Raw genomic sequence first — 135436 nt, 5'->3', positions numbered from 1 at the left:
GAACCATAAAGAAATAAGTTTCACAAAGAAAAGTCAAAGTAAGATACCCTGCAGCCATATGTGAAGGCTTACCTACACGGTTAATTTCTAGGCCTGTCCATATTCAAGCTCACTCATCTGTGCATAAGAAAGGGCTTTATAATAAGAAATAATCTTATAGCAAAAAGACAACCCAGACCAGTCCAACTCAAGTCCACAAGTCAAATGATGCAAGCCAGGGACCTCTTCAGACTCACATATCTGAAGTCTGGTGATACATAAAAATTAAGCAGGAAGTCAGAAGATCCCAGGCCAGTGGGTGCAGAATCACAAGGATCCAAGGTCGGTGGAAATATGGCAGGGTGCCAACAGCTCTCAGGGTCCACGTGGCGGCAGGGTTCCAGCAGGCAGAAAGGTAGAGTCTCAGAGAGAGGTCCCAGTTTGCCAGCTGATAAGAAGGCCACATGCTCCTGTGTATGATCTGAATGTCAGGGTGGATTCCAGCCCTACACTATCATAAAAATTCAAGTTGACATAAAATTATCTAAATACCATACTCACTCAGCCCAATTTCCTCACAGTCCCACTTTCCAGCCCCTTTTCACTGTTGACACCCAGCAAGTTAAGCCCAAATTATTTGATCACAGGGCAGGTCAGAGGTCACCAAATCAGATGACCAATGTGACATGAGAGCAAACTAAGAGGAAGAGAGAGAGCGAGGACCTCACCCTGGCCCACCAAGCCCAAGGACAACATTCCTGCTTGGAGCTGCCAAGGCACAGAAAGGACCATATGGATTGTTATAAGAACTTTAAGAGCCCCCAATAAAATGATTCCTAAGAATTAAAAACCTGGCATGAATTGTTTTTCTATCTCTGAACTTGTCCTGCATCTTGACTCACAGATGAATAAAACACCTGCTCTGTGCAGTACACCACTCCATAACTAGGTCACTACAACTTGAATAAAACACTAACGAATACTGAGTGGTAGAACGGGTCTTCCAGCCCCAGGATTAGAGGAGTGCTCCTTGAAATAACCCTGAACCAAGCACCTGAGGACGCCTCAGTAAAATGAGTTCACGCTAGCTATCCAACAGTGTGAATGAATTGGAGTTGAGGGAGAAGGGCAATAACACAACAGGGTACATACACACGATCCCATCTATATAAAGCACAAATATAAATAAAACGAAAACATATGGCATTGCTCACAATAGTGGTTGCTTCTTGCATAAGACTGCCATGAGGTAGACTTCCTGAATGTTGATCAGGTTCTATTTGTTGATCTGGTATGTGCTCAATTTGGATGTGTTCCATTTGGAAAGGTATATTATGTTATTCACTTTGGATTCATGGATTTTTCTGCCTACGTGTTACACTTCTTCAATTAAAAGTTTATTAAAATATATAAGTAAATAAAATAAAATTTCCCAAGATCCCAAATCTAGAAAATGGCAGAGGCAAAATTCAACCCCAGACATTCCGGACCCAGACCATATGCTCTGACTACCATCTTTTGTTACCCTTCCAAATAGAACCCAGCTTGAGTAGACCAGCATTCTGCACGTGTGCCTTATTGTGATTCTTCTCTAGTCTTACCATCACTGTGGTCTACTGCTGACTTCTAGTCACCTGAGGACTTTCTGTAGTAACTGGTGCCCACACTGTCTATATGCCAGTCAGTACCAATAAATCAACAACCCATGACACAGGAGCATCCCTCACCCAAAACCCAATAGAATTTAGTTTAAAATTTCAACAGCTCCTTCTTTCCCTGATGGACAATTCTGAGACATGTTCTATACCATCTCCCTGAATTTCCTGTGGAGCTGAGCCCCAGCTACTGAACACAGTAACTGCTCAATAATAAACCCTGTATTATCTCCCTTCTCTTCACTTCCTCATTTACTCATATAAAATCCTGGCAATCAAATCCTTTTTCTAAGTGTTGGCTTCAGGAGCATGCAGGTAGAGTGGCCTTACCTGATCATGCAGCTCCCCAACAAATATCTCAAATGGAATCTTAAATCCCAGGAGAGGAAGAGTCTTCCTCAGTCTGCTGCTGCTGTTTTCCCAGTGCCTAGAAGCAGGAATGATTTCAAAATTATGTAATAACTAGTCCAGCAGGGGGGAAATAGCAAAGGAGGCTCTGACAAATTAGAACAAGATTCAACCAGTCAGGATGAATTCTGGGTTCCTGAACAAATGGGATACAGCAGCTTAATACCAGCCTTGCTAAGTTCCCTGGGTAACAGAAATAGATGCTCTATAAATGAATAAGTAAATCAATCCATTAATAAACAATCACATGAAATTTGACTGCACACTGCTAAATGTTCAAAATCTGCTTTAAACACCTTGACTTCATTGCTGGAATTCTCCTGGATCTTGTGCTTAAGATACATGTCAATGAATCCATCTCATGGAAGCTAAGGTTTCTTGTTAAGAGAGTGGATAGATATATACTATAGGATAGAAGAGGCCCTACATATTTGTCCTAGGTTCCCACATCTCAGTTGTACAAGGGGTTACCCCAAAAATGGATTTCCCCTGAAGCTATGTATTTAATTTTTTTTTTTTACAAAACGACCTTATCACCTTCAAAGTACTCTCCATTACATTTAATACATTTGCCAAATCTGTGATTCCATTCTTGAAGACATTTTCAAACTCATCTGTTTGGATGGCTGACCATACCTCCCTCTTTTTTTTTCTTCACCTCTTCTACTTCATCAAAACGCTGTCCTTTCATGTCTGTTTTAATTCTCAGAAAGAAAAAGGTTCCACGGAGCAAGGTCAGGTAAGTCAGGTGCGTGAGGCAAGAGAGGTATGCTGGTTTTTTTGCCAAAAACTGGCACACTGAGATGGTGCGTGAGCAGGTCCATTGTCGTGGTGGCAAAACCAGTCCTCCATCTGCCACAAATCAGACCTTTTTGGTTGACACAATCTTCTCAGAACCTGTAAGTAGAAAGCTTGATTAACAGTCTGGTGGAACAAACTCCAAATGCATTGCAAGTTGACATTTTTGTCCATTCACAAATTGACAGCTGTCCAGAACAGAGGTTTGTCATCAATCAACATTTCACCTTTTTTGAAACAAGCAAACCACTCATACACTTGAGTTTTTCCCAAAGTACTATCCTAGTAAAATGTGTTCAACATCACAACAGTTTCTGCAGCATTTTTCCCTAGCAGGAAACAACATTTCATAGCCACATGCTGTTCCCTTAAATAATCCATCACAAAAAATTAGTTTTGAGCGAAATTGCTTTTACAAAAAAATTCACTGTGACCAGAGAGAACCTTCCCGGGTGACGCCACTGGGTGCACTCACTCAGAGTGAGTGCTCACTGCTCGCCTGTGGGGGGAATGCGTGCTATGAAAGCTCTGCCCCCGCAGTGCAATTCCATTTTGGCTTTTTGGGTCCCCTCATATTCTACATAAAGGCCGAGGCATGCCAGAGAAGCTTCTAGAGCCGTGGTTCTCAACCTTCCTAAGGCCGCCACCCTTTAGTACAGTTCTTCATGTTGTGGGGACCCCAACCATAAAACTATTTTTGTTGTTACTTTATCATTGTAATTTTGCTACTGTTATGAATCATAATGAAAATATCTGATACGCGGGATGTGTTAGTCTAGGTACTTTAGAGAAACAAATCCACAGAACTCACGTATAAGAGAGAGTTTAAGAAGCAACGAAGCCCACACATGGAAGAAGCACACAGCCCGCGCAATCACGAGGTGTCGAAGGGATCAGGTATCAGGCATCATCAGAACAAAAAATCTTACCATTGTGAATGAGTGGGGGAGTGCGGAGTGGAAACCCAAAGCCCATTTGTAAGCCACTGGACATCCCCATACAGAAGGGTCTCCGGGAGGAAACAAGCCAGTCAGGGTGTGATGTAACAACGATGAAACATACAACTTTCCTCTAGTTCCTAAATGCTTCCTCCGCCCCGCCTCCTCCCCGACTATCATGATCCCAATTCTACCTTGCAAGTCTGGCTAGACCAGAGGATGTACACTGATACAGATAGGAACTGAAAACACAGGGAATCCAGGGTGCATGATCCCTTCAGGACCAGTGGTGTGAGTAGTGATGCTGGGAGGGTAGAGGGTTGGAAAGGGGGAAGGGAGGGGCAAAACTGAGAAGCTGATGCCAGGGGCTTAAGTAGATAGCAAATGTTTTGAGAATGAGGAGGGCAATGAATATACAGATGTGCTTTACATAATTGATGTATGTATGGACTGTGATAAGACTTGTCTGAGCCCCTAATTTAAAAAATAAGAATAAATAAATAAAATAGAGTTTTATATAAAGGTTAAGTGCACATCAAGAAAACATCCCAACCCAGTGTTGCCCAAACCCACAAGTCCAACATTAACTCATATGGCCGACACCAATCCACAAAGTCCTCCATCTCATAAAACATACACTATGATTCTGACTGTAGGTGGAAAGCCGAATTAGTGAATGTGTAAGCATCTCAGCACTGGCAGGGGTCTCCAGACTGGTGCTCCAGCACCCAGGGCTGCATCAGGGTAGGTCCATGTGGCTTCTCCTTAGGGATGTCTTGCAGGAAGTGAGTCTTCCCAGCTGAAGCAGGGAACTGGCTAAGGCAGTTTCACCCTGGTCTAACCATCAGAAAGCAAGAGACCCCAAAACTCGAAAGGCGAGGCTCACCAAGCCATTTATCCCTCTGCCCTTAATTAACCCCACATGTGTTTATCGACCAGGTTGGCACAATAAACTAACTACCCCACAGGATGTATTTTCATTTTTACAAGTTGAATATAAAGCATAGTGATTAATCACAAAAACAATATGTAATCATATATTGTAAAATATTTATTTCTAATCTCAAATAAAGAAAATTTTGTCTTGAAGCTTAACAGTCTTCACACCCGGTACTCATAGGTGGGTGTATTTGCATGTGGGCGGACCCGCCTGGAGAGGGATAGAGGAGCAGTGACTTAGTTCCTAAGACCATCAGATATATGTGTTTTGCAATGGTCTTAGGCAACCCCTGTGAAAGGGTCATTTGACCCTCAAAGGGGTCGCGACCAACAGGTTGAGAACCACTGCTCTAAAAAAAATCCTGAGCCACTTGCTCCATTGCTTTTAGGCAAGATACACTTCAAATTTGGCCTTTCTTGAACATTAAGGAAGGGCATCCCGAGAAGTAGGGTGGTCTTTTATGCACAGTTCTGCCCCTAACTACTTCTATCAGCCTATTGTGGATGTCCTTTTTTAACTTCTCTGGGCCTCAAATTCCTCCTAAAAATATTTTCTTCCAATTGTATATAGTCTCCCTAGATTCAGAGAAAGGGCTTCATTCACCGTCGTGTAGCAATATTTAGCATAGTGGATGCATAATAAATGTTTGCTAAGTGAATTAAATGTTCGTAAGTGAACTGATAACACTTCAGTACCTACATTCTATCATGTTCTTGGGCCCATTGCATTGTATTCAATCCTTCCTATGCTCACTGAATTAAAGAGACACAATCACACTGACAACTATAAATCATATGAGATGAGCATTATTTCCTATGCTCACTGAATTAAAGAGACACAATCACACGGACAACTATAAATCATATGAGATGAGCGTTATTTTCTGAGGATTTACAGCATATAAACGGGAACACACACACACACATTCAGCCTCTGTCACCTGCTCCCAGAAGGAGCCCCTCTCTTCAGCACTAGTTGTCAATGGTAATACGTTATGGCCCCTTTCCCTCCTTCTACGCCCCTAGGAAAAGAGAAAACTGGCACGTGTGGGTTTTTCTGACACTCATATGAAAGGGAGCAGGGACAGGTTCTCAAGAAAGAAGTGAAGCTCTCAGTCTTTTCAGACAATATACTTTTACAGATAAAAGAACACCAAGGACTCCACAAAAGACTTTTGTAAACAATTGAGGGATTTGGTAAAGTATCAAGATATAAGATTAACAAGAATAAATCAAAGACATCAAGAAAACATTACCATTTACAATAGCCACACAAAGATGAAGTGCTTAGGAATAAACCTAACAACAATCAAAACAGACCTGTACAAAGAAAGCTACATAATATTATTAGAAGAAACCAAATGATCCAAACAAGTGATAAAATATCTGTGTTCATGCTTAGGAAGGCTTAATGTTGTGGAAAAAATGAACACTATCTAAAGAAATCTACAAATACAACACAATTCTGATCCAAATCCCAGCATCATTCCAAAGAAATGGAAAACTAATTATCAACTTCATATGGAGAAAGAAGAGACCCAAGATAAGCAAAGATCTTCTCCAGAGAAAGGAAGAAAGAAAGAACAACAAAGTAGAATCCTCAACCCTATTACACAGCTACAGTTGTCAAAACAGCCTCAGACTGGTGTAAGGATGTCTGCATAGACCAATAGGACAGGAGAGATAACAAAGAAATAAAACCATCCACCCACAGACAACTGGTTTTAGACAAACAAACAAAAAATATTAAGTGGGAAATGGATGTGCTCTTCAACATATGGTGCTGGAAAACTTGGATCTCCATCCACAGAAGAATGAAATAGGACCCATGCCTCACTCCATGCACAAAAAAATGAACTCAAGATGGATCAGAGGCCTAAATGTAAACCCTAGGGCTATCAGGATCATCAATAAGAAAATTGGAACAAACTGAAAGACCCTATTCCAGGGCATACACAGACTGCCAAACACAAAGGAAGTATACACAGCGAAAATAGGTGACTGGGACCTATTAAAAATAAGAAAATTATACACTTCAAAAGAGTAAAACAAGAGCTCACAGCTAAGGAGAAAATGTAATCAATGGCATAATGGACAAAGGATTAGTTATTCAAATCTATAGAATTCTGCAACACCTCAATAAGAAAAAAAGTGGGCAAAGTACATGAATAAACACTCCCTAAGTATTTAATTCAATAAGTATTTAGTCCCGTCACATAAGGATTTAATCTATACAAGTCAATATTCCATGTATTGTAATTTGTAGTTAGCCTAGACTTGTTTAATCTCCTTTTATCAATTCTGTTTTAACGGCTATAGCACATCCACACAGTGGAATACTGTGCATCCCTAAAAAACAGTGATGGAGCCATGAAACACCTCGGGACATGGAGGGTCCTGGAAACCATGACGCTGAGTGAAGTTAGTCCATCACAAAAGAACAAATGTGTGAGTCCACTCCTATAAGGAGAAACACCAAGATGAAGGCAGGCTTCTGCCCCCAGGTCGTGCAATCTGCTAACCCGGCTGTCAAACAGCTCAGTAGAGAGCCTGCCTCCCACCCATGAAGTATGCATCACCCCTCCATCTGTACACTTGAAAAACCACTTTGCCAGAGGAGGCCTCCTCGCAGCTGGGGTCAGTCTTTCAAGATTAGCTGAGAGGGAGATGACCACTCAGATACTGCCACACAAAACTGTGCTAAGATCACCCCAAATCTCTAAGGTCACCCCAAATCAACAGACATTCCTACAAGAGTAAGAGTGACAAGCGAACTTTACTGGCAATTCAAGTGAAGATTGGGGGGCGGGGTCCATGCACGTCTCGGAGAAGGCAAGTATATTTCTATGGATAGAAACACTGTAAGAAGCAACCTCTGCTGGGGAAGAAAAGGCTTAACAATACACATATAAAACCCAAGGGAAAACATGCCTGATACTATGTTCCTAATTAGAAACTTAACTTAGCTTCCATGCACCTCTTGGTGATGGAGGCATGTGCTGTAGAATAATGGGACTTTAGACCTGCACAACATCCTTCGGCCACACTAGAAGGACTCCATGTGAAAACCCCTCTCAGCGGACTGGGCTCTACATCAAACTCACCTGTAACCCTGGGGCTAAAGGCTGAAACCCCTAGTGTGCCAAGAAGCAAATGACTGCGATCCAAGAGCACACAGCTAGTGGTTGGTGGTCTTTGGTTCTGGTCTATTGCCTTGAGGCCGCCAATGAATGGTGGCCTGAGACTACCATATACTTACTACTTTAAGGTCCTCTTTGCTTTATTATGACATGTATCAATCTGGTAGGTGTGTTTCTGCCACGATCAATGAATATTATTAAAAGTTTTACCCTATCACTAACCCCCATTTTTTTGGTAAATAGTGTTCAGTCAGTTAAGTGTTTCCCTTATACAAGTCAATAATGCATGTATTTTGGTCACAGCGGAACTATACTTGTATAATTTCCTGTTCTCAATTTAAATTTTATACCATTAACTAAATTAATGACACTATCAGTAGAATTACCTTATGTCCCAGGGAGATAATTGATAACATAAAATGGCAATGGTGTCTCTAAGGTGAACAGAGACATGTATAAACCATGAATATATGAATGGATTTGGTGTTTGCTCTTAATCATAGCCCCAATCTCAGAACAATTCGTTATCTTTTTATTTAAAATATAATTTCACTTTATTTTTACAATACAGTGTGCAGTATGACATCTCAAAATGAAAGTAGAGATACAAGATAAGAATACAAAGGGTAAGGGTTAAGACCAGAAAGCTTATCTTTATTAAGGCTAAATACCTGGTTTATGTTTCACACACACATTCACAAAATTACATTCAAATTATTCCTTTCTAATATTTACTCCAAGGCCAAGGAAGGTGGGCGAAGACCCAGATATTAGATTTTCATAGAAATCAAATCTGGATTCATCTAAATACTATTCTTGTTTGTTCTTAGAATTTTTTGTGAAGGAACCTATTTCCTTATGGGGATTTTTCCACGGATATTTAATTAGCTGTTGGTATCATTTCTATAATATAGTGGTTAAACTCATTACCTCTCCCATGTTGGATTCGTAAATCAGAACCAGAGGGAGAGGAAATGGAATTTGGCCAGGCCAGGTAGGCAAATAGGCATACCAGAAACCAAAACCAGTTGCTGTCAGTCACTTCCAATCCATGGAGCTTATGGTGTCAGTCTAGACCTGTACTCCACAGAGTTACAGGCAGAGTGCCCTTCCCCATAATTTATTTTTAAAGAAGTTTTCAGCAATGGTTTTCACTGTTTAGTGACTGTATTGAAGGTCAGCATGTCTACCTCACTAGGACTGAGAAGCAACCTGGGCGTAAACATTTCTCTCTGTCCCTGCAGATGAGGAAAGAGAGGCCTACAGGATATCAATGACCCCCCAAAACATCTCCTGTTACCTTGAAGATGTCCTAAATGTGTATCATGTTTATATTTCCAGTGACAGGGTTTTTTTTCATCATTTTATTGGGGGCTCGTATAACTCTTCTCACAATCCATACATACATCCATTATTTCAAGCACATTTGTACATTTGTTGCCATCATCATTCTCAAAACATTTGCTTTCTCCTTGAGCCCTTTGTGTCAGCTCCTCATTTTCCCCTCCCTCTCCACCCCCTGTCAGGAACCCTTGATAATTTATAAATTATGATTTTGTCTTATCTTGCACTGTCCGATGTCTCCCTTCACCTACTTTTCTGTTGTCCATCCCCCAGGGAGGAGGTTCTATGTAAATCCTTGTAATCAGTTCCCTTTTCTACCTTGCCCCCGCCCCTCTGCCCTCCCGGTATTGCCACTCTCAGCACTGGTCCTAAAGGGATCATCTGTCCTGGATTCCCTGTGTTTCCAGTTCCTATATGTAACAGTGTACACCTTCTGGTCTAGCCAGATTTGTAATGTAGAATTGGGATCATGATAGTAGGGAGGGAGGAGGAGGAAATATTTAAGAACTAAAAGAAGGTTGTATGTTTCATCATTGCTATACTGCACCCTGACTCGCCACTCCCCACAATCCTGCTGTAAGAGGATGTCCAGTTGCCTACAGATGGGCTTTGGGTCCCCAATCTGCACTCCCACTCATTCACAATGATATGATTTTCTGTTCTTTGATGCCTGATATCTGATCCCTTCGACGCCTAGTGAACACGCAGGCTGGTGTGCTTCTTCCATGTGGGTTTTGTTGCTTCCCTGATAAAGACTGCTTGTTTACCTTTAAGCCTTTAAGACCCCAGATCTATATCTTTTAGTAGCCGGTCATCATCCTCAGCTTTCTTCAACACATTTGCTTATGTATTTGCTTATGCACCCATTTTGACTTCAGTGATCATGTTGGGAAGGTGAGCATAACAGAATGCCAAATTATTAAAACAAAGTATTCTTGCATTGGGGGAGTACTTGAGTAGAGACCCAATGCCCATCTGCTACTTTTATGCTTAACATTTAAATATATGTAAATAGACCTATATCTCTGTCGTTATATATTAATACATTTACACATGTGCCTGCTTATGTTTATACCTCTATAAATGGCTTTTGACTCCTAGTTCTTTCCTCGATTTCTTTGGACTTTCCTCTTGTCCCCCTATCATGTTCGACCTACATTCGACTCTCAGTACTTTCCCTTACATTGCAAGTGATCAAACCCCATCAGGCATTCTATACTCTCCATGCCATCACTTTTAGATCTTTTATTGTTCCCTTGTCCCTGGGTTTGTTGGCTCCCACCACCTCCCCTCCCATAACTCCCCTGGAGCTTTTGACCCTGTTGTTTTCTCCTAGATTGGTTATGCTGCCTCTCCTATATGGATAGACATGAGAGAAAGAAGAAAGGGAAAAAAGGAGAGGGGGAAAGAAGCCTGCCAGTTCTGTCTGCTGACCCTTATGAATGTATTCCAATTGGATCTGAGGACGTGCCATGCCCTACCCATGATTCTGAGATCTACTTTCGGAATTCCTTGGGTACTTCGTTGCTTTACTCCCATGCAGCCCTGCTACACTCCCTTTGTTTTTCATTCCAGTTTGGTGGGAGTGGGGGTGTTACCAGGTGCACTTCCCACACTGTGTCTCCAGTGCTGATGCTGGTAGTCCTGTGGGTCAGTGAGGGGGTGTCATGTCTCATGGTGGGGCCAGCCCCACAGTCCTCTCTGTGCATTGGCTGCTCCAAGCAGGAATGCCATCCTCGAGGCTCGGTGGGCCAGATGCAATCCACACTCTCTCTCTTTCTCTCTTAGTTTGCTCCTGTGTGGTCTGGGCAGACCTGCCTCTAGAGGCCATTTTCAATGTGATCAAATAAAACCAGGTTCTAAACCTGGAAAATACAGGGAAAGTTTCTGAAAAAGTAAACTTGGAGTTTAGTGAACTATAAGCAATAAATGGCTTACAAGTGTGAAATAGCTACTAAAACAGCCAGTTTTACCTCTAGTTGCACTGAAAAGTAGCTGATATCTGTGCTGGAGGCTCTCAAGCTGGACATGAAAAGGAATTACTTAAAAAATGCTTACACCTGAGAAACCCACTCCCTGAGAAACCAACTTGGAGGTCTGAGCTTAGGTACGGATTACTCTCAAGGTGTTCTGAATGGTAGCCGTATAGAGAGCTAGTGGTTTTGTGGGTAGGCAGTACTGGTACCAGGAATGAAGTCACGGTAGCTCTGAGAGTCAAAGTGGAAAGATTGTGAGGGGCAGGCCTTTCAAAGCCAGCCTGGGTCATAGCAAAAGATGAGAGTCATAGCATGAGGCCAGGCAAGTATTCTCATTCTTGGTCCAACGATGGCTCTCAAGACTGCCACCCCACCCCCTACTTTTGTGGCTTTATTTCTAATCTTGGGACTTCAAAGGGCTCTTAATGTTGGTTAACTCCATAAGCTATAAGGTTTTCCTACTATTATTAAATATGTAATGATAGATACAGGGATAATAGCAACAATGAAACGCTGTCTTTTTTCCTCCACAGTTTTATTGGTATGTAATTTACTTATTATATAATTCAATAGTTCAATCATTCCATCATATCAAGGAGAATTGTACAATCACCCCTCATCAATTTTAAAGCATTTCCCCTCCCCCATGGTTAAATTGTCTTTAAGAAGATTTATGAGATGAGTCAACCAGGGTGCGGTGTAGCAACGACAAAACATACAACTTTCCTCTAGTTCTTAAATGCTTCCTCCATCCCACTATCATGATCCCAATTCTACCTTACAAATCCGGCTAGACCAGAGGTTGTACACTGGTACGAATAGGAACTGGAAACACAGGGAATCCAGGACAGATGTATCCCTCAGGACCAGTGGTGATAGTGGCGATACTGGGATGGTGGAGGGAAGGTGAGGTAGTGATATAGTTAACGTATATTGTGCCAACTGGGCCAATAAACACATGTGGAGTTAATTGACGGGCAGAGGGCTAAAGGGCTCAGTTAGCCTCGCCTTTCTAGTTCTCTTGCTTTCTGATGGTCGCAACAGAGTGCAGCTGCCTTAGCAGTTCCCTGCTTCAGCTGGCAAGGCTCACTTCCTGCAAGACATCCCTGAGGAGAAGCCGCATGGATCTACCCCGATGCAGCCCTGGGTGCTGGAGCACCAGTGTGGAGACCCTTGCCAGTGCTGAGATGAGATGATTACACATTCACTGACTCAGCTTTCCTCCTGCAGATGGCATCATTGTGTCTGTTTTGTGAGATGGAGAAGGACTTTGTGGATTGGTGTTGGACATATGGGTTAATCGGTTAATGTTAGATTTGTGGGCTTGGGCAGCACCGGGTTGGGATGATTTCTTGATGTGCACTTAACCTTTATATACAACTCTTATACATGAATTTCTGTGAATTTGTTTCTCTAATGTACCCAGACTAACACAGGTAGAAAGGGGGAACCGATTACAAGGATCTACATATAACCTCCTCCCTGGAGGGCAGACAACAGAAAAGTAAGTGGAGGAAGACGTTAGACAGTGTAAGACATGACAAAACAATAATTTATAAATAATCAAGGGTTCATGAGGGAGGGGGTTCTTGGGAGGGAGGGGAAAAATGAAGAGCTGATACCAAGGGCTCAAATGGAAAGCAAATGTTTTGAGAATGATGAGGGCAACAAATGTACAAATGTGCTTGACACAATGGATGGATGTATGGATTGTGTTGAGTTGTACGAACCCCCAATAAAATGATTTGAAAAAAAGAGGATTTATGCAATTACAATCTGTTCTAGTACTCTCCTGTCTTCGTCAGTTACTCCCAAAGTCCCCTTTCCCTCCTGTCCCCCGGTATTCCCTATATCTCCTTGTATTTAGTATTACCATTATGCATTCACTCCTTCCATGCTTCCCAGTTGGGAGGCCCAACAGAAAACATTACAAAACACAACCATGCTAAGGGAGTAAAAAGAAAAGCATAATAGTATACAGACAAAAATACTAATAATGCATAAGCAGGAAAAGACCCCCAACAGCAATCAAAAAGCTTGGGCAGAAATTTCTGTCATGGAATCAGTAAGAGATACTAGCACCCAGAACAAATTCAGGTCGTGCCTATAGGGTGGTCAGCTGACCAAGTGTCAAGTTTGAGGCAGCATAATCAAGATCACAATGGTCTCTGCCTGATGCAAGGCTGTTTGAGACTCTTGCCTGTGGGTAGAACCGATCTGCCAGTGGCTCAGTCTGACTAGATATTCTGCAGATGGGTTTTGGCTCTCATCATCCCCCATAACACTCCACAAATTGGTGTTCATAATTTTTTGCTCGGATGATTTTCTCTTCACCATATTCGAGTTTTGTAATTGTCATCTTTGGATCACACAAGCTGATGTGCTTCTTCCGTGTGGACTTAGTTGACTCCTCGCTTAGATTGCTGCTTGTTTGAATATAAGCCTTTAAGAGCCCAGACACTTTTCCAAGTAATAGCTGGGCACCATCTGCTTTCTTCAACACACTTTGATATAGCACCCTTACCTTCAGTGATCATTTCATGAAACTGAGTATGGAGCAGGACCTTGATGTAAGAACTTACTACTCTTAAATCGGGACTACGATTTAATGTGCATCCAAAAAAACATTCCTGAATTTATGCCTTTGTTTTATTTATTATTTATTTTTAATTAATTTGCTGTAAGTTGGGAGCCAATACATGTGTCATATCATTCCGTGGTTCAATCATCTCAAACATAATTGTGCAGTTTCTTCCGTAATCATACATGTTTTCCAAAACACACTTTCCTTCCTGGAATTTTTGACACCATCTCCCTCCTCTCTCCCTCCTGCCTCTTACCCAAACCCTTGTTATATTTTATTTCTCTGTAGGTTCAACATCTCTGGGTTTCATTTACTGAAAAATAATGAAACAAATAACACAGCTTCAAGAGGGTGAGCCCCAATGGCGACGCACCTCTGAGATGCACGCTAATGTAAATGAGCAGACGCAGAGTATAACAGAACGAGCGCCACAGGGTGCCTGGATAGTATGTGTCTTAACACAGCACGCGGTGTATCGATGCACCAGGACCTTGTTTGTTGGCCAACCAGCAGTACACCGCTTGTGCTACAGCTGTTTTTTCTCCCCAGCTCATTGATTTCTTTTTTCCCTACTGTGGGTCACCGTCTTCCACTATATCCGGGTCAGTATGTGTTAACCATCTAGCCACCCTCCACCCTCATTTCCCCTTTCTCTTTATTTTTCAAGCTCCAGAGTCTGTTCACTTTGATATGAAAGTCATTATCTTTGTATTTCTTTTTTTTAATCCTTATAACAGAGGTCTTTTATAATATTCATCCTCTTGTGATTGGCTAACTTCATTCAGCATAATGTTTTCAAGGTGCATCTATGTCATGAGGTTCTTGGTGGTTTTATCACTGTTTTTTTTAAAGTTTTTGTTTTTTAACAACATATAGTATTCATTGTGTCTACATGCCAAAATATCTTTATCCTTTCTTCTACTTTGGCATTTAGATAGTTTCCATCTTCTTGCTACGGTGAGCAGTGTAACAGTGTAACAGTGAACACGATGTGCATTTGTCTTTTTGTGTTATGACTCTTACTTCCTTAGCAATCAGATGGCAGGCTCATATGGAATTTATAGTCTGCGTTGCTTGAGGTAACACCATATTGATTTCCACAGCAGTTTTACATATTCACAGACCCACCAGCAGTATGTGAGGGTACCAACCTCTTCACAGCCTCTCCAGCATTTATTTTCTGGTTGTTTGTTTTGTTTTTTACCTTGGCAATCATAGTCGGATTAGGCGGTATCTCGTGTTGTTTTGATTTGTACCTCCTGGATGATTAGAGATCATGACTGTTTCTTCACATGTTTGCTGGCCATTTGGATGTCATCTTTGGTTGACGATCTCCTCATGTCCTTTGCCTTTTTAATTGGGTATTCATATTTTTCTTATTAAGATGCTCATGTTTTCTATAGGTTTTAGAGATTTATCTCATGTATGTTATGGAAAGGAATTAGAATGTTTGCTTGCTTGGGATTGCTCCCTTGAAGGTACAAGCATTGGGAAGACAGAACTCAAGTCTCTAAAGAATGCCTGGGATCAATTTGGCCTGTGTCCATTGTGGGTCTATACCTTCTTGGGGCTGTGGTAACACCAACAAGCCCTGAAAGTCTTGGGGTGCCATGTGGATCTGCCTCACAATGAGTTATCTGAGACCCTGCACCATGTCACATTTTAACTCTTGTCTGCCCAATGAGACTGCAGCACACACACGTGCCCCAATGTCTGCTAGTGCCTGATGTTTGATGTCACAATGTGACTTTGGATATTAACTTTACCACAGCTACCCACAAGCCAGATGGCAAGTGCAAGAGGACAAGTACAATAAGATGTGGAAGAGAATTGACCATCAACCTAAAATCAAAGCAGGGGATGGACCTCAGGTAGGTCAATTCAAGACATTGAATTCAACTCCCGAGTCTGCTGTGTCACATCCCCTAGAGTTGTCAGAATTTCAGAGCTTTCCAGTGTTCAAGGACATTAGTCGTCACATCAAAGAAGTGGGGGCCCAACTGGTAGAGAAAGTCCATGCCATCTTTCAGCTGGACATCACCAAAGATGGAAGGACCATTCTGCAATGGACTGTCGACCTAAAGAATAGGCATGGGGACATGTATCCAGGACCAGCAAGGCTCCCAGCAGACACGATCTTCACCATTCCAGAGCCCATCTTTATGGAGTTGGTTTGGGGCAGAATGAACCCTCAGAGGGCATTCCTTGCTGGCAAATTCAAAGTGAGTGGCAAAGTGCTGCTTGGCCAGAAGCTGGAAAAAGTTTTCAAAGACTGGGTTAAACTTTGAGCATACAAAACTACCAAGGAAATTAGAACTTTCTCCCAATGTTAATGTGGAATGGAAGTCATGCTTAACTGAAGATTAAAACTTAAAAAATCGAATGCTTTTACTCAAGTTCTTCCTATTTAAGTTTGCTTCCTTTTCCTGATGCTGTGTAAATTTGCAGTGAGGGTTATAGAGCAGTAAAGACTTTTGCAGTTCATCGTCACAATGTTGTCTTCTTTTCTTTTCTTAGCTGTTTTGTGCTGCAAAACAGCTGTTTTCTGGCAAAAGGAAACCACACATAGAGATTTGTAGGATAATGAAAGTTGGTATTTTTTGAAATTCCATGATTGAGTTTCTAATTATTTTTTAATGATAAGTTTGTGTTTTGAGCAAAAGATGTGATGGAGAGGGTGGCAGGACAGCTGTGCATGTGGAACACAGGCAGGAGAGAGTATGTTGCTATCAGTGTATCATGTCTTCTGAAGGATGTATTTTAGAATCCAGGGGAACTGAAGGACTCAAGATATGTACCAGGCTAGTAGTTTCTAAACTTGAGCATACATCAGAATCACCTGGAACTTTGGTGAAATCCAGGTTGCTGACCTCACCCTTGTACATTGTTGTACTTGTATGTCGTAGGTCTTGTACTTGTACTTGTACTTGTACGTTGTAGATCTGGGAGAGAGGAAAATGTGCATTTCTACCAGTTCCCAGGTTATGCTGAATGTGTGATTTACTGAGAGCTTGTGCTCTAGTTTTCTCTGAAGCCTTCAGTAATGTCTACAATTATTTTGTTCTAGAGTCTATACCAGTGACATGCTACCACTATTTGAAAGACCTTCTGAAGACAGATTAACCCTCTTTAGTGAGCCAATTCTGAAGTTTTAATGCTTTCAGGAGACTGTGGATTGAGCATTTTACAAATTCGAAGTTCATCCTGGGTTTGATTCCCTTCTAGGATCAATTGTTTGGGAGAGCTAGGATGAAGCCAGCTTCAGACTAATACGACCACCATATATGTATCATTGGTGTCCGTGTGATCTCTGTGTGCCTTTACCTTATAGATTAAATCTACACAACATGGACACTGTGACATCCACATGACAGTGACACCCAAACTACCATGCTCAAACACACATTTATCATATGGTCCAGCTGCTCCATAGAAAGTAGTCTAAATTGAAAATAAACCAACTGTGTGACAGCAGGTGAATGGAAGAGCACATCATAGTCTGTACAATACGATACTCAACAACAAATAGGAATGAACTCCTGATGTACACAGGCAATTCTCAAAATAATTATGCTGAGGGAATAAGCCAGAGAAAACCAAGTACATTCTATATTATCCTTTAAAGTTAAAATCCTAGGACATGTAAACTACAGTGACAAAAAAAATCCATTGTTGGGAGGAGATAATGGTATGGAACGGAAGATAGGGGAGAGATGGAGGAAAATATGACAGCATCACAAGGAAATTTGGAGGTGATAGGTATGTTCATTGTCTTGATTATAGTAATTATTGGTGTCTTAGGACAATGTGAAGATAAGTCTAAAAATATTACTACCAGGGTTTCAGTTCATTTATGTGTGGTTTTTCCAGACAAAATGTGCTCAAATATATCTCTGAAATCAGTGAGTGGCTCTACACAAGTCCTATCAGTAATATGCTTGTCTTAATTTCATTTGTGTGCTTTCAGAAAAAGATCCCATCAAAACAGTGGCTTCTGAGAATATCTGCTGAGCAAACTGAACTCAGGGTCAGTTCAGAAGGTTGTGTGACTGTCTGTTGGGGATTCCCAAGGGGTGATAGTGATAGGTTTTCTATAAGGGCACACAGTGATCCTGGGGGCTCAATGGGAAGAAGTGTAAAGAGATGTGGAAGCTTCATGGTGAGAATGTGGTCAGGAGAGTCGCACCGGGAGCTAGTGTTCCATCGCTACAACCTGCCTGCTCATTCTCTGACAGTAACGAGGGTTGTCCTGTGAGAATTGTGGAGGGAAACCTAACACCATCTATCATACAATCCTGATCTTGCTTTTGCAGATTTCTTTTTGGTTCCCAAACTCACAGAACATTAAAAGGTGCATAATTAGTGTACCTCAAAGATGCCAAAGCTGCTGTTTTGATGTGGTGTAATTTGAAATGTGAGAAATTCCTTAGGAAAAGGGTTGAAGATATGGAAGCACATCACTGTTTCAATGGAGGATATGTTGAGAAACAATAGCCTCACATTTTGATATTTTGGTTTAATAAATATTTCTGTGCTTTGGTAGCAATACTCAACTTATCCTTATATGTCAAAATACTAATCTTTACAAATTGATGTATAGATACAGTGTATTTATACATTAATGTACATTTCTTGAAACTTTAAAAAAAACTGCTCAAACTCTCCAAGATGGGCTTTGTATTGTTGCTTTGCTATAGGTAACCCTGTAACTCTCTCTCCTCTCTTGGACAAATGTGTCCTCTGATCTCTCTGTATCTCCTGTTCCTTGTCCTTTCTTTTCTCCTTGGTCATTTGAGGACTTTTCCGGGTTCTCACATTAGAGAAAGGAAGTGAGGGTTTGTTGCTAAAAGAATATCATCCTCTGTCAACTTGTACTTTCTGTGGTGTAAGAAACTGTTACAGATATTGTGCAGTCTCAGGCTTCCTTCTCGCCGGAGCCATGAATCAGATCATGTAGGTTGCATCCCTGTCACTCTCTGTGCCCCAGGTAGCTGTGGATGTCTCAGAGACTTCAGACTGATTACAGAGATAAAATGGCTAGCTCTCGTCTGCAATAACCCAAGCGAAAGAGCTGACACCACGTGTCAAGCAAAGATTCTGCTGATTGGTTCTGAAACAGGTTGCCTAGAGACAGGGCAATGGATGAGGGTGGCGGGAGGGAGGGATTATTACCAAGGGTCTTTCCTCAGCGTGTGTGTGTGACTAAAGAGAAGCCCACTCCACAAAAGAACCAAATAGGCTCCCTTTTCAGGAATTTGGAACCGAGAAGCCCAGAGTGGGCTACAGTGAGACTTGAGGATGGAACTCGGAAGCCTTGGAGGTAAGAAGGCATTGACACAGGAAATGGGCCCTAGGGCCGTGGTGGGGATGCGAGAGATTGATTGAAGGCCATCTAGTCGCTTTAAACCCGTAGCAAACTCATGCACAACGAACAAAACACCGCCTCATCCTGCAATCGTTCCCACGTTGGGCCCATTGTGGCAGTGACGGTGACAATCCCATTTCCTTGAAGGTCTTCCTCCCCACACACACACACACACACTTTAACAAACATTATGTCATTCTTTAGGGCCGGTCTCTCCTGACAATGTGTCCCGGAGTCTGTAAGTTGAAGTCTTGCCATCCCTGCCTCTAAGGAGCACTCTGGCCTTACTTCTTCCAAGACAGATCCCTTTGTCCTCTTGGCAGTCCATGGTCCTTTCCTCTTTGTTTGAAAAGAAAATCAAAGATGGGTTATATTGCTGTGCCGATTTGGAAGGGACGGTAACCCGCCCAGCAAACATCATCAGGGCAAGTTGGCAAACCAAACTGGCAAAGGTTTCTGAAAGGACTGTACAGTGACACGATCCTCCTGCCCCTTGACAGAAGCTTTCCCCTCAGGGACGACTTCAGCGATCATCTTTTCTTTTCTTGTTTTAAAAAAAATCATTTTATTAGGGGGCTCATACAACTCTTATCACAATCCATACATGCATCAATTGTGTAAAGCACATGTGTACATTCATTGCCCTCATTCTCAAAACATTGACTCTCCACTTAAGTCCCTGGCATCTGGTCCTCATTTTTTCCCCTTCCTTCCTGATCCCCCCTCCCTCATGATCATCTTTTCTTCGACTGAGGACGGACCCCTTGCCAACGCCCACGTTCTTCTCCAGCCCATTTCCCGCTGCCATCAACGGCGTGGAGAAATGGGTGCAGTCGGTCTCCTGGGACTTCACAAAGGAGCACTTCCCATTTAAACGCATCCACAGTGGAGAAGACGAAGTGGGAGCCCGCGTGGCCATGGACGAGGTGGTAGAGCCTGGCCCAGCTTTCACATTGGCCACCCCCATGCCAGCCTCCTAGATGCTCCCCTTGAGGGCTGTCAGCTGGTGCGGGGTGAAGTCCACCTTGGGCGTCCACTGGGAGACCAGAGGGAGGACGGTCTTCTCCACGTGACCACCAACGACATCCCTGATACTCGAGCAGGATCCAAACCCTGAATTCAGCTCCGCTACAAAAGGATTGGCCGTGAGGGTGTGCAGAGTGATCGCGCCAAGGGTTTTACTGGGGTTGTACACTTGCGCCGTGATGGGGATGGTGGGGTTGACTGGATTGGCCGTGATGCAGATCATGGTTTCGGGACAGGCGGCTGCCAGGGTGAGCACCATCGTGGCGTTGGGATTGAACAGGCTGCGTCGAATCGTGCCTGATTGTCTTGGGACTCCTGCGGGGATGGACCACCACATCGAAACCTTTGAAGCAGCCAGGCAGCTGCTCAGGTCCCAGGTACCTTTTCACATTGGCTCTGGTCTCGGTGTGGCCCAGGTCAGCCGGGACTCGAGCCAGGGGAGTGAGCCATATCAGAGGGTCAGGCAGCTCACCAAGGAGCTGTCTTCAAGAGAAGTAAAAGGAGCTGCCCGATTTCTCAGAAGCACGGGGACATTAGCATTCTGGCCCGAGGAGCTTTAGCTGTAGCATAGAGCAGTTGGCACCTAGCAGGGTGAGGATGGAGGGCACGGCTGGGCGGGTGGGGCACAGGCCAGCAGGCAAGAGCTCAGTCCATGGTACTTTCAGTATTCTTCTCCAGCACCATAATTCAAATGCGTCAATTCTTCTTTTGTCTTCTTTATTCAATGTCCAACTTTCACATTGAAGAGCAGAAATGTTTAATCCCAGGTCTTTAAAAGCAGTTTAATTGGCCATATGTCATACAATTCAATAGTTCAATCATATCAAGAAGAGTTGTTCAATCATTACCACAATCAATTTTAGAACATATTCTTCTTTTTTTTAATCAGTTTATTAGGGGCTCATACAAATCACAATCCATACATACATCGATTATGTAAAGCACATTTGTACATTCATTGCCCTCATTCTCATAATAGCAGATGCTATCACTCCCCCCTTCACCACAGCCCCCACTTAAGCACCTGGGATCAGCTCATTTCCCCCTCCCTCTATGTTCCCTGCCCCTGATGAACACTAGATAATTTATAAATTATTATTTTGTCATATGTTGCACTGTCCAAAGTCTCCCTTCAACCACTTTTCTGTTGCCTGCCCCCAGGGAGGAGGTCAAATGTAGATTCTTGTAATTGGTTCCCTCTTTCCAACCCACTCTCCCTCCACCCTCCAAGTATCGCCACTCTCACCACTGGTCTTGAAGGGATCATTCGCCCTGGATTCCCTGTGTTTCCAGTTCCTATCTGTACCATTGTACATCCTCTGGTCTAGCCAGATTTGTAACGTAAAATTGAGATGATGATAGTTGGGGAGGAGGAAGCATTTAGGAACTAGAGGAAAGTTGTATGTTTCATTGTTGCTACATTGCACCCTGACTGGCTCGTCTCCTCCGCGAGACCCTTCCGTAAGGGGATATCCAGTTGCCCCAGATGGGCCCTGGGTCTCCACTCCGCACATCCCCTCATTCACAATGATATGATTGTTTGTTCTGATGATGCCTGATCTCTGATCCCTTGGACACCTCATGATCACACAGGTTGGTGTGCTTCATCCATGTGGCCTTTGTTGCCTCTGAGCTAGATGGCCTCACCATCAGATTTCTTCGCCACATGTGCTTATGCACCCATTTTGTCTTCAGCGATTGTATGATGCAGCTTCAGTGCTATCCTCTGAAGTGAATTCTTCTGTGGTGGGAGGCTGGGGGGAGGGCTGTCCACGTAGTTGGGATTGGGGCCAGCCCCTCAGACCTCTCTATTGGTTCCCTGCTTCATACTGGTACGTTGCATTCACATCTTGGAGCACCGGGTTGAAGTCTGGCCCCTCTTTCCCTGTGGGGATATAAACAATACCCTCCCATTGGGTGGGTTAGTGCCCTGTTCCCCCACTACCCATGTCTTATTTTTTTCCTTTCCCCACCTCTTTTTTAGTTGGCTACCATATGTATCCCTGGATTTGGTCTGGCCCCTGCCATGCTACCTAGACCGCACCCCAGGAATGTTTGTATGCAGTAGCTTTGTCCCTATGCCCCCTTTTGCATTTTTAAACTTACCTCAGCAGATTCGTGTTGTATTTGTCCTTTTGTGCTTGGCGTACTTTGCTTAGCATAATTTCCTCTAGTTCTTCCCATGCAGCAATGTGCTTCATGCGCTCATCACTGCTTTTTAGGGATACATAGAACTCCATTGTATGTATGTACCACAGTTTTTTAATCCATTCATCTGTTGATGGAAATTTGGGTTGTTTCCAACTCCTTGCTATTGTGAACTGTACTGTGATGAACATTGGAGCACAGATGTCTGGCCCTGGTTTATTTCTTGCCTCTTCTGAGTATGCGCCAAACAGGGGGGTTGCTGGGTTGTATGGTAGCTTCATTTCCATCTGTTTTTTATCTGGGTTTTTATAAGCATCTTGCTCAAGTTCAAACTTCCAGCTTGTGAATCAACTGTCTCTTTTTTTAACTTGGTAAGCAAGTATTAGGCTTGCAGGTGGGGTGTTTTGTTTTGTTTTAATCATTTTGTTAGGGGCTCACACAACTCTTATCACAATCCATACATACATCAATTGTGTAAAGCACATCTGTACATTTATTGCCCTCATCATTCTCAAAACATTTGCTCTCCACTTAAGCCCCTGGCATCAGGTCCTCATTTTTTCCCCTCCCACCCCACTACCCACTCCCTCATGAGCCCTTGATAATTTATAAATTATTATTTGTCATATTTTGCCCTGTCCAATGTCTCCCTTCACCCACTTTCCTGTTGTCCATCCCACAGGGAGGAGGTCACATGTAGATCCTTTTTTTTAAAACAATTTATTAGGGGCTCATAAAACTCTAATCACAGACCATACATATACATACATCAATTGTATAAAGCACATCTGTACATTCTTTGCCCTAATCATTTTCTTTTTTTCTCCTCTTTTCTTTTTTTACATTTTATTAGGGACTCATACAACTCTTATCACCATCCATACATATACATACATCAATTGTATAAAGCACATCCATACATTCCCTGCCCCAATCATTCTCAAGGCATTTGCTCTCCACTTAAGCCCTTCACATCAGGTCCTGTTTTTTATTCCCCTCCCTCCCCGCTCCCCCCCTCCCTCATGTACCCTTGGTAATTTATACATCGTTATTTTGTCATATCTTGCCCTATCCGGAGTCTCCCTTCCCCCCCTTCTCCGCCGTCCCTCCCCCAGGGAGGAGGTCACATGTGGATCCTTGTAATCAGCTCCCCCTTTCCAACCCACTCACCCTCCACTCTCCCAGCATCGCCCCTCACACCCTTGGTCCTGAAGGTATCATCCACCTTGGATTCCCTGTGCCTCCAGCCCACATATGTACCAGTATGCAACCTCTGCCCTATCCAGCCCTGCAAGGTAGAATTCAGATCATGGTAGTTCGGGGGAGGAAGCATCCAGGATCTGGGGGGAAGCTGTGTTCTTCATCAGTACTACCTCGCACCCTAATTAACCCATCTCCTCTCCTAAACCCCTCTATGAGGGGATCTCCATTGGCCGACACTTGGGCCTTGGGTCTCCACTCTGCACTTCCCCCTTCATTCAATATGGTATACACACACACACACACACACACACACACATATATATACATATAAACACATATATTTTTTTTTGCATGATGCCTTATACCTGGTCCCTTTGGCACCTCGTGATCGCACTGGCCAGTGTGCTTCTTCCATGTGGGCTTTTTTGCTTCTGAGCTAGATGGCCGCTTGTTCACCTTCAAGCCTTTAAGACCCCAGACACTATCTCTTTTGATAGCCGGGCACCATCAGCTTTCTTCACCACATTTGCTTATGCACCCATTTGTCTTCAGCGATCCTATCATGGAGGTGTGCAGTCAATGATATGATTTTTTGTTCTTTGATGCCTGATAACTGATTCCTTCGGGACCACTCGTCACACAGGCTGGTGTGTTCTTCCATGTGGACTTTGTTGCTTCTGAGCTAGATGGCCACTTGTTTATCTTCAAGCCTTTAAGACCCCAGTCACTATCTCTTTTGATAGCCGGGTTTTTGATAGCCGGGCTTTCTTCACCACATTTACTTGTTCACCCACTTTGGCTCCAGCAGTTGTGTCGGGAGAGTGAGCATCATAGAGTTCCAATTTAATAAAAGAAAGTATTCATGCATTGAGGGAGTGTTTGAGTAGAGGCCCAAGGTCCTTCCACCACCTTAATACTTAGCCTATAAATATAGACACATAGATCTATTTCCCCATCCTCCTATATATATTTGCATGTACATGTCTTTGTCTAGACCTCCATAAATGCCCTTGGACTCCTAGCTCTTTCCTCCATCTCCCTTGCCTTTCCTCCTGCCCTACTACCATGCTCCGTCCCCACCTGGGCTAGAGTATACCTCTTCTCTAAGCAACCTTACCCTTGATCATTTCCCACCAGGCCTGCCACTCCCCCCTCTCTACCATTTTGGGTCCCATGTTGTTCCCTTGTTCCTGTGTTTGTTAGCACCACTTCCTTACTCCCCCCATCCCACCACCCCAAGTCCCCCCGGAACTGTCGGTCCCATTGTTTTTCCTCCAGATAGTTCATCCAGCCTGTCCTATTCAGACAGACTTGTGGAGACACTAACATGCACGAAAACAAGACAGAGGAAAACAAAGCAACAGTATACAACCAGACAACAAAACAACAAAAACAAACCACTGACAAAGAACAGGACAAAACAGTTCACAAGAGAAAAGCTTGTAGTTAGTTCAGGGATCGTTTGCTGGCCCTTAGGAGCGTTTTACAGTCCAGTCTGTTGGGGTACCACGCCCTGGCCCCAAAGTCCACTTTCAGCATTCCCTGGGGACCTTGCCACTCCATTCCCTTGCTGTTCCGCTGCACTCCCCCAGTGATTTGCCTCGGTGTGGTGGGATCAGGTCAGGTGCAATTCCCACACTGTGTCTCCGGTGCTGTCCCCTGTATCGCCCTTAGTCACTGAGGGGCATCATGTCTCATAGTAGGGCCAGCCATGTTGTTCTCTCTGTGGACTGGCTGCTCTACTCAGGAACATCATCCTCACGGCCTGGTGGGCCAGGCTGTGTTCCACTCTCTCCTCCTGCCCCTTCATCTGCTCCCGTGTGCTCTGATCAAATATGTCCATCTCCCGGAGCTGCAGAGTCAATGTCGTCCTTTGGAAGAAATTCTTTTGGGGGGAGGGGCAGGAATCCACTTAATTTATGGTGCTGGGGCCAGCCTCCCAGACCTTTCCACTGGTTCCCTCCTCCACGCCAGGATATTGCATTCACACCTTCCAACACTGGGTTGAAGTCTGTTCCCTCTTTCCAACCTACTCTCCCTCTACCCTCCCAGTATTGTTACTCACACCCCTGGTCTTGAAGGGATCATCCGCCCGGGCTGCCCTGTGTTTCCAGTTCCTATCTGTACCAGTGTACATCCTCCGGTCTAGCCAGACTTGCAAGGGAGAATTGGGATCATGATAGTGGGGAAGGAGGAAGCATTTAGGAACTAGAAAAAAGTGGTATTTTTCATCATTGCTACATCACACGCTATCTGGTTCATCTCCGCCCCGAGATCCCGCTGCAAGGGGATCTCCAGTGCCTATAAATGGGCTTTGGGTCTCCACTCCGCACCCTCCCCCCATTCACTATGGTAAGATTTTTTGTTTGATGATGCCTGATCACTGATCCCTTCGGCACCTCGTGACCACACAGGCTGGTGTGCTTCTTCCATGTGGGTTTTGTTTCTTCTGAGCTACATGGCTGCTTGTTCACCTTCAAGCCTTTAAGACCACAGCCGCCTTATCTTTTGATAGCCTGGAACCATCAGCTTTCTTCGCCACATTTGCTTATGCACACATTTGTCTTCAGCAATCATATCATGGAGGTGAGCACACAATGATATGATTTTTTTTGTTATTTGATGCCTGATAACTGATCCTTTCGGAACCTCGTGATCACACAGACTGGTGTGCTTCTTCCGTGTGGGCTTTGTTGCTTCTGAGCTAGATGGCTGCTTGTTTATCTTCAAGCCTTTAAGATTCCAGATGCTATATCTTTTGATAGCTGGGCACCATCAGCTTTCTTCACCACATTTGCTTATTCACCTGCTTTATCTTCAGTGGTTGTGTCAGGAGGGTGAGCATCATAGAATCCAATTTAATAGAATAAAGTATTCTTGCGTTGAGGGAGTACTTGAGTGGAGGCCCAATGTCCTTCTGCTACCTTAATACTAAACCTATAAATATTGGCACATAGATCTATTTCCCCATCCTCATATATATTTGCATATGTACATATCTTTATATAGTCCTCTATAAATGCCCTTTGCCTCTCAGCTCTTTCCTCTATTTCCCTTGTCTTTCCTCCTGTCCCACTATCATGCTCAGTCCCCACCTGGGCTTCAGCAATTCCTCTTGGTTACATTACCCTTGATCATGCCCTACCAGGCCTCCCACATGAGGTGGGGTGTTTTGTGATAGAAAACAATTCCCCCCCCTTTCATTGTAAATAATTTTAATGGCAAAGCCCAGATTTTTTCTCCTCTAACTGCTAAAACCATTCTCATCCATCTGGTTTTACTGTGATAATGGTAAAAGGAATAAATATCCTTTTTAAAAAATCAGTTTTTAACAAAACAAATGTAAAATAGTATCACTAAGAGACATGTGAACAATTTGCTTCCCAGAGCATCTTAAAATGTAATGCACTGGTGTGCAGACTCCCGGAGAACCTGGAAAACATAGCAACAGCTTCAGATCTTTCAAAAATCCAAATCAACCATGACTTGTGAGTTAAGAGTTCTGAAATACTTGACTTAAAAAGGACAGAGAATCTGACAAATTAGTTTGATAGAAAGGGTCACCTTGCTGTTTAATTACTAAAATGATACCATGCCAGGCAAAAGGTGGAATTTGTAGAACTACAGCGAAATACATGTCAAGCCAAATTCCCCATGTGCCAGTTGGCACTCATCATGAGCCAAGACACAGCTCAATGCAGAACAAGCCCTTCTCCAGGCTCACCAGCCAAGAGGTAGTCCTGTGGAATGCCTGACCCTAAAAGATGCCTTTATTTGGGCTCTGTTTCGGACAGCCACAAGAGCTTGGTCTCCTATAAAGTAAACCACATGATGTAAGATTAAACGGGTCCTTGTACCCATTGTTACCAGCACAGTGCTCTGTTTAAAATACTGGCACGCAAGCTTCCAAGATCTTAGAAAAGCCATGCATGGTCTGGTTCTCCTCACCCATCCTCTTTTTAATGATGGTTTAAAGAGTAATAAATAGCAAGCTGTAGAAATAAGCAGAAGTCACGTCTTGGCGATGTTAGAAGGAATAATAAAGACTGATAGTTTTATACTCTGTGAAGTAGAGCTGCACCCACAATCTAATTTGAGCCGTCCGTCCCACCGTAACAGTCGGAATGACCTTCAAAGCCACGATGGCAATTAACCCCTTTTTGAGGCAGCAGTGACTCTCAAGGGGACCATTCCAGGACTTGGATTTTTTTTTTCCTTTTTGACCTGTGGTTAGATCTGTTTTGTCAAACTAGTTGATAGTGTGTACATTGCCTTTTCTCTGTTTCTTTTTCTTTATTTTTTTTATAAATCACTTCATTGGGGCCTCTTAGAGCTCTTATCATAATCCATACAGCAGTTGTATCAAGCACATTTGTACATTTGTTGCCATCACATATTCAAAACATTTTCTACTTGAACCCTTGATATCAGTGCTGCCATTTTCCCTCTCCTCCCACCCTCATAAACCCTTGATAAATTATAAATTATTTTCATATCTTACATCATCCACTGTCTCCCTTCACCCATGTTTCTGTTGTTCATCCACCTGGGGATGTGGGGGTTATACACAATCATTGTGATAGGCTACCCCTTTCTCCCCAACTTCCTGCTACCCGCTACTCCCATTAATGTTCGCGGGGGGGTTATCTGTACTGGATTCCGTGGGTCAAAAGCTCTTATCAGTGTATATGACGCAGCATTTGTAAGGCAGAACTGGAGTTAAAGAACTAGAGGAATGTTGTGTGTTTCCTCTGTGCTATGCTGCACCCTGGCTGGTTTGACCCTTCCTTTTGACCACACTTTGAGGGGGTGTCCAATTGTCTACACATGGGCTTTGGGTCTCCACTCCAAATCCCCCCCCATTGGAATCAATATCATTGTTTGTTTTGGGTCTTCTGATTCCTGATATCTGTTCCCATCAACACTTTGTGATCACATGGGCGGATGTGCTTCTTCCATGTGGGCTTTGTTCCTTCCCTGCTAGATGGCTGCTTGTTTAACTTCAAGCTTTTAAGATCCTAGACACTATATCTTCTAATAGCTGGACACCATCAGCTTTCTTCACCATATTTACTTATGCACCCATTTTGTCTTCAGCAATCATATCAGGATGGTGAGCATCACAGAATGCCAGGTTATTAAAACAAAGTGTTCTTGTGTTGAGTGAGGAGTTGAGTAGAGGCCCAGTGTCCACCTTCTACCTTAATACTTTACATATAAATATATAACCCCGGTAGGGACTGAGCAGGATAGTGGGACAGGATGAAAGTCAAGGGAAATAGAGGAAAGAGCTGGGAGGCAAAGGGTATTTATACAGGTCTAGATAAATACATGTATATATGCAAATATATTTATATATGAGGATGGGGAAATAGATCTATGTGCAGAAATTTATAGGGTTAGTATTAAGGTAGCAGAACATTGGGCCTCCACTCAAGCACTCCCTCAATGCAAGAATACTTTCTTCTATTAAATTGGCATTCTATGATGCTCACCTTCCTGCCACAACTGCTGAAGAAAAAGCAGGTGAATAAGCAAATGTGGTGAAGGCTGATCGTGCCCGGCTATCAAAAGATATAGCATCTAGGGTCTTAAAGGCTTGAAGGTAAACAAGTGGCCATCTAGCTCAGAAGCAACAAAGCCCACATAGAAGAAGCACACCAGCCTGTGCGATCGAGATGCCAAAGGGATCAGTTATCAGGCATCAAATAACAAAAAAAATCATAACATTATGTGCTCATTTGTATGATAAGATCGCTGAAGACAAATGGGTGCATAAGCAAATGTGGTGAAGAAAGCTGATAGTGTCCGACTATCAAAAGATAGTTTCTGGGGTATTAAAGGCCTGAAGGTAAACAAGCGGCCATCTAACTCAGAAGCAACAAAGCCCACCTGGAAGAAACACACCAGCCTGTGTGGTCACGAGGTGCCGAAGGGATCAGGTATAAGGCATCATCAGAACAAAAAATCTTACCATAGTGAATGAGGTGGGGAGTGCGGAGTGGAGACCCAAAGCCCATTTGTAGGCCAATGGACATCCCCTTACAGAAGGGTCTCGGGGAAGATAAGGGCCAGTCAGGGTGTGATGTAGCAACGATGAAAATTACCACTTTCCTCTAGTTCCTAAATGCTTCCTCCTTCCCCACTATCATGATCCCAATTCTCCCTTGCAAGTCTGGCTAGACCAGAGGATGTACACTGGTACAGACAGGAACTGGAAACACAGGGAATCCAGGGTGGATGATCACTTCAGGACCAGTGGTATAAGTGGCGATACTGGGAGGGTAGAGGGAGGGTTGGTTGGAAAGGGGGAACCGATTACAATGTGACCTCCCTGGGGGATAGACAACAGAAAAGTGGGTGAAGGGAGACATGGGACAGAGAAAAATATGACTAAATAATTTGCTTTGAAAATTATGAGGGCAATGAATGTACAAATGTACTTTACACAATTGATGTATGTATGGATTGTGATGAGTTTCATGAGGCCCTAATAAAATGGGTTTTTTAAGGATATAACTACGGAAGAATATGATACTTGAATATCAAGCAAACTATTTAAAAAAACAGACTTGACCAGTGGTTACCATGGATAAAGGCGGAAGAGTTTTTGCTTAGGGGGCATTGGGATTATTTTAATGGTGGTTGAACCATTTGGAGAGGGAACAATCATGGTTGTACAACATGAAGGGTCTAATCAATGGCACTGAGTTGTACATGCAGAAATTGTTGAATTAGTGTTTTGTTGTGTATATTTTTGCCACAACTGAAAAAAATAATTTCATGAATAACAATGAGTACAAGGAAGAACATGTTCTAAAGTTGATTATGGTAAGGATTGCACAACTCTTCTTGATATGATTGAACTATTGAGTTGAGTATGTGGATAAAGTGTCAATAAAACAATTTTTTTAAATTGCCAGTCTAGATGTTAGCTGCCATCGAGTCAATCCTGATTCATGGTGACTCCGTGTGTTTGTTACCGCTGCCCCATCAGGTTTTCTTGGCTGTCATCTTTGCAGAAACAGCGAACAGGCGTTTGCTCATGAAGCCTCTGGGTGGGTTGAGCTATTAACCTTAAGGTTAGCAGCCAATCACAAACCACTTGTGCCACTTGACTGTGGCAGAAGTTGGGTCTTTCTTTACGTAACTGTTGGGACATTAGCTGTATATGGTCAAAACTGCTGGATAAATCTTTCTCCCTTTCCCCTTGGTGGATAAACCAGATTTACTAGCCACCCTTGGTCGAACTCATCTGCTAATTCTGAAATTGGATGTTTCTATTTTCTCTCCCGTCACCACTTTTCCCAGTAAGATGTCATCAAATGTAAAATGTCTCACTGTAGAACCAGACACCTGTGCAAGTCACTCAGGGAGCCTCTTGCAAGAGGGTAATTTGGAAAGACATGTAGACATATACTGAAATGGGTCACAAATGTTCTATAGACATCATCACTGTGAAGAAAAACAACAAGATTTGATAAAGTGATTTGATGAGGTTTACGTTTTTTATTGTTTATTTTTTTAAAAAAGAGCAAATATACAAGATACAGAGGCATTATATAATATATTGTCATTGACAACTGTTCCCCTTCACTACCTTCACATTGGCTCTGGATTATAAACCAAAGTTGCAAAGACTGTGGACAAGACGAATATGGGAGATTCACCAGAGACATGTGGAAACATAGCACAGTGTGAATGGAGGCCTTGGTGACAACTGACGTTGGACCAGTTTATCCCTAAAACAAGCTGAGCTGTTGGAGGAGCCAGCAATGTCCTGCTACAATGTGCTTTCTGACGGTGGGAGACACAGGGGGTGCCCTCCCCTGACCGACAGCACCTCCGCCTCCCAGGACCAAAGCAGTAACAGAAAACGGCAGCGTTCTGTTTGGGTTGCTGTTCTTTGCAAGGCTACTCAAGTTTCCAATAGCTTGCTTCTATCTTCTTCCTCGGGTTCAGTTCCAAATTCTTCAAGCAGTGTAGGTGATGCATGTGTTTCAAGAATTTTTCAGGACCCATTTTTCCAAATGATAACATACTAAAAAGAATAGAGGAAAGACACATTACTCAGATGGGTCCCAGTATTAGTTTTTCCATATTATTTTAAAAAAATACAAAGCCGGGAGTATGGAGGGAAGGTGAGGGAGAAAGGGGGAACAGATTACAAGCATCTACATATAACCTCCTCCCTGGGGGATGGACAGCGGCGAAGTGGATGAAGGGAGACGTCAGATGGTGTAAGATATGACAAAATAATTCATAAATTATCAAGGGTTCATGGGGGAGGGGGCAGTGGGGAGGGAGGGGGCAAAATGAGGAGCTGATACCAAGGGCTCAAGTAGAAAGCAAATATTTTGAGAATGATGATGGCAACATATGTACAAATGTGCTTGACACAATGTATGTATATATGTATGGATTGCGATAAGAGTTGTATGAGCCCTCAATAAAATTATTTTAAAAACAACAAAACAAGTGTAACAAAGTAGCTAAAGAAAGCCTTTCCAATTCATAAAATGATAGTAATACTTCACTGAGAAAAATCTATCTCTTCCATGTATAAATCCAAGCAGCTTCTCATCATAGATTTTCCAATTTACTAATATTCCAGTCTAAGAGTTGAAAAGGAGATCAAACCAAATATGGGTAAGACAAGGAACAAATTACATGTGCATTTTTGATAGATCATGCATCAAAGAAAAGTCACAAAGTAAATTAGAAAGCATTTTGAGGTGAATGAAAATATAACATCAAATGTTCTCACATTTAATTTAGGCAATGCTTAGAATAAAATTAATAGTTTTAAATTATGTCTTCACACAATGGATGTATGTATGGATTGTGATACGAGTTGCATGAGCCCCCAATAAAATGATTTTTGAAAAAAAAATAATGTCTTCAAAAAGAAGCTGTAATATCATTGATATGAGTTTTGACCCTAAGAGATTAAAATAATAAGAATAAATTAATCCTAAAACAAGCAGAGGAAAAAAATAAGGTAAAAGCACAAATCAATGAAATTAAAAACAGAAAAAAAAATTTTTGTTTGTTTTAATCATTTTATTGGGGGCTCGTACAACTCTTATACAATCCATATATCCATCTAATTGGGTCAAGCACATTTGTACATTTGGGTTTTTTTAATGTTTTATTAGGGGCTCATACAACTCTTGTCCCAATTTATACATACATCAATTGTGTAAAGCACATCTGTGCATTCAATGCCCTCATCATTTACAAAGCATTTGCTCTCCCCTTAAGCCCTTGGCATCGTCTTCTTTATTTTCTCCTCTCCCTCCCTGTTCTCCCCTCCCTCATGAGCCCATGATAATTTATAAATTATTATTTTGTCATATCTTGGCCTGTCCAACGTCTCCCTTCACTCCCTTTTCTGTTGTCCGTCCCCCAGGGAGGAGGTCACATGTAGATCCTTGTAATCAGTTCTCTCTTTCCAACCCACTCTCCCTCTACCCTCCCAGTATCGCCCCTCACACCCCTAGTCCTGAATGGATCATCCGCCCTGGATTCCCTGTGTTTCCAGCTCCTATCTGTACCAGTGTACATCCTCTGGTCTAGCCAGACTTGCATGGTAGAATTCAGATCATGATAGTTGGAAGGGCGGGGGGAATAAAATGGATAAATTTCTAGCCAGATTGACCAAGATTTAAAAAAGACATAAATGAGTAATATCAAGAAAGAAAAAGACATTATCAGAACAGATACCTTAAAAGATTACATCTCTGTTGGTAGGAAACTGGGAAGAAGCAACCTCCTCTCAGGGTAGAAAGCACTTAACAATATCTATGTGGAACCCAAAGGGAGAATATGCCTGGTACTAAGTTCCTAATTAGAAAAGTTTGATCTAGTCTCTAGGCAACCCTGGTGACCCACGCCATGTGCTTTAGACTCCTAGGACTTTAGACTCTGTTCTTTTGAGGTACACAACACCCTTCATACCAAAAGGATTCGATGTGGACACCCAGTAAGTGAACCGAGCTTTATCTCGAACTCACTTGTAGCAGCTGACTTACGGCATGAGAGAACTAGCTCGGGGACAGAATTGGTGGATGTTGGACTTTAGTTCCCATCACTTGCCTGGAAGGTGTCCAGTGACTAGTGGCCCAGAACCACCATATACTTTCTATTACAATGCCCTCCTTGGTTTATTAGGACACGTATTAACCTGGTCGGTGTGGCTCTGCTGTTGTGAATGAATATTATTGGAAGATTGGCCCTATCACCAACCCTTGTTGTGTGTGCAAATAGTGTCCAGTCACTTAGAGTTAATCTATACACGTCAACAATTCATGTAATACAGTTGATATTTGGACTACAGTCATATACCTTACTTTTCTCAACAGTGTTTTAAATGCTATACAATTGGATAAACTAATGACACTGTCAATGTATAGTGGCTTTGCATTGCGCTGCTAACCTTAAGGTCAGCAGTTTGAAATTACCCACTAGCTCCACAGAGGAGGGACGAGTTCACCCAAAATGACATTCAACTGGCTAACACTCATGAAAAAAAGCCCATGATCACTAGCCATCTGGGAATGCAAAGAAAAATAATGATAAAATATCTCCTTATAATGACAGCCCAATTTAAAATACATAGTCAGCAGCAAATGCTGGAGAGGGTGCCGAAAGATTGAGACCCTCGTACACTGCTGGTGGGTCTGTAAATATGTACACCCATTGTGAAAAGTTATATGGAGCTACCTCAAACAACTGGAAATAGAAATTCCTTATGAGCCAGCTGGATATATACCCTAAAAATGTAAGAGCCGTCACTGTAGCACTATTGGCGAAACCAAAGAGCTGGAAACAACCCAAAAGTTTATTAATAGAACAATGGATAAAGAAACTTTGGTACATGCACATAATAGAATACGACAGATTGCTTAAAAAAATGATAAAACTACAAAGCACCTCATGGCTTGGATGGACCTGGAGAACATCATGCTGAGCAAAGCCAGTCAATCACAAAACAACGAATATTGCATGAGGGTTCTACTGGAAGGACAGGCACCAAAGCAAAGGCAGGCAGCTGTTCTCAGGTCATGCATTCCTTTATTTCAGTCCCCCAACCACTGTTGTGGCCTCATGCTACAGGCTACCTGGATTACAGATTTTATCTGTTGGAGATGTACAACATTCTTCATAGCCCACATCAGAAGAATCCAATTTGGAAACCCCACTAAGTGAACCAGATTTCACCTCAAACACATCTGTTACAGATTAAAAGACTGAAATATTCTTTGGAATTAAAGTCGATACATCCTAGTGTGAGCAAAAGCAGAAGACTGGTATCCCAAAGTCATTGGACTTTGGTTCAAACCTCATATTTTTTAGGTTGCCTAGTAATTGACAAATTAAGGCCACCGTATATTGGCTAGTTTCATATTATCTTTGCTTACTGTGAACTGTTTTAGTTCTTCAGGCATAATTTTGCTTTAGTAAATAAGTTTTACTGAAATATTTGCCTTTTGTCTAATCTTCATTGTTTTCTTAAGCAATGTTCAGTTACTTAAAATTTTAATCTGTATAAGTGAAGATTCCATTTATTTTAGCATAAAAATCTGTATTTTTATAACAGTATTTTAAATACTTTATCATTGGATAGATTAATTATATTATTATTAAAATTACCAAATGTTCCATAGAGGTTACTTAGATTATATCCCAAGAAGCTACCTCTAAAGTAGTATATATATAAAGTGAGCTGCCACCTATTTGCAAGTCCTTATCTAAAAACAATTCATTCTTATTATGTAGTCCTGCTCAATGCTTGCCCTCATAAGGTTCAATGATGATATGGGTGCCATAAGAAAGAAGTGTGGTAAAGAAATCAAATGACGCTTAGCTATCAGAAAGAATCGTGTCTGGGGTCTTAAAGGCTTGTCATAAAATATGCAGTTATCTCAGAAAGCTGTTGCCTATCCATACAAAAGAAGCTCATCAGCCTCTGTAATCCAAGGATTAAAAATAATGAAATCCATGATCAGAGGAGGAACCTGTATTAAAGTTTAAATTCTGAGCACCTGGTTTGCAGAAGGATATGAATGACAATGAAAGCCCAAAATCCATTTGCAGTGTCCCCACGTGGGTTAAGCCTCCATTAAATTCACTCTGACCACTGACTAAGAATGTGAATAGTTTTGCCCTGAGACATTGTACTGTATACACTTGAGTATAAGATGACCCAAATGTCAGCCGAGGCACCTAGTTTTACCATAAAAACTGCTGACAGGCTCGGCTTATACACGAGTATGTATGGTAGATTGAAAAGTAGATGACCTCCACAGCCCTGATCAGGCTAGGGAAGGCCAGTATCCCTTGGAGGCTTGCCTGGGCTTGTCCTTACTTTTAATCTATATAAATGCACTGGTGATCACAGTCATGCTCTCACTGTCTACAAGTGGTTTCTGGACCAATCTTGTAAGCTTCTCTAATACAATGTATTGGCCTAATCATGACCGCATTCCACTTCAGTTATTCTACCCGCAAATATGATGCATTCATCTGTTGCTAACCATACATTTGTCAGAGTTTTCTTTGACCTCTTGTGTCTTTTTTTATATCAGTTTCCATAGCGTATGGAATAAAAACATTCCCATGCCCTTGTCAAAGCCCTATATATCCAACATGGTCTCAAGCTGACGGTCTTCTCAATGAATATGTCTTTACCTTTGGCTTGTCCTTGTCCAGCTTAAAGTTTACTAAATGTTCTCTTTTTTAAAAGAATGAGGATTTAGCAGAAACAATTTTTTGCCCCCAAACTTGACAATTTAGATGAAATGGAAAATTCCCTGGCAAAGATATGAAAATCTCATTTCCAAATTCTTTTGAAAATGAGTGAGATACAGAGGTGCTAAGTCCAAAGAAAGCACAGGAACAAAAAATAAACCATATCCATTCTTGGCATATTAATACTATAAGAGAGTAAATGCTTGATTCTTGAATGTAAAATGTCCAAGTGCCTCAGGTTCCCTCTTATAATCTGAGACTACAACAAAAACCAACTGATCATGCCAAGATTTGTGATAGAGTAATTTGTCACCCAAGAGTTTAACTCTAAAGAGTTTAACACTAACTCTAAAAACTGAACAGAATAATTTGTGATCCTCAGATCTAAATTCTTATCAGATGGACTTCAGTAGAAGCAAAAAACAGGGAGTGCAGCGGAACAGAAAGGGAATGGAGTGGCAAGGTCCCCAGGGAATGCTGAAAGTGGACTTTGGGGCCAGGGTGTGACGCCCCAACAGACTGGACTGGAAAACGTGCCAGCAACGATCCCTGAACTAACTACAAGCTTTTCTCTTGTGAAAAAAAAAAAGAAGCAAAAAACATTCTGCTAGCAGTAAGTTTATCCATGATTATATCAATACTGTATAAACATATTTCATGAGATTATGAGAAGGTCCCTAGAGAGACCTATTAGCCTTCCATTTTATGTCCCAACTTGATATCAAGACTTCTGGGCTCATGTACACAAGGCTATTTGTAACCTCAGCTACTCCATGAAGAACGCCATCCAGAATATTACAACAGATGGAAATTTCCAGAGGCCTATCCTTCCAAGGTGGACCATTCTTTGAAACCTACCCGTTACAATCCTGTACTCATTTCTAAGAGGTATCTAAAAGACCATCAGGGATGACTCCACAACCACCATAGCTGTCAGGTTGATTCCTAATCTTAGTGACTTTATAGGACTGAGTAGAACTACTCTACAAGGTCTAGTACTGCAAATCGTTATGGGAGTAGACAGACTCATCTTGCATCCACAGGTCAGCTAGTAGCTTTGAACTGACAACCTTGCCATTAATACCCATTACTTAATCCACTGCACCACTAGGGACCATTTAGAAACTATTAGGGAATGGGAAATACACAATGTAATTGAGTAGAGACCATATTAATTTTATTTGCAAGTTAAAAAATCCATTTGCATGTATATTTTATTCAAGAAGCTAACTGAAACTTAAAATCTGGACCTACTAATACTCCAACATATTCATTTAAAATTTTTTTTAATTGTTTCATTAGGGATCATACAACTCATCACAACTTATACATACATCAATTGTGCAAAGCATATTTGTACATTCACCGCCCTCATCATTCTCAAAACATTTGCTCTCCACTTAAGCCCCTGGCATCAGCTCATTTTCCCCTCCTTCCCTGCTCCCCCTCCCTCATGAAACCTTGATAATTTTGCTGAAGATCATCCAACAATGGGTGCAATAATACATTGACAGGTGTCAGTACATTGAGAATGGTTCAGGCTGGATTCAGAAGAGGATGTGGACCAAGAAATATCATTGTTGATATCAGATAGAACTTTAATGAAAACAGAGAATACCAGCAATATGTTTACTTGTGTTATTGGCTACACTAAAGCATTCAACTGTGTGCACCATAACAACGGTGGATAACTTGAGAACAGGAATTCCACAACATCTAATTGTGCTCATGCAGAACCTGTACATGGATCAAGAGGCTGTGGTGCCAGGGGAAAAGGGACCAGACTTAAAACCCGGTGTTCCAGGTTGTGAATGCAGTGTGCTGGCATGGAGCGGGGAGCCAGTGGAGGGGTCTGAGAACCAGGCTCCAATCCCAACTACGTGGACACCTGCCCCTCCCCCAGAAGAATTTACTTTAGAGGACGACATTGAAGCTGCAGCTCGGGGAGAGGGACATATCTGATCAGAGCACACAGGACCAAATGAAGGGGGAGGAAGAGAGAGTGGAGCACATCCTGGCCCACCAGGCCTGGAGGACGGTATCACTAGCTCAGAACAGCCAATGCACAGAGTGGACCATATGGCTGGTCCCACTATGAGATACAATGTCCCTCGCTGACCCATGGTCCTCCTACGGGGGACACACTGGAGACTCAGTGTCGGGATTGGCCTGGTCTGACCCCACCACACCGAGGCAAAACACTAAGGGCTGAGCGGCAGAGGAGTGAGGGGAGCAGAGCACGGAGGTCCCAAGGGAGTGTAAAAGATAGACTTGGGGGTCAGGGTGTAGCATCACATCAGACCCAACTGGAGGACACTCCTAGAGGTCAACAAACAGAACTTGAACTGTTTACAGGTTTTTCCTTTTTTTTAAATAGGTCATTGGTTTTGTTGTTGTTGTCATTGTGTTCTCTTTTGTCACTTTTTCTTGCTATGTCTTGTTTTTGTGTGCATATTATCTCTACAGATCTATCTAGATAAAATAGGCTCGAGGAACAGTCTGGAGGAGAAAACAACGGAACCGATGGTTCCAAGGGGACATGGGAAAAAGGGGGGTGGGGGAAAGGAGGTGGTATTGACCAACCCAGGGACAAGGGAACAGCAAGTGATCCAAAACTAGTGGCAGGGAGGGTGTGAGAGGCCTGGTAGGGATTCAGCAAGGGCAATGTAACTGAGAGGAATTCTGGATCCCAAATGAAGGCTGAATATGATAGTGGGACAAGAGGAAAGTAAAAAGAAATAGAGGAAAGAACTAGGAGGCAAAGAGCATTTATAGAGGTCTAAATACAGTCAGGTACATATGTAAATATATATATGATGGGAAAATATATCTGCATGCATATATTTATAGGTCTAGTAGTAAGGCAGCAGATGGACATTGGGCCTCCACTCAAGTACTTCCTCAATGCAAGAACATTTTGTTCTATTAAATTGGCATTCCATGACGCAAACTTTCCCGACACGATAGCTGAAGGCAAATGTGGTGAAGAAAGCTGATGGTGCCCAGCTATCAAAAGATATAGCATCTGGGGTCTTAAAGGCATGAAGGTAAACAAGCAGCCATCTAGCTCAGAAACAACAAAGCCCACATGGAAGAAGCACACCAGCCTGTGTGAGCATGATGTGTTAAAGGGATCAGGTATCAGGCATCAAAGAACAAAAAAGCATATCATTGTGTATGAGGGGGAGTGAGATTGGGGACCCAAAGCCCATCTGTAGGTAATGGGACATAACCTTACAGAAGTGTTGCAGGGAGAAGACGAGCCAGGCAGGGTGCAGTATAGCAATGGAGAAACATACAACTTTCCTCTAATTCTTAAATGCTTCTTCTACCCTCCCACCCCCCACTATCATAATCCCAATTCTACTTTACAAAAAAATATATAGGAACTGGAAACACAGGGAATCCAGGAAAGATGATCCCTTCAGGACCAGTAGTGAGAGTGGCGAGGCCGGGAGGGTGGAGGGAAGGTAGGGTAGAAAGGGGGAGCTGATTATAAGAATCTACATATAACCTCCTCCCTGGGGGGCAGACAACAGAAAAGTGGGTGAAGGGAGGGAGACACTGGACAATGTAAGACATAACAAAATAATAATAATTTATAAATTATCAAGGGCCCATGAGAGAGGGAGGAGCGGGGAGGGGGTGAAAAAATGAAGAGCTAATATCAATGGCTTAAGTAGAGAGCAAATGTTTTGAGAATGATGAGGACAACGAATGTACAAATTTGCTTGACACAATGGATGGATGTATGGATTGTGATTAGAGTTGTATGAGCCCCCAATAAATTATTTTTTTAAAGAAAATAGCACACAAAAGTGTTATTTTCTGCAAAAAAAAAAGGGGGGGGCTGTGGTGCACACTAAATGAATCCCGCATGGTTTCAAGTCAGGAATGATGCGCATCAGGGCTGTATCCTCTCATCATACTGATTCGATCTGTATGGTGAGCAAGTAATCAAAGAATCTGATTTTTGTGATTTAGAATGTGACATCAGGATTGGAGGAAGGCCGATTAACAACCTATGATAAGCATATAGCACACCTTACTTGCTGATGAGATTAAATCGTGGAACCTTCCGTATGAATTACAACTCAATGTAGAGAAGAACAAAATTCTCAGAACTGGACCAAAAACATCATGACAAATGGATGTCAGACTGAGGTTGTCCAGGATTTCATCTTGAGCAGCTCCACAATCAGCGTCCACAGAAGCAGCAGTCAAGAGATCAGATGGCACACTGCACTGGGTGAATCTGAACAAAAACTTACAGTATTGAAAGTCAGGATGTTACTTTGAGGACTATGGTGCACCTCACGCAAGTTAGGATATTTTCAATGGCCTCAGTTGTATGTGAAAGCTGGACATTGAATAAAGGAAGACTGAAGAAGAATCAATATATTTGTATTACGGTACTGGTGGATATGGAAATACCACGGAATGCCAAAAGAACAAACAATTCGGTCTGGGGAAAAGTACGTCCAAAATGCTCCTGAGAGGCAAGACAGTGAGACTTCATCTCACATACAAGAGACATCAGGGAGAGACCATGAAGCTTGGTAAAGGAGAGGTGCAGTGAAAAAAGAGGAAGGCTCTGCCCAAGAGAAACAGACACAGGGGCTGCAACAATGAGCTCCAACATGAGAACAACTGTGATGATGGGGAAGAACTCAGCAGCATTTTGTTCTATTGCAGGGGGGTGGGGGTGGGGGTTGCTATGCATTTGTTTAGTTAAATTGGGGTGGGGTGGGGTAAGTATAACAAAGAATTGGTTTCTTGCTATTGTAGGGGTAATCCTTTTTGACTACTAATTTTAAAATCTAATTAATTCTTTAAATAGTCTGGCCTCCAGGTGAAGAATGAATGAACTTACCAAAGCATGTGGTCTTTAAAAAAAAGGAGAGGGGCTATTGTATTGGGGGATTATGCATGAATAGCACCTCGCCCTGCTAAACAGCCATTGCAGGATACCCATCTTCCCGACATGATCACTGAAGACAGACGTGTGTGTAAGCAAATGTGGTGAAGAAAGCGGATGGTGCCCGGCTATCAAAAAGATATAGCATCTGGGGTCTTAAAGGCTTGAAGGCAAATAAGCGGCCATCTAGCTCAAAAGCAACAAAGCCCACAGAGAGGAAGCACACGGCCTAAGCGAATACAAGGTGTTGAATGGACCATGTAGCAGATACAAAGGAACAAAAACAATCATTGTGTGATCACCTTCCTCACATAATCGCTGAAGACAAAAGTGTGCATAAGCAAGTGTGGTGAAGAAGGCTGATGGTGCCCGGCTACTGAGAGATAATAGCATCTGGGGACTTAAAGGCTTGAAAGCAAATAAGCGGCCATCTAGCCCAGAAGCAACCAAGCCCACACGGAAGCAGCACACCAACATAGGTGACCGTGAAGGACAGAGACCAGGTCTCCAACAACAAAGGTGGGGTGGTGGTGAGAATCACATCACCGTGAAAGAGGGGGAGTGCATGATGGGGACCCAATGCCCATCTGTAGACAGCTGGACATCCCTTCCAGAGGGGTAGTGAGGAGGAGATGGGCCACTCAGGGTTCAGTGTAGCAACAATGAAACTCAAAACCTTCCTCTAGTTCCTGAACGCTTCCTCCCCTCCCAATCATCATGACCCCAATTCTACCTTGCCTTGCGGACCTGGTTATACCAGAGGATGTACAGCAGTGCAGTGGGGATCTGGAGGCACAGGGAATCTAGGACAGAAGAACCCCTCAACACCAGCGGTGGGAGTGGCGACACCAGGAGGGAAGGGCGTGTAAAAAGGGAGAACCGATCTCGGAGATCTATGTGTAACCTCCTCTCTGGGAGATGGGCAATGGGGAGGCAGGTGAGGGGAGACGCCGGGGAGTGTAAGATAAGATATAATAATTATTTATAAACTATCAAGGGACCAGGGGTGGGATCGCGGAGGGAGGGGGATGGGGGGGAAAAAGGGAAACCAAGCTGATTCCAGGAACCCAAGTGGAAGGTGAATTATGAGAATGACGAGCGCAACGAATGTATAAGGGTGCTTTGCTCAATTGATGTATGTACAGATTGTGATAAGAGCCTTATGAGCCCCAATAAAAAGATTTTTTTTTAAAAAAAGGAGAGGGGCAGATGCTCCTCCATTTCGCAGATAAGTCAAAACTTAATGGGAAGTCACATAACCTACACCTACTTCTTATTCGGTAGTTAGCCTAGCTGCATGCTATGTGTGCTTTGTTCTTCATTCCAACAGCCCTAGATTTTTTTTCATGGCTTTTTACATTGCTCTACAACAGACATGGTGTTAGCAAAATTTGGCCTTGAGGGCCAACTAAAACTATTACACCCACAGGGTCATGAATATATCCAAGAATGCTGTTCAAGGATCATGAATTTTACTCGGATTGTTTTATGTGATTGCTATAGTAGGAATTTACATATTGTGCTTCATTGTTGTTGTCCTTAGGCACTATCAACTCAGTTACAACTCACAGCGACCCTGTGTACAACAGAACAAAACACTACCCGGCCTGAGCCATCTCACCATTATTCTGCTTCTTGAGCCCATTATTGCAGGCCTGTGTCAATATATTTCATTGAAGACATACTCTTCCCTGGCCCTGACATCCTTCTCCAGAGACTGGACTCTCCATGCAACATGTCCTAGGGTATAAGATAAAATCTCACACTCCTTGCCTCTAAAGAGCACTCTGGCCATACTTCTTCCAAGAAAATTTGTTTGTCCTTTTGGCAGTCATGGTACTTTCAATATTCTTCTCCAGCACCACAATTCAAATGCACTGATTCTTCTTCAGTCTTCCTTATTCAATGTCCACACTGTTCACGTTCATATGAAGCCACTTAGAATACCAGGGATAGGGTCAGATTCGCCTTAGTCCTCAATATAACCTCCCTGCTTTTCCACATTCTAAAGAGGTCTTTTGCAGCAGATTTATTGACCCAACGCAACAAATCTTTTGATCTCTTGATTGATACTTCCACGAGAATTTATTGTGGATCCAAGCAAGAAAAATGCTTTACAACCAGTCATTTTTCCATTTATCATTGGTCCTGTTGTTCATTAATTTGCACACTTACCACGTAAGTCCTTCAAAAAATATATATATTACTATTTATTAATCATGACTATATCAAGTTTTCTCATCTATCGATTAGCCTTTGCATTGAGTACTCAATAAAACATTTAACCAAAAATTTTCCACTAAAGTAGATTTATATTTGACTTATAAAAGGAACTGATATCCTGAACTTTCCTTATTGAAAAGATAAAATATATTCATATTAAGCCAATGAATTATTCTAAGTTGACAGAAGTCATTCAAGAAAAAGAAGAAAGCTATAACAACAACAGGAAAAAAAAAACCAAAAACAAAGTAACAATAACATAAAGAAATCCACTGACAAAAATGGAAAAGCCTATAAATAGTTCAGGGTCTGTTTGTTGGCCTTTATGAGTGTTCTCCAGTCCAGTCTGACAGGGTGCCATGCTCTATCTCCAAAGTCTATTTTTGGTATTCCCTGGGTATTTCATCACTCTGCTCCCCCTGCTGCTCTGTTGCATGCCCTCAGTGCCTTGTCCAAGCGTGATGGGGCCAGATCATGCACTATTCCCACCCTGTGTCCCCAGGGCTGCCCCACACAGCGCTGTGGCCTGCTTTTTGCACTTATTAATGTATCTGAATGTCTATCTAGATAAAATAGGCAGTATAAATAATTCAGAGATGAAAAGAAGTGGACCAATGGTTCCAGGGGGATACAGGAGAGAGGAGATTCGAGAAAGGAAGTGGGGGGTAGGGGGCAACCCAGGGACAATGGAACAACAAGAAAACTAAAATTAATGGAAGGAAGGTAGTAGGGTACCTAGTGGGACTTAATCAAAGGCAATGTAGCAGTGCGGAATTACTAAACCTGAATGAAGGCCAAACATGATAGTGGGACAAGAGGAAAGTAAAAAGGAAATAGAGGAAAGAACCAGGAGGCAAAGGACATTTACAGAGGTCTAAATATATAGAATGAGAGGGAAATAGAACTATGTACTCATAGCTATATGTTAAGAATTATGGTTGCAGATGGACATTGGGCCTCAACTAAAGTACTCCTTTTGTTCAAACAATCCGGCATTCTGTGATGCTCACCTACCCAACAAGATCACTAAAGACAAATGGGTACATAAGCAAATGTGATGAAGAAAGCTGATGGTGCCCGGCTATCAAAAGATATAGCATCTGGGGTCTTAAAGGCTTGAAGATAAACAAGCGGCCAGCTAGCTCAGAAGAAACAAAACCCACATGGAAGAAGCTCACCAGCCTGTGTGATCATGAGCTATTGATGGATCAGGTATCAGGCATCTAAGACCCAGAATAAAAACATACCCAAGGTGAATCTGGGTGAGGGGGCATAGAGTGGAGACCCAATGCCCATCTCTAGACAATTGGACATCTCTTCACAAAAGTGTCACAGAGAAGGGATGAGCCAGTCAGGGTACAGTATAGCACTAATGGTACACACAACTTTCCTCTAGTTCTTTGGTGCTTCCTTCCCCCCACTATCATGACTTCAATTCTACCTTACAATTCAGATTAGACTAGAACATGCACACTGCTACAGATAAGAGCCTGCAACATAGGGAATCCAGGATAGATAAACCCCTCAGGACCAACAAGGAAAGTAGAAATACCAGCAGGATTAGCGGAAGGTGGGGCAAAAATAGGGGAATTGATCACAAGGATCAATCTAGAACCCCCTCCCAGGGTGATGAATAACAGAAAAGTAGGTGAGGGGAGATGGAGGACGATGTAAGATATGGAAAAAATAATCTATAACTTATCATAGGTTTGTGAGCAGGGGCGGGCAGGCAGGCGGGAGAGGGAGGGGGAACAAATGGGGAGCTGATATCAGGGGCTCACGTGGGAAAGGAGTGCTTTGGAAATTATGATGGTATCGTGTGCAAATGTGATTGACACAATGGAAGAATGTATGGATTGTGATATGAGACCTAAGAGGCCCCAATAAAAGTATTTTTTTTAAAAAGAACTGCAACTGCAGGAGTTAGCTCAGTAGAGGAGCTCCAGAAGTTTACCAACCTCGACAGATTCAGAATCAGCCAAGAAGCAAGTTTTTGTTTTTTTTACATTTTATTAGGGGCTCATACAACTCTTATCACAATCCATACATATACATACATCAATTGTATAAAGAACATCTATACATTCTTTGCCCTAATCATTTTCAAAGCATTTGCTCTCCACTTAAGCCCTTTGCATCAGGTCCTCTTTTTTTTCCCCTCCCTCCCCGCTGCCCCATCCCTCATGAGCCCTTGATAATTTATAGATTGTTATTTAGTCATATCTTGCCCTATCCAGAGTCTCCCTTCACCCCCTTCTCTGTTGTCTGTCCCCCAGGGAGGAGGTCACATGTGGATCCTTTTAGTCAGTTCCCCCTTTCCAACCTACTCACCCTCTACTCTCCCAGTATCACCCCTCACACCCCTGGTCCTGAAGGTATCATCCACAGCTCCCATATGCACCAGTGTACAACCTCTGCCCTATCCAGTCCTGCAAGGTAGAATTCGGATCATGGTAGTTGGGGGGAGGAAGAATCCAGGATCTGGGGGAAAGCTGTGTTCTTCATCGGTACTACCTTGCACCCTGACTGACCCATCTCCTCTCCTAAACCCCTCTATGAGGGGATCTCCAGTTGCCGACACTTGGGCCTTGGGTCTCCACTCTGCACTTCCCCCTTCATTCAATATGGTACAAATATATAAAATCTTATATATATATTTCTTATATATATATGATGCCTTATACCTAGTCCCTTTGGCACCTCGTGATCGCACAGGCTGGTGTGCTTCTTTCATGTGGGCTTTATTGCTTCTGAGCTAGATGGCCACTTGTTCACCTTCAAGCCTTTAAGACCCAGATGCTATCTCTTTCGATAGCCGGGCACCATCAGCTTTCTTCACCACATTTACTTGTTCACCCACTTTGGCTTCAGCAGTTGTGTCAGGAGAGTAAGCATCATAGAGTGCCAATTTAATAAAAGAAAGTATTCATGCATTGAGGAAGTGCTTGAGTAGAGGCCCAAGGCCCAAAAAGCAAGTTTTATTAGACACTTCCTTCCTTAAGCAATTCTCCCGAGAGCTGTAGAAAATAAAAAGCTTTAGGACCATAAAGCGACCCAAATGAGGCCCTTACACTGGCCTGTGCAGTGTACAAGAACTTGAAAGGAGGAAAGAGAACACCAAAGGGCCCAAATTCTTAGGGCTGCGGCCATCTGAGAGTGATAAGGAGGCGTGCAAGAACCCGTTTTGTGGCAGAAGTCTACTTTGCTTATTAACTCGTCTCTCCTTACTGTCTTGTCTCAGTGTGTTGGATGTGTGGCTCCCTCTGTGTGGCAGCAAACCACTGGGAGAAAAGCCCATAGTGTACCAGCTTTGGGCACATGATAGTGCTGACGCCCACTTTCCCAATCTCCCCTTCTGTGTCCTCAGGCAATCATTAACCCAGCACCGTTCTGTCTTCACAAAACCACACATCCTAGCTTCCCTAGACAGAGAAGCAAACAAAGACAACAAAGAAACATATAAAACAATCCAAAAGAGAACAGAAAATATTTAAAATAAATTCTAAATGAATGTAAAGGAAGATCTAATGACAAGTGTTGTATTCTAGCCTAAGTACAGCTGCTCAAATCTGCTTTACAGTGTTCTTTGTCTGGCAGTCGTGCCGTTCACGTTTCTAGTCTATGGACAGTGGGGTTCACTGGGGACTCAACCCGTGGAAGGACCTACAAGTGGATTTGGGGCTTCCACAATGATCCACCATTGTCCACAAATCAGGTTTTAGAATGTAGGCACTGTTACCATTCTTCCCTCTGGGTAAGGATCTTATTCTTTACAATCCTTGAGAGACAGGCTGGTGTGCTCCTTCCATGTGGACTTAACTGACTCCTCACTTAGATGGCTGCTTGTTTTAAGATAAGTCTTTAAGAAAACCCCATGTGCTATTTTTCCTGATAACCAGGTACCATCTCATTCTTCACCACACTATGCTATGTACTCATATCTTCAATGATCTGATATTCAGAGACTTCAAAATCACAGTCTTATAAGAGGTTTCTACAAGGAATCTTAGAAAATAATTTGAACTGAATGCTAATGAAAACAGAATGTATCAAAAAAAGTAGAGAAGGAATACAGTGAACGCACTATTCAACTCAAGAGACTTGAAATCAGGAACTCGGAAGAGTTTACAAATGTTCATTGTATCATTATTTACAATAGCCAACCAGTAAAAACAACTCAAGTGCCCATCAACAAAATGTAGTATATCCATTCAATACTGTTCAGCCATTAAAAGAAAGAAAGTTGTGGTGCATGTTACCACAAAGACAAACCTTAAAAACAGTAAGGTTGAAATAAGTCAGTTACAAAAGGACATAAGACAGTTACAAATATCATATCACCCACTTACATGAAGTATTTACCCTAGGTTAGTGTGTGTAACAGGGCTGGGTGAAGAGAGAATTAGAGCTTCAAGGATACTAAGTTTCTGTCTGTGGTAACGTAAACTTTCTGGAAATAGGTAGTGGTGACAGCTACACAACATGGTGTATGTACTTAATGCCAGTAAATTATGCACATAAAAACGGTTAAAATAGCAAATGTTTTATTATATGCATTTTACCTCAATAAATAATTTTAACAGCAGCAGCACTTCTGAATTAATGTCCCTAAAATGAATTCTGCTCATAAATATCTATGCATTGAATTTATGTTGCCCCAAAAATATGTGTTAATTTGGCTAGCAATTATCTTCAGTATTTTGTAATTATCTTCTATTTTGGGATCTGATATAATTATCCTGTGTGTTATAGAGATCAAAGCTTCTATGAAGCAGGATATAATCAACAGGATTAGGCTGTACCTTGAATTAATTTCTCTTGAGATACACCATGGCGAGTTAAAAACGTATTGCTACATGTCGGAGTTGGGTGCTGTCAAGTAGGTCCCAACTCACAGTGACCCACCCCTGTGCAACAGGACACAATACTGCCCCGTCCTGTGCCGTCCTCACAACTGATCTTTTGCTTCAGCCTATCGAGGAGGCCACTGTGTCAATTCATCTTGCCTAAGGTTGTGGCAGTTACATAATCTGGTGCCAGTTTGAGACTTAAAAGTGAAGGGGTGGACTTTAGCCTTTCAATCAGGTCGCAGCTTGATGACCTCATTTGGCGTCGCTAAGGAGATAAAAAGCTCGCTGGAAGTGGGACACACTCACTCCCTGCTAGACATGCTTACTGACAAGACACCTGGCGCTATGCTAGAGCCCTGGAGCTGAAGAAGCCACATGGAGACCCCTTCCAGCCCTAAGAGGATTCCACCGCCAGTGGATACCCAAGACTTTCCACCCACTGGCCTGTGATCTTCCTGCATTTGGCATCACTTCATGTGCTGAGGGAATCTGAAGAAGACTTTACAGACTGGTAATGAACATACAGGCTAATACTGAATTTATGGACTTGACCTGGACTGGGCTGGGATGTTTTCTCAATATTCAATTGCTATTACATATAAAACTCTTTCTTATTCACATGAGTGTCTGAATTTGTTTCTCTAGTCTACCCAGACTAACACAAAGATCTTCCCCTTTTTCACTGCCCCATTACTTTGCCAAGCATGATGTCCTTCTCCAGGGATTGGTCTCCCCTGACATGTCCAATAGCAAAAGATGAAGTTATTGTTTTTCTCCATATTGTCTATCTAGGTCTATGTACTTCTGAACGTGATGTTTCCAGCTTTCTAATCCTTCTCTGAAGAATTCTGTGCTCTTCCATTCATACCATAGCACAACAGTAAGTTTGAGGGACTCAAGCTGGGTTCTTTCCAATGTTCTTGGAAGTCGGAGGACAAAAACGAGTCGAACGGGGCAAATTCAGGGATACTGGGGGTGGGGTGCACGGCACCCATGAACTTCTCCTAGGACAGCCTTCGCAGCTCTCAAAGAATGAGTGGGTGCACTGCTGTGACAGCAAACAATTTCTCACCACAACTTTCTTTGCCGTTTTCCTCACCGATGCAGTTTTTAATCTTCTTAAAACTTACAGTAAATCCCTGTAACTGTCCTGACTCCTTCAAGAAACTCTTACAAAGACTACCCTTTCAGAATTTAAAAAAAAGTTACCATACGTTCTGAGCTAACCTCTCAGTCCTGAATTTAATTAGTCTAACAGAGCAACTCAGAAGTTGCTGTTCTGTTAGAAGTTTTGGAAAGCACTGTAAAGAGGCTAAGACAAATAGAGATCTTGTCTGCAGCCAGCCATTGAACACAGAAACACATTTACATTTGTTTGGTTTGGTATAAACCCACACATATATGAACTTCTTAGAACCCTTGTGGCAATGCTTTTTACTTAGTCTTACAAAAGGTATTAAACAAAGGAGAAGAGATAAGAGGGACCTGAGTACACCAAAAAGATAAGCCCAGTGTGGAGTACATCCTTTAAATCTATATATCAAGAAATTCTTACACTAAGGAGATGATTAAAAGGACCTTCTTTCAGTAAAAGGAAACAGGAAAGATCTAGGAAGCAAAGTTATAATTAGAGGTATAAACATAGGTGTGTACTTATGTAAAGATATTAATTCATAAAAATAGAAGTATTGGCTTATGTAATGTATATACTTGAGTATAAGCCAAGTTTTTTTTTCTTCTTCTTCTTTTTTTTTTAAGCCAAGTTTTTCAGCGTATTTTTAATGCAGCTTTTGTGGTAAAATTAGGTGCCTTGGCGGATATTCGGGTCAGCTTATACTCGAATATATTTATGGTACATATATTTATATGGTGATACATTGAAGAAGTGGATGGATCTGGGGCCCCTGCTCAAGCCCTCCCCCAATACAAGAATATTTTGTTCTAACAATCTGGCATTCTGTGATGCTAACCTTCCTAACACCATCACTGAAGACAAAATGGATGCATAAGCAAATGTGGTGAAAAAAGCTGATGGTGCCCAGCTATCAAAAGATATAGCATCTGGGGTCTTAAAGGTTTGAAGGTAAAGAGGAGCCATCTAGCAGAGAAGCAACAAGCCCACATGGAAGTAGCACACCAGTCTGTGCGATCATGAGGTATTGACAGAATCAGGTAAAAGCACCAGAAGATCCAAAACAAACCAAAAAAACATATTGTTGAAAACGAGGGGGTTGGAGCAGAGACCCAAAACCCATCTGTAGACAATGGGACATCCCCTCACAGAAGGGTTACAAGGAAGGGATGAGTCAACCAGGGAGCAGTAGAGCACCAACGAAACACACACGATTCCTCTGGTTCTTTGAGGCTTCCTCACCCCCCACCATCATGACCCCAGTCCTGCCTTTCAGTTCTGGCTAGATCGGAGAATGTACACTGGTACAGATAAGATCGAATGACACATGCAATCCAGGTGAGCTAGACCCCTCAGGTACAGAAATGGAAGTAGATACCAGGAGGGGAGGCGGGAAAGAGAGGGGAAGAGGGGAGGAAAGGGGAAACGATCTCCACAACTGATGCATTAACCACCACCCCCCCAGGAGGACAAACAACAGAAACATGGGTGAAGGGAGACAGCAGCCAACGTTAGATATGAAAATAATAATAATTTACCATTTATCAAGGGGTCATGAGGGTGGGAGAGGGACGGGAGGGAAAAAAGCCGTGATACCAAGGGCTCCAATAGAAAGTAAATGTTTAGAAAATGATGATGGCAACATTGTACAAATATGTTTGGTTCAATTAACGTATGGAATGTTATAAGAGCTGTTAGAGCCTCCCCCCCCCCAAAAAAAAGAGGATCTGATGCAAAGGGCTTAAGTGGAGCACAAATGCTTTGAGAATGATGAGGGCAAAGAATATACGGATGTGCTTTACACAATTGATGTATGTATGGATTGTGATAAGAGTTGTATAAGTCCCTAATAAAATGTTTTAAATATTTTTAAAAAAGAAAAGGTTTAGAAAATAATGATAGCAACATACGTACAAATAAGCTTGGTAAAATGATGTATGGGCTGTTATAAGAGCTGTAAGAGCCCCCAACAAAATGGTCTTTAAAAAAATAATAACATCTCTTCAAACCAAAAGAAAACAAGATTTCCCCGAGTGCTTTTTCCTTGAATTTGAACTTCTAGCCTCCTAAATGGTGAGAGAATCCATACTTCTGCTATTTCTGTTACAGCAGCACTCAGTTATGAAGACAGAAGTCATCTTCTCTTCCTTTCCTTACAATTTCCAAAAGCCGTGAGCACAAAATTCTACGGTGTGGGGACCACTACCTGATTCCGGTGTCGTCTATGGCTCTCGCTCTGAGGACACGTCCCCCTCCGCTCCACTGCTGGCACTGCAGTCTTCTTTCCGAGGAGCAGGTCTTTCTTTGCTGGACTCGGAGGGCCCCTTGGTTCTGGTCTTTTCTTTCCGCTGCTGCTGCTTTTCAAGCTTTGACAGCTGATTATTAAAAAAAAGATTTTATAATTGTGAACATGTACCTGCATATCCACAACACAAATCACTCAGTTGACACTACTGAAAGTTTTTATTCAATATCCTGCATGCCACGGTATTTCAGATACAGCAAATAAAACACACCCAGTGATTGTCTGAATGGCTAATGCAGATTAGCCAAGGATGTGATCTCATGCAGAGTTTTCCCTTTCCAGAATTCAACTTCACATGCAGTATTGTGGAAGTGGTCAACTATCAGACTTGTTTGTCAAGCACAGAAGCATTCTATAAGTGGTTTTTTCCCCCTTAATTCCTGCATCTTGCAAATAGTTAACACGCTTGGTTGCTAACTGCTAAAAGAGTGTCAATAAGAAAGAGAAAGTTAACACTTTGGAAAAATCAGCCCTGGGAACACTATGGAGGCCAGTTCTCTAAGACCAAGGGGTCACAATGATTGGAATTGACTCAATGGTGACTGGTTTTTCTGTTTGTTGCCTTTTATAAATGATAATGGTTTTTTCCTCAAGTAGAAAAAATTCACAATTCAAGTTTCAATACTGAAAAAGTCTATGGACAGATTATTTATTCATGCACGAAGCACTAAAACGAGTTGGAAGGAATACAGAGTCACTGTACCAAAAAGAATCGGTCATAGTGCACCATTTCAAGAGGTAACGTATGATCAAGAACCAATGGTACTGAAGGAAGGCATTCAAGTTGTGCTGGAGGCATTGATGAAAACCAAAGCACCCAGAGTCGATGGCAGACCCATGAGCTGGTGCAATGAATAGACACTAACGTGCACGTTTGTCTATGCCAAGAAATATGAAAAACAGTCAGTTGAGAAACCAACTGGAAGACATCCATATTTGTGTCTATCCCAAAGAAAGGTGATCCAACAAAATGCAAAAATTATGGAACAATATGACTAGTCTCATATGCAAGTAAAATATTACTGAAGATCATTTTTCCTTCTTTTTTATTTTTATTTATTTATTTTTCAATTTTGAAGATCATTTTTAAATGATTGCAGCAAGGAACTATTAGAAATTCAAGCAGATTCAGAAGATGACTTGGAATGAGGAGTATCATTACTAGTACTGATGGATCTTAGGTGAAAACAGAGAATACCAAAAAAGATATTTACGTTTTACTTTTCCTTTATTGACTGTGCACAGACACTCTACTAAGTGGTTCACACAAACTACGGCTAATACTGAGCAAACCATGAGCTCTTAGAACACATAGCTATGCTCTGAGAAGCCTATGTGGAGGCCAAAAAGCAGTCCTCCAAACAGAATAGAGGATACGATGTGATTTAATATCAGTAAAAATATTGTTAGTCCTTTAGCAATATTTATTCAATCTGTATGTTGAGCAAGTGATCCAAGAAGTTGGACTTATAAAACGATGAATTCAATAGCATGATCACTAACTACTTGTGATATGCAGACAACACAGCTTTGCTGGCTGACAGCAAAGAGGACATGAAACGCCTATTGGCGAAGACCAGAATGCTGAACTCAACATAAAGAAACCAAGTCCTCACAATTGGACAAAAAGCAACATCAAGATAAAGTTAAAAAGATATTAACGTTTTCAAGGACTTAATTCTACTTGGATCCACAATCAAAGCACTAGTTAAGAAGTCAGGTAAAGTATTTCAATTGGCAAATCAACTGAAAAAGGCCTCTTTAAAGTATTTTTTTAAGATATCACTCTGAGGACCAACGAATACCTGACTCAAGTTGTGGTGTTTTTTCATTGCCTCATATGCATGTAAAAGCTCAACAATGAATACAGATGACCAAAAATAATTGATTTTGACTTATGGTGTGGACAGAAAATACTGAATGTATCATGGATGGCCAAAAAACGAACAAATATGTTTTGGAAGAAGTACAACCAGTATGTTCCTTAGAAGCAAAGATGTCAAGATTTCATCTCACACACTCAGGACATGTTATCAGGAAGGACCTTGAGTTGTAATGGTGAAAGAATCTATGGGCAAACTGTTAAGTGATGAAGGAAGCATCAAGAGGATGGGGAGAATATACAGAATCTCTTGTTTGGCTCTGCCTTGTTTTTGTGCTTATTATTGCTCTGCATGTCTATCTAGATAAGATAGGCGAGATAAACAATCCAGAGGAAAAAACACTGGGACTGACAGTTCCAGAGGGACACAGGAGAGGGAGGGAAAGGAAGTGGGTGGGAGGGACAAACCCAGGGACAAAGGAACAACAAGTGATTTAAAATTGGTGGAGAGGAGGGTTTAGGATGCCTGGTAGGGCTTGATCAAGGGCAATGTAACTGAGAAGAAGTACTGAAACCTGAAGGAAGGCCAAATGTGATAGTGGGGCAGGAGGAAAGTAAAAGGAAATAGAGGAAAGAACTAGGAGGCAAAGAACATTTATAGAGGTCTAAATACAGGCAGGTACATATGTAAACATATTTATATATAAGGTTAGGGAAATAGATCTATATACATATATTTATATGTTATGAATTAAGGTTGCAGATGGACATTGGGCCTCGACTCAAGTACTCCCTTAACACAAGAACACTTTGTTCAAACGATCTTGCATTCTGTGATGCTCACCTTCCCAACACAATCACTGAAGACAAAATGGGTGCATAAGCAAATGTGGTGAAGAAAGCTGATGGTGCCCGGCTATCAAAAAATATATTATCTGGGGTTTAAAGGCTTGAAGATAAACAAGCGGTCAGCTAGTTCAGAAGAAACAAAACCCACATGTGCTATTGATGGGATCAGGTATCCGGCACCTATCATACCCAAGGTGAATAGATTGGTCAGCGGGGGGGTGGGGAGGGTGGACGGTGCAAGGAGTGGAGACCCAATGCCCATCTGTAGATAATTGGACATCCCCTCACAGAGGGATCACAGGGAAGAGATGAGCCAGTCAGGGTGCAGTATAGCACCGGTGAAACACACAACTTCCCTCTAGTTCTTTAGTGCTTCCTTTCCCCAATTATTATGACCTCAATTCTACCTTACAAACTGGATTAGATCAGAGCATGCACACTGCTACAGATAAGAGCACAAAACACAGGAAACCCAGGATAGATAATCCCCTCAAGGCCAAAAAGAAGAGTAGCGATACCAGGAGGATTAGGGGAGGGTGAGGGGAGAACGGGGGAACCGATCACAAGGATCAACCTAGAACCCCTCTCAGGGGGATGAATAATGGAAAAGTGGGGAAGGGTGACAGAGGACGATATAAGATATGTAAAAAATAATCTATAACTTATCAAGGGTTTGGGAGGGAGGGTGGGCAGGGAAAGGAGGGGGTAGAAATGGGGAGCGGATATCAGGGGCTCAAGTGAGAAAAAAATGCTTTGAAAATGATGATGGTGGCATATGTGCACATGTGCTTGACGCACTGAAGGAATATATGGATTGTGATAAGAAATGCAAGAGCCCCCAATAAAAGTATTTTAATAATAATAACAATAATAATAATCAGAAGCTGGATTACATGAAGAAGACTGTGGCATCAGGATTGGAGGGAGGCTTACTAACAACCTGTGATATTCAAATGACACAACCTTGCTTGCTGAAAATGAGGAGGACTTGAAGCACTTGCTGAAGATCAAGGAATGCAGTCTTCAGTACGGATTACAACCCCATGTAAGGAAGACCAATATCCTCACAACTGGACCAATAGGCAACATCATGATAAACTGAGAAAAGACTGAAGTTATGAAGGATTTTGTCTGGCTTGGATCCACAGTCCATGTTCATGGAAGCAGCAGTCAACATAAAAAGACAAGTTGCATTAAGTAAATCTGATGCATTTGATGTCTTTCGAGTATCGAAAAGCAAGGATGTTTCTTTGAGGACTGAAGTGTGCCTGACACATCCATGGTATTTTCAGTTACTTCGAAAATGCATTAGAAAATTGGACACTGAATACAGGCGGAAGGAAAAGCAAGCATCTGAACTGTGGTGCTGGAGAACACTGCTGAAAAGACCATGGACTGATACAAGCACACGCATCTGTCTTGGAAGAAGCTGGGCTGAGTGCTCCTGCGAGACCAGGAAGGCGAGGCTCAGCCGTACGTCCTTCAGACATGCTGTCAGGAGGGCCCAGTCCCCGGGGAAGGACATCATGAAGGGTAAAGCGGAGGGGCAGCTAAGAAGAGGAAGGCCCTGGAGGAGGTGGGTTGACACCGTGTTGCAGCAATGGGTTCAAGAAGAGGAACAGCTGTGAGAAGGGTGCAGAGCCCGGCAGTGGTTTGTTCTGTTGTGCAGAGGGTTGCTATGGGTTGGAACCAACTCAATGGCACCTCACAACAACAAAGTTTATTACTGCAAGCCAGAGACAGAAGGACACAGTAGGGCTTGCTATCTCCAAACTGCTTCAAAAGTTCAGTATCAAGCAAGTCATATACCCAAACCCAACCAAAGTGGCAGAAATAGGTTTTAGTTTTACAATGATTAAACAAACAGTAACCTGTAGGTTTTGCAATGATCAAAGAAACACTAACATACATTTATTTTTCAGGGATAACATTTACCAGGAGTTTAACAGCTCCAACTCTAGCATGCTCCATTATCCACCCAAGTACCAGACTGGGTATGCCTCTTAATGGTACAGGTTTGCCACATTCTTATGTTAGAAGCCCATCCCTTTTTATTAAGCTAAAAGGAATTTCTATTACAAGAAAAATGGTCTGCTGGTGCTGTTACAGAAAACTTCATTTTAAATTTCTAACAAACTATGTCTTGAACTATGTTATATTTCTCACACTTCAGTTAGCAAAAACTAAAATTTTCAGCCCCTCTAACAAATGTAGCATGGGCCAGGAGAGTACATATTAACTTCAGTGCCCTAATTAACTTTGGGGAGAAAGAGAGGGAGATGAAATATTAATGGAATAAATGTATGCGAGCTTCAATAGTAACTGCTAACCTTTACTTTTATAAAAACAAAACCGTATCTAGAGCAGAGTTACTAAGCAGTACCAGTCATGCACTGTTTACAAAGTGGTACTTGGACCACTGACAAATCAGGTATTTGTGCCAAAATGGAAATCAACACACAGTTTGCTTCATCAACAAAGCCCAGCTGTGAGAAAGTACCAGTTACTCAACTGGCTGCTGAGTGGCGGCCCTGAGTGCTCTCTGGCACAAGCTCCTTGTCTTGTCGCGTCCTGGTAACAAATAGTTCGTATATCAGCACATTAAGAAGGAATAAATAATTTGGAAAACATGACAAAAGGTTAGCATTTTTTTATCTATTCTGCCACAAACTAGGGGGAAAATATCTTCACTCTGACAGCCTGTCTTTCTTTTGTTTCCCTTTGCTGTTGAAATGCAGTGAAACGTGGCCAGGGAAGAGAAAGAGATGATCAGTCAGTTGCTGCCGCACACTGCCCAAAGGCCCCCCAAATCAACAGACACCCCTACAAGAGTGATAAGCAAACGTTACTGGCAATTCAAGTCAAGACGGGGAGAGAGGGGCGTACATGTTTGGAGAAAGCAAGTACGTTTCTATTGGTAAGAAAACAAGAACCACCTCCCATGGGGAAAATGCTCAACAATACTTACATAAGGAAGAGTATGCCTGGTACTAGAGTCCTAATTAGACACTCTGACCTAGTTTCTGTCTAGCCGTTGGTGACCCCGGGCATGTGCTATGGACTACTGGGACTTTAAACTCTGTTCGTTCAAGGCGCACTATAGCCTTCACAGGCCACACCAGAAGTCACTGTGGAAACCCCAGTAAGTGAACTGAGCTCTCTACCTCACACTCACCTGGAGCCCTGGGACTTCTGGCAGCAGCTGACTGCTACACCAAGGGCACAGAGCGGTGGTCACTGGGCTTTGCTTCGGATCTCTTGCCCTTTTTATCCCATATGTTTGAAATGACGTGTATGTCATTAAAGACTCCAAGTCCTTTTTAGCTTTACTTCTCCTCCATTTTTCGGTCACTTAGATCAATAGGAAGACACGAAGGGTACAAACTCTGGAGGGTGTTTGGGTTTGTTTGCCCCATGAAAAAAAAAATTTTAATTAATTAGTTTGTTTGTTTGTTGCATTTTTGCCCGTCCCTGGCCTCCTGGTAGTCATCAGTCTTGTCTAGTGGTGTATGACCCACATTTCTTCTTCTGTTTTTCCTTATAACAATGGTGATGAAGATTAATCTTTGTAAGAGTGACTGTGTTTCCAAAGTATAATGGTTTCTAGTTTTGTCCATGTCTCGTGGTGTTTAAGATAGTTATCACTGTCTTTTCTTTGAAGCATACAATTCCATAGTATGACTATACCAGAGCTTATTACTCCATTCCTCTATAGATGGGGTTTTTGGTTGTTTCCATGTTTTGCTACTGTCGAAACTGCTGCAATAAACATAGTTATATACATGTCTGTTCATGTTATATTCTTCATTTCTGTTTTTTCCTAAAGACTAGTTCCTTTCTTTTTTTACATTTTTATTGGCAACTAATCCACATATCATACAATTCAATAGCTCATTCCTTCATATCAAGAATTGTACAAACATTACCACAATCAATTTTAGAACATTTCCCGCCCCTCCCCCCAGTTGGTTCAATCGCCTTTAGAATGAGTTGTGCAATCACAGTCAGTTCTAGTGCTTCCTCCCCACTCACACCTTCATTATTTGTTCCCCAAGCCCCTCCCCCTTCCTATCGACCACCCCACACCCCGATACCCCTATAAACCTTTGCATCTGTTGTTCTCTCTATGCATCCATTCCTTCTGTGCTTCATAAACTGAGAAACCCAATACAAACCATAAAAAACAAGATCAAATAAAGTGGTAAGAATAAAATAATATAAAGATAAAAATTACAAATCATGAGTAAGAAAGAAAAGACCATGCCCAATATTTTAAAGCCCAGGGAAAAGCCGTGGAATGCTGGGACACTGGATCCTGGACCGTCAAGGCATACAGCATTCTCCTGAGGCTGCATCAGTAAGCTCCCAGGCAGAAACTCCACTGGGTGAACTGGACGCTCTCTCCGACACACTAGTAATCTGAGAACTTAAGCTGGAAAATACTAGGTGTCTTGCTCTATCAATGCTCTACATGCTCTAGTAAGATGTGCATTATTCCAGCAAACCTGAGGTGGCCATTCCGTTTTATGTTGGTTTTGTTTGTACATATTGGGGTGCATCTCAGAGGTGTTATTTCATTAGGGGTCACCCTCTTGAAGTTGTGTTAAGTTTTTCTGTCTTTCGGTAAATGAAACGCTGTAAGAATAGCAAGTCAAATCAGGGTTTGGGGTTGGGAAGTGGGAGAGGATACAGGGGCAGTGATAGGTTAAAAGGGAGATGATGTCAAGGACTCCACGAAGAAAAGGCTTGTTTGGAAACTGATTGGAATCAATTGTACAGTTCTGCTTGATGTGACTGAACTATGGGACGATATATGTATTAACTCCCAATTAATACTAAATTTTTTTAAAGACCCAAGAATTAGTTTTGGGCTCACACTAAATCTTAACTCCAACTTAAGAACAATTAGTTCTCCCATGACAGCCCTACTCAATACTCACTGTAAAGTAGGGAACACAGAAGATATGGGTGCTATAGAAAAATGGGGCAAATAAATTAAATGGAGCCTGGCTATTTGATAAAATAGCGTCTGTGGTCTTAAAGACTTGTCTCCAAACAAGCAGCCATCTAAATGAAATGTCAATCAAGTAAACATGGAAAAACCACACCATCATCAGTCACAGAAGGATTGTAAATCACATAATCCAAAGTTGAAGGAGGGATTAGTATCAGAGCCTAAATGGTGAGAATCCGGGTTGTAGAAAGCAATGGATGACAGTGGAGCCCAAGCTTCATTTGTGGGATCTCCATAGGAAATATGCCTCTGGTGAACTCCCTCTATGCACAACTGAGGGATGGATGGGAGGAAAGGGGTTACTAAACAGAGTTCACTGGATAGATGAAAATAGAAGATCAAAGGCTTAAATCTGACCTGAACAATTAAAACTTTGTCAGTAAATCCCCCCTCTGATACATGCTGGACTTGATCTGGTTTTCAATATTTTCTATATTTTTATTTGTTTTGTTTTTGTTTGTTCATATTAGGGTGTATCTCAGAGGTGTTACGTCATATGTCACCCTCTTGAGGTTGTGTTATATGTTTTCCTGTGTTTTGGTATGTAAAACCCAGGAATGATGAACCTATAGAGATAGCAAGTAGAATAAGGGCTGGGTAGGGGGTTGTGAGGGGTGAGGGTGGGGGGAGTAGGATAAAAGGGAGATGATGTCAAGGAGTCCAGGAAGAAAAAGAATGTTTGGAAACTGTGGTAGCAACTGTACAATTCTGCTTGATGTGATTGAACTATGGAATGGTTTGATATACATATCAAATCATCCCAATTAATAATATATTTTTAAAGACATTAAAAAACAGAAAAAGAAAAGATAATATAAAGAGGAAGGCCTAGCTAAGTAAATTAATAAAATAAAAGAAATAAAACACCAGGGGAAAAATTTTTGTCATGGAACATGCAAGAGATACTTGCACCTACAACAAAGTCAGGTTGGGTCAACAGGGAGGTCAGATGACCAAGGATCAAGTTTGATCCAGCATAATCAAGATTACAATGATCTCTGTCTCTCAGTAAGGCTGTTCAAGACCCTTGTCTATCGCGAGTGGAGGTCTACTCTGCAGATGGGTTTGGGGATCCCAGTCTCCTCCAGTCTTCTATCAATTGGGTGGTCATAATTTTAGCTCTGATACTTGTCCCTTAGTCATATATGAATTTTGTTATTGTCCTCTTTGGATCCCACAAGCTGACGTGCTTCTTACATGTGGACTTAGTTGACGCCTTGCTTAGATGGCTACTTATTTGAATACAAGTCTTTAAGATCCCAGATACTATTCCAATTAATAACTGGGCACCATTTGACCTTATGAAGAGATCACTGAAGATAAAGGTGCTATAGCAAAATGTGGTGAAGAAACTAGATCGTGCCTGGCTATCAGAAAGAATTTTGTTTGGGGTATAAAAGGTTTGTTTTCAAAAAAGCAGCGATCTAAGTAAGGCATCGACTATCTAAATGGAAGAAGCACGCCAGCCTCTGCGATCCAAGGACTGTAAATAATAAAATCCAAATCCAAAAGGGAGAATGGTATAAAACTTAAATTGTGAGCACTCAGACTGTAGAAGGTTGAGTACAGTGGATGTCCAAAATTCCTTTGCAGGATCCACACATAGATTCAGCCTCCAGTGAATTCCCTATGACCACTGTTGAGAAATGTGAACAACTTTGTCAGACAGAGAACATTGTAGAGACATAGTAGATATATTTAGGTTAAATGTAATATCTTATCTGATCTCTCTTTGACCAATTAAAAGTTGTTTCAGCTTCATATATTAAAATCCTCCCCTTTCTATTATAGTCTTTGTCTTACCTCATTAATCTTGTTGGACCTGCATATGCTTATCTGTATAATCAAGATGGTTTGATGTATAAAGTCAAGATAGATAACCCTTCAGAAACAGTAATGAGAGTAATGATTCCCTGAGGGTACAGGAGGAGGTGGGTGGGAAGGGGAGCTGTAAGAGCCCCCAATAAAATGATTAACTAGGGGTGGGGAAAGTTGTTTCGGTTTTTAAAAAGCGAAGGGGAAACACACATAGATTAAGTCTCTGTGAATCCCCTCCCACAACAGACCAGGGATGTGAACAGCCTAAGTATCATGCAGAGTACATTGGAAACGGATTATGGCAGAGTCGGTTAAAGTTTAACCTCTTTTTTTTTCTTTTTTTAGCCCCTTATTATTTGATCTCTCCTTTGACTCCTTTTATAATTATTCTAGTTTTTAATATTGTCTGGGGTTTTTTGTTTTGTTTTTTAATCCTATTATTGGGGGCTCTTAAAGCTCTTATCACAACCCATCCATCCATCCATTGTGTCAAGCACATTTGTACATTTGTTGCCACCATCAGTTTCAAAACATTTTCTTTCTACTTGAGCCCTTGGTATTGGCTCCTCATTTTTTCCCCTCCCTCATGAACCCTTGATAATTTATAAATTATTATTTTTTCATGTCTTACACTGACCAATGTCTCCTTTTACCCACTTTTCTGTTGTCCGTTCCCCTGGGAGGGGGTTATAGGTTGATTGTTGTGATAAGTTCCCCCTCTCTCCTCCCACCTTCCCCTTCCCCTCCTGGTATCACTACTCTCCTTATTGGTCCTGAGGGATTTATCTGTCCTGGATTCCCTGTGTTTTCAGCACTGATTTGTACCAGTGTACATCCTCTGATTTAACTGGATTTGTAAGGTAAAATTGGGGTCATGATAGTGGGGGGGGGGCATTAAAGAACTAGAGGAAAGTTGTATGTTTCATTGGTGCTACACTGCACCCTGACTGGTGAACCTTGCGAACCTTCTGTAAGGGGATGTCCAATTGTTTGTTGGTTTTGGTTGATGTTTTTCTCCATTTTATTTTGCTATTGTTATTAACTTTTTTGTTTGCTTTTTGTGTTGTCTGTATATGTTTTGCAGTATATGAAATGCAGAATAGGTGAATCTATAGAGACAACAGGATTAATGGTTTCTTATAGGTGTGAAAGGGGAGGTTGGAAAGAAATGAAGCACTAATAACAATGAGTACAAAACAGAAGAAAATGTTCTAAAATGTATGTGGTAGTGATTGTACAATTCTTTATATATTGAACTATTGAACTGTATGACATGTGGGTTATGTACCAATAAAATTGTTTTTTTTTAATGCAATGACGATTATATCGATGAGAATGAGTGGGTTGGAGTAGAGACCCAAGGCCCATCTGTAGACAATTGGACAGCCCCCCATTGAGGGATTCAAGCAGTATAGCACCCTGGTTGAATTGTCCCTTCCTTGTGTATGTGCAGTATAGCACCTATGGAACACACATTTCTCTAGTTCCTGAATGCTTCCCCGTCCCCCACCCCCACCCCACTATCATTCCCCAGTTCTACCTTAGAAATTGGGCTAGACCAAAGTGTGTACACTGGTACAGATTAGAGCTCTCATACACAGAATCCAGGACAGATAAAACCCTCAGGCTCATTAATGGGAGTAGTTATACCATAAGGATAGAGGGAGTGGGGAGAGGGAGGAAGGGCGAGAAAGGGGGAACTGATCACAGGGTTGGATATATAATCCACCCCACTAGAGGACGAATAATAGAAATGTGGGTGAAGGGAGACAATGGACAGTGTAAGATATAGAATAACAGTAATGATATGTAATTGATCAAGAATTCACATGGGGGAAGTTGATACCAAGGGCTCTAGTAGAAAGAAAATGTTTTGGAAATGACGGCAACATATGTACAATGATGTACAACAAATGTACAACAAATAATGGCAACATATGTACAATTATACTTAATACAATTGAATTATGGATTGTTATGAGATTTGCAAGAGCCCCCAATTAAATGATTAATAAAATAATTTACTAATCATTTATTAATAAAATCATTGCATAATAAAAATGCAATGAAAAGAATAGTTTTTGGAGTCTCTCTCTTTAAAAATAACAGGAAAACAAGAAGTTAGTAGCCTACTAGCATGAAATACAATGTTTTTCAGTGAAAGCTACCACTACCAACAATTTACATTAGTATTTGTATGTGTGTTTCTACATGTATTAAATATCTGCATCTGGAGCCCTGGTGGCTTAGTGGTTACCTGTTGGGCTTCTACCCACAAAGTCAGCAGTTCAAAACCACCAGCAACAACTCAGGAGAAAGATGAGTCTTTCTTTTCCTATAAAGGGTTACAGTCTCAGAAATCTATAGGGGCAGTTTTACCTTGTCCTATAGGTTCACTATGTATCGGAATTGACTTGATGGCAGTGAGTTTGGAGTTCTGGGATACCATATATAGGGATGAAAATGTTCTAAGTAAAATGCCGAGAAAGTTGTTTTTGGATGGCCTTTTTTCTTTCTTTCTTGGTTTAGTTTTTAAGTAAGCTATCCTACCAATTTTATTTCTCCTCTTTTGAGATACAATAAAGAAAACGTGAATATTACAAATAATATAATCAGTAAGAGAATTCAAATCTAAGTGCCTCAAGCTCCCCACCCCAGCTTCCAAGAACTTACTCTCATGCAAATGCCTGTATGTAGTACAACTTATTATTCACTATTCTACTCTTGAGTGTTATTGAGAAGAAAATTCTGAGAAGATGATGAATAACAATTCTCAATTAGTGCATGCTCCCAGTCTTTTCCGAATCCTGATTCTTCATGGATTCAAAGATGCTACCACCAGTAGATCGTAGAAATGCAGGAATACTAACTTGACCCTTCCATCCTGGACCAAACTTTTAAATAACCTATGATAATTATGTGAGAAGCAGAGCCCACATTTCTCAAGTGTGCTGTGATTCTGTTACATCATCTATCTTAGAATAGCCCAGTCACATATGACACTGTTGGAATTCAGCATATCCAAAATGTGAAATTTGTATATCAAGGTAAGGAAAATGCTGTTTTTTTTAAGGAAACACATAAGAGACAGAAAATAATTTGTATTTCAGATGGACTCAATGCCTAGATTGGCAAAAGCTTTCAAAATAAGAGTGAAATGTTTATGTGAAGAATAATTAAAATCACTACAGGCCTAGTGACATATGTTCTATGAACCCCAAGATGAGGTAGTTTTATTTTTTTAATCAAACAATGATCATGTGTACACTGTGGTGGTAATTACATAATCTGTTGTCAATTTGAGAGGCTTAAGAGTGAAAGAAAGCCTGTCAATCACGTGGCAGTTTGATGACCTCATCTGGAGACACTAAGGAGACAAATGGCTCCCTTGAGGTCGGATACAGGCTGACTCCCTGAGAGACATAGCAGCTGACAAGACACATGGAGCTACATTAGTGCCCTGTGCTGGAAGAGCCATGTGGAGTCCCCTGCCAGCACTGAGATGCTTACAATGCCCCAGGACCCACAAGACTTTCTGCATTCAGCATCATTGCATGTGTTTGCATGAGTCTAAAGAGGAATTTATAAATTGGTATCAGACATATGGGCTGATATCGGACTTATAGACTTGATCTAGACTGGCCTGGGATGTTTTCTTAATGTATAATTACTCTTTGATATAAAACTCTCTCTTATACACATATGCGTGTATATGGATTTGTGTTGCTAGTCTACCCACACTAACACAGCTATTAAAAAGAGAGGGTACAAAGTCTGCTGGCTAAGGGACCTTGGAAATCTAACCTTGCAAAGCAGTTCCAGGTGTGCAGGTTCAGGGTCTAGGCTCCATCCTAGGTTGGCCTGCACCTTTCCTAATGGAGCCCAGAAAGGTAGGACTAGAATATGGAGTTGTAAACTCCTCCAACTCAGCTTAGTATGATTAAACGCAGAGGCAGAAAAGGGAGTCTTTTCATCATTTGGGATTATAACCTTGAACTGTATGATGTAAGGGAGAAAGAGTGTGACTCAAAGCTTTGAGAGAGAACCTTACTTGGAAGAGTAAACAACATGAGAGCCTCAAAGGGAAGAAAGCTCACGCTTTTGTTTTTGTCAGCTGAGAAATTAAATCACTGTTGACCAGCAACCAGGAGAGATTCATTGCCATGAACAAGAGTCCAGGATTACCTGGCACTGTTTCAGCCAAAGACAAAGACCAGGTTGATTAGGAAAAACTCTTATCTCAGGGACAAAAGGAAACAGTGGGGTTTGCAAAATCAAGTAATTTGTGACAACAAGCAGCTTTTGCAATGATCAAAGGAGACAATGCTCCAAACAAAGCGACTCTTTTGAAAAGCAGGTTTTTCAATGGTCCTAGGAAACAATTCCTATGGCTACATTTCTGTGAGTAATCAGACCATCATTACCTGAAGCCTCCTACTCCATTGCTTATGTAATGACCTTGCTGACCTCCTTCCTGAGTTAGAATATCCCTACTGGTTAAGCTTAAATGGAATTTTTACTGCAAGGGAGTGGGCTGTTACATTTTGAATTTCCAGCAACAAAAATTTATATTTCTAGTATTTTGATTAACAGTAGGCTGGCTTTTTCACTCCCTCTATCTGAATGGTGTTGACCCTATTACATAGAATAGATAGCTAGATTAGGGACCCATGGAGAGTTGTCTCCGATGCCTGCAAAGGGCCACAACAATGGGGTTGGAAAGCAATAGGCAACCTTTGAACACCTGTGGAAAACTCCAACCTGCTCCTGCAGACTAGTACCACCCCTTAAATGCCGGTGAAACCCAATCTAGCCTCAACCTATGCTCATGAAGTCACACAGGTGTGCTTAACTGCTGCCAATAAGATCAGCCAAAACCTTCAACCGCGCCTCCCAGCCAGAGGGGTTAAATACACAGGTCACCGGGCTCTCTTTTACTCTGCTCTTGCTCAGGTGCATCTTGTAAGCTGAGGGTGAGATTCTGCCCACATGCGGAGGCACAGGGCACACATGTGCCTTCACGCTCCCATTCAGGGCCTGCTCTGGACCTGCACCCTCTTGGCCCCTTGGGATTTAGGGTTCCACAGTATGGCTTCCATGCTCCTGCTCCAGTGTTCTTCCCACGTGGTTTTCCATACCCAGTTGTGAACCCCAGGGCACCTTCTGCCCGGCGTGGCAAGCCTTCCAGAGATAGCATGTACCTTTTTGAGACTGAAATACCTGAAACTTTCCTTTCACCATAAAAACTCTTGGGATTACAAATGTGCTTCGGCTGTGTGAATTCTTTCAGCACCACGAAGTAAGAACTGAGGTACCACAATCCAGGAACCTAACAATCCCACATGACACTGGGTACTGAGTGTTGGCACTACTAAGTGGAAAGCCTGTTTTAAAATACCAGTGTCTGGAGTGGGCAGCAGTGCAATGGAGAACGAATAGTGACTCCTGAAATGCCATCTCATCTCCCTTCCTGTGAGGACATGGTGACTCACGGAGCACTGGAAACATCAAATGTGAACGTGATTTGCATAGGCTCCTGTCCTTTCACATCCATATCACTTATGAAACATCTTTAAAGACTGACCCCTTCACACTGTAGAATGATAATATGTCTGATGGCATAAATACAAAATAAGTAACTCTAGACTTCCAGGGACATTCCTGGCCGCAGGAAACACCTCAACAGATAATCTGAGAGCTTCACATTTGGTGACTCATCCGTAAGGTTCCACTCATTCTGGGAGAATATTAGACAAGAGTCGCTGTTCTCTAGCTAATATCAGACATCCAGGCTGGGAGGCTGCATAGAGCCGGCATGTGGATGCTGTTTGTCATCTCAATCATCCTACCTCTGTGGAGTATCCAAACTCACCTGGCTGTTAAATGCTAGATTCCTTTGTAGAAGGGGTCTGGAAAATGTATCTCTTTATGAGTCATTTCAGAACAATATGGGTACTTAGGACCTGAGGGTGGGAAGATTGCTCTTGAGAATAAATAGGTGCCTTAAAACTTGCAGCCCACAAGATCTGGGTAATGACGATAAAAACCTGTATCTTCTAAAAAACAAAACTTGAATCTTGTCACAGGGCCTCTAGTCCATTTCTGTGTCGATTTCCATGAACTCCAGTTCAGGCTTTACTTCTTTTTCTTATTTAAGGCTAACATTTACAAGATAGCACCTCTTTCTTCAAAGGACCTATGAATATAACCTGAAATTATGCTCATCATTTAAGCTCTTTAAAGGCTATCTTCACACTTAGAAAACAAATGAGTCCTTAGATTCTAACAACCAATCCCTCATTTCTAATACTCCAAGAAGACAAGAGCAGATATTACTTGTCCCAGATTGCTTTTTCAGGAAATGAAGGGAGGGCCAGCTAAGAGAGAACACACTTAAGGCCTCTCACCAATCCTTGACCAAGCTGGGGTAAATTCTCTTCTCCTCACCCCTCTCCATTCCCTCTGCCATCAAGTCCATGCTGACTCATAGGCGCTGAACTCTGAGCCAGGTCTCCAGTCAACCTGGCTCACCTGGACAGGAACTTCTGGGAACTCCCGCAGGTCAGAAAGCGGCAAATCCTGCCTTTATTTTTGCGAGGATGATTCCAGGCATGGCCTGCCTTTAAGCTATCTTCGTGCTAGTTATTTCCTTCCAGATTGTCCTGTCTTGAATATGAGCAAACTTTAAATAGAGAATGGAAAAACAACAAAATAAAAGCATACTCCCCATGAAGTTAGTTACTGTGATTTTTAGAGATTATGGTGTATATGGAAAAGTTCTGACCCCCAGCCAACCTCTTGCAAAGATTCCAGAAGTGTTTTATGGTGCAAGTCATAAAGATCAGATCAGCTCTGAAATTACTTGTAAAACTAACACAAAGCACTGATTACCCTAAAGGGAGTGGCCTGTATCTGTGGTCCTGTGGATGCCAGAAGGAAACTGGACAGTCAAGGGACACCTCGAAGGAAGGAGGAGAATGCCCAACAAATTCTCTTAGATTAAGGACAAAATGCCTAAAGCTGATTAGTCCTTTAACCCATTGAATGGCTTTAGAAACCTCTTCACAATGCTTCCTGTCCTACTATGTGTCAGCCAACTCCCATCACCAGCACAAGATGTCCTGACCTTGGGAAGTCATTCAGACTGCCCTGTGCATCGTCCTTTCAGTTGGAGATGCATGAAACGAGCCACTATTAGATACTCGTTTTGTTGAATAACTAGCAATTTCAAGGCAATATGTTAAGTAAATCATGTTACGGAATATAGAAAGAGTAACTCAGCTATCAACTTCCTCAGCTGAGTTGCTGACGGATAATATAAAACAAACGAATGAGTGGACCTTCTGAGCCTTTGTTTGCTCTGCTAGACCATATCATGGAGGTACAATAAAGCTCAAAAGGATAATTTATACATTATCAAGAGTTCATGAGGGAGGGTGGGGAAGGGAGGGGGGAAATAAGAATCAGATACCAAGGGCTCCAGTAGAAAGAAAATGTTTTGAAAATGATGATGGCAACAAATGTACAAATGTGCTTGACACGATGGGTGGATGTATTTTGAAAAAAGCTGTATGATCCCCCAATAAAATGATCTTTAATAAAATAAAAAAGTAAAAGTTAAAAATAATAATAATAAATAAAAGTAAACTCCTGTGTAATGGAAAACCTGAGAGATCATCCAAACAGGGTATTTCTACTATTACCTCCTTGCTCTAGAGCAACTAAGTCTGATCAGTCACTACTCTGAGACAGACAGCTGCTGGTTAGATGGCAGGTCCCCAGAAAATACTGTTAAAGTAACCAAAACTTTATCTGAGTGCCTCATGGATTACATGACTTGTGAAATTTACATACTCATACAAATGTTAAATACTGATAACATACTACAGGCTAGAATTCCACAGACAGAAGTAATACGAAAATACAACAAGGGGAAATCTGAAGGGGTACCCCAAAAATGGAGATTACTTTGAAGGTGAGAAGACTGGTTTTGTAAAAAAAACAACTTAATACATAGCTTTGAAAAAAAAAAAACAGGATTTCTGGGGTACCCACTTGTATAGCTCCAGTGGGGAATTCTGCCACCCTTCTGACAAATGCCTGGCTCTTCTCCTCATATCAAGGATTACCTACTACTGTTTGCACCTCAAAAGGCTCCAAAGGCGAGGTTTCAATTAGTTTATGAAGCCCCTTCTCAGCTCTTGGAGGTAATATGGAAAGGAAATAATGGCTGTAAAAAATTAAATTAACCAAGTAATGTTGTATAGATACTAGCAGGAACATGACAATATGACACTGTATTGTAATAACTCATGAATCTATAAAATCTAAGCCTCTGTTGTCTTTCTAATCACAAATTTCCTTCTCCTGAAAGATCAGGTTTGACTGATTTAAGGGACATGCACAGCAAAGACACACTTGGCCCCCAAAACTGTGGTCCTCGCACTAACTTGAGATTCAAACTAAGAACGGGAGTTTTGCTCATGCCCAATTAGTTATGCTAGGTAATCAAGGTGGCTTTGCTACATATTCTGTTTTGAATTTCTAGATTCCATCTTGGCCCAGTGTCGAATATGCACCCACTGGAGAAAAAAAAAGAAAGAAAGAGGAGAGAGCTCATAAAAACCTATGATTGCACAAACTGCCGAAGCCAGAAAACTTACCCCAAAAAACACATACGAATTCTTGACTAAGATAACAGCCCAACAAAACTGTTTTCCTTGAAAGCTCACAGAGACTGCTGCCTCTGGCCTGTCTCCGATACAGGTATATGAAGCATGATTCTCCATGGCATGCCCCTCTGCAGGTTTCTATCTTTTCATAAGCGCTTTAATGCAATCTTACTCTCTAGGCTTTGTGTCCACACCCATCTCCAAGAACAGGTCTGGTCTCCAGAAAATCAGTCTAGCCAGACTGATTGCTCTCGATAGACTAGTTTGTGTTTCAGTGGTTTATGAATTACAGCTTATGGACCCATTCACCACCACACCGAAGACCCTGCCGTTGTGTCAGGTATGGTCTTGTGCTATTTTTAAATCAGCAGGCTGTTTAATGAAAACATTATAAATAAAAGTTTCACCCAAGCTCCCAATTTTCATACATTATTAGCTCTGCTGGAAATTCCTTTGGGTATGTGTAAAAATCAAGTAAGCAGGCGGGTGTGCCCATCAGCCATTGGGCAAGCTAATTTATTTATTGCCGCACTGTTTACAAGAACCCTATTAGGCATGCAAAATACTAGGGTAGGGAATGTTAGGTTGGCTTTTCTACTACACCTCTCCCTTCAGTAAGTCTCCTTTGGCTCACTCTGCTGCCAACTTTCATGCCCCAGTGGTTGGTTGTCATAGACCATGATGGGGTAGACTAAAGGGGTCTGAGAGAGATCAGCCAGGTGTGTTTCTGTCAGGTCCTACATCATGTGTGGTTCAGATCCAAAGGTCCCTAGTCCAGCCCAGCCAAATCCATCCCGGAGGTTGCCACTGACACTTCACTGAACAATTTCTATGGGAGCCCATCACTGCCCAGGTACAAGTCAAATGGGAAGGGTTAGGAAGTAACACCTCCAGAGTGACCTTCAACAGGTGAGAACTAAGAGGTAGTACTACACTATAGCTTCCTCATCCTTCGCTAGGTCAACTCGGAGAGATGGTCTACAGTGTCCCAGAGAGACCAGAGCCCAAGTCTGCTGCTCAAGCATTAGCAAGCCATTTTCTTCCCTTCATTTCCCTGTTCCACTTCCTACATGCTTCTCTGCTTCCTGGGAAGACCTTCCAAATCAACCACCTATACCTAAATTGTTTTACTTTTAAATATTGTTCTTCAGCCTGGTACGGTTTGATCAAGGGCAATGTAGCCAAGAGGAATTATTAAGAGCCAAATGAAGGTCAAGCATGATAGTGGGACAGGAGGAAAGTAAAAGGAAACTGAAAGAACTAGGAGGCAAAAGACACTTTAGAGGTATAAATATAGGAATGTATATATACTAATATATAATGATAGGGATATAGGTTTATGTACATATATCTATATGTTAACTATCAAGGTAACAGATAGACAGTGGGCCTCTACTCAAGTCCTCCCTCAACACAAGAACACTTTGTTCTAATAACTTGGCATTCTGTGATGCTCCCCTTTCTGACACAATCACTGAAAACAAAATGGGTACATAAACTAATGTGGTGAAGAGAGCTGATGGTGCCTGGCTATTAAGAGATACAGCATCTGGGGTCTTAAAGGCTTGAAGCTAAACAAGCAGCCATCTACCAGGGAAGCAACAAAGCCCACATGGAACAAGCACACCAACCCATGTGATCCAAGGTGTCGATGGGATCAGGTATCAGAAGACCCAAAACAAACCACCATTTCAATGAAAACAAGGTAGGTTGAAGTGGAGACCCAGAGCCCACATATAGACAACTGGACATTCCCTGACAGAAAGATCACAAGGAAGGGACGAGCCAGCCAGGATGCAGAATAGCATTGACGAAAAACACAACATTCCTCTAGTTCTTTAATCCCAGTTCTACCCTACAAATCAGGCTAGACCGGAGCATGTACGCTGGTACAGATAAGAGCTCTGGACACAAGGAATTCAGGAAAGATAAACCTCTCAGGAACAATCATGGGAGTAAAGACACCATGATGATAGGGGAAAGCTGATGGACGTATAACCCCCACACACACTACCATAATGGGGACAAACAACAGAAACATGGGTGAAGGGAGACAGCGGATGATGTAAGATATGAAAATAATAATAATTTATAATCTATCAAGGGTTCACGAGGTGGGAGACTGGGGGATGGAGGGAGGGGAAAAAAAGGAGCTGATACCAAGGATTCAAGTAGAAAGAAAATGATGGTGGCAACATATGTTCAAATGTGCTTGATAAAATTGATGTATGAATTGTGGTAAGAGCTGTAAGAGCCTCCAATATAATAATTTATTTTAAAAGAATGTTGTTCTTCTTAGTTGCCATCGAGTCCGTTCCAACCCACAGCGATCCCATGCGCAACAGAAAGAGACACTGCCTGGTCCAGCACTGTCCTCACAATTGTTTCTACGCCGGAGCCCATTGTTGCAGCAGCTGTGCCCATCCATCTTGTTGAGGGCCTTTCTCCTTTTCACTGCCCCTCTACTTTATCAAGCATCATGTCTTTCTCCAGGGACTGGTCTCCCCTGACAACATGTCCAGAGTATATTAGACAACGTCTCACCATCCTGGCCTGTAAGCACAGCATGCTGGCTGTACTTCCTCCAAGACAGGGTTGTTTCTTCTTTAGGAAGTTCGTGATACTTCCAAAATTCTTAACCAGCAAGAACTCAAATGCATCCATTCTTCTTCAGTCTTCCTTACTCGCTGCCCAACTCTCACCTGCATATGAAGCAACTGGAAATATGAGCAAGAACCCAGAGCCATGTTTTTGGATAATTCTTTCGATGCAGCTTGAACTTCTTTCGCTGGTGCTTGCACATATACTAACTCCTGGAATGGTGGAATGTCAACTAGTTCTTTTCGGTGCAGTGACTCCGTGTGCTCTTTCCATCTTCCTTTGATGCTTCCTGCATCATTTAATATATTGCCCTTTGAATCGTTCAATATTGCAACTTGAGGCTTGAATTTTTTCTTGAGATCTTTCAGTTTAAGATCTGCTGAGCGTGTTCTTCCTTTTTGGTTTCTAACTCCAGCGCTGTGCACATTTCATTATGATATTTGACTTTGTCTTCTTGAGCTGCCCTTTGAAACTTTCTGTTCAGATCGTTGACTTCAGAATTTCCTCTATGTGCCTGAGCCAGGCTATGATTGAGAACGAGTTTCTGAGTAGTTTCTGGCATCCACTTTGAGAGTTTCTTCCTTTCCTTTATTTTTAATGGCCTTTGCTTCCTGTATGACTGATGTTCTTCACGTGCTCCCACAGCCCATCGGGTCTTCTCAGTGTACAAGGAAGCAAACCTGTTCTTGAGATGTTCTCAAAATTCAGGTGGGAGAGACTCTGTGCCCTATTTTGGCTCTTGTGGACTTAATTTCCTTCAGCTTCAACCCAAACTTACATATGAGCAACTGATGGCCTGTTCCACAGTCCGTCTCTGAGCGGACGTTAGCTGCTGAGACTGAGCTTCTCTAGCGTGTCTTCTCACAGATGGGGTCAATTTGATTGCTGCGTAGTCCCTGTGAAGAAGTCTATGTGTATAGTCACTGTTTGTGTTGTTAAAAAAAGGTATTTGCTATGGACAATCATTGGTATTTTTAAATTGAAGCATTTAAAATGCTCTGAAATAAAAATTGTACAAGTAATGTCAGCTTTTGGCTTTAAGAGAATGAAAAGGAAAGAGAATGATTTGGAAGAAGAAAAAAGAAAAATAGGTAGAGAGAACTGTGAAATAAACATTTAGATATTGAAACTGAAGGACTAAAAGTGCAAGAGATAAAAATATTTAAAATTAAAATAGGGGAAAAATAGCACCAGAGCAAGAAGTTGAAGCTGCCAATCTATATTTGTTTGGGCTCGAAGTGTTGTGCAAGATCTTGGTCTCTGACGTGGGAAAGAGAGATTTGAGTTTTCTGAAGACTCGAATGGGAGCTTTGGGTGGATCTGAGCCTGTGGCTGGAGCATACTGGATGAGGAGACCTTTTGAGCAGTTACGTTTGGTGTTCGTGGATGGGTGGTTCCTCCTGGTCAGGGCCTGGTGATGGCTGGAATATGTCCATGTTCTTTGGTGTCCTGGAGACCAAAGGGTAGAGTGGGGTGTCAGGAATATAGAGAAGTTGTTCCAGTGGTGTTGAGATGAATGTAAGTGAATGACTCCGGTGCTCTTGGGCTGAATGTACGTGAATGAGCTGAGGCTTACACTTTCCACTCTGCGAGGGACAAGGATTTCAGAGAAGGACTGGGTTGTATATCAGGGTTGTCAAACTGGTCTTGGTGATGGTCTGGGAGGAGGAGGTGAGGATGAGCTGCCCCAGGGACAGGCTGTAGTTCTGAACTGCCTGAGATGATCCAGGATGCTCTAAACGAGGTGCTAATGAAGAGATGAGGAAGTGTTAACTTGCAGATTAATGATGTGTTGATGAACTAAAAGCAAAAAAGTAACTTGAAAGAAAATAATAGTAATAAAGTTCTTTCCCCCTTATGTAGACCAACAGATGGGTAAGTACTATTTAAGGCTGAATTATAAGAATAGTGCATGACTTTTTTTAAAGAGGGGAGGATATAGGAATGACAGAACAGAGCAACAGCAAGAGCAACAAAAGAACAGCTGGAGTCTAAACCTCTGTCCTTGGGGAAGTCCGGGCTGTGTGGAGCAGAGGTCTTTTGAGCCGTTGGGGGCAATGTCTGGAAGTAAATTGTTTTACCCTTGTGGTACATTCGGATGGGAAGTAGGGTTGAGATTTAGTGTAGGGGTTGTTTGGGACTTCGGGTAGGGCTGAGAGTTCTGTATTCTCATAAATGTAGGTTACCATAGTGGAACAGACCTCAGCTGGATCAGGTTGGCGGAAGCAGGGTTCACCTTTTTGGATGATGGTCACTAAGTGGGGTTGGGGGAAGGGTGGTCTGGGAGTGAGAGGAGATGCAGGAGCCTGCTCAAAGGAGAAGTTGTTGCTCTACACAGCCCGGGGTGTTCTATTGGGGCACCGATCAGGAGCTGGGGTCCTGAGACAGTTGGCAGATTACAGTCTATCCAGTACCTCGGCCAGAAGAGCCCTCTGTGCTGGGGACTTGGGGAACTTGTCTCACGCACAAGCTCACTGCCTGTGATATGTCAACGCAGGAGCATGAGGTTCACCCATATGCCCTACCTGGAGCACCCAGGCACCAACGGATGTGTCTGGTGTGTGGATTGTCTGTAGGTCAGGTGGTGGGGTTTAGATCCAGAGAATTAACTAATTCTCTTAGGTCTGTGGGCTCAGCTCCCAGTTCCATGTCTCTTAGCTTGTACTGCCATAATAATACCTTTGCTGCTGGGGTATGTGATATTGTCCAAAAGGGGGGAGGAAGTATGGGAAAGAAAAAGAAAGCCCTTGAACAAGTGCGCTTTCAGGTGCCCTAAGATGGGAGGTGCAGAGCTGAGCCCCTGGGACAGGGCATTGTTGGTTGTCGGGTTGGGGCTTCTCTGGCTATGTGGACGTCTTCTCCCAAGGCTCAGTAGGCTGTGGGACGGCGGGGATGACACCACCCCTGTTGTCTACATCTGCTCACCTGTAGCTTATACAGAGGAATAGAAGGGGTGGGGGGGAACGACCCAAATCCCAAAGCAAAACTGTTTACTGACTTTCTTCAAGGCTCACTTGCTGAGGCTGATCTCTGTGGTCACCAGCAGGTCTAAACCCCAGGAATGATTCCACTCCTCTTGAGTCTGTGTTATCAAGCAAAAAGTCCGAAGGAAAGGAGAATGGGGGGGGGGGGCGAAAGGGGGGGAAGGGAGACACTGCTAGAAGGAGTGGAAAAGCAAGAAGGAGTGGGGAGGAAAGCTGGTTCTCCAATTGAAGAAGCTCCAATCAGTATCTGAAATGTAAACTCCTACCTAAATCACAACCAAAAGTTAGAATATATAAACATGAGAAAAGCACAGATGTGTCCACCGTGACACCATGATCACCTGAACAAAGCACATACAAAGTTTTTCTAAGAGCCCATTTTTTGTGTTAAGCAACTCGTGGTAACTTCATCGTGTCAGAGTAGAACTGTGCTTCATAGAATTTTTAAAGGATAATTTTTCAGAAGTAGTTTGAAAGCCTTTCTTTTTTTTAAAAAAAAAGAAACAAAACTTTCTTTTAAGTCACTTCAGGATGTACTCAAATCTTCTGTTCTTCAATCAGCAGCTGAACCTATTAACCATTTGAACCACCCAGAAACTTTCACGTGCATTTCAATAATGTACAAATAAATCCAAATTCTAATTCAATAAATTTATTCAGTAAATTAATGTTAAAAATTGAACATTATTGGAATAACTGACATGGTGAGTACCCTTTGGCGGAGATATTTGGAAATATGTTTTGTGGCCAGTAAACATTTTAAGCCTGGTTACAAGCTATGAAAAACTGAACCTGAAGCCATCTGAAATTGTGGACCTACAATCTAGGGTGTAGACTTGGAGCAAGATGGCCCAGCAACACACATGGGAGAGACTCGGCAGAGAAGAGCGCCAAGGAGCCACTGAGAGGGATAGCCTATGCTTCCAGACCACAGGAGTCCCAGCATAAAGATAAGGAGACGCAAATCTACTAAAAGTAAAGAGCAGTGATGTCTGTCGATGGGTTCCCCTCTGTCATGGACCTTGGGCACTAGCCAGCTGAGCGCATACTCCCAAATCTCCCAACCGAATTTTCCCGGTCCAGGAGCTAGGTAGAGTGGCAGAGTGCTAGAGCGGCTGAGCTGCAGGGACATGGCTCTACAAGACCAGACTGGAGCTGATATAAACACAAAAAGGCTTGGCTCTCGGCCCAACCAAGGGTGTTCTTTCTGGTCAGATACCCTGGCAGTCCTAATTCCCCAATAATAGCGATAGCACAACCTACCCGAGCCGCATGGGAAAATTCCACAGGGCCTACGCAGTGAGTCGACGGGAGGGAACGGGGAGTTTAGGAGTAAAGAGTGGAGGCAGGAGCGGGGAGGCAGCACTGGAGCTGATCATGATCATACAGCTCTTTTTGTGGGGGATCAACCACAGGGGTGGGGGGGGGGAAGGCTGTAGGATGGATGTGGTGGTGATGGACAACTCCCCCTGGATATGCCTGAACGACTATACTATTCAATTCTATGATATGTAAATTATGTGCCAATAAAACGATTGGGGGGGAGGGAGTGAGTAGACTAATTCTCCACACAAGCCGAGTCACCAGCCCTACTCAGCAAAACTAATCCCACTTCCCTAAGGTACAGCTTTTCACGGCCCCACATCTTAAAACGCATAAAAAGCATGACCATTCGCAGGCTTATAAACAGACCAAAACCAAAAAAACTTCTTTGAATCTAGGGTATAATTCTTTGAAAAGAACTAAAAGAAGAATTCATACACCTAATAAGATTGTTATTTTATGAAGAAATAGAAATGTGTTGCCATCAAAATATTTCCTCCTCATATTAAGAATGTATCATGTTCAGAGGTTGAGAGACCCTCCTCAGGTACCTGCAATAGGGTTGCTTAGCAAAAGCCATCCAGGTGTCCCGTCTGCCCATCACTTGACCATCTGCACTCCGCAGCTCATATTACTGAATTAGGCTACTCTACCCTTGGGAGCACAGGATGCTCGTTTCCTCCACCTCCCTCTCTATCTGTCTACAGAAGTCATAGATATTCCAAGCTAGACCGTCCAGTGCTACTAGACATGAAAAAGAATGCTTGATGATACAACAAGGATACAGAGATTATATGTGATGCAGAAAATTAAACGCTCTGATACCATTTTTTAACCTGCCTGGCGGTAATCGCAAGTGCGGCTCGGGGTAAATGTTATCTGTTAGAAGCAGTAACCCCAAGCCCTACTCGGAATTATACTGCAGAGAGGCCCCTTAACAAAATTGCTGACGTAATTAGACCGCCAGGGAGGTTAAGGGGCAACTCAGCCCTATGACTTGTCAATAAATATACCAATTAAATCAAAGATGTATAATAGAAAGTTCATTTTTAATAGTTTTTTAAATAGTTCTTTCTAGCATTTTAACTGAGTAATGCTTTCCATAACATTGACTAAATGAAAAGATGAGTCATCAATGACAACACTATGAACTAAGTGGGTCCTAGGGCCCAAGGAAGGCCCCTCAAGGGCAAATGGCCCTCGGACCAGCACCTACTTTCACACATGTGCAACCCCATCCATAGGAGCTCTAGAAAAACAACATCCATCAAAGGAAAACACAATTATAATTAAAACATGAACAAGCATAAGTTTCTTCTGTTAGGACTGGCTGACCAGCGTGTTTAAAATCACCTAACATCTAGTCTCCCATGGAAGAACTCATGTACTAGCATTCTTTTATGTAGGTAATAATTATGTCCTTCCATAAAAATGCAGCAAGGAAAACAGCTTCTTCCTGGTGGTTCGGCTGCTACTTCTATTTTATGTTCCTTTTGGAAATACATTCATCAGCGCACGAACTTGTTTTCACCGTCAGAACATATCATGGGACCCACACGATAGCTTGAGTATGCACGGGCTGTGTTGCTAACATGGCTGTGGGAAACACACAGGGCTGCATTCGTCAGTTCCAGAAGCAATGGGACACTGTGATAGTTAGGAATTATGTCAACTAGACGCTCCTGGATAAGGGTAGGCATGTGACCCAACCTATCAACATCTTCTTGGTGTAATCAGCTTTTTTGTATAAAAGTTAGAGACACCAGGAGCTCGCTCTCTCTCTCTCTGCTACTATGTCTTCCTGCTTACTAGGACTCCGCTTGTCTCCAGGGGAGTCCCCACATGGACCACCTGACCCTGAGAGCTATCAGTGCCTGAAATCTTTTCACCAACCTTGGATCCACTCAACTCTGCATCCACCTGCCTACGATCCTGCATCCTGTTTCACCTTTCTGCATCATGGCCTGCAGATATGAGTCTGAAGAAGGCCCAAGCTTGCATCAGATTTACGCACTTGAGTTGAGCTTGGCCTTCTTGATATAAAACTACTTTTTATAAAGATCGTTCCTGTAGTTATGTAAGTGTCGCTGATTTTTGTTCTCTAGACAACCCAGCCAAACAGATACCTTTACTATTTAATCAATAGTTGCATATCGCCCACAGAGAGAGTCCTGGCACTTGGAAAAACAAGAATTCATCCCCACTGAAGCGTGAGTCTGAAACCCAACACTGGTAATGCTTCTCCTTTCTGTGTTATAAAGACCAGTGGTAGCCTCTGGCAGGCTTGCTCAACTCCAGGGCATCAGCTTCCCAGAAATCCAGTGTATTCCCAGACAACACTGTGCACCACAATGACTCAAGGCAGAGCAAATTACACACCTCACACAGACATGCAGAGACAGAAACATGAGCAAGACTCGTAGAGCCTACATTTTAGGAGTGGCATGAACACATGAGAAGCAAAGTAACCAGGAGATAATAACAGATGGTACCAAGTGCTATGAAATAAATCATTAGAGAAACATGAGTGGGGCTTACTTGCGGTTGAGGTGGCAAGAAAAGTTCTCCTCTGTAGAGAAGACAATGAAATAAGACAAGAGTTTAGAAGACGGAAAGACTTCAGTCTATTCTCAGAACAGAGAGGAGCCAAGAGTATGTCAAGCATAGGGACTGAGAGAAAGGCAGACAGAGCAGCAGGAGGCTGAATAAAGAACAGGAAGGAATTTAGGTTAAATACACCTGGAAGGCATCAAAGTGCTCATGCTAAGGAACACAGGAGGAAGAGCCCTGCCTGTGGCATTTCCTAAGTGTCCTATACTGCTATTTATCTCTCACTGTTGTTAGGCTTTCAAGCCGGTATCATACAAACCACCTTTTCTCTTCCTCCCAATGCTCAGCACATTGTCATACACTAACAAGACGCCTGATGCATATACACATACACATGTATACACACAAATATACATATAAGTGCATATACACACACATGTTCTTCAGATGATTTAAAGAAGCTTTATTAAAAACAACTTCCAAAATTGCTTTTAATGCAGTTTCAATGTTGTCAGTGTTTCATTTTGTTTGGATCCACAATCAATGTTCATGTAAGTAGTAGTCAAGAAATGAAATGACATGTTATACTGAGCAATTCTGCTGCTCATGACCTCTTTAACATGTTCAAGAGCCAAACAGACCTGGAACTATTTATAGACTTTTCTTTTTTTGTCACTGATATTTTTTGTTGTTGTTTTGTTTTATTTTGCTGTTTTGTTATGCTCTGTCTTATTTTTGTGCTTGTCTCTGCATGTCTAGCTAGTTAAGACAGGTGGGCTAAACAATCCGCAGGAGAAAACAATGGGACCAATGGTTTCCGAGGAACACGGGAGAAGGGGGTACGGGGGAAAGGAAGTGGATGTTAACAAACCCAGGGACATGGGAACAACAAGTGATTTAAAATCAATGATGAAAAAAATAAATGAAATGGTGAAGAGGGCATAGGATGACTGGTAGGGCTTGATCAAGGGCAATGTAAGAGAGAAGAATTACAGAAATGTGAATAAAGGCTGAACATGATAATGAGACAAGAGGAAATTAAAAGGAAATACAGGAAAGAGCTAGGAGGCAAAGGGCATTTATAAAGGTCTAAATACAGGCACGCACATATGTAAATATATTTATATATAAGGATAGGGATATATATCTATGTACATACATTTATATGTTAAGTATTAAGGTAGCAGATGAACTTTGGGCCTCTACTCAAGTACTCTATCAACACAAGAACACTTTGTTCTAATAACCTGGCATTTCATGATGCTCACCTTCCTGACATGATCACTGAAGGCAAAAAAGGTACATAAGCAAATATGAAAAAAGCTGATGGTGCTCGGCTATCAAAAAATATAGTGTCTGGGGTCTTAAATGCTTGAAGATAAATAAGCAGCTATCTAGCTGAGAAGCAACAAAGCTCACATGGAAGAAGCACACCAGCCTGTGTGATCACAAGGTGTCAATAGAATCTGGTATCAGGCATCAAAGAACAAAAAACCATATCATTGTGAATGAGGGGAGTGCAGAGTGGAAACTGAAAACCCATCTGTAGGCAAGTGAACATCCCCTTACAGAAGGGTTGTGGGGAGGAGATGAACCAGTCAGGGTGCAGCACAGCACAGATAAAGCACACAACTTTCCTCTAGTTCTTTAATACTTCCTCCCCCCACTATCATGTTCCCAATTCTACCTTACAAATCCGCCTAGACCAGAGGATGTACACTGATACAGGTAGGAACTGGAAACACAGATAATCCAGGACAGATAAACCCCTCAGGACCAATAATGAGAGTAGCAATACCAGGAGGGTAAGGGGAAAGTGGTGACAGAAAGGGGAAACTGATCACAGTGATCTACATATAACCCCCTCCCACGGAAATGGACAACAGAAAAGTGGGTGAAGGGAGAAATCGGTCATTGTAAAAGATGAAAAAATAATAATTTGTAAATTATCAAGGGCTCCTGAAGGAGGGCGGGTAGGGGAGGGAGGGGAAAAATGAGGAGCTGATACCAAGGACTCAAGTAGAAAGAAAATATTTTGAAATGATGATGGCAACAGATGTACAAATGTGCTTGACACAATGGATGGATGTATGGATTGTGATAAGAGCTGTACAAGTCCCCAATTAAAAATAAGTAAATAAAGTGTTGAAGAGCAAGAATATTACTTTGAAAACTATGGTGTGCATGACCTGAGCTATGGTGCTTTCAATTGCCTCACATGAATGCAAAAGTTGACAATGAACAAGGAATTTGAAAGAAGAATTGATGCATCTGAATGACAGAGAATAATGAAAGGACTGTGGACACCCAGAACAACAAACAAACAAATCTGTCTTGGAAGAAATACAGCCAGAATGCTCCTCAGAAGCAAGGATGGGGTTGGTTTCAACTTGCTTATTTTGGACAGATATCATGTTGGTCAAGGCGATAGATTGTGAGGATGGTGCCGGACCAGCCAGTTCTGTTGCACACAGACTCACTACGAGTCAGAACGCACCGCACAGCACCTAACAGCAGCATGCACCGCAACAGCTCAAACAATAGAAACAATGCGTATTAACTGTGAATCTGCATTAAATATAAAGAATTTGGTGGCAGACTCCTATAAACACAAAAGCTAACAGATGAGCTATTTGCTCAAAGAGGAAATCCCCTCAGTGAGAAGGGAAAGGAAGAGGTAGGCCCATGACACAACCGTGTGGTCATATGACAGCATCACAGTACAACAAAGGCCCTTCTCATGCCTAAGAAACACCACCTACTGGGCAACTTGAAAGACAAATGAGATTTGTGAAATATTTAAAGAGTCTGTCTGTCACTTCTGGTCCAAACTACTGGAATTATTAGCAGGACAATTTATGCTTTTGAAGGAAAAATTCAAAAAGATTCAGAAAGAATTAAAATAAATACCTGTATCCTCATAAGTTAACATGGGTCTCTCTAGCAGGTTTGTTTTTTGTTTTGTTTTGTTTTTTTGGGGGGTGTTCCGGAAAACAAACAAACAGAAAACCTGCTAGACAAATTAAAAGAGCTGTAACACTCAGGGTTTTTTTTGTAATGCCTATTTTTAAATGCTTTAAATAAGAATGAGCAAGGGAAGTAGTTTTTTCAAAAGGTTTAATATCATAGAGATTACTATTTCCCAAAAACATTTACAGAGAAAAAATACCACTTAACTAGAATGTTCCTTCAAATAGAGTTATAGTGTAATAATAAACTACCAGGTGATTATTAAAAAAAACAAAAACAGCAAATGACCAGGAGAGAATGATATTGTGAAAAACAAGGTTTGTTTGTGACCAGGAAGAAGTGAGCAAAAGTGGTAAAAAGCTGCTCAGTGGCCAGGCTGTTTATGTTGGAACTGAAACGAAGGAACACAGAGGTCATTTGGGGATGACAGTGAGGACTGAGCAGGAAGGGAACTATCTGTGCCCATTTTTAAAATAATGAGAAGAGGATAGTTGAGTGAGCAAGGGACACACTGATTAGGCGAGTGGACGCAGGGGGTCCTCTGAAAGGCTCCAAGGCCCAGGCCAGATTGCGGCACAGCGCATGAGCCACGCAGCCCACAGATCCCACCCCAGTAGAGCCCCATACGTGTTTAATAGTCTGCCCTCGTCCCCTGGAAATTCCCAGTACATGCTTAACAAATCAAGCCCACTGCCATCAGGTAGATTTCTACCGGAGAGAACAGAACTGCCCCCTGGGGTTCCAAGGCCGTAGCTATGTGTGGAACAGACTGCCATACCTGTCTTCCGCAGAGCAGCTGGTGAGATCAAACCACCAAACTTCTGTTTAGCACCAAGTAAGTACTGTCACCAGGAGTCCTTTAAGTACTGTGTCACTAGGAGTCCTTAGTTTTTTAAAACCGGAGATCTTTGTTTTCATTTTAGAAACCCAAATTATGTAGCCAGTCCTGGCCAGGACCAGGGAAGGCCAACTCTACTACTACATAGGGCAGAAGGCGATGGATGGCGGTCTATAGGAGCTTCTCTGGTAGTGGGAAGCAAGGTCAATGTCAACCAATAGCTTCTGTTCTCTGGGAAGCTGAAAGCAAGCAAGTGGACAGACAAGAAGATAAAGACTAAAATTCCATGTAGGGTGGGAAAATCTGGTAGCTCCCCTTTATCCAAGTTATCAAGGACATGGACAAACAGTTCACCAAAGATGACATCCAATGGCTAACAAACGTATGAAGAAATTGGAAATGCACACCAAACAACGATGAGATGCCACCTCACACTGAAAATACCAGCCACGTGTTAAAAAAATAAATAAGTAGAAAGCAAAGGCTGGAGAGGCTGCGGGAAAACTGGAACCCTCACACATTCCTAGTAGGACTGTAAATATGCACCACTACCATGGGGGAGACAGCACTGCCTTACACAACTGAGAATTGGAATTCCAGATAACCCAGAAACCCCTCTTCAGGATCTATATCCTACAGAAGAGGCATAGCATGAAGAGCCATGCGAGTCCCAAGGTCAATACAGCACTGTTCACAGTGGCAAGAAGATGGAAATAATCCAAGGCACACCAATAGCAGGATGCATAAAGAAACTGCAGCAGACAGATAATGGATACTATGCATTGCTCAAAAAAAATTTTTTTTAATTTAAAAAGATGAAACCATGAAACCCGTCATGGCATGGATGGGCCTGGAAAGCATGGAAGAGACTGAGATGGACATACTCACACCCAAGGGAACAGATGTTGAAGAGTGGAAAATGGGTAAGGAAGGGAGGGCTGACAGAGCAATGTCTTAGCACTGTCGACAGGTATTAATTACCTCGGGTGAAATGGAAGACGGCAATCCACAGAGGGAGGAGGAAAGTCAAGGTGCAAATGAAGAGTCATCTGTCGAGGGGATTGATTAGTAGTTGAAAGTGCCGAATGCAAAGCTGACTATCTGAATAGAAAACCCACTGTCATCAACTCTGACTCATAGCAACACTGGAGGGGAGAGTAGAACTGTTCCCTTTGGGTTCACGGGGCTGTAAACCTTTGCAGAGCAGAAAACCACATCTTTCTCCCATGGAGTGGCTGGTGGTTTCAAACTGCTGACCTGGTGGCAAGCAGCCCATATGTGACCCACTATGCACCAGGGCTTCTAGTGAAATGTAAGCTCTCACCTAATTTACAATAAACAATGATCATCAAAAAGGAAGGGCACATCACTTTTGTGTTATTCTTGCGAGTGGACACCCTCAATGTGGTCACACACACAAAACAAACGAGAGGAGCGTTCTACAAACGAAATGACCAGTGCTGGTGAAAGGGTCAGGAAGAAAATACCAAGGGGAAGTTATGGATTAGGGAAAGCTGAAGAAGAATAACAATGTGCAATATGGAAAAACTGGATTTGATCCTGGAATAGAAAGGGGCTATTAGAGGGGAAAAGAGTGAAAAACAAGTAAGGTTTGTGTTGTTGTTGTTAGATAGCATTGAGTTGGTTCCGACTCATAGCAGTCTTATGCACAACAGAACGAAAAGTGCCTGGGCCCACACCATCCTCACACTTGTCCCTATGCTTGAGCCCACTGTTTCTGCCATCGTGCCAACTTATCTCCTCATTCCCTCTGCCCTCCGCTTTACCAAGCAGGATGTCCTTCTCCAGGGACTGGTGTCTCCTGACAACATGTCTAAGGATGTATGACACAGGCTGACCATCCCTGCCTCTAAAGGGCACTCTGGCCAGTCTTCTTCAAAACATAGAGGTCTGTCCTTTTAGCAGTTCAGGCTACTTTCAATATTCTTCTCCAAAACCACAATTTAAATGCATCCGTCCTTCTTTGGTCTTTATTCCATGCCCAATTTTCACATGCATATGAGCCAATGGAAAAGACCATGGTTTGGGTCAGGCGCACGTCAGTCCTCAAAGTAACATTCTTGCTTCTCAATCCTCTAAAGAAGTCTTGTGCAGCAGATTTACCTAATGCGATTCATCTTTTGATTTCTTTTTTTTTTTAACAATTTATTGGGGCTCATACAATTCTTATCACAGTTCATACATATACATACATCAATTGTATAAAGCACATCTGTACAGTCTTTGCATCTTTTGATTTCTTGACTGCTGCTTCCATGAGCATTGATTGTAGATAAAAACAGGACAAAATCCTTGACAACTTCAAATTTTTTTCTCCATTTATCATTTTGTTTATATTTCATTATAGCAATGTGTTGATATTAATTTCAGAGTTTGGAACATTACACAGTGGTTATATCAGATGTTAAAACTAAGGAAAGTTAAGTAAAGAGTTTATGGAAGTCCTAGCTAAATTTTCAATTTATATGTAGTTCTCAAATTATTTCAAAGTAAAAAGTTAAAATGTTCATGTAGATTATTTATTCATGAATTTTTAATGTTAGCAATAATTCAGAACCCTAAATTACCACCTTTGAGATTTAGCTGTACCGAACATTTTTGGCAGAGTGACAAAAAAGGTTATGTTCCTCTTTAAAACCATGGTTTTGCAGCTTTAGAAGTCTGTAATGTGTCCCCACAGCTATGCCAGCATTCCACTCACAGCTTCGTGCAACCTACGAAGGGGGCTTGTGAAGAACAGGGATGCCCCTTCAGCCCTTAATCTTCTGTCTCAAAGGTTATTAAATGGAAGTATTAATTAAAACCTTTCAACATGAGCTAAACATTTATGAGAACCACATAGGTTAGTCAGCAAGAATTGTTAAGGCTTTCCTTTCTCTGTTTTAATTAATTTTTTTTGAAAGGGTACAAAGTTGGCAGCAAATTGAGATCAGACATTGCTTAAATTGGCGTCAAGATTTACAAAGAAACGGTGGCACATTCTCCCACACTTGTGATAAAACCTATTCCAGGTAACCAGCTCGGACTTGGTGCCCAGGCACTCTCAGGCATAGCCTGACTTGCTGCTACTCTACTGCCACACAGTGGCACATGGGAGCATGGCCTCTTGCTCAGACACAGGAGTCCAGAGGAAGAATTGGGACCCAAAAAGAATATATTTTCTTTTCTCTAACAAGATGTCTACAATTTAAAGGCACTAGGAGACATGGGGGTAGTACAGCCTCAGCCCTCCAGATACATTTCAAGAGATGCACTACAAACAGATACATGTCCATGTGTAATATTCCTGGGATGGAATAAATTAAAATACACACGAGGCTATGGTGATGACCACCACCAGCTTGTCAGCGTGTCACGCTGTGGTGATTTGTGTTGCTAAGATGCTAGAACCTATGCTATTAGTGTTTCAAATCCTGGACGATCACTCGTGGTAGAGAGGTTTCAGGAGTACTTACAGACAAAGGCAAAGAAGACAGACGTGGTCATCTATAGCTGAAAATTAACTACTGAAAACCTTATGAATCACAACCAAATATTGTCCAGTATAGCACAGATGAGGCCCCTACATTAGAAGCAACTCAAAATATATAGCAGTCACAACAATGCACTCAAGTCTGCCAATGAGAGTAAAGACAGAGGGAAACCAGACTAGGTTTGTTCTGTATGACATGAGGTTACCATTAGTTGGAGGCAACCTGACAATAACTAACTATTATGACGGTGAAATATTTTTTCCACCTCAGGCTGAGGACTGCTCCAGAGATTAAATCAGTCCCACAGATATGACAAAGACCTAGGAGATGGATCCCAGGGCCTGATAGTGGGCTTACTCAGCTTACCAGGCTTACCTGCTTTGGATCAGAGGTGGTGGCACTGGCAGCTGGGGATTCCAGTTCTATGGTCACGGGCCCATCGTTCTGGATGTGAACTTGCATGTACGCACCAAACTTTCCATCTGAAAAAGCAATTTAAACCATTAAAAGAAATGAAGACACAAGATATTACTGTCTAATAAACACACCTACGTCAGGATTGACTATGCCAAGGCATTAGACTGTATAGATCAAAACAATCTACGGCTAGCCCTGGGGATGGGACTTCTGTAATACTTCACTGATCAAGAGGCAGTTGTGCAAACGGAACAAGGGAATCTTGCATGGTTTAAAGTCAGAAAAGGAATAAGTCAGGGCTGTATCCTCTCACCAGACTTATTCAATCTGTGTGCTGAGCAAATCATCAGAGAAGCTGGATTACATGAAGAAGAATGAGGCATCAGGCTTGGAGGAAGGTTTACTAACAACCTGTGATGTATAGATGATACCACCTTCCTTGATGAGACTAAGGAAGACTTGAGGCTCTTGCTGATGAAGATCAAGGACACTAGCCTTCAGCATGGGTTACAACTCAATATAAAGAAGACCAAAATCCTCAAAAGTAAATAAAAAGATTGATGTTGACATGGATTTCATTTTACTGGGATCGATGTTCATGGAAGCAGCAGTCAAGAGATCAAAGACATGGACCCTTGGGTAAACTGACCTCTGGATGGTTGAAAAGCAAGGATGTTACTTTAAGGACTAAAGTGCACCTGACCATGGTATTTTCCATCGCTGAAGAAGAACCAAAGCATTTGATCTGTGGTGCTGAACAATATGGACGATACTGTGGATCGTCAAGAGGACAAACAAACCTGTCTTGGAAGAAGTACAGCCAGAATACTCCTTAGAGGCTAGGATAGTGAGACTTTGTCTTACTAGGGCATGTCTTACTTAGGAGAGAGTAGTCCCTGGAGAAGGACATCGTGCTTGGTAGGGGCAGTGAAGGCGAGGAAGGCCCTCAGCGAGATGGCTGACACGGTGGCTGTGACAGTGGACTCAAGCACAGGAGCACTCATGAGAATGGCGCTGGCTCAGCCTGTGTCTCCTTCTATTGTGCACGGGGTTGCTGTACGTCGGAACTGACTCAGGGCACCAGGCAACAAAGATCAGGAAAATCAGACAGTAATACTGGCGAGTCACTGCAAGGGAAGGTGGTCAATCCTACCAGTATGGAGGGACATTTGGGGGTTGCATCAGTAATGCTCATATAAACTAGAGGGAGCCTACACTAGAAACTCTTGAATATGTAAACAGGGGGGATCTGTTCAAGGGTTTATAAAGGAAAAGAGTAGAAGCAAACTAACTGTCCCTGAGTAGAGGAACAGATGGAAAAACACTACCTTAGTTAGTCAATAAAACACACAGTAGCCAGTAAAATGGTTCTATATCCATCAACATGACTAACTTGCAAAATCACAACATAATCTTAAAAAAATGTTATTCCATTGAATTGTATGTTATGTGGATGAAGTGCCAATAAAACTGTTCAGATAAATGGATGGATGGATGGATGGATGGATGGATGAGAGAGAGAGTTGTTGTTTCCTCCCTGTTGGTAATGTGCTGGCCAGCTAATGAAATAGCAGTTCAAAACCACCAGCCACGTTACAAGCTTTCTACTCCTGTAAAGAGTTACAGGCTCAGCGAATAACAGTAAGCACAAGGAAGAAGAAAATGCTCTTCTTGTGGTAATTGATTGTGGTAATATTGTACAACTTTTTTATACGATTGAACTATTGGATTGTATAATATGCGAATTATGTGCCAATATAACCGTTTTTAAAAAACAAAAGAGTTAGTCTTGGAAACCCACCAGAACAGTTCGATCCTGTCCTATAGAGTTGCTATGAATCAGAATTGCATCAAGGGCAGTGAGTTTGGTTTTAGGTTCATAATTAAATTTTTTAACATATTAAATCTTAGAGGGAATGAAAGCTTAGGAGGTTCCCCAAAAAAGAACCTCATAAAACTGCTGCTCCTAGTGTGAGATAAGATAAAATAATTATTTATAAACTATTAAGGGGGAAGAGGGGAACGGGGAAGAAGGGGGAGGGGAAAAATGGAAAACGAGCTGATTCCAGGAGCCCAAGTTGAAGGCAAATTTTGAAAATGACGAGGACAACGAATGTATAAGGGTGCTTTACTCAATTGATGTATGTATGGATTGTGATAAGAGTTGTATGAGCCCCAATAAAATGATTTATAAAATTTAAAAAAAACTGCTCCTCCTGAAAAATGAGGAGCTGATACCAAGGGCTCAAGTAGAAAGCAGGTGTTTTGAGAATGATGATGGCAACATATGTACGAATGTGCTGGACACAAATGATGTATGTACGGATTATGAAAAGAGTTGTATGAGTCCCTAATAAAATGATTTTTTTTAAAAACTGCTGCTCCTTGGTTGCATAGTTTGGGGAGAGGGAGTTCTATCCCCTCATTGGTAGAGTGCAAAGCAGATTACAGTACAGAAGCCACCACGGGGAGGGGCAGCTGAGCAGACACCTTGCTTCACAGGGTCCAAGCTGCTTGCCTTCCCCTGCCCTGTGCATCACCTATGCTGGGTGAGTTGGCAAAACCAAACTGCTCCCCAGACTGCATGGTCAAAGCAGCCACTGCACTGTCCCAAAAGACAGGCTCACTCTATGTCTGAGAAAGAGCTCCAAACCTCCTGTTTTGATAACCAGCCCATTCATTTGTTTCAGACTGAGTCCCAACCACTGAGTTACATTTATAACTGCAATAAAGCCAAAAATACATATGCTTAAAGAAATAATGTCACAGATTAATCAGAACTTCTCTGTTAAGTGCTAGGTCTAAACATGCTAATGGTATACGCTTTGATAAAGAATACATTGTTCCTGACAACTAATCCAATTAGCTTGTATACCACCTCTGATAAAATAATTTGTCTAATCAAAAATTAAGATAAGATTAGTCTGTCCTCACTACTAAGGAGCAGAGACCATATGAAATCCAATCCATATTTGGAAACCACTCCTTTCTCATTCATTGTTGGTAACTATGTGTCCAACGCAGCACAAGATACCAAAGACCAGCTCTCAGGTTCAGGTAGACAGTCCTGGCTTGCTCTCATGAGACCACAATCCAATGTAGAGTGCCATGTCATGGCGACTGCTGGTAATGATGCCAGACTCTGGCCGTGGCGGGCAGAAGAAGGTCGTTTTCCCTACCCTAGGGGTGGGAATGAATCAGAACCTAAATCATGGTGAAAATTAAGGAAGGCAGTACATGGCAATTACATGAGGCGAAGGTTAGCCTCTGGTGGCGCACAATCAGAATTCAAATTCAAGAGGGTCCATACTAGCAAAATAACACTTCCCTAACTGTGCCTGGCCAAGTGTGCACTCAATGCTTTTGGAAACCGTGCTTACTATCTATCATTCTCCCTGCAGAATCACGATGTACAGTAACATGTTTAGGTTCTCAGGGAATTCTCAAGTATAGAAACCTATTTTGTTTTTTTCACTCATTTCACATGAACATCCCCGCACCGTGAGGATGATCCTCTGAGAGATGCTGAAGAGAAAAGCAGAGAGTGGGACCGCCAGTGTCAAGAGGGGCCGGGTAAGCCTGCAGCCCCTCCTTATGCCTGAACAACTTGGAGGTTGACTCTGCTCCCGAAATTGATGACTTGTCCAGGCCTCATACTTGGGGTTTCCTTGGACATATGAACTAATTTACTAATTTAATTAATTAGTGTCCCTGATCCCGCCACTATAGTTTCCACCTCAGATTCTTCTATGCTGGAGGTCACTCCCTTCCAGTGACCCTTAGCCTCAAGGAGGGCTATAGCAAAATGGGTACACCCAAGGAAAAAGCTCTGGAAACTGTATACAAAGTACCCAACCGTTTACATTTTTATAGACATCATTGGTCTAATTTCTAGTAGGTAGCCAAACATGCTCACATAATGGTAACCTCCCATGAAATGGAAGTCGTTCAAATAAACTGACCTCTCCATTTTATCACTGTCAGCCTAGCTAAAAATATATCAGCTAGGAATGAAAACCCTGTGCTTAATTACATGTTAAAATTATGGCTACAATTAGTAGTGAATTTTAGCACTGCACTCCTCAGAGAAGCTGAAAACAGATTCTCAGGAGGAAAGAAGTTATTTCTGACCTTGAATTCCTGCTGCCAAGATTTATAACCTATGTCTCACCATGTTTGTCATTCCAAAAGCAAGAAATACATTTTCTTTTCCTCAGTTCAGAACAGAACTATTATCTGAATTTCCAATTGAAATTATCCAAAGAAATGTTTTAAAGAGTTTTAACAGGGAATCATTTTGTTTCCAGTCCAGATCAAGGAATAAAACTTCCAAGAAAAATTATATTGGAAAATAATTTTCTAAATAATCTCCAAAGGTAAAACCATTTTACAAAACTATCTCTGGACCCCTACAGTAATGCAATCAAGTTGTTCTTAAGTGTAAGTTCAAAGACGGCATCCAGAGCTGAAGGTTCAGCATGCATCAGTGTGTTTATAAGACGTATTACAAGAGAGAGAAGGCCTCATTGGAGCCAAACCCCAAAGGAAAGACTCTCCAGCTCGCTGAGGCCTCGGTCCTGGGATACTCTTAAAATGCTTGACTGCCTTGACAGAAAAACATTTACCTGACACTTAAGAAAGACAATCCAGGGAGGCTGGCAAGATGCAGTCAATTACTTAATATGGCCCTTCTAGCCATAATCCCTTTTGTGATGCATTAAAAATTCCAGCCTCGAAGCTTGTGGCTGTAATTCTATTTTGGAGGGATTTCACTGCTAAAAGATGAAAATGGGGTGTGGTCTAAGTGACCATCTTGCAACTCACCACCCTTTGTTTCTTGGAGGGTATGGTCTACGGAAAGACAAAAGCACACACCTCCATCAAAGCCTTCCTTCCGGCATCTCTGCTTCCTGTCTAAGCATGGGTAGAAGCAAGAAAGCATGCTTTATCTTTTGGGAATTTTTGGCTTTTTCTCTGGACTCTCTATTTAGCTAGCCTCTCCCTAACTCTCTGGTTCTTAAAACTTGAGTTGGGTTTATCACCGGACCTGATTTCACCAGCTTCCATGGCCTGTGAATGAGGAGGACCCTACAGACAGATGACTGAACTTCATATCTGGGACTTAACAGCACCCACAACCACATGAGCTCTGTCAGTGCTGTGAGCATTGCAATGCACTGCAGCACCCAGAGAGCTGGGAAAATACACTAAGCCAGTGGTTCTCAACCTTCTTAATGCCACGACCCTTTAATACAGTTCCTCATGTTGTGGTGACCCCCAATCATAAAATTATTTTCGTTGCTACTTCATCATTGTAATTTTGCTACTGTTATGAACTGGGAGACCCTTGTGAAAGGGTCATTCAAGCCCCAAAGGGGTTGGACCCACAGGTTGAGAACCACTGTACTAAAGGGAAGAGTGGTAACGAGGAAAATGTTTTCAAAAATGTATAACATCTTTGAAAAGTTAGACATCAGAACAACCAAGACGAGGACCTTAGCCATCCTTCAGGTCCAGAAATGAACTTACCCCTACAGCTCAATTTTAAGCTAAACAATAGCCAGGCCTATAAGGGGGAACAATAACGCTAGTGAGGTATGCCCACCTTAGACTAACCATTTGAGATCCATGGGGCAGCATTCACCAAAGTTCAATTTCAGTAGGATGAAGAAAGACGGATAAATAGAAACGTGAAACACAGGAAAGAATGGGATAAGTGATGGTACACTGGGCAGACTGCAATGAATGAGATAAAACAAAGTGTGCATGGATTGTTCAATGTAAAACCAATGATCTGCTCTGTAAACCTTCACCCAATTCACAATAAAAACTTGTTTTCAGTTGCTGCTGAGTCCAGGCAAACTAACAGAGACTCTAAAGGGAAGCTAAGACTGCCCTGTATGCTGTCCAAGACTATCATCATTACGGGAACAGACTGCCATGCTTCTCCCATGGAGTGGCTAGTAGTTCCCACCCACCCAACCTATGGGTAAGCATTTGACCACTATTTCCATAAAGAGCTACAGCCTCGGAAACTCACGGAGCAGTTCCACTCTCGTCCTACAGTCGCTGAGAGTCACAATCAACTCAATGGCAGTGAGTGAGTTGTTATTATTATCGCATTGTCTACGGCAGCCTAAGAGGAAATAGTGGGCCGGCAGAGGGTAGGGGTGGAACAGGAAAACATAGCAATCAAAAGAGCATGCTACTGAAGGAAAACTGGAGGTTGTAGGGGCGGGTGGGGGGGCTGCCTCACACCAGTACTTCTTTACTATATTGGAAACAGGCTCACTCCTAGATGCCATCCCAGAACTGCTCAATAGCCAGGGGCTAAGCCTCCCTCTGGAGTCTAGAAGCACACCCAGACTCCATTCAACCTTTAAGGCCATGCAAGAAACTGGAACACTGGTCTCCTCTCTCTCATATGTTCTCTGGTTGATCCGCAGCTCAGTACAGGAAGCCCCCTCCTCGGAGAGGCAAGTGTCTTAGGCCTAGAAACCTCCATCGCCAGAGGCACTGGGGCTAAAGCCTAAACAGCCTATTCCCCAGAGAAGGCAGATATCCAGTCACAAAGAAGCCCACTCCAATTCTAAACCAAAGAACCAAAGACGTGAGGCTCTAAGGTGCCATGAAGATGGCAAATGTCTAAGATAAAAACTGAACCTCTTTCTGAAGGGTAAATTCCCAACTGAGCTAAAGTTCTAAAGTCATGAATCCAAGACTATTAGTGTAGAGCTTCTCACAGGATGAGCAGCCAAGGTGTCAAGGGATTAGGTATCAAAGACTCAGAACAAAAAAATCATATCAATGTGAATGAGGGGGAGCGCAGAATGGAGAACCAAAGCCCATCTGTAGACAATTGGACATCCCCTTACAGAAGGATCACAAGGAAGAGATGAGCCAGTCTGGGTGCAGAATAGCACTGATAAAGCATACAACTTTCCTCTAGTTCTTTAATGCTTCCTCCCCGCACTACCATGACCCCGATTCTATATTACAAATCTGACTAAACCAGAGCATGTACACTGGTACAGATAAGAGCTGGAAACACAGGGAATCCAGGACAGATTAAACCCCCTCAGGGCCAATAAAGAGAACAGCAATACCAGGAGGGGAAGGGGAAAGTGGGGGGACAAAGGTGGAATGGATCACAATGATCTATATATAACCCCCTCTCAGGGGTCGGAAAACAGAAAAGTGGGTGAAGGGAGACATTGGTCAGTGTCAAGCATGAAAAAAAAATTATAAATTATCAAGAATTCATGAGGGAGGGAGGGTGGGAGAGGGGGGAAATGAGCTGCTACCAAGAGCTCAAGTAGAAAAAAAATGTTTTGAGAATGATGATGGCAACATATGAACAAATGTGCTTGACACAATAGATGTGTGTATGAATTGTGATAAGAGCTGTATGAGTCCCCAATAAAATGATCTAAAAAAAAAATAAATAGGAACTGGCTTACTGGGGATATGGAGGGAGGTTGGAGGGAAATGGAGTGCTAATAATGAATACAAGAAGGAAGAAAATGCTCTAAAACTGGTTGTAGTGATACTTATACAACTCTTTTTAACACGAATGAACTATGGAAGTACATGATATATAAATTCTATTCCACTAAAACTCTTTACAAAAGAAGAAAAAGGCAGCCAAGACAAAGGCAGCCTTCTGTTCTCAGATCATATAATCTAATCAAGTCTCCCAAGCAACAAGGTAGTGTGCCTGCCAGTGTTCATGAGCCATATATCACCTTATATGTACATCTTATAAATCCTTCAACAGGGGAGGCCTCATCTCGGCCGGGTCAGTTTATCACTATCTTCTACCATATAACACTGTTAAATCAACATATATTCCTACGAGAGTGATTAGTGAACCTTACTGGAAATCTAAGTCAAGTCCACTTAATGGTAAGTATATAGACCCCCACTGGTAGAATTGTGTTGCTAATTGGAAACTTTTGACCTAGTTTCTATCCAGTCCTTGATAACCCAGGCCATATGCTATAGACAACCAGGACTTTAGACTCTGTCTTTTCTGGGTACACAACATCCTTTATAGACAACACTAGAAAAATCCAAATTGGAAGCCCCACTACAGGAAATGGACTTCATCTTCAACTCATCTGTAGCAGATTTATGGAACTGAAATACTCCCTTTGGCTTAAGGCTGAAACACTGTAGTGAGGAGAAGGTGACTGCTACAATGGAAGTCTTTGGGCTTTGGTCCAAGTCTCCTGTTTTGAGGGGCCCAATAGATGGCAACTCAAGACTGGCATATATCTGCTATTTTCATACTCTCTTTGCTTTTTTGTGGCATGTGTTAATCCAGCAGGCATAGTTCTGTCTTTGTGAATGAGCACTATTCAGTTTTCTCTATCTTCAATTCTTATTGTTTATGTTAAGTAGTGTCCATCATTTCATAATTTAATCTGCACAAATCAACAATGCTTGTATTTGTTCCCACTTTTGAACATTTAAAGGCTGTATCAGTTTAAAAAACAAAACAAAAAGTGAAGGGTAAATACATGTGGAGTAAACCTCTGGTGAATTCACCCTGAACTCTGATCAGGGATGTGAACAGCCTTGCTATTATGCAGAGAGCATTATCGCAAATGCAGCTAGTTAAAATTTAACACCTTATCATTTGATCTCCCTTTTTACCTGTTTTAAAGTTTTGCTAATATTTAATATTTTCTGCTTTCTTTGCTATTGAAGTTTTTCTCTATTTTATTTTTGTTAGCTTTTTTGCTTCTTTGTTTTTTATTTTTATATATTTTTTTATATCTGAAATCCAGGATGGTTGAATCTACAGAGACAGTAGCTGATTAAGGGGGATAGCAGGGGAGGTTGGAGGAAAATGGGGAGCCAATAACAAGAAGTACAAAAAGAGAAGAAAATGTTCTAAAATTAATTTTCATAATGAATGTACAACTCTTCTTGATATGATTGAACTATTGAATTATATATGTGGATTATGTCCCGATAAAAATGATAGCAGGATGATTCAGGGGGACCTAACAACAACTAACACTATTAGATTTTGTTCCTTTTACACTTTCATGTGGCTACTAGAAACTTTTACATAACATAATCAGCTTGCATTGGTGGTTCGCACTGTATTTTTAGTGGATAGGACTAACCTAAGCAGCCAACAAAATAATACTACATAAGATATACTCCTGAATTCCTAGAAAAATTCTAAATGAGAAGGATAAACATCAGGAAAAGTAGTAAGCTGAAACAGTAAAGTTTATAAAGGATATCATCTTTCTCTGTGCCTGGGAGTGTACAAAGACCCCCCTCCTGGACGTGAACTCACTCTCCTGCCTACCTTTTATGAGCTCTGGTCGGTATATCTTCCGCAGCTGCTCCAGGAAGCTGTGATAAAACCCCTCGGCCTGTTCAGCAGGCATCGCCAGGTGGAAGTCTGGCTTGTTCCCCTTGAGGATGCACTGGAGGGTGAACTGGCTGACACAAAGCACCTCGTACTCCTTGTCCATCACACTCTTTGACCACTGCTTTCCGCTCTCATCTTCAAACACACGTAGGTTTAAAATCTTTCGAGCCCTGCAGTGAAAAGCAGCAATGAGAACCACCTAAATAAACATGAAACCCCCCCCAAAAAAAGCAATATGAACCCCACCACCACCACACTTGACACAACATGCGCAGTCAAAAACATCCAGCAAAATACGGAGAGAATGCTGACGCCATGGTTTAACAGAAAGCCTGAGTTTGGGCAAAGTACTTAACTACTTCATGCTTCATTTTTCTCGTCCGTAATAGAGGGGTAAAAATAATCCTATACCATAGGTTGATTTGGATTTGCTGGTACTGCAATAGTTGGCCCTGGGCAGTTAACCATCCAGCCAGCATTTAGAAATCACCAGCTGTTTCGTGGGCGAGAGGAGGCTTTGTCTCCTCCAATGAGTTCCAGTCTCAGAAAGGCACAGCGACAGTTGTGCCCTGTCCTATAGTGTCGCTGAGTGAGCCTTGGCCCAATGACAAGGACTGTTCTTTCCTTTCTGAGTTCTCCTCTTCTGGCAGTCCTTCCAATCACAGGACCTACTGGTGGGAATCAAAGGACAGGGAATGAACGCTCTGCTTGCTAGGAATGAATATTCGGTTTGCTAACGAAGTGGACCCTCTGCCTGCTAGTAATGAACATTGTTTGTGAATGAAGTAAGCATCCCACTAGCCAGGGAAATAAGCAATGGGTCTGGAAATGGCAAGCTTGGTTAATGTCTCAACGCTGGGGGTATCCCAAATATATAACGTGATATAAGACTCGGACATTCTGACACAGAATTGTAGCCTAAGATAAGGACGGACTTAGTAACAAACTAGAAAGGGGCTTCTGAACAGTACTGGCCCCTTCCCTTTGAAAAAGCCCGTGAAAAACAAGAAGCCATGCCCCGACACAATGTCCTTCTCTCCTCTCACCTTGTGAGGGGACCCACTTCACGCTCAAAATATAGCTAATCTAAGGTGTCCTCGCCTAACTCTGTGCTTTACTCTTTGCTGTGGTGTGCATGTGAGTATGTAAACTTGGCTTATCTCTGGCTCCTTACAAATCACATTGGTAGAACTTGCTAGTTCCCCTGTGAGCAACAACCAAGTAATATGCAGAATCTGCCATTCCCCTGCGGGACCGAAGGTCACATCTTGTGGAGCATCCAGGACAGAAAACTGTCGAGGTTTGTGTGGTTCCAGAGGTAAGCCATTGGCGAAATAAACCTCCCCGTTGCATGTCTTTATACTTTGTTTTGATCTGTGTTCTCTCACTTTATGTTTAGTTAACTTCTATTTCTTACACACACACACACACACACACACACACACACACAGTGCCCCTAGGTCGAAAGAAAAGGCAGCACTCCGTGTACTGTCAAAATAAAATAAAACATTGAATTAGATTGTTTATAAGTCCAAATATCCATGGTCCAAAAACCGTCAGTTAAGGCGCATCCCCAGGTCGAATCAGTTGCCTCTGTTGGCCCTCAGCACTCCTTGCTCAGGGGAGAGTGAATTCCGAGACATGTAGTAAGGACGAGGCAGGCTCCAGGAGTAACATCCAAAGCCCCCATACCAAACAAGCAGCACACTATCTAACCCACGACATGGGTCCCCTGAGAGCAGATGAGGGACTCTTGCCTTTCCAAATTTCTGCTGAAGCTGAAACTTCTCATCTTAAATTTTTCTTAGATTTTTTTTTCCTATTTGTTCATCTGTTTCTTTCTACGCATTACCCTACTAATCCTGTGAGTAGGGTACCCTACCAGTTACTAAGACCGCCAGCGAGAGAATCTCAGTTACTCTGGGAATTTTGTAATGGATTGCTGATTGTCTTTGGGGCGATTACTCTGGAGGGCTCTGCCAGAATCCTGCAAAGCTTTGTTTGAGGCACTGATGAGTTCATCTGAGGCAGAGCCAGGGGTTGGGCACCCTAGCTCCGGTAGAATTATTTCCTAGTGTTGTAGCCTTAAAGAAAATTCCCACTGAAAGTCTACAAATGTTGACTTTCACTAAAATCTTGAAGAATTTGCCTGTATCTGGGTATGGAGGATACTTAAGTCTAATTGTTTTTCTATAGCTCAAGGCATGGCCTTACATCCATCAACTACAAAGCATCTGAAAATCAATTATGAAAATCTGGGGGAAGACAAATACAAGTTAGGGGCTTGTGTGGCAGGTGTGGATGTTTATTTGCCTCCTCTAATTCGAAGGAAAATAAGTGAAGGGTCATAGGAGCTTTCTGGGCTGTACCAGCAGTTCCTGCCTGGGGCCAAAGGGGCAGCCCTCCCCAGAGAGAAGGGAAGCTGCCAGGGAGACAGGCCTAGGTACCTTCAAGGGTTGGTTTTTTAGTGTAGTCCCATCCCTGGGGCACAGGTACCTGACATTCATCCACCTCCTTCTTTTTGTGATATTAACAGAAATGAGGCCGAATACATCAGTGCCTAGACATGGCCCTTTGGGATGTCTGTTGAGCCCCTGGAAAACCTGGAATTATCTTAGTCTGAAGCAGGAAAAGTCCTTTCTATCAACTCAGAGATTCTGAGGTCTGGCCAATCAATAGATCTCTGGGTTAAAATACCATCTTGCAGTTAGGCTTGTTTTGTCAAAAGAAAGGCAAATGGAAAGAAGTGCCTTATGTACAGGCCTTCATGGACCTGAGAGCACAAAGGAAAATCAAATTTCCCCTAGCCAGTAAATCCCCCGAGAAACACCCCCTTTGAGGCACAGCACCAAAGCTGAACACCAAGCACCAAGCACTCCCCATCACCAAGGCTGTTTCTAGGCAGCAACTGTGGGATGGCCTTGGATGAGCACTTCACAGAGAGCTTCAAGTCAGTGCAGGTGCTCCAAGTCTGTCAGTAGCAGGGGCCAGAACCAAAGGAAAAAAGATATCCAAATGCTAGCAGGCACGGGCACCTAGCAAGCCCCTCCTCTGTTTTGTGTTTAACAGAAATGGCAACTCAAGGGAGCAGAGGAAAGGGCTATTGGAGGCTCACATGCAGACCTGTCTTACAGAACAAATGAAGGACATTCACATTAAACCTGTGACTATTTCAAATTAACTAAGGTGCTCTGGAGCAAAGACGAAAACCTGGCAGTTTTCAGAAACCGTATAGTAGAGATCATTCAAATATCTATCAAGATAGATCCAGAGACACTTGACGAGAAAGTTGCTTTGAGTAGCCATTTAATTAATTAGTCTCCTGGAGATACTGGAAGGAAACTCCAATGTCCAGCTATGGGAGCCCAAAGTAACCCACAGGAGCTCCTATCCGCAGCTACCTTCGTATAAAATAGCTGGGATATAGAGGAGCAAAAGAAAGAACACACGTGCGCATGCGTGCGTGCATGCACACACACACACACACAGAGTTACTGGAGCTGCTATTACAGCCCATGTGAACTCTAGAGCTGCACAGTGTGATGACTCAGCTCATCCCACATGAGCCTGACCGGTCTGCTGTGGTTGTGGGAAGCCTGGTCATGTCCATCGTGAATGAAGCCCCACTCCACATTTCCAGTGCAGGCCTCCAAGACACAGAACTTGTGAGTGCCCCAAGTGAGTCTTGGTGGCAACAGATCCTGTTGACTGATGAGGTCCAAGATGCCCGGCTCCTTTCAACACCACCACTGACATCAATCTCAAGGACCTGTGGGGATGTATGGACACTGCTGGTCAGTGTATCTGCATCTTGATGTACACAGGAGTTACTTATCCCGTACTAAAATCTTCTGGTGGCCTTCTGACACCCTCCTGCCTCCATGCTATTGGCACTAACAGGCCGCCAACCAGAGGTCCCTTACACACAGCTGCTCTGCATTTGGGAGGGCTCTTCTTTTCACATCAGTTGTTAGTTGTTTCTGAATCTCCAGGTGCTCTTTTAGAAAGAGATCTTTTTTTTAACTTAAATTAGGAACTAAGATGACCTTTACTCTTGAACCTACCATGCTATCAATTAATAAAGTCTCAGAGGGAGCAAATTTCCCACCAGACCTTCATGACATTGACCCTAAGGTTTGGGCAATGGAAAGCCTGCAAAAGCTGTCAATGTAGAGCCAGAAATCATTCAACTGAAGCCTGGGCAAGCTGCCCTAACAGACGGCGAAGGCCTTGCTCCCATTACATGCCACCAATTTAAGGAGGCAGACATGACTGTAGCAAAGCCATCTCTAAACAATATTCCCATCTTAGCAGCCCAAAAGCCAATTGGAAATGGAGGCCAGTACAGGCCCTGAGAGCAACCAATGAGACAGTGGCACTTCCCAAGATCGCGAGCTTCTGAGTAAAGAGCTTATGGTAAATCTTGCTCTGCTCTTTAGTTTAGTAGAGACAAGCTGCATGAATCCACACATTCCAGTTTCATTTTCTGAATTTGTTCTTACCCCTCCTAGAGCCCTTGCGTTTGATACTGCTACTAATAATAATTTTTGGCCTACGCCTGCCTATTTAACACCCGAGTAAATTTATGTCTCCCAGGCTTCAGCAGTTCCACATAAAAATGATGATTATGGAAAGATACCAGCCAATTCCTTTGCGCAGCATCAATCAGGCTGCTGCAAACAGGCCCTTGTTCAAACCAATTAGAGAGCACCTTCTGATGCCAAAAGTCATTCCCTCTTCCCGGCTGAACCCCTAGACAAAGCAGCCTGCCTTTTTCATATGGAGACCTCTCCTCCCGGTATGGGAAGTTCCCTGTGTTAATTAGCTGTCCAGTTTTGTCTCCTCAGGCAGTCATGACTCTAGTGGTGGATTGAAAATAAAGCCACAGTTAAAAGCTAACATTGGGCAATGTCATCTTTCAGCTTCCACAAAAGAGACCTGTTTGCTGTGTGATGATTCATTTTGGCCTAGCAGGTAGACAGTTAAAGAACAGGGACAGGAAGAGAGCAGTCTTGAAGGGTCACAGCGCCCCCTTTCAGCAAGAAGAAGTCAAATTGGTCTTTGCTCCGTTACCGGAAAGAAGGCAGTCTAGCTCTCTTCAGGAAGGAATGACAGAGACAGGACAGGGGTTTCTGCCTGCCAAGGAAAGGGTCACTGCATTCTCAGAAGGATAACTCTGTTTGCTAAGGAAATGGACCCTCTGCTCGCTCGGAATGGACATTGTTTGTTAAGAGAGTAAGCATTTTGCTGGCTAGATAAAAAAACAATGGGCCTGGAGACACCAAGCCTAGTAATGTTGAGGTCTGGCTAGGTGGGCACCCTAAGACGCTGACCCAATTTTATAGCCTGAGAAGACTCATGACATCCCAATACAGAATTGTAGCCTGAGATACATTAGAAATATGTAGAAGACCCAAGGATGAACTTAGTAGCTAATTAGAAAATGACTTCTGTGGAGCTTTGATCCTCCTCCTCTTTGAAAGTTCCCTTTAAAAACAAGAAGCATTCCCCGAGACAATGTCCTCCTCCTCTCTCACCTCATGACAGGGACCTGCTTCACTCTTAAGGTATATCACATCTCTGCTGAAGGTGTCCTTCTCACCTAGCAAGGGGAACCTGCTTCACCTCTTCTGAAGTGAACCTACGTTTAAATAAGTCTTTGGCTTAACAGTTTACTACGGTGTGCTTGTGAGTGTGTGAGCCCAGCTTATCCTTGACTCCGTACAATCACACAGGTAGAACTTGCTGGTTCCCCGGGACAAGCTGGAGTATCTGCAGGGCACGGCATTCCGCTCCGGGACTGAACGTCACAGGAACGGGTGACGATGGCAATCTGTTCAAGTGTGAGGATATCTCAAAGCATAGTTCAAATTCTAATTTTTTTAGAAAACAATTCATTCTGAGCACTGGAATAAAGGGAAGCCTATTTTTATATATCGTCTAGAAGTAATCCAAAATGAAAAATTCCGTAAATACCCTGCAAATACACAAAGAAATCCAAGCAAAGACACCTTGACAACTATGTCAAATGCTCTTTAACCTCATAGGCATTTGCTCTATATTTGTGAATAACAAAGGATAGACACCTGGAAAAGAAGTGACCCAGGTGAGGTATAGAGGGTCAGATGTGAGAAGCACAGGACAGGACCATCTACATGAAGGCTGGTATTCCTCCATTGGAGAGCCACCCTCTACCATGGTGTTGACGACAAAGACAGGTAACACTCCCAGTGGGCTTCCTGTGGGTCAACGTTCTAAAAGCTCTATAAACACGAATTCATGGGACCCTTACAAAATTCCCCTAAGTAGTGGGTTCATCCTACGTTGAGTCATCTCTCGTTTCCACCAAATGAAGAGCTAACTTCTTATATCAGGGCCACAATAAGACTCAGACCTGGTACTCAGTTTTTAACATTGCCATGTTACGAGGAGCCCAGAAGTCATATTAGGCTCTAAATTGAACTGCTAACTGAAAGGTCAGTGGTTCAAGCCCACCAGCTACTCCAAGAGAGAAAGATGAGACTTTCTGTTCCTGTAAGTATTTACAACCTCAGAAACTCTATGGAGCTCTAATATGTCATATATAGTGGCTATCATTCGGAGTCAATTTGAAGACAATGGGTTGGGGTTGGGACTGGTTGGGTTTGGTCATACCCCTCGATGCCCTCTTGGGTATCCAGGGGAGAAACATTTAAATTTAAACATCTGAGGTGGTACTGAATTGTCAATACTAGTCACCAATACCTTAGCAGGAATTATATCTGAGTCTAATTCTTACCATCATTCAAAAGAGACAATAGCAAAATAGAAAATGCTTATAAGAAGAGATAAAACTTGGTAGGCTATACCCAGGCTCTGGGTATAAAGGATTAAAATAAAACAATCTAAGTATCTGACATAAGCAGGTCAAGTGGAGGGGGATATCAAAGAAAGGATTAACTGTAAAGGAGGTCCCGTAAGGCAGCAGCAAAGTAAGCGCCCCCTAACTTAGTAAAAAGAGCATTGGCTTCAGGGTCAGATCATTTAGATTCTACTTGTTCTCAAGCTTTATACTACGTATCTGTACGTATGACTTTGGGCATGTAATTTAACCTCTCTGAGCATCAGGTAATATGTGTACAATGGAAAACCAGGTGCTTAAAAATGCATTAATAATGCCCAGATTATATTGCACACATTTAAAAACATGTGTAAGAAGAAGATAAGACTCCTTTTTGTACTAAAAGAGAAAGAGGCCTACTTCACAATGAAGCAGCAAGTCAGGGTAGCTGGGAAGTTATGCTTCTGCTCCATGGCTGACCAAGGGGGTGACCTAAGAGCCCTTTCCTTCTGACTCTAGAACATGAAGAGAACCATACTACATCCAGTAGAGCACTGATACAGGCACGAGACAGTGTGAAAATGTCCAGTGCGGCCACTCTGTATACCACGAATGTAACGATGATGTAGAAATATGTATCTTACATGTGCTCCAATTCTTTCTGAGTATCTTCCAGAGAAATGCCCAGCAACACACAAAGGCCTTGCCCAATGGCACTGATCTGCTGTCCTCCAACTAGAAACAAAGCAGAAAAACAAAAAACACAATCAAGCAGACACTATAAGCATTTTTTGTCCCAACAGTTGTATTGGCATATAATTCACATATCATGTAATTCAATAGTTCAATCACATCAAGAAGAGTTATACAATCATCACCAGAATCAGTTTTAGACATTTTCTTCATTCTTGTATTCATTGTGGCTAGCGGTCTCCCCAAGGAAGCATTCATCCAGTTACTGTCTTGATAGATTTGCCTATCCTGGATTTCATATGCAGAAACAGTTTTTTAAAATTAACAAAAAGTTCATGGGGGAGGAGGGAGCGGGGAGTGAGGGGGAGGGAAAAAAAAGAAAAAGAGCTGATTCCAGGAACCCAAGTGGAAGATGAATTTTGAGAATGACGAGGGCAACGAATGTATAAGGGTGCTTTACTCAATTGATATATATATGGATTGTGATAAGAGTTGTATGAGTCCCAATAAAATGATTTATTAAATTTTTTAAAAGATTTAAAAATTAACAAAAAGATGTCCAATTGCTTACAGACTAGCTTTGGGCCTGCACTCTGCACTCGCCCCTCATTCACATTATGATTTTTGGGAAGAAGACAGGCCAGTCAGGGTACAGTATAGCACCAATGAAACATACAACTTTCCTCTGGTTCTTTAATGCTGCCTCCCCCCACTATCATGACCCTAATTCTACCTTACAAATCTGGCCAGACCAGAGCATGTATGTACATGGGTACAGATAAGAGCTGGAAACACAGGGAATACAGGACATATAAACTCCTCAGGACCAATATTGAGAGCAGCCATACCAGGAGGGGAAGGGGAAAGTGGGGGGACAAAGGGGGAATCAATCACAATGACCCTCACAGGGGCGTGGACAACAGACAAGGGGGTAAAGGGAGACATCAGACATTGCAAGACGTGGAAAAAATAATAATTTATAAATTATCAAGGGTTCATGAAGGAGGGAGGGAGGGGGGGAGGAAAAAAAATGAGGAGTTGATACCAAGGGCTCAAGTAGAAAGAAAATGCTTTGAAAACAATGATGGCAGCAAATGTACAAATGTGCTGAGACAATGGATGTATGTATGGATTGTGATGAGTTGTACGAGCCCTCAATAAAATGATTTAAAAAGGGAAAAAATTAGCAAGAATAACAAGGCAAAACAGATAAAAAATAAAAACCACAGTAGAAAAGAAAACAGAAATATTCAAAACTAGAACAAGTTTAAATGGATCATGAGGAAGATCGAATGACAGGGTACTAAATTTTACCTAACTGCACACCCAACAATCTACTTCCCAGTGCATTCTGCATGATAGCAAGGCCACTCACATGCCTGGTCCATGGTCGGAGGGGATTCACGAAGGGCTTAGGGGATTAATTCACATGTATTACCCCTTCACTTGAAAAAAACAAACAAACAGCTTTAAGATGGGTCAGTAAGGAGAGCAAATGATAAGATATTTTAATCTAACTATGTATGTATGCCATAATCAACTTTACAATGCTGTCTGGTAACAAGGTTATCCACATCCTCAATTATAATTGGAGAGGACTCACATGTGTGGATTCTGCAAATGAATTTTGGGCTTGCACTATCATACAGAGCCTCCTACAAACCAGGTGTTCATAATTTAAGTAGTTCTGCTACTACTCCCTCCTTTGGATTTGGAGTTTACTATTTACAATCCTTGGATCACACAGGCTGGTGTTCTTCCATGTGGACTTAGTTGGTGCCTCCCTTTGATGATCGTTTGATTGAAGACAAGCCTTTAAGCCCCCAGATGCTAGTCTCTCTGGTAGCCGGGCACCACCTAATTCTTTACCACATTTTCCACAGCACCCATATTGTTAGAGATCTCTTCATGAGGTCAAGCATCAGGCAGAGCCATGTTATAAGAACTAACTCTTCATTAATTAGGGCTATAATTAAGTTCTAGCCCAAAATCTAGTATGTATCTATGGTTTATACATGTCTCTGGTTCACCTTAGAGACATCATTGCTATTTTATGTTAGAGAACGTTATGAATCATTACCCTGGGACTCGTTTCCACTGCTATCAACTCAATTATAACTCATAGGGCAGAAGAGAACTTCCCCATGGATCTCTGAGCCTGAAAATTTTCACAGGAGTGAAAAGCCTCACCCTTTCCCTGCAGAGCTGACTGGTGGTTTTGAACTGCTTACCGCCCAATAGGTAACCGCTAGGCATTGACGGTGTCATTAGTTTAGCCAATGATACAGAATGTAAAATACTGTTGAGAAAAGGAAATTAAATGAGTAGAGGCCAGCTATTAACCACAATACGTAAATTGTTGACTTGTATAGATTAAACTCTTAAGTGACTAGACACTATTTAAACAAACAACGAAGGTTGGTGGTAGAGTAAACCTTCCAATAATATTCATTCACAACAGCAGAGCCACATCTACAAGATTAATATACACCATAATGAAGCAAGGAGGGCATTCAAATAATAAGTATATAGTAGTCCTGGCCCTCCATTCATTGGACACACTCAAGGCAAAAGATTCTAACAAAGTCCAATGTTCACCAGTTCTATGCCTTTGGGCTAGCAGTCATCTGCTCCTTCTCACACTAGGGAGTTTCTGCCTTAACTCCAATGGCTATACAAGGAAGTTCACTTAGTGGGGTTTTCCAAATTGAGTCCTTCTGGTGAGGCCTGCAAAGGATGTTGTGTGCCTCGAAAGAACAGAGTCTATAGCACATGGACTGAGTCACCAAGGGCTACATGAAAACTAGGTCAAAGTATCCAATTAGGAACCAAGTACTAGGTATATTCTTCCCGTGTGTTCCACATAAGTATTTTTAGTATTTTTCCCAATGAGGTTGTTCCTCCCGAGCTACTTGTTCAGAGCAAATAGTTTTTTCTACAACACAAAAGGCAACTATACACATGGACATCTCCAGATGGAATACACAGACATCAAATTGACTACATCTATCCAAAGAGGTTATCTAGAAGTTCATATCAGCAGCTAAAACCAGACAAGGGGCCAACAGTGGAACAGACCATCAGTTGCTCATATTTAAGTTCAGGTTGAAGTTAAGAAAATGGAAACAAATCCACAAGAGCCAAAATATGACCTTGAGTATATCCCATCTAAAGTTTGAGAACATTTCAAAATCAGATTTGCTGCGTTGAACAATAGTGACAGGAGATCTGAAGAGCTGTGGGGTGATATCAAGAACATCACATATGAAGAAAGCAAAATGTCATTAAAAAGACAAGGGAAAAAAGGACAGATGAGACAGCAAAAGAGATTCTAAAGTTTGCTCTTAATCATAGAGTAGCTGAGACAAAATAAATAAATGATGAGGTAAAATAGCTGAACATAAATTTTCAAAAGGCAGCTGGAGAAGGTAAAAAATATATTATAGTAAAATGTACAATGACGTGAAGTTAGAAATCCAAATGGATGGACACAGCAGATCAGAAACTGAAAGAGCTCGAGATGAAATTCAAGCCTTGAGTTGCAATATTGAAAGATTCTATGGGTAAAACATTGAATGAGGCAGGAAGTATCAAAAGAAGATGGAAGAATACATGGAGTCACTATACCAAAAAGAACTGGTTAACATTCAACCATTTCAAAGGGTAACGCATGCGCAAGAACTAATAATCCTGAAGGAAGAAGTCCAAGCTGCACTGAAGGGATTAACCAAAAACATGGCTCCAGGTATTGATGAAATATCACTTGAAATGTTTCAACAAACTAATGAAGCACTGGAAGCACTCACTTGTCTATGCCAGAAAATTTGAAAATCAGCTACTTGGTCTAGTGACTGGAAGAGATTTATATCTGTACCCATTGCAAAGAAAGGTGTCCCAACAGAAAGCACAAATTATAAACAATAGCATTAATATCACATACAAGTAAAATTTTGCTGAAGACCATCCAACAAGAGTTGCAGCAGTACATTGACAGGGAGCTACCTTAGGTTCAGGCAGGATTCAAAAGAGGACATGGAACAATGGATATCAACGCTGAAATAAGATGGATTTTGTCTGAAAACAGAGAACAAAAGATGTTTACTTGTGTTTTCTTGGCTGTGCTAAGGTCTTCAACTGTGTGGACCATAACAAACTGTGGCTAGCCTTGAGAAGAATGGGGACTCCAAAACATGTCATTGTGCTCCTGCTGAGTGTGTACATGAATCAGTTGTGGGAACAGAACAAGGAAATGCCTCATGGTTTAAAACCAAGATAGGCGTGTATCCTCTCACCATACTTGTCCAATCTGTATGCTGAGCACATAATCATAGAAGCTGGATTATATCAAGAAGAATCTGGCATCAGGATTGGAGGGAGACTTATTTACAATTTATGATATGCAGATGACACAACCTTATTTGCTGAAAGGAAGGAAGGAGTTGAAATAGCTGCAGATGAAGACCAAAGATTATAGCCGTCCGTATGGATTACAATTCAATGTAAACAAAAGAGTTCACAACTGGACCAATGATTTAAAAAAATGAAGTTGGCAAGGATTTTGTCTTGCTTGGACCCACAATCAGTGCTCACGGAAGCAGCAGTCAAGAGATCAAACGATGCACTGCACTGAGTTAATCTGCTGCACAGACTCAGGTGTGCCTGACCCAAGCCATGGTATTTTCAAACACCTCCCATGTATGTGAAATTTGGGCAAGGAATATGGAAGTCAGAAGAAGAGCCAGCCCATGTATTTGAATGATGGTGGTGACAAAGTATACTGAAAGTACCATGAACTGCCAAAAGATCAAATAAATCTGTCTTGGAATGATTTAGCCAGAAGGATCCTTAGAAGCAAGAATAGACTTTGTCTCGTGTACTTTGGGCCTGTTGTCAGGAGAGACCAGTCCCTGGAAAAGGATACGTTTGGTAAAGCAGAGGAGCAGCAAAAAAAGAAGACACTCTGACAGAGTGGCTGCAGCGATGGATTCAGGCCCGAATAACTGTGAGACTGGAGTAGACCAGATGCCCCCAAGTGGTAAAATGGATAAAAATATATATATATGGTACACACACACAACGGAATACTATGCATCCCTAAAAAACAGCGGCGAAAGAATGAAATACTGCATGACATGGAAGGACCAGGAAATCATTATGGTGAGAAAAGTAAGTCAATCCCCAAAGGACAAGTATTGTATGAGTGTACTACTTGCTATAAGAAGAAACACCAACTTAACAAATCTTGGGAACCAATTCCAGAACGAAAGGAGAGGCTACTTACTGGCCACGTCACAAGATCCTTTTGCACAAGAGGAGACCTCACATTGTCTGGGTCCATGTGGGGGGAGGTCAGATGCTCACAGGCATCCTCCCTGAGGGCGATCTGTTGCCAGACTGCAGTGAGCCCCACTGCCTGCTGTTAAAGACAATGGATGCCTGCAGTCATCTACTTGGTGCCAGTGGGTGGGGTTTACACCCTACTGATAATGGTTCCTATGGAGATCCAGAGAATAGGTCGAAGTTAGGCTGCCATCCTAAACCTAGGATCCGCCCATCTTGTAACATGTATACCCCCAATCCCTCCTCTTCCTATGGCGTGTATGTCCCGAGACCACCCCCTCAGTGGGCCAGATCTTAGATACCTGGGTAGTCACAACGGATTCATTTCTATCCGACCTTCAGTGAACCACACCAGGATGATCACAGAAGCTGGTCTGGCAGACAGCAGGGCACAACACAGGGGCTACACCAGAAGGACTTAGCAATCAGGCCCCGCAGAATGAACTGAACCCTTCCTCGAAGCTTCCTGCACCCTTTGACTCAGGACTGGGGTGCTTGGATGGGAGAGGAATCAGAGAGTGGCCATCCCACGATTGTGGAAATGGCAGTCATTAGACCTTTGTGGGGAACCCCTGGCTCAGTAGGTGTCCAATGTCCAAAGGGACCCAGGACCACCATATATGTAGTATCTCAATGCCCATCCTGCAGGTGCATGACAGGTTAGGACCCACTGAGCAGGGATCTACACTCGGAAGAATTGGCCCAGGAAGGCGCCCACTGGCATCAGTCCCCATATTTAGGGTAAACTGAGCCCAATCGAATGAGAGATTAAACTAAATAGGACAAAAATGCCTGGGTTGAACTGTACTTACACCGATCCCTCATATCAACAGTGTCTGGAGGGATGGGTCACTGGGAAGTTGATGATGACAATACAGAGGGCAATCAACTTTGTTTATACAGGGGTTTGTTTTCCTGGTTGTAGTTTGTTTATTTCTTTCTTTTTGGGTGTGTGTGTTCCATTTATTTGGTTGCTCATTGGCTTATGGTTACTATTGATGCAATTGATATTAGCGGGTTGTGATTTTGTCTTCTTACCACCACCGCCAAAGTAAACCTGAGACACACAAACCCATGGACAAGCAGATGGAGTCTGGGCTTGTGGCAAACAGAAAAGTTATTCCCCAGGTTGTCCCCACATAACATATGCCAAACCTAAGGAGCTGTTTGCAAACACATGGTCACTGACTGTACACTTGGAGGTCAACTGCTTAAAGGCTATCTGCCTGAAGGTCATCAGCCATCTAGAGCAATCAGACCTTATAGTCTGTCCCACCCTGAGAGGAGCCCACTCCTTTCTGATAAGTATAAGGGATTGCTTCCCTGAAGGGGAGCCCAAAGACACCTACTGTGAACCAACTCAGGGATGACCAAGGTTAGGCTGCCATCTTAACTCTAGAGCCTGCCTATCTTATTACAGGTACGCCTTCCGGAAACACGTATGACTATTGTATACCCCCTTCTGTTACGCCTGTGGTTACCTGTAATTAGGGGACTGGCACGCCCCTAGAGTGTATGTACTGTAAGTCCTGGTTGGAAACATATTCTCTCTCTCTGCATGGACCTGGCTCCTGAAGTCATGACAGTCCCGGAGGTGAAACCATGCATGCTTTATCTTGTCTGCTCTCTCTTTAACTTTACCCCTCAATTACCCAACCACCCCTTGGACCCACTCACTTGTGGAGGCTAGTACCCCACATGGGCTCCTACTTAACTCTAGCCCCAATTCAAGATAACATAGCCCTGCTTGATACAGCAAAGTGTGGTAAAGAAATAAGATGGTGCCTGGCTACCAATCAGAATAGTGTCTGGGGTCTTAAAGGCTCCTATTCAAACAAGCAGCTAAGTCAGGAGTCAACTAAATTCACATAGAAGAAGCATACCAGCTTGTGTGATCCAAAGATGACAATTACAAAATTCAAATATGGGAAACAGAAAAATATCAGAGCTAAAATTCTGAACACCCAGATTGTAGAAGGCTATGAAGGACAACGGGAGTCCAAAACCAATCTGCAGAGTATCTAGTCAGACTGATCCCGACAGATCCCCTCTAGCCACATGCAAGAGTCTCAGACAGCCTTACCCTCAGGCAGAGACCACTGTAATCTGGAATATACTGACTCAAACTCAAAACTTGGCTAGATATTCTATGATGCTCACCCTCCTGACACAACTGCTGAAGCCAAAACGGGTGCATAAGCAAATGTGGTGAAGAAACCTGATGGTGCCCAGCTATCAAAAGAGATAGTGTCTGGGGTCTTAAAGGCTTGAAAGTGAACAAGTGGCCATCTAGCTCAGAAGCAACAAAGCTCACATGGAAGAGGTACACCAACCTGTGCGATCACGAGGTGTCAAAGGGATCAGGTATAAGGCATCATCAGAACAAAAAAATCTTACCATAGTGAATGAAGGGGGAAGTGCAGAGTGGAGACCCAAAGCCCATTTGTCGGCCACTGGAGACCCCTCACAGAGGGGTCTAGGGGAGGAGATGAGTCAGTCAGGGTGCAATGTAGCACCGATGAAGAATACAGCTTTCCCTCAGATCCTGGATGCTTCCTTCCCCCCAGCTACCATGATCCGAATTCTACCTTGCAAGTCTGGATAGAGCAGAGGTTGTACACTGGTGCAGATAGAAGCTGGAGGCACAGGGAATCCAGGGCGGATGATACCTTCAGAACCAGGGGGTGAGGGGCGATACTGGGAGAGTAGAGGGTGAGTGGTTTGGAAAGGGGAAACTGATTACAAGGATCCACATGTGACCTCCTCCCTGGGGGACGGACAACAGAGAAGGGGGTAGAGGCAGACGCCAGATAGGGCAAGATATGACAAAATAATCATCTATAAATTATCAAGGGCTCATGAGGGAGGGGGGAGCGGGGAGGGAGGGGAAAAAAAAGAGGACCTGATGCAAAGGGCTTAAGTGGAGAGCAAATGCTTTGACAATGATTAGGGCAAAGAATGTATGGATGTGCTTTATACAATTGATGTATGTATAAGTATGGATTGTGATAAGAGTTGTATGAGCCCCTAATAAAATGCTTAAAAAAACACACAAAAACTTGGCTAGATGACCCCACTATAGATCCGACAAGAATTGGTTCTGGGTGCAAGTATCTCTTCTTGTTCCATGACAGAATTTCTTCCCTGGCTTTCTGAATGTTGATGAGGGTCTTTTCTTTCTTATTCATTGTTTGTATTTTGGTCTTTACATTATTATTATTATTTTACCCTCACTCCTTAGTACAGTCATGTTTCTTATTGCTTCTGTTGGGTTTCCCCGTTTGTGATGCACAAAAGTGGATGCACAGTGATAACAACTAATACAAGGGTTGATAGGGAATGCAAGGGTTGGGAGTGGGTGATAGGGAAGGAAAGGGTATTTCAGGAATAAAGGTGGGAGGGAGGAAGGAGCACTAGAACTGACTGACTGCATATGGTAATGATTATACAATTCTCTTTGATATGACTGAATGATTGAATTGTATGATATGTAAATTATGTGCCAATAAAACTGTTCTAAAACAATTGTGAGATTGGTGCTGGACATGGTGTCTCGCTCTGTTGTACACAGGGTCACTATGAATAGGATCTGACTTAACAGCACCTAACAACAATGAACTTAAATATTTACTGATTTTTAGCTATAACATCTGTTTTAAAAATTGATAAATAATAGAACAACGCTATTTCCTCTTACTCCAGAACCATATCCAAAACCAGTTATCAGAAAACCCAAGTCCACTGCCGTTGAGTCACACAGGGTATAATGGCCCTAGGTTTCTGCCACCAGGGCCTCTTAAAGTCACCAGAAGAGCTGAGAAATCATAAGCAAGAGTTGAAAGTAGAATAGTCATCGAAATATGTGTTAGTGGGTTTTGATACCTCCTCGGGGTGTTTTGATTCGAGTTATACTTTTGTGAACACAGAACAACTATTTGCTGTAGATTGGCTAGAAAGCAAGGATATTTGAACTGAAACTACATCTCTACCCAAAAGAATACAAAATACTATTATTTTATTTACATATTTTAAATAAATTTAATATCGTGATTTTCGTATTAAGACAACGGCGTTGTCTGCATTAATCGTTTGGAACCTCTGAAAGTTCAAACTGGACTGGGGTGACAGTCATCGCTCATGGTTGGGTGGCTTGGTCCACAAGAAGTAAGTGAAATAGATGCTTTATTTGGTCTTGAATTCGGAAGAGCTCTCTGTAAAGGTCCGGCCAGGAGGGGGTTGGGCACTGACCAGGTGGCTGTACAATCAGCACGCACCCAACTCTGCAGAGCTGTGTACCTCACTGGGAATCAGGCTTCATAAAAATCTCGCTCTTCTAAAAATGACGCGAAATGAGAGGGGTGGCACCTGCTCGGGAAATGCTTGATGTACTATGCCATGGTGCACCATGGGAACACCGGGAGGCTCGAGGGCTCGCACCCACACACGCGCGAGAGCCAGAACCAGGGGACCACGCACCGGAAGGGGAGATCCAGCACGCCAGGCCGCGCCGGGGCCTCCCGCACGCAGCGGACTCGCGAGCCGCCGGGCACCGTGCTCGGCAGGGGTCGGGGCGGCGCCCCCTGGGCAGGGGCGGCTGGAGCCAGGGGATACTCCTCTGGGGTCGCGCCCGCGCCCGACTGACCTGTGACGCTGGCCTGCGTGACGCGCTGCACTACGGCCCTCATGGCGGCGGCGGCTGGGTGCTCCCGCGTTCGCTGCAGCGTCGGGGCCGGAGCCGTTCTGCGCCGCGCGCCCCCTAGAGGCTGCTCGGACGTGTGGCGGCGGCCGGGCTTCCGCCACAGCCCCAGGGGCGATCCCGGCCCCGCCCTGCCGATAGGCTCCGCCCACGACCCAGCCAAGCCACCTGACCAGCAGCACTGGTTAGGTCTCATCATTTGATCGCCCTTTAGACCTATTTTAAAGCTGTTTCCGTTTTTAAAATGTTTCAAAGTGAAGGGAAATCACTTTTCGATCAAGTGGATTAAGCTCCTGAAGAATCCCCTCTGACCATGGACCAGGGATGCAGTTAGGTTAAAATTTAGCACCCTATCATCTCATCTTCCTTAGGATTCATTTCAATTTATTCTAGCTTTTAATATTTTCTGCTTCCTTGTCAGTTGGAGTTTATGTTTTACTTTGTTATTCTTGTTTTTGTTGTTGTTTTTAATGTTTTTCAGTAAATGAAATCCAGGATAAGTAAGTTTATAGACAGGAACTAGATTAATGGGACCTTGGGAGTACACGGCAGGGAAGGTTGGGAGGAAATGGGAGCTAATAACGATGAGTACAAGAATATAGAAATATTCTAAAATTGTGGTGATAATTGTACAGTTCTTGGTTTGACTACTATTGAATTGTATGATATGTAAATTATATGCCAATAAGACAGTAGGGGGTGGAGAGAATATGCTCAGGAGACAAAAGCATTTAGCAATACCGCTTCTAGTGGCCCCCTCCCCTCTGCGTCCTCTCTTTTGATGTCCAAATTGCCACCCTCTCTGGGATTCCCTACTTGCCTCCTGCTCAACTTCCTCCTCTCAACTCTGAATGTGGGACTCCGTCAGTGCTCAGCCACAGCAGTCTGTTCTCTTTACCATGCCTCTCCATTCTGACCTGTTTGAATTCTGCCTTCATGCTGTTTACTTGAAAATTTCCATTTCCACTGCAGGTCTCTCTGAGCTTCTGCATCCAAGTGCCCACTTGACATTTTCAGTTCCATGAGTTACAGACATCGAAAGTTAACAGGATTCAAATGGGATTTTTTAAAAGAAATGCACACACACACACACACACACAGAGCTGGGTTACCCTTATTTAAATAATAGCTTTGCCACTTGCTCAAGGCTGGAGTGATTGAAGATTGCTCCCTTTTGAATTGTGTCCCCAAAAGATATGTGTCAATTTAAGTGTCCATGTGATCAGCTTTGATAAAAGGGGATTAGGGTGGGAGGCAACAACCTTACTCAAATCACAGCCCTGATCCAATATAAGCAGAGTTTGGGGGTGTGACCTGCATCACCTTTTCTCTTGCAAAATGTGGGAGAAAGAAACAAGCCAATAGTAGAACTTACCACCAAGAACGAAGAGCCAAGAAAAGTGGGAATCATTTAGACTCAGTTTCCCTGTGCTGGGAACCTCCTAGAAGCAGGAGGCACAGAAAGAGAAAGCTTTCACCTAGAGCTGGTATTCTGGATCAGATGCCTGGACGCCTAAACTTGTTAAAACCATCCAAGATGGTATGTCTGTTAACAACTAAGATACTGAGTTCCTAGCCCATCAACAAGTCCTCACTCTCCAAAACATAACCTAAAGTTCCCTGTCCTCTCCACCCCTGTACTTCAATGCTGTCAGTCTCACTGCCATCTATCATCTGGATTTTTACCCCAACTTCCTCACTGGTCTCCTATAAATGTATTACTGATTACACTGATAAAAGTCTGGGATGCCCGTCATTGTTTTTAGCCAAATACAGAGAACAAGTTAATTTAATTTTAGGATTTTTTTAAGTTTATTTCTGTAAAGTACTCATCCCAAAACTGTTTCAGTTATTCAGTGAGAAGCAAGTCATATATCCATTCCTTATCTAAAAGGCCTTGCTTACCTAGATGACTTTGTTCATCTAAACTTGCTGAATTAGAACATTTTTAAGTTTAAAAAGGAATTACTGCCAGGGACATAAGTTGGCTGTTACATTTGAGTTTTCTGCAAACCAAGTCTTAAAAAGACCCATGTCGTCAGTCGCCGTCCAGTCTGCCGAGATCCTATCTGCCGACACCAAGCAAATGGCCTCCCCAAACCGTGATCCCCCCGCAGGCAGTGTCCAGCGAGGGCGCAGCCCGGGGTTCCGTGGGCAAGAGGCTACAACAGGAGCTGATGAGCCTCATGATGTCTGGCGACAAAGGAATCTCTGCCTTCCCGGAATCAGACAACCTTTTCAAGTGGATAGGGACCATCCACCGAGCAGCTGGTGCAGTCTGTGAAGACCTGAGGTATAAGCTCTCCCAGGAGAGCTACCCTGGCAATGCACCCACGGTGAGGTTCCTCACCCCCTGCTACCACCCCAAAGTGGACACTCAGGGTAACATCTGCCTGGACATCCTGAAGGACGAGTGGTCTGCCCTGTATGAATGATGATAGGACTATTCTCCTCTCCATCCAGAGCCTGCTGGGAGAGCCCAGCATCAACAGCCCTTTGAACACACACACCGAACTCTGGGAAAACCCCACAGCCTTTAAGAAATAAGCAAGTCTTCTGCCAAGAGCCTGACCCTTCCTGTCCTTGTGTTATCTTCTCTTCCTTAGATGTCTGTCCTCCCTCCCCCACCCCTTGATTACTGTGTAGAACTCTTATCTTAAGCTGTGGTGTCATTTCTGTTTTGTTTTTGAAATTAAGTCTCCATTTGCACCCTTGTGATGATCATATTAAATAAATAACATTTGGGATTGGTTAAAAAAAAAAAAAGACCCATGTCACATATCTCACATTTCCAGCATTTGACTAACAGGCTAACTATTACCCCCTGCATCAATATTTCATTCAAAGAAAGAGCAAAAGGCCAGTTCCAGATTTCTAACCTCTCCCATTCCTTCACTTCCGACACCAATCACTCTCCTGCCCCTCCGTCTTCTCTGTTGGGTTCCATTCTGCTGCAACATCTCTACGAACTTTTGAACTATATTTACGAATATATGGTTTAACTGTAAATGGAAAGGGGCAGGAACGGAATCATCTTGGAAGTTACCCAAAAACTCCATTGTCATCAGGTCAATTCTAACTCAGAGCAACCCTGCATAGGTCCCTAAACAGAGAAAAGGTCATTAAAAAGACAGGAAAAAAAGAAAAGACCATAGAGGATAACAGAAAATACGCTGGCTCTAAATCTAAACTTGCTCTAAATAATATAGTAGCTAAAGTAAATGGAAGATAGGATGAAGGAGCTGAGCAGGAAATTTCAAGATGGCTCAATAAGACAAACCAAATATTAGAATGAAATGTGCAAGGACCTAGAATTAGAAACCCAGAAAAGAAGAACACACTTGGTATATCTTAAATTGAAAGAACTCAAGAGAAAATTCAAGCCTCAAATTGCAATTTTCACAGATTTCCATGCAGATGGAAAGAATAGACACACTGGACCAAAATGAACTAGTCGACATTCTACCATTTCAGGAGGTAGTATATGAGCAAGAATCAATGGTGCTGAAGTGTGGGGAGAGGTCAGATGCTTACAGACATCCTCCCCGAGGGCAGTTAGTCGCCAGACCACAGGGTAGGTCTCTAGGGCAGTTAGTCACCAGACTATATGGCAGGCCTCACTCCCTGCTGATGGGGACAATAAACTATTCCTACCTGAGGCCTGTGACCAAGCGTTCACACCCTACCAATAATGATCTCATCAGTTGAGTCAGGGAACGGGCCAAACTGACTCTGTGACAGTTATCCGCCCATCTTATCACATGTATACCCCCAATCCCTCCTCTTACTATTGCATGTATGTCCCTAGACCACCCCCTCATTACTGTATTACCTATGGCACAACCCCTCCCTGTGATGTTTGTACTCACCGGTAATTAGGGGGCTTGCATGTCCCCGGAGAATATAAAAAGCCTGGGCTAGCATTAAAGATGGCTCTCTCCCTCCACGTGGACCATCATGCGGGGCTGAGATGAGCATGCTACCATGAATCGTGTCTGACTCCATTTATTTCTATATTTCCCTTCTACCTCTCATGCTCTCTATCACTTTACTATAATTCTTGTTATCGCTGTACAATTGCATAATGATGTGTTAGGGGCTGGCTTCCCCTGACACTGAAGGAACAAGTTCAAGCTGCACTGAATGTATTAGCCAAAAACAAGGTTCCAGGAATTGACAGAACACCCACTGAAACGTTTAAGAAAGCTGTAATACTGAAAGCATTTTTATACCAGAAAATTTGAGACAGCTACTTGGTCAACTGACTGGCCCAACAGAATGCTCAAACAATAGAACTATATCATTGATATCTCACCCAAATAAAATGTTACTTAAGATCATCCAACAATTACAGCAGCACATTGACAGGGAACTGCCAGAAGTCCAGGCTAGATTCAGAAGAGAACATGGAACAAGGGTTGGATATCCTTGCTGATGTCAGGTGGATCTTGCCTCAAATCAATGAATACTAGAAAGATGTTTACTGGTGTGTCATTGACTCGGCAAAGGTATTTGACTGTGTGATCCATCATAAGCTGTGGGTAACCTGGAGAAGAATGAGAATTCCAGGACACCTCATTGTGCTCATTCAGAACTTGTACATGGATAAAGAGGGAGTTGTACAAACAAAACAAGGAAATTCTGCATGGTTTAAGATGAGGAAAGGTGTGTGTCAGGGTGCTATACTCTTACCACATGAGAGAATACCCAAAAATACTCCTCTAGGTGGAGCTTTTGTCGTACACATTTTTTCCACTAGGCGAGCATCAAGTTGAAGGTTCTCTCTGGTCACAGCGAACTTTTTTGTAAAAGCAGTTTCACTAGAACCTCGTTTTTTGTGATGGCCAATATAAGAGAACAGCATGTGCCTGTTGAATTTTATTTCCTGCTCAGGAAAAATGCCATAGAAACTACTGTGATGTTGAACACAGCTATAGGAAAAACTCAAGTGGTTTTCTCTTTGAAAAAAAGGTGAAATTTCAATTGATGACAAACCTTGTCTGGACATCCATCAGTCAACTTCCTGATCTGATGAAAACGGCAACTCATGCGTTTGGAATTCATTCCATGTCAGACTGTTAAACAAGCTATTTAGAGGTTCTGACAAGATTGTCTAACAGTCTGCAACAAGGTCTGATTTGTGGTAGACGGGACTGGTTTTGCCACCACCACAATGCACCCACTCACGCAGCCATCCTGGTACGCCAGTTAGGGGTAAAGAATAGTATGCCTCTCTTGCCCCACATACCTTACTCAATTGACCTCATTCCATGTGACTTCTTTTTGTTTCTGTGAATGAACAGGGACATGAAAGGACAGCAATTTTGCAACGTAGAAAAGGTGAAGAAAAAAAAAGAGGGAGGTGCTATCAGCACTGAAAAGAAAAATACCGTTTTTGTGGAGATACCCCCTCATAGTTGTTCAATCTTTATGCTGAGCAAATCATCACAGAAACTAGATTATATGAAAAAGAGTGTGGCATCAGGATTGGAGGGAGGCTTATTAACAAACTGTGGTATCCAGATGAACAACCTTGCTTGCTCAAAGTGAGGCCTTGAAGCACATATAGAAGATGCCTCTTAAAAGACAAGATTAGTGTTCTTCAGGAAATATTTATTGAGTATTATTAGATTACCGTTTACAGCAAAATTAGATGTATGTACTTCTTACAATCATAAAACTGTTTTCAAAGCATTTATCACATTTGCAGGCTGAACCACTCGTCAGGTTTCAGAATTCAGCCATCAGTCATGATTCTGCACCAGGGCCACCAGTCCACGATTTCAAAGAGTTGTAGATTCTCTCAGGAAGTGGAACAAAATCGTCTCTGTATGTAACTATCGTCTCCACATAAAACCCTTTTGGGGGCTCAGGTAGTTCAACCGGCGAAACGTCCTTTTGCTCAACTTCATCTTTTAAAAAAGGAAAATGGAATTATTAATCTTTAGAAAGCAGTAGTTAAAAATTAAATCCTGAAAATAAAACAAAGTAGGACTTGGATCAAATTCCATTTTTTTCTTAAAAAGGAAATAATTAAACATACAAAAAGACACAACACTGAGTTCCCAGTGCCCAGTATAACATTAAATGTTCTTAAAGTCCGAAATGCTACTGATAACCTTCATCACCAGATGCAATCCTCAGTACTTTTTTGAAAAATACTTTAAAAAAAAAACAGCTTTGAGAAAAACTCAGCACTTCACTTACAAAATTCACCCGTTTAAAATACACAATCCAATAGAGTTTTTAGTATATTCAGAGTTGTTCAACCATTAAAAATAGTAATTCATTTCCCCCAACGCTCTGCCCCTAGCAACCACTAATTTACATAATACAGATTTACTAAATCTACTATTGATTTCCAACATATATCTAAATGGTGATGTTTGATGTTTCCTTCCCTATCCAGTAAATAAACCAAAACCAAACTCACAGCCACCAAGTCGATACCGTTTCATAGTGTCTCCATATGGCAGTGGTTCTCAACCTTCCTAATGCAGCGACCCTTTCATACAGTTAATCACGTTGTGGTGATCCCCAACCATAAAATTATTTTCGTTGCTACTGTAATTTTGCAACTATTATGAATCATCACATAAAAATCTGATATGCAGGATGCATTTTCATTGTTACAAATTGAACATAATTAAAGCATAGTGATTAATCACAAAAACAATATGTAATTAGATATTGTGAGATATTTATTTCTAATTACAAATAAATGCAATTTTGTCGAAGCGTGGTGTAGCATGGGTTACACACCGGGTACTGGTAGGTGGGTGTTATCTGCCTGTGGGCGACCCACCTGGAGAGGATAGAGGGGGCACTGTCTCGGTTCCTAAGACCATCGGAGATAGTTTGTGTTTTCCGATGGTCTTAGGCGACCCCTGTGAAAGGGTCGTTCAACCCCCCAAAGGATTGAGAACCGCTGCCATAGAGGCAGGGTGGCACTGCCCCCTGAGTTTACTGGACTGTTACCCTTTCCTGGAGCGGAAAGCTCGGTCTTTCTCCTGCAAAGCAGTTGGTAGTTACGAACTGCTGTCCTTGCAGTTAGCAGCCCAACGCATAACGCCCTGCCTGCTGAAAGTCCTTAACTTTGCCTGCTGAGTATAAAGGAGGGAAATGTTAAAGACGCGTTACCTCTTAACGGTCTCTGAAAGTCCGCTATACTTTATTATGCAAAGAGCCTTTGACCTCAGGTGTATGTGGAAGGCCCATTTCAAAACTACGAATTAGGTGAGTGGGTTTGGAGGTAAATCCCTAGAGTCTGGTTCTTAGCAGATTCCAGAGTAGTAACAAGTGACTTAATTGTTTCAGACGGTTCGGAAGAATAAACCTGGGGCTTAAACTTTAAGGCACAACGATCCCGCGTCCATGACCGCGGAGCACTCCCGTCCGGTCGCAGATTCTGCCGGAGACCCCTACCTGGGAGCTTGTTCTTTTCCCGGCCAAACAAAAACATGGAGCCGAACACAGTCCAGGCGCCCATGCCGTAGACTAAGGACATCCGCCGGTACCAGGCTAAGGCCTGGTTGTTACGCATCGCTGCGACCCCGACAGACCTGGGTTCCCGGCGGCCCACGTTGCCAGAGGCGGGTCTTCCGGTCAGAGCGTCACCGCGGCCAATGGGGAGCCGGCGCCAGCAGGCTGCTTCCTGTCCTGCGCGGTGCGTCCCGAGAGGTTTGTCCAGGTGCGGCTTGAGTTTGCACCGGGCTCCTTCCGTGTTAGCCAGCGGGCGGTCCACTCTGCTCACTGTGAGATGGAGGACGTGATTCCTCTGAGCAGAAACATCACTTGCAGCTCAGACACTTGTAACGGATACTTGACTGAGGCATCCTGCGTAATTGTTAGTTTCATTCCATCTCCGTTTTCGACGCTAAGATTTGTGAAGCTATCCCCTCCCCCCGCCTGGCCCGCCACCACCACTACGCGCATCTTCTCCGTTTTTCTTTCTGGAACCCGTAAGCCAAAAATACAAATTCACTGCCACCGAGGCACTGCCACTCATAACGACCCCACAGGACAGGACAGAACTGCCCCTGTGCGTTTCCTAGACTAACTTCGCTGAAGTAGAAAGTTCCATCCTTCTAAGCGGCTTGGCTTCAAACTGGGCTTTGTGGTTAGCAGCCCAACTCGGAACCACTTTGTTGCCACCAGAGCCCTTTGTGGAACTGATGAGGGAGGAAAAGAGCAAACCCTCAGTTAATCAAATACAGGAAATGTGACGTAAATTTGGAATCCAGTCTGTTAACGACTTAATTTGCTAAAACCCAAAATGGAACACACCACGACCACCCTCCCACCCGCGGGCTGAAAATGTTTTTTTTCTTTTAAACTCAGTAATAAGGATTTTTCGCATTCATTTGGACAAACAAAACCTAGCAAGCAAGCCCATTTAGACTAGCAATGGAGCCTGAGGCCTTAGGGAGTAACTGTTCCCTGAGAGTCAGGCCTACTGTTCCCTGAGAGTCAGGCCTCCTTTATGCTCTCAAATTTGCCATATAGTTTTGGATATGTAACTTGCTTGATTTTCACTGAGTTTGGGGAGCCGTTTAGAGATGGCAAATCCTACTGTTTCCTTCTGTCAAGTGCTTGCAGAAATAAACCTAAAATTGCTTGTGTCAACCCAGTCTCTAAAGAATGTGAAGCATCCTGACTTTATCTGCTACGACAGAACCTCACCTAGGGCGGTGGTTTGGTGGTTCTCAACCTTCCTAATGCCACAAGCCCTTAATACAGTTCCTCATGTTGTGGTGACCCCAACTATAAAATTATTTTCGTTGCTACTTTATAACTCTCATTTTGCAACTGTTATGAATCGTCATGTAAATATCTGATATGCGGGATGTGTTTTCATTGTTACAAATTTAACAATTAAAACTGATTAATCACAAAAATATGTAATTATATACTGTGAAATATTTATGTGTTTTCTGATGGTCTTAGGCCACCCCTGTGAAAGGGTCCTTTAACCCCCAAAGGGGTCACGACCCACAGGTTGAGAGCCGCTGACGTAGGGGAATCTTAGGTCTCATTGATGCTCCTTCCAGGAGCCCTTGCAGTGCAGTGGTTAAGTTTGAAGTCAACTCCCTTGAGGTCAAGCTGTTTTTTTAAGGATTATAGCCATGGAAACCCCATGAGGTAGTTCTATGTTGTCCTATAGGGTCACTATGACTCTAGGACATAGAACTGACTTGACAACCAAAGAGCTTCATATTCCTTCTGTGCTCTGGGTGCCATCCTTTCCTGCTTCTTAAAGGCCTTTCCCATCATTTATACCCTATCCTCATTCAAGATCACCACTACCTCCCCTCCCAGAATCCTTCTCCTTCATCATACAGTATACTGTAACCTGTTATTTTACTTATTGTAGTTTAAAAAAACCCTTACTAAATACAGTTAGCATAACTTACTTAATGCAATCTCTATGACATTTTTATAAATTGCTCAAAGACAAACAGTTGAGTCCCCTCAAGCTTTGCCCGTCCGGAGCCCTCTGCTCAAGGCGGCTAGAACCAGGGGTAGAGCAGGCTCGGCGGCCCAAGGGGCAGGCGGTAGTGCCCACACCGGGGCCGTCGAGGTACAGGCATGCGAAGAAAAAACAGTTGGATATGGATGTCAACTACAAGGGTATGATAGGTAGGTTTATCATGCCAACCTAGCTAATAGGAACGTGGGATTAATAAGGTCCCAGTTTGATTGGAAGGCAAAGAGATATGGCTCGGCAAGCCCTGCCTCTCTCTCTCTCTCTCTCTCTCTCTCTCTCTCTCTCTCTCTCTCTCTTGCTCTCCAGTGATTGAACCAGTATGAACTAGCTTTAGCTAGTTCTCTGCCTCAATGTATGAGCTACACTACCAACCCATGGATCATCAATCGTGTAGCTAGAGCTTGAGGTTCCTTGAAACCTGCTTAGCCACACTACTGCTGTATACATTGCTTGAGCCTGTCAGAGCCTATCATCTTGCATTGCTTAAGTTCAATATCCCATCTGGGCCTGCTTCACTAAGCTCTGAGCTTCTGACTGTTGGTGACCCGCCCTGCTGTTTGCTGCCTGTGCTGGAGTGCCTGCATTGCCCTAAGGAAGACTGACCTGTCTGCTTCCTTGACCTTGGAACCAGCAGCCCTCTTGAGTTGAAGGATTTCCAGTATATTAACAGAAGTGAATTGAACTGAGTCCTCTGTACTGTTATGTGGACTAGTTATCTGTTGTTATAGTCCTTCGTGTGTGTGTGTGTGTGTGTGTGTGTAAATCATAAGTTCTTGGTTTTGTTTCTTGAGGGAACCCTATCTCACACAAAGGGCCAGATGATAAAAGTTTTCTCTGGTCCTGCCTGCACTACCCCCCACAGCAGCGGTGGCTCCCCCGGCTGGGTGTGAGGTGTGGGCCCGTGCCCCTCACTGCTCTTGTTTATGCATGACACCAATGTGGGGGGTGTGGTGCGCTGGCAGTTCCAAGACAGCCAAGGCATTGCAGGAGTCCATAATGTACTACACCCTAGAGAAGATCCAGAAGCACAACCACAGCAAGAGCATCTGACTCCTCCTGCATCACAAAATCTAATACGACCTGACCAAGTTCCTGGAGGAGCATCCTGAGGAAAAAGAAGTCTTAAGGGAACAAGGTGGTGCTGATGCGACTGAGAATTTCTAGGATGTGGGCACTCTAATGATGCTAGAGAAATGTCCAAAGAATACATCACTGGGGAGCTGCATAACAGATCAAAGCTAAACAAGCCTTTGGAGAGCTTCATCACAACTGTTAACTCTGACTCCAGTTGGTGGACCAGTTGGGTGATTCCAGCCATCTCCACCCTGGTGGTGGCCCTGATGTACCACTTTCACACAGCAAAAGACTAACAAAGCTCTCAGATACCCACCAAGGGACAGACTGAGAAGCAAGTGCAACGGTTTTGGGAATGACAGAACCATTCACAGAAACATGCGTGATGTTTCTGTTTCCCTCTCCTACATTAGAAACAAAACAAAGCAAATAAAAAAGTGTTCTCGTATTTACCCAACAGTCATTAGCAATTAAAACCTAGACCCTGCTATCTGGACTCAACAAAGACATCCTGAGACTGGCCTAAGGTTTAAAGACCATGTTGCTCTGTTTGCTTGCAAGTGGTTAACAGTCATTTCCCATGCTGACCTTAAAACCTGAGTTAATGAAACCTCCTCAAAGTGTCAGTTCCAAAGAAAAAGGCACATATTCTCTATGTAGTAGTCATATTTCATAATGCATACCTCAAAGACAACCCATTTTACTGTCATTTTTCACCGTGGTGTACACTATGTAACTTAAAAAACAAAACAAACCAAAAAAGTCGCCACTACTGAGTCAATGAGTGGATGAACCTGAAGGATGTCATGATGAGTGAACTTGTTTGGAATTACGAGTGCAAAAAGGCACGAGTTTTTCACACTTAAAAACGCTTTGATGGGTAAGACAGTGGGAGAGGAAGTTACTGACTAGGGGGAAGACAAATGTTAATTTGGAGAAAGGGGAAGGCAATATACAATAAGAAGGAGTTCTGTAAAAATATGGAAGCAGGGGGTGCGGGGAGGGAGGGGAAAAAGTGAGGACCTGATGCCAGGGGCTTAAGTGGAGAGCAAATGATTTGAGAATGATGAGGGCAATGAATGTATAAATGTGCTTTACACAATTGATGTATGTATGGATTGTGATAAGAGTTGTATGAGCCCCTAATAAAACGATTTAAAAAAACCAAAAAAATATGGAAGCAAGGGAAAACACTGGGAGGAGGACTAAACTCACTCCTGTTAAGTTGATTCTGACTCCTAATGTGTGACCCCATAGGACAAGCTAGAACTACCCTTGTGGGTTTCTGAGGCTGTTACTGTTTCTGGGAGTAGAAAGTTATATCTTTCCTCCCCAAGCGGCTGGTGGATTGAATTGCTGACGTTGTGGATAGCAGTCCAATGTGTAACCCACATACATAAACACTGTTAAGTATACAATCTTGTAATAATGGTGATCTAGCAGTAGATACCACCATTTGTCGGTTTGTTGTACCATGGTGGCTTGTGTACTGCTGTAATGCTTAAGGCTATGTCACCAGTATTTTAAATGCCAGCAGGATCACCCAAAGTGAACAGGTCTCTACAGAGCATCCACACTATGAAGGACTAGGCTGTCCACTTCAGAGGAATTGGCCACTGAAAACCTAGTGACTAGAAGAAGAATCAAGATGAGCACCCAGGTCAGAAGGCACTCAAATATGTCTAAGGAAAAGCAGCCTTCTCAAAATAGGGTCAGCCATAAGGACATGGATGAAATAAAGCCTGTGGAAGTAAAGTGTTTGGGATCTTCATTTGCTGATGGAACATGGCTCAAAATGAGAAGAACTAGCTGCAAACATCAATTAATAGTTGGAACTGGAATGTGTGAAGTATGAATCTAGGAAAATTGGAAATTTTCAAAAATGAAATAGAATACATAAAAGATAGATATTCTAGGAGTCAGTGAGATGAAATGGACTGGTATTGGCCATTTTTAATCAGAAAACCATATCGTTTATGTGTTAGGGTTCTCTAGAGAGACAAAACCAGATTGCTAGTAATTATATATATAATTATAAAGTTATACATAAATTATATAATTATAATATATATATTTATAAAGATAGCTATATAGCACAAGAAAATGAACGGTTAAATTATATACAGATAGATAGATAGATAATACAAGAAATTAACCATTAAATTATAAAGCAGTGAGACACTAGCAGTCCTTTAAGTCTTGAGAGCCATCAGTTCCTTTCTGTAGAGAGAGCTGGGCTACATATACCCAGGCAGCAAACAGCAAGGCAGGTCACCAACTGTCAACTGTCGGTCCCCAGCTCCAGAGAGGAACATTCCAATCGTGTGGGCTTAAAGGGACCTTAACTTACAGCGGCACAGTTCACAGGCTAGGCGTCCCACAGGTAGTGTACTCCTTTAAATTGAGGCACAGAACAAACAAGGCAACCACACACAGGTCCGATGATTAAAGAGTGAGAGACAAGCAAGTTGAGGCTCACCAAGCCATTTATCTCTCTGCCCTTCAATTAATCCTACTTGTGTTTATCAGCCAGGCTGGCACAATAAACTATCGCAGTTTACTAGGAATGAGAATTAATAGGAATGGCATCACATTAATCATCAAAAAGAACATTTCAAGATCTATCTTGGAAGTACAATATTGTCACTGGGGTACAACATCCCAACACTCAAACGGGTCCTTAGGAGCGACTTTGCGATTGTGAAAAATACGGCAGAAAATGTTTATTTGAAAACATTTCTACCTTGAAACAATGGAGATCTTTCTCAAGATAGGGCTAGTTTTCCAAGCCTGTGGTTGTGAGTGTAGAATAAGGCCAACTACACTCTATCAAATCTTCAGTTTACAATAGGATAATGTCTCTCCTCATACACAGAAATTCAATCAATATAATTATTCAAATGTAAACACCAACCACTAAAGCTACTGATGAAGAAATTGAAGAATTCTACTAATAGCTTCAGTCTGAAATCAATCAAACATACAATCAAGATAAATGGACAATTATTGGATATTTAAGTGCAAAGAAATTGGAAACAGGAAGAAACCGTAGTTGGAAAATACATTCTTGGTGTAGAAATAAAACTGATGATAGGCTGATAGAAGTTTTCACAACCAATGACTTCTTCAGAACATAGAACATTTTTCAACAACACAAAAGGAGACTATACGCGTGTATTATATTGATGGGGCACACAGAAATCTAACTGACTACATCTGTCAAAAGGGATGGAGAAGCTCAATATCCACAACTAAAAACAGGCAGGACGTGTCTGTGGAACAGCCATCAATTACTCATATGAAAGTTCAGGTTGAAGTTGAAGAAAATCAAAACAAGTCCATGAGAACCAAAATTCAAACTTGAGTATATACCGCCTGAATTTGAAGACCATCTCAAGAACAGACTTGATGCTTTAGATGCTAGTCACAGAAGACCCGACGAGCTGTGGGAGGCCGTCAAGAACGTCATGCACCAAGAAAGCAGAAGGTCATTAAAAAGAGGAAAGAAAGAAAAGATCAAAGTGGACGTCAGAAGATACGGAAACTTGCTCTTAATCACAGCGTAGCTAAAGTCCATGATTAAATGAATTGCTGAACACAAAATTTGAAACGGCAGCTCAAGAAGACAAAATAGAATGTAACAAAATGTGCAACTATCTAGAGTTAGAAAAAGAAAAATCAAAAAGGAAGAGCATGCTCAAGCCATGTTTTAAACGGAAAGAACAAGAAAAAATTCAAAACTGATTGCAATATTGAAAGATTCTATGGGTAAAATATTCAATGTTGCAGGAAGCATCCAAAGAACATGGAAAGAACACAGAGTTACAAAAAGACTAATGGACATTCAACTATTTTAAGAAGTAGAATGTGAGCAAGAACCAATGGGACTGATAGGACTCCAAGTTGCCCTCAACACATTAGCCAAAAACAAAGCTCCAGGAATTGATTGAATTCCAATGTTTCAACAGGCTGATGAAATACTGGAGGCACTCATCTATGCCAGGAAATTTGGAAGACAGTTACTTGGAGAACTGACCAGAAGAGATCCATATTTGTACCAATTCTAAAAAGAAAAAAAAAAGTAACCTAACACAATGCTCAAATTATAGAAGAATATCATGGATATCACATGCAAGTGAATTTTTTTCCTGAATATCAACCAGCAAAGGTTGCAGCAGTACATTGCCAGGGAGCTACCAGAGGTTTAGACCAGATTCAGAAGAATACATTAAACAAGGGGATATCATTGCTGATATCAGATGGGTCTTGGCTCAAAGCGAGAATACCAGAAAGTTGTTTACTTGTGTTTCAATGACTATGTAAAGGCAATCAACTGTGTGAATCACAACAAACGATGCTTAGCCCTGAGAAGAACGGACACTCCAGAACACTTCAGTGTGCTCATGTGGAACCTCCAGCAGATTTGGGAATAAAAGGGAATACTGTATTGGGGTTTTTTGGGGGGTATCTTTCAAAAAAATCATTTTATTAGGGGCTTGTACAACTCTTAACACAACCAATACATGCCTCCATTGTTTCAAATACATTTGTACATTTGTTTCCCTCATCATTCTCAAAACATTTACTTTCTAGTTGAGCCCTCGGTATCAGCTCCACATGTTCCCCCTCCATACCACCCCTTTCTGCACGAACCCTTCATAATTTATAAATTATTATTATTTTTCCATGTCTTACACCTCCGATGTCTCCCTTCACCCACTTTTCTGTTGTCTGTCCCCCAGGGAGGGGGTTACATGTAGATCATTGTGATCAGTTCCCCCTTTCTCCCCCACCTTCCCCTTCCCCTTCTACATTTTGTTTTAGTGATTAATCACTATGCTATAATTATGTTCAATTTGTAACAATGAAAATATATCCTGAATATCAGATAGTTACATGATTCACAACAGTAGCAAAATTATAGGGATGAAGTAGCAATGAAAATAATTTATGGTTGGGGTCACCGCAATGTGAGGAACTGTATTAAAGGGTCACGGCATTAGGAAAGTTGAGAACCACTGCTGTAGGGCAAAGTAAAACTGTCCTTGCGGGTTTCCACAACCTCATCTTTCTGCTGACTAGCTGCTGGTGGTTTCAAAGCGCTGACCTAGTGGTTAGCAGCCCCATGTAGATAGCCCACGACACCACCAGAGCTCCTTTTAATATTGGTAAGGACGAGGGAAAATCAGAAAACTCATCAAATGTCAGTGGGTCTGAAAAATAATGACATTTTCTGACGAAAACTAAAATCTATGCAGTGTGTCTGGCCAAGTTATTTGTTGAATATGGATTGGAACGTTTGCCTGCTTAGGTGGACATCGTTATGAGTTCTGATTGGCTCTTCCTTTTTTTGAACATCCAAAACGTTTTACTAGCAGGACCGGATCTGGGGTTAGTTTTTGTAGCCTCGGCTGGCACGTCTGCCTCTGGCCCGCTCGAACTTCCGGCCCTTGGAGCGAACATAGGGTTTGATGTGACTGTGGGGGGGTCCCTGGCGCCTTGCCGAAATGCCTATATACCTCGCGGCCCTTGCGTGGACCAGGCAGCAGGACAGTGCCACAGCCCTTGGGAGAGTCCAGGGCCAGCTGGTCAAAGGTGAGGATCTTGCCCCCGGCCTTGAGGATGCGGCTGCGGGCCCGGCTGCTCACTCGCAGGCCACACACCTGCAGCTTGGGCACCTCTTGCACCCGCACGTCATCCGAGATGGTCCCCACGACCACAGCGGTCTTGTTTTCTCGGCCAGGAAGCTTCATCTTCCGGATCATCCGAGAGAGAGATAGGGGCGGCCGGTTGGTGCGACTCTTGAACAGTCTCTTCAGTCTCTTCAGCCAGAAACCTGTATAGCTTGACCAGGAGGCGCAGGTAGATGTCCTGGCTCTTGGGTTCCTTGCGACGAACCTTTCGGTCCTTGTTGTGGCGGATGTCAACTCCCATGATGGCGCCTCCTGCTCAGCCGGGTCCGGAAAGAGGGGTTGACTCTTCTTTTAAAAGCACTATAATGTGCTGGGAACAAACCCGAGTATGTCTAAAAGAATTTCAAAGTGTTTGTGGAAAAATTAAAAGATTAAAGTGAAAATTGTAAACTTTCTCCATATAAGTTCCATTAAGGTCAAGACCCTTTTGTAAGCAGAGGCTTGGGAATTCAACCATGTTGATCCAGACTTTATGTATCCGTTGAAGAAAAAATGGGTGGCCTTTAAATATATTTTTGTTAAGGTTAGAAAGCAAAAAGGTGCCAGAAGAACCCAAATCAGGACTGTGTGGTAGATTCCCAATGAGCTGGCAAAACTTCCCTTGTTTTATGAAAGAAATGCACAGGAGCATTATCATGATAGAAAAGATTCTCTTGGTGAAGCTGTCCCTGGCATTTTTCTGCTGAAGCTTTGGCTTCCAGTCTTATAACGATACTGTTTGTTGCCTTTCGGTCCGCTAGGAAGTCAACAAGCAAAATGCTTCCAGCCTCCCGCCTCACCCCAATGGCTGTTATGCACTTCACTATTGACCTTTTGCTTTTACTGGACCACTTTTTTTTTAACAGCCTTACATTATTTATTGTTAAACTTGATTAGGAAGCAAAAAAACAAGGAATGAACCAGATTATTTGCCAAAAGAAGTTCAATTTATCAGATGGGGACAAAAGTCTTAATTCATGATTTGAGCCTGGGAAAATGCGGCCATGCGTGCCACCCTTCAGGGGGCTCCTTACGGACCCAGCTTGGTTCTTCTCCAATGTCTTCTCTTGGAGTTGTACCTGATTTTATTACCAGTTTTCATTCGAATCCATTGGGGAACGGGCCGATTCTGCTTCTGTTTCTTGGCCAGGAATCTCTTGATCCTGAAAGTCTTATGAGATGACAATGGTGAAGTCAGAGCCACACCACACTCGGGGTGGCAGAGAAACGGAGAGAGGGAGGAGAGGACGGAAGTGCCTGGACCACTTTTTTAAACTTTAAATTCTTTTGTTTTATTTGTGAATCATTTCAAAATACAAACAGGAAAAATCATGTAAACACATATCTACCACTTATTTGCAATAAATATATACTTATATTTGAGCATACGTGACATCCACCTATGAGAATATGACATGCTGTTAGGTGCCGTCAAGTCCGTTCAACTCACTGTCTTTCTACTTTATCAAGCTTGATGTCCTTTCCCAGGGACTGACCTCTCCTGATAACATGTTCAAAGTACATAAAATGAAGTCTCCCCATGCTTTCCTCTAAGGAGCATTCTAGCTGTACTTCTTCCAAGACAATTGTTTGTTCTTCTGACACCTGATGCTGCTGCCAATAGTCTTCACCAGCACAATTACAATATATTAACTTTGTGTAGTCTTCCTTATTCGATATCCAACTTTTTAAAAAATACTTTTTTGGGGAGCTCTTATATCTCATCACGAGTCATACATTCCTGCAGTGTGTCAAGCACATTTGCACAATATACCACCATCATCATTTTCAAAGCATTCTCTTCCCACTTGAGCCCCTGATATCAGCAACTCATTTCTTCTCCCTCCCTCCCTCAAATCCTTGATAAGTTATGTTATTATTTTCATATCTTAAACCATCCTGTCACCCCTCACCCACTTTTCTGTTATTCATCCCCTGGGAGAGGATTCTAGTTTGATCCCTGTGATCGACTCCTCCTTCCTCCCCCCACCCTCCCCTGATCCTCCTGGTATCTCTACTCTCACTGTTGGCCCTGAGGGGTTTATCTCTCCTGTGTTGTGGGCTCTTATCTATAGCAGTGTGCATGTTCTGATCTAATCTGATTTGTAAGGTAGAATTGAGGTCATGATAGTGGGGGAAAGGAAAGTTGTGTGTTTGAACGGTGCTATACTGCACCCTGACTGGCTTCATTTCTTCCCTGTGACCCCTCTGTGAAGGGATGTCCAATTGTCTACAGATGGGCATTGGGTCTCTACTACATGCCCCACCTCACCCCAATTCACCTTGGTATGTTTTTATTCTGGGTCTTAGATGTCTGGTACCCGATCCCATTGACACCTCATGATCACACAGGCTGGTGTGCTTCTTCCAGGTGGGCATTGTTGCTTCTGAGCTAGATGGCTGCTTGTTTATCTTCAAGCTTTTAAGACCCCCAGACGCTGTATCTTTTGATATCCGGGCACCATCAGCTTTCTTCACCACATTTGTTTATGCATTCATTTTGTCTTCAGCGATCACTTGGAGAAGGTGAGCATCACAGAATGCTGAATTGTTAGAACAAACTGTTATTGTGTTGAGGGAGTACTTGAGTCGAGGACAACTGTACTGGACCACTTCTAACTCTCTGTAGTCATTACTCTGTTTTCAGGATCAAACTAGTAAGGCACATTTTATTTCCTATTCAATTCTTTTAAGAAATGCTTTAGGATCTTGATTCTACTTGTTTATTCTCATCAACAGCTGTATTAGAGTTTAAATTCTGACACCCTGGTTTGCAAAATGCTACGATGGCAGACAGGATGGCTAGGCTTCCGACTCCCATGAAAAGTTAGTCTCAGAAACTCAAAGGGACAGTTCTACCCTGTCCTGGTCACAGTGTCACAATCATTTCTAGGGCAATCCACTTGCTGAGTCTCACATAGAGTAAGCCTCCACTGAATGCTTTCTGATTTTTTTTGCATTAAAAATAATTTTAATGGGGGCTCATACAGCTTTTATCACAATACATCCATCCATTGTGTCAAACACATTTGTACATGTTGCCATCATTTTCAAAACATATTCTACTTGAGCCCTTGGTATCAGCTCATTTTCCCCCTTCCCCCATCCTCCCTCATGAACCCTTAATAATTAGGTGTTGCATTTAAAAAAATCATTTAATTGGGGGCTCGTAATTATCACAATCCATGAATACATCCATTGGGTCAAGCACATTTGTACATTTGTTGCCCTCATGATTTTCAAAACATTTTCTACTTGAGCCCTTGGTATCAGCTCATTTTCCCTTCCTTCTCTCCACCTTGATAATTATTATTTTTCCATGTCTTACACTGACCGATGTCTCCCTTCACCCACTTTTTTGTTGTCCATCCATCCCCCAAGGAGGGGGTTATATGTGGATTATTGTGATTTGTTCCCTTTCTCCCCCCACCTTTCCTTTACTCTCCTGGTATCACTACTTTCATTATTTGTCCCAAAGGGTTTATCTGTTCTAGATCTGGATTCCATGTTTCCAGGTCTTAGGAAGCCTTAAAGAACTAGAGGAAAGTTGTATGTCATTGGTGCTATACTGCACTCTTAACTGGTTCGTTCTCCGCCCTGTGCCTTCTGTAAGGGGATGTGCAATTGCTTACAGATGAACTTTGGGTCTCCATTCCACACTCCCCTTCATATACAATATTATTTTTTGTTCTTTTGATGCCTGATATCTGATTCTCTTGACACCTCTTGATAACACAGGCTGGTGTGCTTCTTCCATGTGGACTTCGTTGCTTCTCAGCTAGATGGCTGCTTGTTTACTTTCAGGCCTTTAAGACCGTTTTCTGATTCTTAACCAGGGAAGTAGGTAATTTTTCCAAGGCAGAGTGCTTTGGAAAGTGGATTGTTACCATTCCTCTGGTCAGCTCAGGGAGGGGCAATCTATTTTTGAAATTATTTTATTGGGAGCTCTTATGGATATAACAATCCATCATTCAATTAGATCAAACATAACTGTATAATTATTGCCACCATCATTTTTGTTTTTTTCTTCTTGACTCTTTGATATGTTTTTCATCCCCTCCTTTATTTTGCAGTGTCTTATAACCATACAATGAATCCATTCACCTACAATTGTTATTTGTTCACCTCGAGTGGGGTTATAACAGTCATCATTGCTATTGGTTCCCCCTTCTCCATTCTCTTCCCATATGCTCAGGGAGTCATTACTCCCATTACTATTTCTGAAGTGCATTCTCTCTTAGGGGCTTACCTAGGATGTGTCCATGACAGAGGTCACTATATTAAGCAAGGTACAGGGTGTGTATGTGTGTGTCACACAATTATCTCACCATGACTGCCTTGGTTGGAAGAACCTTGATCAATATTCTAAGCCCTTCGACTTAATGATCTATGTGTCCTAATCTGTTCCCTTTCCTGCTTCTGAAGCCCCCTGCAATTGTTACGTATTGCTCTACCACCAATCACGCTTTTGTGGGTTTCCTTTGCTGATCCATGCCTTTTAAAACTTGAAAACTCAACAAATCCTCGGTTGTCATTTTAACCCTGTTGGTGGCCTCCCTCATCCAGATGATGTCTCCTTAATAAAGCATTTTTTTGGGTCTTTGTCTCTTAAACCTCAATAAATGCTATCCTTTAAATTATAGATCAGATGGAATCTCTTTTGTACTCTAAGCAGTTCAAATTTTTAGTCAGAATTGCATAAGCTGAACCAATTGAGATGTTTATGGTACTGGCTATTATTGTTTCTACTGTCAATCACTGATTCTTTCCTGGTATCAACAAGATGGTCTGCAGCCTTCACCTTCAGCATGATTTTGTTCCTTCTTAACACAAGTAATCAAATTGCAAACTGCCTATATCTTTGGGGCACTGTCCCCATAAACTTTGTAAGGTTAATGCTTGTTCATGCTGTAATTTTAACAGAATTCATGAGCTCTGATTGGGGCTCCTTGCATGCTGATGTGTTACCCTTCCTAGTGCCTTAAATTAGATACCTATTAGTAACAAACTTCAAACTTCTATCTCAATGATTGCCCTGGGGAAATTTATCAATTTGGAAACTATGTAGATATCTAGATCATTATGGCCGAGCTCTCATGTGTACAGTCAAAACCTCTATCAACTGCAAAATATTTATACATATGCCCCGGGTTGAAAGATTTGTAAACACAAGCATAAAGCGCACTATCAGAACTAGAACCTTAAAGGTATTTGTGACCATCCC

At 42.4% G+C, this 135436-nt stretch overlaps 3 protein-coding genes and 4 pseudogenes across 3 annotated transcripts; 2 read left to right on the top strand and 5 right to left on the bottom strand.

The window, feature by feature from the left end:
- Positions 1–15547: 15547 nt before the first annotated feature.
- On the top strand, positions 15548–16049 carry SCP2D1 (SCP2 sterol binding domain containing 1). Its single transcript, XM_075528761.1, has one exon. The coding sequence runs from the start codon at positions 15579–15581 to the stop codon at positions 16047–16049; it is 471 nt and encodes a 156-aa protein (XP_075384876.1). The 5' UTR covers positions 15548–15578.
- Positions 16050–19546: 3497 nt separating this feature from the next.
- LOC142422657 (malate dehydrogenase, mitochondrial pseudogene) lies at positions 19547–20602 on the bottom strand (annotated as a pseudogene).
- A 10387-nt stretch (positions 20603–30989) lies between these two features.
- Positions 30990–114050, bottom strand: DTD1 (D-aminoacyl-tRNA deacylase 1). The gene is made up of 6 exons (XM_075527850.1): positions 113926–114050; positions 103895–103985; positions 96365–96600; positions 86995–87101; positions 51586–51754; positions 30990–31544 (listed from the first exon to the last, which is right to left on the bottom strand). The coding sequence occupies exons 1-5, from the start codon at positions 113966–113968 to the stop codon at positions 51602–51604; spliced, it is 630 nt and encodes a 209-aa protein (XP_075383965.1). The 5' UTR covers positions 113969–114050; the 3' UTR covers positions 30990–31544; positions 51586–51601.
- Positions 82295–82359, bottom strand: LOC142423591 (U7 small nuclear RNA; annotated as a pseudogene).
- Positions 114051–119580: 5530 nt separating the features above from the next.
- On the bottom strand, positions 119581–121571 carry SMIM26 (small integral membrane protein 26). Its single transcript, XM_075527849.1, has 2 exons — positions 121405–121571; positions 119581–119891 (listed from the first exon to the last, which is right to left on the bottom strand). The coding sequence occupies exons 1-2, from the start codon at positions 121520–121522 to the stop codon at positions 119728–119730; spliced, it is 282 nt and encodes a 93-aa protein (XP_075383964.1). The 5' UTR covers positions 121523–121571; the 3' UTR covers positions 119581–119727.
- Positions 121572–124402: 2831 nt separating this feature from the next.
- Positions 124403–124836, top strand: LOC142422656 (cytochrome b5 pseudogene; annotated as a pseudogene).
- Positions 124837–129932: 5096 nt separating this feature from the next.
- Positions 129933–130479, bottom strand: LOC142422470 (large ribosomal subunit protein eL18-like; annotated as a pseudogene).
- Positions 130480–135436: the final 4957 nt, after the last annotated feature.

This window comes from Tenrec ecaudatus, chromosome 12 (genome assembly GCF_050624435.1).
Source record: "Tenrec ecaudatus isolate mTenEca1 chromosome 12, mTenEca1.hap1, whole genome shotgun sequence".
NCBI lineage: Eukaryota > Metazoa > Chordata > Mammalia > Afrosoricida > Tenrecidae > Tenrec > Tenrec ecaudatus.
Note: the sequence above shows the minus strand (reverse complement) of the source record. Positions and strands in the feature narration are given on the sequence as shown.

Coding starts and splice junctions, on each gene's coding strand:
- DTD1 (XM_075527850.1), bottom strand. CDS start 113,968: ATGAGGGCCGTAGTGCAGCGCGTCACGCAGGCCAGCGTCACAG. Junction 87,102..96,364: donor CCGACCAGAGCTCATAAAAG/GTAGGCAGGAGA, acceptor TTGCTTTTTCAG/ATGGAAAGTTTGGTGCGTAC. Junction 51,755..86,994: donor CCACCTCTGATCCAAAGCAG/GTAAGCCTGGTA, acceptor TTTAATAATCAG/CTGTCAAAGCTTGAAAAGCA.
- SCP2D1 (XM_075528761.1), top strand. CDS start 15,579: ATGTGGAAGAGAATTGACCATCAACCTAAAATCAAAGCAGGGGATGGA.
- SMIM26 (XM_075527849.1), bottom strand. CDS start 121,522: ATGCGTAACAACCAGGCCTTAGCCTGGTACCGGCGGATGTCCTTAGTC. Junction 119,892..121,404: donor GGAAAAGAACAAGCTCCCAG/GTAGGGGTCTCC, acceptor CTTTTTTAAAAG/ATGAAGTTGAGCAAAAGGAC.